Raw genomic sequence first — 144,179 nt, forward strand, 5'->3', positions numbered from 1 at the left:
AGATGCTAAGGAAATGAGGCAAAAAGCAAAGCTTTGTATTTGGTTCTCCCTAAAGATGAATCGTTCCTGCCACATTTATTTTGGGTCTTCCCAGTTCGAATAACCATATCAAAATAATAATAATAATAATAATAATAATAATAATAATAATACATAACAGGTATGGCCAGCAGCTTAGCCTAGTTGAATCCAGATTCACTCATATTCATAGCCAAGATTAAGCAAAGACATCTATCTACTCTATTTAAAATTTAAAACAGACTGAATAAAATAAAATGTTTTTGTTATATATTAAAATTATTATAATTTAGGGCAGAAATCATTTGTTTTTGCTCATACTTGACATTTCTTATTTTCACTCAGTGTAGCTTAAGACTAATTCTGAGTTGCCTATTTTTTAAAAGTAATATGCTTTACCTTTTGTCCTCCAAAGATAAGAGCAAAACTATTAAAAGTAATTGCTAAAAATCTTATGGGAAAACATTTTCTAAGGGGGAAAACCATTATTTTTAGTAAATCACCTCCTACTATCCTTTGTTTTTGCAGTTGCCTAGATCCTTCATAAATATTAATGAAATTGACTAAACTTCCTCCCATTTTTCTTCTTTGTTTTCAGGTTTGTCCTCCTCAACTTCCTTTGTGTCTGAGTGTATCCAAGAAGATATTAAATTCTCCATCAGTAAAAAAATCTGAGCTGGCTATTTTTCAATAATGACTCTCATCCTGAGGGCAAGAAGGCTTCTAATCCAGTCAAGTGATTAACAGAGGTCCATCTTTGAAGGGATATGTGAGGTATCTTTACAGTCAATTGTAACACAGCTTCATAGAACTTCAGAATAAGAAGTCAAAGCATGAAGCAAAACTATTTTAAATATGAAGTAAGATCAAAAAGCAAAAGCTAAGAAAACTCTAAAGTAAACAGTGAGGTACAATTTCATTTCTAGCATTTCATTTTTTTATGTGGATTATTCTGGTTTAGTAAAAGGCAAACAGTGCTGTAATTATCTGATTTTAATTTCAAAGTACATTTCTTTAGATGAATTTAATGAATTATTACAGGTAACTTTATTATTACTGTAACTAGGTAGCCTTGTCTTTGTTTAATGGTAGAACAATTTGACATTTGCAAAAGGATATGATTAAAAATAAAAGATATACCTAATTTCAAGGTATTGTAGTCATAAGTGATATTGATTAATCTGTAATTCCAGGTAACACTGGTAAAACAACAAATCTGATTTATTGGGTAAATAAGTGAATAAGCTAGGTCTAAGCAGATGCTGAACCTAAGGAAAGTCCCTTCAGCAATCGAGATGCACATTTCCTTTTCTTCAGTATGAGAGACAAACTTTCTTGACAACAAAACACAAATTCAATCATGACTATGTGATTTTTGTTTATGAATTTGAATACAAAATATTATAGACAAAAACTATGCTGATAACCCCTTCTTACCTAAGTCTGATGATAAGGCAATAAGATAGTAAGTTAACATATGTGTACACAAATATACATGCACACACATATGAACAGGCAAGTTGACAGTATATGGCTATCAAAGATAGCTTGTGATGTGCTAGCCCTAGCTAAAAGAAGGAATCTTGATCATTTGGAAGCAGATTTAAGGGAAGCTGTTTTCCATGGCAATTATACCATTTTGCACTCTCACTCCCAAACACCTAGCCATGAGTCAGTAAGCTGTTCCTCAACCTGTTCAGCAATCCCCTGTCTGCCTTTATATTGACTTATTTTCTTTGATTGTGATCACAGTATAATGTAGCATCTCACTGTGATTTGGATTTTCATTTCCCTAGTGAATAATTATGTGGAACATCCTTTCATGGACTTATTTGCAGGCTTCTTTCTTCTTTAGTGAGATGCCTTATATTCTCTAAGGAGCTTTTTTTTTACCCATTTAAATTAGGTTTTTTACATATCATAAAACTACCTCTGAATAGAATTCACAGTCTTTACATAAGATATGATATTATCAACAAAACTCTTACATAAGGTTTACCTATTTTTGGTCAGAGTATTGTAGCAAATGTGGCATAGTAATAAACAAATATTGGGTCTCTTTCAAGAACACATTAATCTCTCAGTCTTCCAATTAGAAGGCTAATTGGGGATTTTTCTGAAAGTTTCCCAGTGTCTGTCAAAAGTGAGAATATGCATGCCATTAGCCTAGAAATATCCTTTCTCATATAGAGCTATATTTAAAGAACAATGAACTTAAATGTAGACCTGTGCTTCCAAACATTGATAACAAATGTTACAGATGGAAATTACATAAAAATGAAAAATTAAGGAATTCAGTAAGGTAACTGTGATGTGAGCTCAAGAAACACAGTGGAGTTATTAAACAAGGTATATCATAATTGGATTACTTAACTTAGAATTGAAGTTTCTAGTTGATTTTTTTACACTATTTGATAGCACTTATTAGCAAAATTACAAATATGGCTTAATTCTTTAAAAAAATGAAATTTGATGTAAATCTATTCATTATGTAAATATTTACTATCAATTCCTTGCCAGGAGCCGTGTTAGGCAATAGCAACCCATAAACATACAAGTATTATCCCACATAAAAAGAACTGTAGAACAGTGGAAAGAACTGTGAAAAGACAGTTAATTATTTTTCTGTTTTTTTTTAATATATTTTTATTTGAATTAAATGCAATCCTATTTTATATACCAATCCCAGTTCCCTCTCCCTCTTTCCTTTCCTCACATGCTCCCCACCAACCTGCCATTCCACCCTCCATTCACTTCCCAGGGAGGGTGAGGCCTCCCATGAGGGATCATCAAAGTCTGACACATCATTTGGGGCAGGACTGAGGCCCTCCCCTGTGTTTATAGGCTGAGAGTATTCCTTCATGGAGGAAAGGGCTCCCAAAGCCCATCCACGCACTAGGGATAAACACTGGTTCCACTGCCAGAGGCCCCATAGACTGCCACCCAAATGGCCCCTACATTCAAGGGGCCTGGTTCAGTCTTATACTGGTTTCCCAGCTCTCACACTGGGGTCTGTGAACTTCTACTTGTTCAGGTCAAATTTTAAGAAATAATATCTATATAGTGCTTTGTCTGCATATGTCTCTGCAAGCCCGATGATTGTGAGTCATCATGTAGTTGCTGGGAATTGAACTCAGGGCCTCTGGAAGACAAGCTAGTGTTCTTAACCACTGAGCCATTGGACTAGGGGAGGAGAAAGTGATAGGAGGTGAGCAGGGGCTGAAGGAGCAGTGGGAGGGAGAACTATGGAATCAAAAACTAACTAAAAAGAGAAAAGGAAAAAAATAAGAAATTTAAGGGCTAGTGAGAATGAAGTGGCAAACAAATCAGCGTACCTCTTTCCTTTACAGGTCCACATAGAAAGATCAGCAAAGGACAAATTACAGCATAGTAGAAAATATTTACAGAAGTAGCTGGATCAGAAACTCAGAAAGGACAGACTTCAGACCCTAGTGATGTCAAGTGGAATAAATCAATCATAGCCTCAAATTACAAAAGAAACATTTAAATTTCTATGTGAATCTATTTTAACTAAGATGGAATAATGCATTCACATAGTCAATGTAAAATAGTAAAATTTTAATTATTACTCATATTTAAGTGAATTACTCATATTAAGTGAGATATATATATACGCATACACAACCAGGCCAACAGAAATCATAAAAGTTTATGAACCAGTAATCAGTAGCAATTTCCTGTATTCATGTGTACTACACTAACCTCTAGGTACTACATTTTTAATATTATGTTTTGTTTATTCTTTAAAATGTTTATAAACATATACAATATATTTTGATCTTATCCATACCCCTAATATCTTATTCAAATTCCCCCATGAGCCACCAACCCACCTCCCTTCTGATTTTATATTTATTATTGTTATTATTAATAATTAATTATTCCTCAATAATTATCAATATATGATATTATTATTAATAGCTCTCTGACTCCAGTTAGTGCTGACAATAGGTACTTGGATATGGTGCCATCACTGGTTAGCTACATTCACAAAGAAAAGAGACTTTCCCTTCCTCAGCAGCCATCAATAGCCAATAGCTTCCCCAATAATGTAGGGCCTCCAGAGGCCTTCTCTCCTCCCTGCTAGAATTTTACCTAGTTTTATATTGTGCAATTCCTGGATAGGCAATGCAAATGCTATAAATTGATGTGTACAACCATCCTGTTGAGTCCAGAAGACAGAATTTCCTTTTCTTCCTCTAGCTCTATATTATTTCTACTCCTTCTCCTCCATTTTCCATGAACCCTAGATGGGGGAAATTGATATTCATGATTAATCTATGACTAAGTACTCCCAGCCATTGATTCTCTGCACTGTGAGTTATGAGTCTTTGCCTTATGACTTTGCCTTATGACTCAATGAGTCATTGAAAAAAAAAAAAAACCTTCTCTGACAAATATTGAAAAAAAAGAAGCACAGATCACTCAGTATAAACATAAATATTAAGAAGTTAGGTTGACAACATGACAATTTATCAAAATATAACTTATACCCTCACCACCCAGAGCCTATGACCTCTGAAATCAAGATCTTATTATCAACATGCCATATATATATATATATATAAAGCTTCTATGGGTATGCCTCAAATTTCATCATAAAGTGGCTGCTTACCCTCAAAAATCAGTGGGCACAACTTACCTGACAGCTTGATAATGTATCACAGGGCCTCCAGAACTGGTTAGAACAGCTAATGTCTTGGGTTTTTGGTTTTTTGTTTTGTTTTGTTTTGTTTTGTTTTTCTTTAGCTATCTGCATAGCACTTTCCAACATTATGAAATATAATCAGTAGGGATAGTGCACCCTGGTAACTTCAAGAAGTAGGGTCTTGAAGTCTGGTTGTACAGACATCAAGAGCTATGGCAATAATAGCCTGTTTGGTTTTGAGAACCTCAGAGCTTTTCTGGCCAATAAGTATTAAAGATATATCCCCTGCCTAGCACTGATATCTTCATTAAACAACCTGTGTCTCCTGGAAGTAGTATTGTCTACCAATACAAGATACCTCTGCTCAAACTATCTTTTTATGTTGTATGAGTTCTAATTGTTCTTAATAATAAAAACTCAGCTGAGCACACTACACCGGCCTATCCACGCTGGGCCATCTGGAATCCACACCTGACTAGTCTCTGACCTCCACAATGAGTCTTTTACAGGAGTTCTGGGCCCCTCCCAAAGATCTGCCTATCCCCTCTGGACCACTCTCAATCGCTGTGGGCTAGATCCTTGGCCACCATCAGCCAGCTTCTACTAAAGAGGCCTCAGCTAGAGTGTACCAGGTCCCAGCTAGATCCCCCTATAGGTGCTGAAACATCTTGAATCTCAGCCTAGGCTTTGACCCCAATTGTCTTTGACCCTGATCGCAGGCCTCTGCTAGAGGTGAGTCTGGGTCCAATTCAGGTGGAATCCCCACAAACACACGCCCTTCCCTGGAAACTCCTTGGATTGGCCCTGGATCTCGCTCCCCCTGTGTCCTGTCCCCATCGAGAGTGCTCCTGGTGCACTGATACACCCTCACCCATCAAGAGCCTGCCCTCCCCATACCCTTTGCTCTACCCTGCCCACTGTGCCACCTCTCTGGTAGAGAACTGGGACAGAGGGTGGAGCCAACAATCCAGCGACCTTTGGGGAACTTCATGGAGCTGTTCTGAGCACACTAGATCATGCAGGACTACCCAGAATCCACATCTGCCAGGTCTCTGATCCCCACTGCCAGGTCTCTGATCCCCACTGCCAGTCTTCTACTGGAGTTCTGAGCCCCTCCCAGAGATCCTCCTATCCCTTTGGGGCCATCCTGAGCCCCTGTGGGCTGGATCCTTGACCTCCACCACCAGGCCTCAGGTAAAGGGGCCTCAGCTGGAGATTGCCAGGCCCAGGCTAGACCCACCTATCTTCACAAAGAACATCCTGAATCCCAACCCTCGGGATCTTTGACCCCCATTGCCGGTTTTCTGCAAGAGACTGATCTTTCACCCACAGCAGCCCCTGTCTGAGGAGAGACCTCCTAGAGAGTTTGGACCACACAGAGCTACAGACAAAGAATCTCTGAGCCATCTAAGCCCACCTGAAGAGTACCATAGAGAGAGCAAGACCCCACCTACACCTACTAGAAGAAGCACTGGGAAGACAGTAATACAAGAAAACACCTAACAATAGAAAGACAAGCATAACACCCCCAGTATTAGGGACTCTATACCAACTAGACCTGAACACCCCAAAGCAAATGAAGCAGAAGAGAACGATTTAAAAATTATCTTCATAAAAGTGGGGGGATGGGAAGGGAGGGTGGTCAGGGTGCATGTGAGGGGGCAGAGAGGGTAAGAGGGAGGGAGGAAGGGAGGGAGAGGGAACTGCGATCGAGTGTAAAATTAAAAATAAATAAATAAATAAATAAAATTATAGAGGCCCTCAAAGATGATGTTAGAAAACCCTTAAAGAAATGGAAAAAAAAAACAAACAAACAAAAAAATGGAAGAATTGAACAAATTTCTTAAAGAAACTACAGAAAGCCAAGAAAAAACAATTAAACAGGTGAAGAAAATGATTCAAGACCTGAAAACTGAAATAGAGACAATAAAGACAACACAAACTGAAGGAATGCTGGAAATAAAAAGACTGGGCAAATGATCGGGATCTACAAACACAAGAATATCCAACAGATTACAAGAGACAGAAGAGAGAACCTCAGGTGCTGAAAACAAACTAGAGGAAAACGATTCATCAACCAAAGAAATCGTAAGTCCAACAAATCCTTAACACAAAGCATCCAGGAAATGTGGGACACTGTGAAGATTCCAAGCATAAGAATAATAGGCATAGAAGAAGGGAAAGAAGCCCAGCTCAAAGGTACAGAAAATGTATTCAACAAAATCATTGTGGGAAACTTTCCCAATCTGAAGAAGGACATGCCCATGAAGCTACAAGAAGCATAACAAACAAAAACACCTCAACACATAATAATCAAAACACCTAACAGACAGAATAAAGAAAGTGCAGCTAAGGAAAAAGGACAGGTGACATATGAAGGCAGACCTATCAAAATTACACCTGACTTCTCCATGGAAACTCTCAAGGGCAGAAGGCCCTGGATAGATGTTCTACAAATACTGAGTCCATGATGCCAGCCCAAGCTACTATACCCAGCATAACTCTCAATCACTATAGATGGAGAAAACAAGATGTTTAATAGCAAAGCCAGACTTTCACAGTACATGTCAACGAATCCAGCCATACACAAAGTTCTGGAAGGAAAACTCCAACCCAAGGAAGTTAACTACACACACAAAGACATAGGCAAGGGTAAAGGCAGGATAAATATATTCACAATACCACTGCCAAAAATAAATCTAAAACAAACAAGCATTAACAATCAATGGTCCTTACTCTCCCTCAATATTAATGGTCTTAACTCCATTATAAAAAGACACAGGCTAACAGAATAGATACTAAGACAGAATCCATCTGTTTGCTGCATACAAGTAACACATCTAAGCTTCAAAGATAGACATTACCTCAGAATACAGGGCTGAGAAAAGGTCTTCCAATCAAATGGACCCAAGAAACAAGTAGGTGAGGTGTGGCTATCCTAATATCTAACAAGTTAGATTCAAACAAAAATTAATCAAAAGAGATAAGGATGGTCATTTCATATTCATCACAGGAGACACCCATCAAAAAAAGTCTCAATTTTGAACATCTATGCCCCAAATACAAAGGCACCCACATTTGTAAAAGAAACACTACTAAAATTCAAAGCTCACATAAAACCTCACACACTTACAGTGGGAGTCTTCAATACACCACTCTCACCACTAGACAAGACCACCAGTCAGAAAGTTAACCAAAAAAAAAAAAAAAAAAAAAAAAAACAAACAAAAAAAAAAAAAAACCAAAAGAACTAACAGAAGTTATGTCTCAGTTGGGTTTAACAGACATCTATAGAGCATTACATATAAACACAAAAGAATATACCTTCTTCCCTTCTTCCTGCTCCACATGGAACTTTCTCTAAAATTGACCACATTCTAGGTATCATAACAAACCTCAACAGATACAAAAAAAAAAAAAAAAAAAAAAAAAAAGGAATAGTCCACTGTATCTTATAGGACCACCATGCTTTCAGATTGGAATTCAACAACAACACAAATTGCAGAAACCCTAGAAACTAAACAATGCACAATTGTACCATACCTGAGTCAAAGAAGAAATAAAGAAATTATGAACACAACATACCCAAACTTATGGAACACCTTGAAACCGGTGTTATTAGGAAAGTTCTGTGCACTAAGTGCCCATATGAAAGAAACAGAGGATAGTCACATTAGAGAATTAATAGCACAACTGAAAGCCTTAGAACAAAAACAAGAAAACACACCCCTATGAGTAGATGCCAGCAAATAATCAATTTGAGGGCTGAAATCAATAAAATAGTAACCAGGAAATATACAAAAAAAAAAAATCAATGCAACAAAGAGTTGCTTTTTTGAGTAAATCAACATGATAGACAAAACTTTATCCAACCTAACCAAAAAGCAGAGAAAGAACATGCAAATTAACAATACCAGAAACGAAGGGGAGACATAACAATGGATCCAGAAGAAATCCAGACAATTTTCAGGTAATATTTTGAATACCTGTACTCCGTGTAATTTGAAAATTCCAAGGAAATGGACAAATTTCTGGATAACTATCACTTACCAAAATTAAAACAAGAACAGACAAACAACTTAAATAGACCTATAACCCCTAATGAAATAGAAGCATTCATCAAAAGCTGTGGAACCAAAATAAGCCCTGGGAAAAATGGCTTCAGTGCAGAATTCTACCAGAAATTCAAGGAGAAGCTAATACCAATACTCCTCAAATTGTTCCACACAATAGAAAGAGAAGGTTCATTACCAAAATCTTTTTACAAGGCCACAATTATCTTGGAACCCAAACCACACAAAGACACAACTAAGAAAGAAAACTACAGACCAATATCCCTTGTGAATATTGATGCAGAAATACTCAATAAAATACTAGCAAATCAATCCAAGAATACATCAGAGAAATCATCTATCATGACCAAGTAGGCTCCATTACTGGGTTGCAGGGATAGTATAACATAGGAAAATCTATCAACTTGATCCACCATATAAACAAACTGAAAAAGTAACACCACATGATCATCTCCCTAGATGCTAACAAAAGCCTTTGACAAAATTCAACACCCTTTTATGATAAGGGCCTTGGAGAGATCAGGGATAACAGGAACATACCTAAACATAATAAGAGCAATGTACAGTAAGACAACAGCCAACATCAAACTGAATGAAGAGAAGCTTAAGGCAATTCCTCTAAAGTCAGGAACAAGACAATGCTGCCCTCTCCATATCTCTTCAATATTGTACTTGAAGTTGTAGCTAAAGCTATAAGACAACAAAAGGAGATCAAGGGGATCCAAATTGGAAATGAAGAAGTCAAACTTTCTCTATTTGCACATGATATGTTAGTTTACATAAGTGACCCAAAAAACTGTACCAGGGAACTCCTACAGCTGATAAACACCATCAGCAAAATAGTAGGATACAAGATAAACTCAAAATAATCAGTACCTCTACTTTATTCAAACGACAAAGGGGCTGAGAAAGAAATCAGAGAAACACCACCACTAACAATAGCCACAATAAACATAAAGTATTTTGGGGTAATGCTTCCTAAACAACTGAAAGACCTTTATAATAAGAACTTTGTGTCTTTAAAGAAAGAAATTAAAGAAGATACCAGAAAATGGTAAGATCTCCCATGCTCATGGATAGGTAGGGCAAACATAGTAACCATGGCAAACTTGCCAAAAGCAATCTACAGATTCAATGCAATCCCCATTAATATCCCATGACAATACTTCACTGACCTTGACAGAATAATAATCAACTTTATATGCAAAAACAAAAGAAACAGGAAGGCCAAAAACAACCCTGTACAATAAAAGAACTTCAAAAGGCATCACCGTCCCTGACTTTAAGCACTACTACAGAGCTATAGTCCTGAAAATAGCTTAGTATGGGCACAAAAATAGACAAGTAGACCAATAGAATCGAATTGAAAATCCTGACGTTAACACACACGACTATGAACACATGATTTTTGACAAAAGGGCAAAAAGTATACAATGAAAGAAGAAAGCACCTTCAACAAATGGTGCTGGCACAATTGCATGATGATGTGTAGAAGACTGCAAATAGACCCATGTCTATCACCATGCACAAAACTCAAGTCTAAATGGATCAAAGACCTGAACATAAATCCAGCCACACTGAACTTCTTAGAAGACAAAATGGAAGGTACACTTGAACAAATTGGTATAGAGACTGCTTGCCGAACATATAAATCCAGTAGCACAGACACTGAGATATAAAATTAATAAATGGGATCTCCTCAAACTAAGAAGCTACTGTAAGGCAAAGGAGACAGTTGACAAGACCAAATGAAAAGATTTTCACCAATCCTACATCTGACAAAGGGCTGATCTCCAAAATATACAAAGAACTCAAGAAACTAGTCAACAAAATACAACATAACCCTTTTAAAAATGGGGTATAGAACTGAAGAGAGAATCCCCAATAGAGGAAATCAAAAAGGCTGAAAGATACTTAAGAAAGTGCTCAACATCCTTAGCTTTCAGGCAAATGCAAATCAAAACAACTTTGAGATACCATCTTACTCCTGTCAGAATAACTAAAATTAGAGACACCAATCCAATGACAACTTATGCTGGAGAGGATGTGGAGAAAGGAGAACACTCTTCCACTGCTGGTGGGAGTGCAAACTCGTACAGATCAGTATGGCGGTTCCTCAGGAAAATGGGAATTAGTTTACCACAGGACCTGGCAATCCCCCTATTAGGCATATACCGAAATGATCCACATCCGTGCAACAAAGACATGTGCTAGACTATGTTCATAGCAGCATTATTTGTAATAGCAAGAACCTGGAAGCAACCTAGATGCTCGTCAAATGAAGAATGGATAAAGAAGATGTGGCACATCTACACAGTGGAATACTACTCTGCGGACAAAAAACAATGGGATCTTGAAATTTGCAGACAAGTGATGGAACTTGAAGAATCCATCCTGGATGAGGTAACCTAGTCACAAAAAGAAGAAAATGGTATTTACTGTCTCATATATGAATTTTAGTCCTAGAGCAAAGGATCACCAGCCTATAATTCACACTGCCAGAGGAACTAGGATACCATGTGGATTCTAAGAGATTCTTTTTAGGTCCCTCACAGAAGGGGGAAGGGAGAAGTTCTCCAGAGCACATGGACAATTTGTGTAGGGGGCAGTGAGTGAAGAGGGAATTAGGAGAAAGAGAAAGGGAGGAGAGGAAAGCACATGGGACTAGGAAGAGTGAGTCAGGGGAGGAATAGAAGATAGGAGATAGATAGATAGAAGATAGATAGATAGATAGATAGATAGATAGATAGATAGATGGAGGGAGAACATAAAAGAGGGAGCCATTATAGGATTGAAGAGAAAACTGAACCTACAGAAATGTTCAGATACCTACCAGACTGACTCCAACTAACAATTTGAACAACAGTGGAAAGGCTACCATAAATGCCCTTCCCTGCTAATGAAATCAAGGACTAATGTATCCACCATCATGGAGCCCTTATCTAGTACCTGTTGGAAACAGAAACAAACACTACTAAACACTGAGCCGAACTAGACTCCAGATTCAGAGAGGGAAGACAAGACCGAGCTGCAGAAACACATAGAGACAGTTGACCTGAACAAGGAGGAGCTAACGGGCCCCCCAGACTGATAGCTGGGAATCCAGCATAGGACTGATTCTGATCCCCTGAATATGGGTCTCAGCTAGAAGGCCTGAGCAGTCTAAGGGTCCTCAGACAGTGGACCCATGATGTATTCCTAGTGCACAAAAGATCTTGTGGGCACATCCCCCAAAGAGGGATACTCCCCTTAACCTAGAGACAGGAGAGATGTTCTAGTCCCTATTTCAAATGACTTGACCCCTCCTGGATGGCATCACCCTACATGTGGAGTGGGGGGGTTGGGAGGGGAGGGTTGATCGGGGTGCATGTGAGAGGGGTAGAGAGGGAAAGAGGGAGGGAGGGAAGGAGGGAAAAGGAACAGGGATCGATATGTAAAATAAAAAATTTAAATTAAATTTTAAAAAAAGAGGTCGTGTCCTATTGAAGGGTAAGTACATTGAGGAATAACAATAAAGAAATAATAATAATAGTAATAAAAACTCAGAGTCAGATATAGGTGTAAATGCTCAAAGATCAGAGAGAAGAAGAAGCAAGCCACAGCCATGCTCAAAGATCAGAGAGAAGAAGAAGCAAGCCACAGCCATGCCTTACCTCACCAATTTCTCAGCCAAAAAAGAGAACATACTCTTGTCTCCTCACACCTTATATCCCTTTCTATGCTCAGCTATATCACTTCCTGTTTGTCTGTAAAATCCTCTAGACCTCTAGGGTTAACTACTGGCTAGCCTTGCCCTCTGATCTTCAGGTAAGCTTTATTTGTTAGAGTACAAACCAGATATCACCAAATTTTATGCTATAGATTTAATTAGTTTACAAACCAGTAGACTTCTATGAGACTTCTTTATAAGACTCTTTTTCAGTTAATTACTTTCTACCCTCTGTTTTCCCCATGTCCTCTTAAAGATGTGAAGAATGACATCATATTTTAAAATATACATCATTTTGTGTTGATTAAATGAAAATTGTGTGTCAACAGTAATGAGATAGAGGGCACTTTCTTACTGTCATTACCAATATCTATATAAGTAGATGGGAACAAATTTAGCTGTAAAAATAAAAAAGTTTGCTTCAATATTAAAACATTGGTAGATGGGAACAAATGTAGCTGTAAAATAAAAAATGTTGCATTCAAATAGTAGAACAGTTGCAAAGCACTTGGAAATTATTTGGTAACAAATAGCAATAACTAAGGGCCAGTAATTGCAGCAAGTACATGTGGATAATACAAGGGAATGTGTGATTGATACTAACTCTCAATGATACTGGAAAGAAAAGACTATACACTGTCCAATTTGGTAGCATTTTTATTACATTCCAAATCTGTCCATGAAAGATAAGTGCAGCTGCTGTGAGAGAATTAAAGATTAAAGCAGCCTCAGGCTCTATAAAACTTAAGATAAAGCTGTTATTCCTGTGGTCTCTTCTGTAAGCATTTTCCCCTGTTCCCCTGTAATTAGCATTGGAGGTTGGTTGATTTTATAGAAATGAGCTACTAAAAGGACATGGTGTTGAGCAACGGAACCCTTTAAACAGTTTAAAAGGAGAGAAAATAATAAGAAAGGCTAGGAGGGATAATAAAATATTTATACAGCACAATTCAATGGCAACTGGTCACCTAATGGGGATTTTAACACACTCATCACATTGCCATGTCACTAAACCCTTTTCCACAAAGAGAAGATAAATATCCTAAGACAAAGAATTTCTCAAATATCTTGTTGAAATTAATACATTTGTGCAATGAACACATACTATAAAATGTTTGAACCACTTCCCTTTTTTACTTCTACTTTGCTTTATTTTTATTTCAATTGTTTAAGTAGTAAATGCCATGACAAACACTCACAAATATCTATCTCCCCCATTTCTGTGCTCCTATTCTCTCTCTATCACTATAATTAAAGAGAAAAAGAAAGCAACCTGTTCTGTCCCCACTAGTTGATAGCCTTTCCAGTTAACTTAGTATATCATAGCCAACTTTTTGTGCATCAGCAAAGGATATAGCTGTGTTTTGCTTGATAATTAAACTTGATAAACTTGTCTGTGTACTTCTCTAAAGACTTTTCTCCTTTTAAGTTTCTTAGAGTTTAGTTTTTGCAAATGAAGTCAGATATTTAAAGATATTTAGCTTCTAGACTGGCATGATCTTGGAACACAGAAGATGTTATGTATCTGAAATAGCACCACCTGCATTATTAAGCAAACACAAAAGAAAGAAAAGAGAAGGAAAGAATGAGAAGAATCACCATTGTGAAAATGATATCTGGCCAGACAGATGCAGCCCAAACTTTGCATTTTATATGCTTAAGATATTTTGAAGATTGAACTTGGAGAGGTAGAGCTAGGTACCAGCTGTGTATGATCTGCTAGCCATCACCTCCCCCTGAATACTCCACAATTAACAAACACCAGACTGTGTTGTAAACTAAGGAAACTAGACAAAAGAGCACAATTTCTAGTTTTAGAGAATTTTGTTAAAGATACATGTTGACATTACTAGGAGACAGTCTCACAGAAAACTCCTTGATTATTTGGCTCTTACAATTTTCCAACCCCCTCTTACATAACGTTCCCTGAACTTTAGGAAGAGTGTTTTGTAGCTGTATTCATTGGTATTAGTTTCAAAACTCTGCATTGGATTGGTTATGGGTTTATGTAATGATCTCCTCCTTTTGCAAAGAGAAGCTTCTTTGATGAGAAGTGAGGACTACTATTGTCTGTGACTATTGGCTATAAGAACAAATACTTATAACATAGTTACAGATTATGCTTTTTTAGTAAAGCAGTAATAGAATTTTCTCCTCCAACGTCCATGTTTCACTATCTGTGAGTAGTTGGTTAGGTTTCCACTACCAGCCATGGTTTCTTTCTTGTTGAATAAGTCTTAATTTTTATGAGAGATATGTTCGTTAACTCAAAGTTATACATACTACTACTGTACTCTTAGGAATATCATGTCATGTTGGTCATAGTTATGGCTGACAGGTGTTTTAGGATTACTATTCCTGCATTGAAATACCATGACCAAAAGAAAATTTGGAAGAAGAGAGTTTAATTGGTTTACAAATCTTGTGTCATAGTCCATTGAGGCAAGAGCTCAAACCAAGTAAGAACCTGTGAGCAGGAGCTAATTCAGAAGCCATGGAGCAGTATTGTTCATTGACCTCTTGCTTCTCATGGCTTCCTTAGCCTGTTTTCTTATGAAACTAAGAACCATCTTCCACATAAATTGCTAATTAGGAAAATGCCCAAAAGGAATTTTGTTTTATCTTAAGAAAGCATTTTCTCCATTGTGATTCCCACCTCTCAGATAATATAACTGTGTCAAGTTGACATAAAATTACCCAGTACAATAGTTATGTTAGATGATTTGGACTGTTGGCTGCTCCCTCCTTTGGAAGCTATCCTGGTACCTTCTATAGAACTGTTTCTCAACCACAAAATTATTTTCATTGATACTTCATAACTGCAATTTTGCTATGGTCATGAAATGTAATTTAAATACCTGATATGCCAGCTATCAAATATGCGTAAATTGTGAAAGGGTCTTTAAACTCCCCAAAGGTGTCATAGCCCACAAGTTATGAACATGAAAGTCAATAACTATGAAAGATAGTCCCCATAGAGGAAGCATTCAAGTCAATTCCACTCCAAATGTCTCTGAGCCTTGTATAAAGTGCATGGTGTCCTTTGAAATACAGACTTACTTTCTATCAATGAAGGGCAATCAAGGGCATTTGCAGTGGTCACTGTGTTTTGGGAATCTCTTGGACAGACATGACCAACTCCTCAAAGGAGGGCTTCTCAATGCTGGTGTTAGAAATTTTGTTGGGTGGACTTTGGCTCTTTGAGAGATCACTATCAGACCAGATGAAAAAATTTCATTTAAACTATATATATTTATACACAGATTATATGCATTATAACGATTTGCTTACATATGATTCCTTAAGACTTTTTCAAATATCTTTACTGTCATTTTACCATCCTTTATTCTTCTGTATTTCTTTCTCTTTACCCTCCATAATTAGGGACACTCCATTTTTGTTTCTATTTCCCCTATCAGACCATTTGAAATCTGCTATTCTCTTGTCCACTGTTCCCTCAGCCCTCTACCCCTTTTTTACTTTCCTTGTTTCTGAAGTCGCTCCAGGGTATGTACTCAATTCTAAATATTTGCAGGTATGAGACTCCCATAAGAATGAGATTATACCAATAATATATTACCAAGCATGGTTATCTTAACATGAGCTGAACAAGGACAACAACAGACATGCCAAAGTGGACCTCGTAAAGACCATAAGTTCTTTACCCTACACCAAGAACTACCGGCAAGTAAGGAATGCTGAGAGCAGGACAAATCCTCTTCCACAAGAAGGAACACAACAATTGATAATCCAAAGGCAAATGCTCAGCCCTGAAAATACACATATATGCAAGTAAGAATAGACAGATGGAGCAGGTTATGTTTTAGGAATATGCACACCTATGCATGTAAAACAATTAACAAAAACAGTGGTTATAAATTTTAAAGAGAGCAGAGAGGGGCATTTGAGAACACTTGGAGGGAGGAAAGGAGAGGTAGAAAATATTTTATTATATTCTAATCTCAAAAGAAAAGAAATAATTTAAAAAGATGTATTCAAAAGCATAAAGAGTTACAGTCTCATTCTTCCTCCAGATCGAGTACTGTGAAGAGAGACATCTACTTGTGGAAGAGAAAAGAAATGAGTACAAACTGAGGACTTGAAACTGAATCCAGACTCTGCTGGTACCTGACAAAGCCACACATCCTTCTATGAGACCATCACCCACAAAACATACTGTGGAAACTGTGTTAGCCACCTGACAAAGACTCATGCAGCCACAAGCAGCACAAAAGCTAACATAGGACTTTATCAAGAACATATTGCTCAGCAAACCATGTTGATTCATAGCACTGAGAAAAAACAAAAGGGCACTTGACTCAGGCCAGAACTAATACAGAAATACTATACCTACCAAAACACTGGGTCAAAACCTACTTATCAATCAGATAGTATATAGCTTCAAAATATAGCATCACAAAACTTACAGTGGGCCTGAGACTGTGAAGATCCTTCCAACTCTAAAGTTTGGTAAATATCCAAGCTCTAATATGGGCCTTGGAACCAAAATATTTTCTCTATCAACCTTTCCACAACTTTAACAAGCACCACTCTGCTCAAGCTACTTCTTGATGATGATATTCTGGACAAGTACTAAACAGAGATCACTGAGTGTGGCAGATTCCTGTTTTGATTTGTACCACCAGTGGTGCATCTGGATTCTGTGAATACCCTAGCCACTGGTGGACTTAGTTGTGACCTAGTTTGCTACCAGCCTTGGCAACTAAAACACTACTTTCAATAACATTAACTCTAACTTGGGCAGCATAGTATGAAACAAATTTTTATTCTGTGTTTTATGATTTCATAGGAAGATTTCCAAATGCTTGTTTACCTCAGGCAGGATAAATAAAAAGGAACAAAATTTTAATCCAACTCTGGCACAGTAAAACACTGGATTTACCAGAGTTCTTATGGAACTGTGGATGAATGACCAATTAAAGAATCATAGGTGACTTAAAAGCAGCTGAGCCATCAAGAAAGTGTACTGCCACATGAGTGATAACTCTCAAACATTATGTTACTAGAGCTCCTTGCATAACATGCGGGCATATTGATTGACCCACCAGAACGTCTCCCTACCCAGGAATTCTTTATTGATATTGCAGTCTTTAGAATCATGTGATTTTTTTTAGCTTGTACCTTGTAAGAAGAGTCAGTTCTTTGAGTCTTCTAAGCCTCCTTGTATGGCATGATATGGCATGATATGATATGATATGATATGATATGATATGATACATGAATGTTTCAATTTGGAAGTGCTAGCTGTTCAAGCACAGGACTTTGTCCTAGGACTTGGTGCCAAGATAGAAGTACAAATACTTGGCAAATCTTAACAGCTGTTTGCTAGGCCTTACTGTGGAAAGAACATCATAAACATTCTGGTATTAACAAATTCCAGTATGTCAGACTTTTAAACAAGTAAACAGAAACTGACACATTTTCAATGGGCAACAGCCATGAGCCTACTTCAGCAATAAGCAAATAGGCCATCACATTATAAGCATTTGTTGTATCAATGCTGGCCTAATAGAGCAGACTTTGGGCTTAGGCTATAACACAACTCTGTAGAGATATTAGCTACAAATGTAGCATAAACCCCTAAAGCTGGTATCTCCATCGAGATTGTTTTCAAAACAAAACAAAATTCTGTAGTGCCTTATTACAGACTACTGGTAATTGGAAGGGATGACATCAGCTCCTAGCCATTAATGCCAATTCTATTGCCAAGGGAGCTTAACAAGGACTAGATATTTTGGAACTTCTTCGGCTGTGTGGAACAGCATACCAACTGAATATTTGTGACAAACGGCCCTGGATCACCATCGACTGCCCAAACACTGTCAACACACCAAAAGAAGACTTCAGCTTTGGGATTAGCTTACCGTGTGGTGATAAGGGAGTAGAAGTGACTTCAGGTTCAGAGAAGACTGTGAGAGTTCTGAGAAATACAGATATAGCAAAGCCAGATCACAAATAGGAAATAAATAGCAAATTCTTTAAAGCCCAGGTGTTAGTACAAAAGAAGAAACATGAGAAGCCCTCAGGAATCTGGGACCTCATCTCAAAATCTAAATGAGGTTTCAGAAATCAGAGGTTGATCAGTATGAAAGAAGCCTTAGTGATATTAGACCACTTGTTCTCGGGAAACTTCAAGAAACCCCAGAGGGAAAAAAACGTTCCAATGCTGTAAGAGATAAAGTTAATGAAGTACAGTTTAAAACACTGAACAAAAATCTTTATACTGAAAAATACACTAAGAAAACCTGAAAGCTAAATGAAGCAGAGGAAAGAACTAGTAAGCTTGAAGATGTGCTGTTTTAAAACGTTGAGGAGATGGTGTTTCTCATCAACAATGTAGGGAAATATGGTATCTATATGCAAGACAGTTATACCGGACACCTACCTCTCAATGGTTACACAGATCAACTCAAAATGAAGCAAAGGCTTAATTGGACACTTGAAACAATTGAACTGTTGAAAGAAAACCCAGGAGAAATTCTTCATAATGTTTAATAACCAAGAATTTTTTTAGAAAACCCCTAAAATGTTAGAAAACAAAACACAAAAACTAAAATCTGCACAAAAAAAAAATGAAACAGTCCACAGAATGGAAGAAACTATTTCCAGAGAACTACCTGACAATATTCAGTATAAAATACACACTTCAGAAGAAACTCAAGTAATTCAGTAGAAATAACAGATCTAAATAGGGATTCAAACACTTCTCTAAATCCATGAGATAGCTCAGATTATAGAGCTGCCTGTCACAAAGCCTAAACACCTGACTTTTGTCTCTGATACACACATGACAGAGAAAAACCGACTCCCAGAAGTCATCATCTTACCTCCACAGAGTCACATTGGCATGCCTCCCACCAACAAACAGCAAAATAAATAATAAAAGTATAACATAAAAAGGAATGTAAACTAGCAAGCCAGTTACAGGAAAACATATGGAAGTTAAAAAGATGAAATTAAAAATGGGATTATCATATAAGGTGGAATTCCATTAGTGAGTATGGACCCAAAGGAAATAAATGCAATATATTCAGGAAGGGGTCTTCATTTTATGCACAATAACCAACAGGTTAAGTGTTTATCACTGATTAGTAGATAATGAACATGTGGTCCATAAAAACAGTGGAACACCTTGCCGTCAAAAAATTAAATGAAATGTTCCCATTAATGACAGCATGCGTGAAATTGAACACCATCACATTAAATGAAATCAAGCCAAGAAAAACAGAGCATATGCTTTTGCTCATAAGTACAATATTACAGGTGAATTTCATACAAGTTAAAAATTCTCAGAGGTTGAGGAGAATTCAGAAAGAAAGGAATGGGGAAGGGTCAATTGAGGAGTGCTTATTTACAGGTAAAAATAAATAGCAGTTTCTGGTATACTATTACATATGAGGGCAAGTATTGATGACAGTAACTTAATATACATAATACACATACTATCCCATAATTATTAAGGTATAAAATTGTATATGATATATAGCAGCTCAAAATAAATGTAACAACAAGAATGGAGGTTTCTTGTGCTTAGAATTGGGGGTTTTGTTAGATAATCAATAGATACCAGGATAGCATTGTTAGCCCAAGTGGCATAATGTCAATTAAGTTACTTAGATATATGTATGATTGTATGTATTATCAAATAAACACAAAAGGCATGTTTGTCCTTCCTCCCTTCTTTACCCCTCCTAAAGCAAAAACCCTCCCTCCAGTTTTATAATTTTCCCTTTCATAGAACATGTACCCACTTTCAACCCACATGGTCCCAAATCACCTTAGGCTATTACTACTGTCCTTGGATACCTCCTAGAACTTGAAGAACCTATTGTTAAAGATTCCACACACTTGGATCACAAGAAGGTGAAGAATTGAGCTAGAGCTGAACTTGAAGCCTGTCCCTGAGGACTGGCTGTCATAGAAACTGAAAGTGATATGCAATCAGCCAAGAAGTTAAACAATTAAAAGTTCTACATAGTTTTAAAGCTCACAAGTCTCAACAATAGCATAGCAATATATACACAAAGTGCAATAATGACATTTGTATCTCAAGGGGCCAACATCTACATCGTTGGACTTAACACTCTCTGTAAGAGGGAATTCATACCTATACTTTAAAGTTATCTCATTACCCATGGCTAGAAAAAAAATTACTAACACTATGTTCCTAAACAATATTGCCAACTATTTTCTAAATACCTATACTTTTATATACACAGATATGTGTAGCTTTCTCCCTTTATCAAAAAAAAAAAAAAAAAACAGTTTTGTTTTTTGCAGAAAACTGAGCCTAGCAGACAAATCTGCAACTGCTCTAAATGCAGATACCAACCAGATATGTAATATCCATTGCAAATTAATTCATCTACATGACATCTATATTCCTAAAGTTTAGGAAACGTATCATAAAAAAAACACAGAAAGGTTATAGTATCTTCTAGATCATAAGAGCTAGAGGACTAGAATATCTATTATGAGACAGTGTCTTCTTCATAGAACAGGCAGGTGTACCCATCAAATCTTAATGTATTTTTGTAAATACGACCTACACAATGACAACATGAATGGGAGAAATCTCACAGTGCCCCACCTCTAGATGAAGAACTGTGACAATTCATAAGCTATAACTATAGGTGAAAAATATTTGTCAAAACCTTTAGTGAAGGAGAAAGAATGAGACTTAATAGAGAAAGCTAAAATGGCAGACAACTGCAGAGACTTGTATTGTGAAAGGAAATAGCACTTGATAAGTTTGTCCTACCTTCATTATCAGGTTGCTTTATCATATCTGCCTTATAGCTATAAAGATGAAAATAATATGGGCCAAATGCATGTATCTTTAAAAGTAAGCATTTTCTTTCAAAATAAAAGATTTGAAAGTCAGCTTCTTTCTGCTAATGCTTCCAGAGAGACACAATTTACTTACCTTAGAAGTTGGGCAGAATGCATCTACAAAAACGTTCTGAGACCATATCAACCTGCAACCCTGCAACTCCTGGACACTGACAGGGCAAAAAGATTTCATTTTATTATAGTAAGGCTCTGCCTCCCTTATTTACAATAATTCTCAGAGTACAAGATTAAACAACTAAGAAACTGGAAATTTAAGGCCATCAACTGAAACCTATATCCCATTCTCTCAACTGAAATCCATTACCCTGACATGAACAGAATTTTTCAAGGACAAAAATTTACTTTAAGCCTCTATCACCTATCAAAATTCAAAAACAAATGGCCATATCACCAAAAATAAGTAACCCAGCACTCAGGAAATTGTGGCAAGAGGATTGTCATGAGTTCAGTGTTAGTCGGAGCCACACAGGAAGAGCATGACTTCAAAAGAAAGGTCCAAAATGAACTGTGGTCCAGTGGCTAGAGGCAAATATTGCCTGCAGATGAATCCTGAGTATGCCTTTACCCTGTTGACTTTCAGTGTTTCATCAGCTTGAATACTATCTGAATTGAATTGAATTCTAGAAAATATTGACTCCAAATAAGGGTCTTGACTATGTAGAAAATGTTTTTTTTTTTTTTCATAATTTATTATTCTTGGGTTCTACGTAGATACGTAAAATTGTGTGTGAGAGAGACAACACAGAAAGAAAGAGAGAGAGGGGCACAAAAGTAGAGTAAAATTGTCCATAGGAACACTAGAAATTAAAGGAGGAGTCAAAAGGTGCTGGGGTGTGTGAGACAGAACACACTCAACAAACACTTGTATGGAAACTTAAATGATAAGTTTTAAAAATTACACTTTCATGACCTTTTTTAAGAAAATAAGTGCAAATTTTACTATTGCATTAACACATCTGTGAGAGCATTAGCATGTGTGAAATGTACTTCTCTAGAAATAATGTAACTATAGCCTCAAATTATACCTTTTGACAAATACTTTTGCCTTCATATATTTTTGCTCCTTGTTATCTTTCTCTTTATTCATGAGCTTGTGAAGATTCACGGTTGAAAAGCCTAATATGTAAGTGTATGTGTGTGTGTGTGTGTGTTTTAAACTTTCACTTTCTAGAAATAAGAAGTTAGCAGCTGTTCAATTCTCCAACTTTATATTTGGTATGACACTAATCTTATCACATTATTCTCCCAAACATTGTGCAGAAAGCAATATGCATAGGAGATTCCAGTGTATATAGAGAAGGCAGAAATGAAAACTTCTTTGATTCAGAAGATGGATATTTTTGTAGGAGTCTCACATGGAACTTCTCATCAGCAGGGAACATCTGGTTCCTTTCATTATGATTTTCCTTTGCAAATTCAAATGGCCATATGACACAATCATCACAGACTGAATATGCCAAGATTCAAGAAAAATACTGTGATTCACCCTTAAAAATAATAGAAATGAAATAATTCATAATATAATAAATAAAAATCATTTAATTCAAAGATTTAAGTACATATGAACAACATATATGAGAAGCTTGATATCTTATAACCAACTTTACTATCCAATATGCTTATAGTTTAGTAAAAAAGAAGAAAAATGATTAGGAAACATTTTAAATGTAATATCAAAATTATATCCTGTGTATCTTCATAAACCTGGTATAATTTAAGGAATGTATTTGATTGTTATGTCTTTTTAATTTTGAACAATTACATCATTGAATGCTTTTTATTTTTTGCTCATCTGAATCTTTATTTAAATGCCTCATTGGTAGATTCACAGGTGATTGCTTGTCATAAATTATTTCTGATTTCTGGTTGTATCATCAAAATATCAATTGCAACTTGACCTTACTCTATCTATTATGCTTTACATGTTACTCATTCAAAGCAGTTCCTAGACATACCATTTCCTAGGAATGCCCAACTTTCTATCTTGTTTTGTGTAACTCTTTGAACTTTTCCAACTATAGGCTTCTAAAGCATGTCTCTACCAAGTTCCTCTGTTGATCTCTAATACTCATTAAAATAGTATTTCAAGCCAAGGGCATTTAATAAGTAAGTAATGAGCATCCCACTGTCATAAATAAATTAATACTTTAAAAGATTTTCAAGGGAGAATCACTGTCCTTTGTCCTTTATTCAATAGGAGGAGACAGAAGTTTCAACCTAACCAGATTGGGAAATGCCATCTAGGAAACAGAAAGAAGACTCTCCCTCACTAGACACTGAACCTGTTGCTAACTCCTCAAGTTTGGACTTCCATGCTCAAAATCTAAAAAAAAAAAAAAAAAAAAAAAAAAAAAAAAAAAAAGTTCTAGTATTTCCAAAGTTTTTGCTAGTTATACTGACAATCTCTTACAGAAATACAAATGTGGGCAAAGTTCAGCTATTCAAATAATTTCTAACTTGAAATTTCTCCTTATCCATCAAACCTATCTCAAGATTCATAATCCTCAGTACCACAACCAATCAATCAATTAATCAATCACTTTAACAAATCACCTTTTCCATAGTTAGCTTCAGCTATCAATTTGGCACAGCCTAGAATAATCTGAGGAACTATCATTTGGGGGATTGACCAAATTAGATTGGTTTGTGACTATGTCTATAAAGAATTATCCTGATTGTTGTGAGGAGGCACCCTGGGTAAGTTGTCTTGGGCTACACAAGAAAGCTAGCTGAGCATTATCTAGAGACACTGCCAGTACAAATATTCCTCCATGGTGTCTGCATCAAAACCACTTGGGTTTTGATCCTGACTTAACTTAATGATGGATTATGACTGAGTTCTTCTTTTCTTTCCTGAATTGCTATTGGCCAGGGTGTTTTATCACAGCAAAAGAAAGACAAACTGGAAAACTTTCCCTAACTTTCTTCCTATTCCCAATTTTAACCTGACATTAAAGTGTTTCTTCTCAAACTTTGATCATTGTAATTACTTTATTTTAATATTCATGTTGTGTGCTATATTAACTGTATTTTTTCAATTTCATTTATTTCTTATGAAATCCTCATTTTACATGAAATGTTCAACATTTCATGAGCAGCATATATCTTTTCTATATAGATTATATGCATGCTATAAAACAACAAAATTAAAATGGCATTATTTCATCCTTCCTTAGGAAATTTACCTTTGGAGGCATGACTCATTGTTAAAGTACTTATACTTCTTAACTAATATAGTGTCGTGCATCTTCCACTATAATTATAAATGCCAAGCACAACTGAATGGTTCATTACAATGGACAATCAATGGCATCTAAAATATCAAACATTAAATACTACATGAAGCTATTAATACATAATGGGAAGTGTGCTTCTCTTTAAAAACAAACTTGATAAAGCTAATTTTTCTTAATATTAGAGATGCTATATATCAGTGATAAAGATTAGATATAGTAAGGGCTAATTTCTAAAAAGAAAATGATTTTTATGTGATTGTGCTACCTGACAGGGAAAATCAAATTCAGCTAGTTGGTTTTGTATTTCATGATGCGTAAGATTTTAATCTGTTTAAATCCATTTGAAAAGAACAAAGTAGGAAGAAATTGAAGACAGAAATGAGAAACAAAAATCTAGGATAAAACTGTGAAGATTCCCCAGGGAATTTGAAAGTATATTTCATTGTAATAGAAGACAAGAAATAAAAGGTGAATAAAAAATCAGCTAATTCTGAAGGAAATTTAAAGAAGCCTTGAGTGAACCCCTAAATGGCAGAAGTTCTAAGCAAACCGACATGGAAATAACATGTCAAGGACACAATGTGTGTCCCATGGAAATGGCAGTCTTCCCCACATGGATCAGGCTTAGAATTTGCAAAGATTTCCTCTGGTCCAAAATGGAAACATGGCAGAGTGTAAAAAGTATATATAAACCATCCTGCTCCTGGACGTTTACAGCCTGAGACTCCTCCGCTACCAAGCCTAGGTAACACTTCCCCTAATACTGTACTTGATAAACAAACACACTGAAGTTCCAGGTCACTGCATAGCTGGGCCAGTCCATAAGACTGTGTACCTCTCACTTGACCATGTCTTTTGTATACTGCCCATCTGTATATCTGTTCTTTCTTTATCCCCTTGCAGATCCCAGTCAGGTTCCTGCATGAAAATATACCAGAAGCAGCATAGCTCTGAATCTTTGTAGCTAGAAAATAGAAGGGAATCCTGCTTTTCCACTTTTATGGTTATTGAGAATTTGAGATATATTTATATTCTCAATGAAAGACATAAAGAGATTCAAAGGCATAAAATGTTTTTCTGTCAGTGTGAATTGATTGTGGGCTGGTAATCGTTTGGTCTATATCTAAAGTCCACATATGAGTGAGTACATACCATGTTTGTCTTTTTGTGACTGAGTTACCTCACTCAAGATGGTTTCTTCTAGTTCAACCTATTTCCCTCTGAATTTCAGGATTCCATTGTTTTTTCCCACTGAGTAGTATTCCATTGTATCAATGTACATGTTCTCCATCCATTCTTCAGGTTCTAGCTATCACAAATAATGCTGCTATGAACATAGTTGAACAGATGTCCTTGTTGTAAGAATATGCATATTTTGAGTGGAATTACTGAATCTTAAGGTACACCAATTCCCATTTTCCTAAGGAACCGCCATACTGATTTCCAAAGTAGCTGTATGAGTTTGCACTCCCACCAGCAGTGGAGGAGTATGCCCCTTTCTCCACTTCTTCTTCAGCATAAATTGGCTTTGATGTTTTTTATTTTAGCCATTCTAAAAGAAGTAAGATGGTATCTCAGAGTTGTTTTGATTTACATTTCTCTGATGGCTAAGCATATTGAGCACTTTCTTAAGTGTCTTTCAGCCATTTTAGATTCCTCCACTGAGAATTCTCTACATAGTTCTGTACCATACTTTTTAATTGGATTACCTAGTGTTTTGATAACTAGCTTCTTGAGTTCTTTGTATATTTTGGAAATCAGACCTCTGTCAGATGTGGGGTTGGTGACCATCTTTTCCCCTTCTGTGGGCTGATGTTTTGTCTTGTTGACTGTGTCCTTTTCCTTACAGAAGCTTCCCAGTTTCAAGAGGTTCCATTTATTAATTGTTGATCTCAATGTCTATACTACTGGTGTTACATTCTGTACAAACTGTACCAGTTTGTTCAAGGGTAGCTCCCATTCTCTCATCTAAGAGGTTCAGTGTGGTTGGATTTATGTTGAGGTCTTTGATACATTTGGACTTAAGTTTTGTGCATAGTTATAGACATGAATCTATCTGCAGTCTTCTGCAAGTCAACATCCAGTTATGCCAGCACCATTCTGTTTTCCATTGTATAAATTTAGCTTCTTTGTCAAAAATCAGGTGTTCATAGAGGTGAGGGTTAATATCAGGGTTTTCAATTCTATTGGTCTACTTGTCTATTTTTGTGCCAATACTAAGCTGTTTTCATTGACTATAGCACTAGAATAGAGTTTGAAGTCAGGATGGGGATGCCTCTGGAAGTTCTTTTATTATACAGGGTTGTTTTGGCTATCCTTGGACTTTTGGTTTTCCATATCAAGTTTAGGGTTGTTCTTTAAGTGTCTGTGAAGACTTGAGCTGGAATTTTGACGGGGATTGCATTGAATCTATAGATTTTGGCAAGATTGCCAGTATTACTATGTTGATCCTACCTATCCAAGAGCGTGAGGGATCTTTCCACTTTCTGGTATCTTTAATTTCTTTTTTTAAGGACTCAAAGTCCTTAACACATAAGTCTTTCATTTGTTTGATAAGCATTACCCCAAGGAAGACCATAAAAGTGTCATGCATGGACCCCAGAGAAAGGGAAAGAGACAAGATCTCCTAAGGAAATTGGGAGCATAGAAGGAGGGGAGAGGGAGTTAAAAGAAAGAGAAGGGGAGGAGTGTAGAAGTAGGCATGAGGGAATAGGAAGATTGAGATAGGGAAAGAATAGAGGAAATCAAGAAAAGAAATATCATAATAAAGGGAGCCATTATAGATTTAAGGAGAAATATGGCACCGGAAATGCCCAGAGATCTACAAGGATGAACCCAACTAACCACCTAAGCAATAGTGGAGAAGCTACTTTCAATGCCCTTCCACAATAGTGAGATTGACAACTACCTTATATGCCAACCAAGAGCCTTCATCTAAGAGCAGATGGAAGCAGAAGCAGACACCCACAGCTAAATACTAGCTTAAGTCCTGGAATCTAGTTACAGAGAGGGAGGAGTAATGAGCAAAGGAGTCAAGGCCAGGCTAGAGAAACCATAGAATCAGCTGACCTGAATATGGGGGGAGTGTTGGGAGATGTCATTCTATAAATATGTTTCTCTTATTGGTTAATGAATAAAACACTGTTGGCCATTATTTGGAAAGCAAGATAGGCAGGACTAGGGGACTAAGAGGAGAGAGGAAGTAGTAGGGAGGAGATTCAAGATGGAAGACTGAGAGAGAAGAACGCCAGCCCCTCTCTCTGGTAAGATAAGACCACATGGAAGTACTTAGATTAATAGAAATGGGTTAATAAGAAACCAGTAACTGGCCTACAGTTTTATATCTAATACAGCATCTCTGTGTGTTATTTGGGGCTGGCGTGGCGGTGGGACTAGGCCGGCAGGAAAACCTACTCCTAAAAGGGGAGTTCATGGACCCCAAACTGATTGTTGGAAAAACCAGCATAGGACTGGCCCAGACCCCATGTATATGGATGTTAGGTAGGAGGATTGGGCAGTCTATGGGGCCTCTAGTAATGGATCAGTATTTATCCCTAGTATACGAATGCACTTTGGGAGCCCATTTCACATGGGGGAATACGTTCTCAACCTAGACACATGGGGGAGAGCCTAGGACCTGCTCCAAATGCTATGACAGATTTTGAAGACTCCCCATGGAAGGACTCACCATCCCTGTGGAACAGAAAGGTGATGGATGGGAGTTTGGGGAGGGGCTTGGGAGGATGGGAGGGTGAGAGAACTGGGATTGACATGTAAAACAAGCTTGTTTCAAATTCAAATAAAAAAGTGGAAAAAAGTCATAAAAGGTTATCAGTTATGGGAAATTAAAAAGAAATTTAGTGTTTCCATCGGGATAACTTAGTAAAGTATATGTTGTGATAGCCTGAGCACCCAGGTTTGATCCAGTGCTCACACAAAATGGCAGGCATGCTAGTGTGAATGTATAATCCTAGACCTGAAAAAGCATAGACAAGAGTATCTCTGGAGCTTGGTAGCCAATTGGCAAGTTTCCATTTCAGTGGGAGACCTTGTCTCAAAAGCAAACAAACAAATAAATTAGATAGAAAACAATAAATAAATATGTTCACCATCAACTTGTGGCTTCCACTGGCACACAAATACCTACTTATGTACCCTTATACATAAATTTATACACACAAAACTGTATACTCATATACATACATTCCACATATATGAACACACATGCACACACCAAGGAATTTAGCTGAAGACTGTCTTTTAAATTGTGTGTTATTATATAGAGAGAGTTATCCAGACAAAATAATGGTAGCTTTAGTCCCAGCTCCTCTCACAGTAACAAGAAACTTCATCTTGCGAAAGTGACATATAGAAATTTCCTGTTATTCTGGATGGATTTCATACTACTTCCCTTCTTCCAATTCTCCAGGCTATACAGATAGATGCTGTTTCCCAACTTGGCCTCCTCTGTTATTGCTAAAGTTGTCTTGTTGATGCAAAGAACATTCTGTGTGTTCTGAAGGTTTACTTCTTTTGATTCTGTCTCATTACTCCATAGTTAGTACTGTGCCCAAATTCCCAAAATTGTTTATAAATGTTTGTTTTCATTTAGATGGGGTAGGTTATAAATGGTTAATGACCACAACCAATCTCTTTTTAAAGGTAAAAAGGGGATTATGGTATAGATACTTTGTTTCATTTATTGATTCATTTAAGGTCAATTTTGTGATATATATATATATATCCTCTTGTTTAGGCATTGTGTTTATATAGCTCATTTACAAATGTAATGAATAATGTAGCACAGATTATAGATAGTTACCTATAATAGTCAAAATTTATAGTGTTAGTTAGGTTTTCTAGATATATAGAGATGTTTTTGAGATATATAGGCATTATTCAAACCTTTCAAAGACCTACAGAATATGGCATTTTAAAGGTTTAGGGTTTTTCTTGGCAGTGAGACATAAATGCCCCTGGCAACACCACCTGTGTCAGAAAGAAAGATGGACATCGAAGAAATGTTATGAAGTTTACTTCCAATATGGCAAGACTAGCCATTTGGACAAGATACTGTTCTTGTCTGGACTGTTTGACTTTATGCTGTATGTACTTAACATGCAGGACCCACAGAAAAGTGACTGCTGATTCAAGATGGACATTGTTCCAGAGTTCCTGCTTCATGGAAGTGTCTGCCAGACAGTCTACAGGACACAGAGAAAAGTGATTGACAAACTATCAATACAAGAGGAAAGTTTAAAGTTTCCTGCTTTGCTGAAGAGTCTGCCAGACACACTATGGCTTATGGGCTGAAGATGGAAGATTACAGAAGAACTCCAGGTGACTGACCAGTGAGTTGTTTCTGTCATTTCTAGAGTTTATATATTATCCTTTTGTGTGTGGTCTTTGATGGAGTTGAAGACAGATAGTTATGGTTATAGTTTTCCTTAGTTAGGATTAAAGATAAGTTACATATAGGACTTTAGACTCACAAAGATAGGATAGATGATAGAACATTTTCTTCAAATCTCGCTAAATGTTAATGAACTAAATATTGTTAACTGTGATTCTTACTTGATAACTGTTTTATGATATATTTTGCTATGTTAAGGTTAAAACCCTTCTTTTTATTTAGACAGAAAAGAGGAGATGATGGGAGATATCATTCTGTAAATATGTTTCTCATACTGGTTAATGAATAAAGCACTGTTGGCCAATAGGAAAGCAAGATAGGCGGTATTAGGAGACAAGGAGGAGAGAGGAAGTAGTATGGAGGAGTCAGCATGTGGAGACTGGAGAGAGCAGAACACCAGCCCACTCTCTGGTAAGATGAGACCATGTGGAAATACTTAGATTAATAGAAATGGGTTAATACTTAAGACAGGGCTAGCCAATAAGAAACTAGTACCTGGCAACAGCATTACAGTCTCTGTGTGTTAATTGGGACTGGCGCTGTGGTGGGTCCAGGCCAGCAGGGAAAAACCTTACTGCTCACAACAGATCTCTGTTAGTTCAAGGCCACCTGGGGATGCATTAGAGTGAATCAGTCTAAAAGAGAATTATAGCTCACACCTTTAACCACAAGACACGATCAGGGGCTGAGAGCTGGTATTCATTCTCCAGCCACATTGAGGGGAGAAAGGCATTGAATTCTCAGGATTATCCAGCCACTCTGAGGAGAAGCATCTGTCTGAGGCTTAGTGAAGAGCTCATGGATCAGCCCTTTCAGCTTGAGCTAGAGGTAAGAGTTACTGCCCAGCAGCTTTGCTTTTCTGATCTATAGTTTGAAGCTAGGACCCCATTTTCTATCTCTGAGCCCTTTTATTTTTCATTCAACACCTCCCATTTACTACTTCTTGCTCTCTTTCAAAATGATAGCCTATTTTTCATTAATAGTTATTACACTCATACATATATATTCTTAAATACAACTTGCACAGTATGTATAATTGTATTTGTATGTATGCTTTCAAGGCTGATCATTTGGTGTTAGATAACAAATTGGTATGTTCTTCCCTGGATAAAACTATTTCATAACTATTTTTAAAAATTTTTTTTATTATTTTTCATTAAGTATATGTGGGTGGTCTTGTACATGAGAGTCAAGTCTTCAATGTCCAGCAGTATCAGATCTGGAATTACATGAAGTTGTGAGCCATTTGACATGGGGTTAATGCAAACAGAATGCATATCCTTCACAAGAGGCTATCATTTTTAGCACTGTAGCATGTACTTGCTCACATATGGATTTTAGACCTAGAGCAAAGGATCACCAGCCTATAATTCACACCACCAGAGGAACTAGGATACAAGGTATATTCCCAGAGATTCATATAAGGTCCCTCAAACAAGAGGGAAGGGACAAGTCCCCCAGAGATCATGGGAAGTGGGGGAGCCATTATTGTTTTGAAGAGAAAACTGAACTTAAAGAAAGGTCTAGAGACCTACAAGACTGACCCAAACTAACAATTTGAACAACCATGGAAAGGCTATCATAAATGCCCTTCCTGGATAATGAGATCAACAACTAACTTTTCCACCATCATGGAGCCCTCATATAGTACCTGTTGGAAACAGAAGCAAACACCCATACCTAAACACTGAGTCAAACTAGAATCCAGATGCAGAGGGAAAGGACAAGACTAGGTTGCAAAAACACATAGAGACAGCTGACCTGAACAAGGAGGAGCTAACAGGCCCCACAGACTAATAGCTGGCAATCCAGCATGGGACTGACTCAGACCCCCTGAACATGGGTCTCAGCCAGAAGAACTGAGCAGTCTAAGGGACCTCAGACAGAGGGACCTCACAGCATGTTTCCTGGTTCACAAAAGGACCTTGTGGGCACATCCCCAATGGAGGGATACTTCCTTAACCTAGAGACAGGAGAGAAGTCCTAGTCCCTACTTCAAATGACTTGACAGATTTACATGACCCCATTGCCCTTCATGGGGAAATGGGGTGGGGGGTGAGAGGGGAGGGTGGTCAGGGTGCATGTGAGGAAGGAGAGAGGGTAAGAAGGAAGGAAGGAGAGGGAGGGAGGGAGAGGGCACTGGGATTGACATGTAAAATAATAATAATAATATTAAAAAGAGTAAGTAATTTACCACTATTCAAGGAAAGATTGGCCTAAGCGTAAAATTTACATATGAAAAGTTGGAAAACTGCCTTTGGTTTGAAACATGAATGCCATTGAAACATGATATTCAATGATGTGTTATTTGATAAAATCTTAGTAGCTTATGGAAATAGAAATGTGAGCTGAGTAAGCATGCTACTGATGGTCAAAGGGGAAATATTCACAGAACCAGTATTTATTTACCCCATTCTATCCTCTACTGATGTCAATCAATACATACCATTGATCATTACATCAAATTGGAAAACACAATGAAATCTTCTTGTCCACTTATACCAGTTATTTTATCTGTAACTAAGAGATAGAGATGACAGCACCATACTCAAGAAGTGGTGCAACCAAATTAGGTTTTAACTGAGTATGCATTGTGATCTACAAATTCTATTTTTAGTAGACACTGCTTTTCTGCATCTGGGATCAACTACATCTTCATCCTCTAGGTGCAACTATACAAGTGTGTCTGCCTTACTGAGAAGCTGCCTAGGAAATCCAACTATGTTCTGCCTCCTTGAAACTTCTGTGACTCACAGTCACTTTTCCTTTGTTCCTGAAAGTATATGCCCCTCTTAATCTAAAATGGCACCTCATACCCACCCTGATCTGCCATCCTCAAAACTAATAGAGAATATATTCTAGACTTGACTTCTTCTCTGGGTGTTCTTTGCCCATGGGTAGCATTGATGTCTCCACAGAACCTAGGAGAACATCTCAAGCAGCGCCAGGAATTACAGGAGGGAACCCACCCACACGCTAACTTTGTAGGGGAATGTTTGCCATTATATACCAGTGAGATACATATGGAATTCTGCAGTCTTGGTAAAGTTTCATAGAAGAGTTAAGAAAATAAAAAGATTAAGGGCAACATACTGAATATAAATTTTTAGAAATTAACTGTGTTATACTGCAATTGTTCTTTATTTAGCATTGCACTAACTCAGGGAAGAAAAAAAAGTGTTACTGTGCAATGAAATTATGTTTGTTTATAACCTGGCATATAAATATACTCCGGTTTCTTGAAGACTCAATTCCGCAAAGTGTATTAAATTTGTTAACTATGTATCTACTGTTATTGATGTGCAGCTAAGAACTCCCTGCATTACAAACACTGTTAACTTTCTGTACAAACTTTTCACCTCTATATTTCATACCTAAGCACTGGAAATTTCTAAATCATATGGACAGCTGAAGCCAATGGTTAAATCCAGTCTTCTAATTTCTACTCTGCCAACCCAGAAAAATGGGACATCCTCTCATCTTTTTAAACATGTATTTCCCTGACATGTCTATGTTTTAGAAATCTGTAATTATTAAAATATAAACTCACTATCTTTATTTTTCCATCTGCCAGATGCCACGCTATCTCTAGAGATTCTCAGAAAACAGCTGCCATGGTTCTTTCCATTTGTGGTCTTGTTTACCGGGAGTTGTAACAGTGACAGCTGAAATAAATAGCCACAGCTTAGGGAAAATGGTTTTGTTTTCTAATCATGACTTGGATGACATCAGGGAAATCCTAAGGGTACAACAAACTAGGTTCAAATAATGGTGGCTCAGCAGTATTTCAGTCTTCCTGAGTCTTCTATGATGGATTCAACTGCATTATCTTTTAGCAAATTCACTTGAGCTTAAGTAATCTCTGGCTACAAATGAGATCACTCTTGAGTTAAATACATCTTTCAACAGTTATGATTCTCTTTACCTTAAAAAGGAAAACTGAAAACACATCCATTACAAGAGTGACTAATTCAACAGGGTTGTAATTTTATGTCATACACAGAATGATGGTAATATAAGGAAAAGAAATAAATATAAAATTTCCAAATTGGCAAGATTATGCTATAGAAAGTCAGATAGACAATTGCTCTCCCACCTCCTTACCTATCTGGTTGTATTTGTACTGTACCACACAGGACAAAAATATTATTTTTTTAAAAAGCCGAATTACTTTAAAAAATAGATATATTTTCTATTACTCAGAGTTAGTAATATTAGATTACTAAAATCTGATATATCTGCTAGCTAATTTGCTCTTCTATCTTCCTAACTCCCTTGGTGATGTCAAGGAAACAAATCAGTCAATTTGGCTCTTGGTTTGGTTCTAGCACTGCCAAAATTTTTTCCATAAGCAATACTATAAGCTTTCCCACAAAAGAGACATTCTACCAGTATTTACCTGGTAGTAAAGTCTCCTCACATATTCATTGTATCATACATATCATATATAGATAGATGATAGATGTAGATAGATATGATATGGTATACATACACATATAGAAAGTATCTTAGTTACTTTTCCTATTTCTGTGATAAAATCCCTGGCAAAAGTAACTACAAGGCTTACAGACTAGACAACAGGGAAGTGATGGCAACATTGTGGCCACAGTCAGGAAAAAGAGGAAACTGATGACTGCTGGTACTCAGTTTATTTTCTTATTTTCATTTATTCCAGATCACCAGCCCATGAGATTGTACTGCCCATAGTAAAGGTGTGTCTTCCACTTAAATTTAACTATTTCGATTAAACCTCACAGGAGAGCAGATGTTTATCTCCAAAATGAATCTCAATTCAATCCTGTCAAGTTGTCAAAATACATTAACCACCACACAAGTATTTATTTGTATATATATACTATTGTTTTGACTATGTGTTCCTACACCTCAGGACATGTTTATTACCTATGCCCACAATGAGAAAGCAAAAAGTCATCCAACCTTTCCTCATTAACTTTTGAACATGTGCACCACTTGATATACTATTTGTTGCATATGCGATTACAAATTAAAGTTTGCCTGGCATTTGGCTCATTAGTTCATCACACAAATGAGGAAAAGATGAGGGATCTTTTCCTCATTTGTGGCATGGATGCTTCATCAGATCAGTCTAAGGGATATTATGCCCCTCATTTGGTTATCCTATAACCTTGTGCTTTAGAAATTGTTTATTGTTGTGGAAAGCATACCAATACTGTTCACTCTAGCACTTCCACAAGTGTTTATCAGAGGTTTACTATGAGAAGACAATGTTTCAGGTCCTTCCAAAAATCATGTGTTGTAAAAGTAAAATGCATGCCATCTCTTGAGAATTATATGCTCTTTTTAAAAGAGATAGGAAGTAAACAATTAAAATATCATTACAATATGAGACAATCAGTGCTCCAAAAGGGGAAAAACAATGCAGTTTGGTACAGAGGGATGGATGGTGTGACTAAATATTTACATTTCACAACAAGAATGTCAAAGTGGGTAGAAAAAGCAAAACTGATGAAAGGTATCTATGCTTTCCCCTAACATTTTCTATTTCCCATAAATTTATAAACTAGATTCACTTAATAAATTTGTTATAGCTAAAACTGATATATTTACTGTCTTGAATACAGTAGATTTTCCCCTAATCTATTCATGCACAAAGCAAGTCATTTAGCATGTAGGGGCAGTATCTCTGATGTAGGAATTAGGTAATAATACAATTATTTTCACAACCTGCTTTTACAAACAGACTCTTTAATGTCATAAGTCATGTAGAATAATGTCTTATTTGTTTATGCTTATCCTCTGAAGAACTCAGTGGAAAAGCTTTCAGAGTAGACCTAACCCCCTACACCGGAGATTCTCAAATTCACTCAACACAAAATTACCACAGGACTGATTAAATCACAGATGCATGGGCATCTGTCCCAGAGTTCCTGTTCCAATATGTCCAGAGATTCCCAGACTCTGCACTTCTGACTTCCTAGATGTTGCTGACCAAACACAAAGAGAACCAATGGGTCAAGTTATTTCTGGTGTATTTTAATACCTCTAACTCATCTCTAACATTCTCAGTGCTCATTCTGCAAAGCTGTAGATAAGGATACTATTTAGTTTTTATTGTTATGCAAATATTTCTTCTAGTCAAGAAAGAGGAGGAAAAACTCTTTTTCTTGCCTCTACTGTTAGTCAAACCCAAATAAACAAATCCTTTCTTTATAGGATTCAAAATACACCTTATTTATCTGAAGATGATGTTGCATCCTTAAACCTATAGAGTGTATTTCTGAGATTTCCATGGTCATTCAAACAGCTTAGTTGGAAGCTCGCAAAAAATCAGTTCTCTACACTGTTTTCATTAAGTGTTAAAAACACTTTCTTCCTCTGGAAGAACCTTAAACACCCTAAATAAATATAAATTGTGTGTTTATGGATAAGAAAATACCAAGAACACCTTCCCAAGCTTGAAAAATCTTTATTTCATATCATCTGTCATAGCCCTGAACAATCTGGTGTTTCAGGGAAAAAAATAATACCACAAATTGATGGAGGAATTGAGATGACTAAAAGAAACCAGTAATTCAGAGTTGTTTTCAGAACCCCAGTGAAATGAAGCAAGGAGAAGGAATTCCATTTTGAGCAAGCTGCGAGATTGTCTACACTTATTCTGACAGAACTGAAGACTGGCCAGTAAGGCTTTCTTAGGCAGAAGTGAAGCAGCATCCTTATTGTTACAGAAATAAGGTTCATAGGCTGCACTTGTCAAGGACTGCTAGTTATGTCAGGGAGATAAGAACAGTGGTAGGGAAGGGGCCCCTGAGGCCTTCTAAATGAACATGGGTACTTTTGTATCAGAAGTAACTAAAGAAATGTTTCTCTTGGAAAAATAAAAGCATAAAGCCTTATACTACAAGAATATAATGGGGCATTCATTAAGAATAGGTAATCAATCAGCATCTTCAAATCAATCAAAGACAATATGTTGGGACACAGGTCACTTGTAACTTGTTAGGCCATGTTAGACCTGGGAGGACCGCTCTTTTCAGAAGGGAATGGAGGGGAAGTGGATCTGAAGAAAAGGACATGGAAAGGGAGGAACTAAGAGGGGGGGGAGAAACTGATTTGGGGATGTAATATATGAGAGAAGGAAAAGGCGAAAAAGTAGAAGAACTTATGGGGGGATGGGAGGTGAATTAAAATTCTGTGCTCATGGTCTGTCCCTGTCCTTCTATCTTGGAGTCTAAAAATAAGACACTGTAGCCAGGAAGATTGGTCACCTAAGTGTTATCAAAATTGACTTACATCCCATCACCCCTTTTTAGTGCTTTACAGAGGCAATGACAGATAATTCTACTCACCCAACAGCTAATGCACCATATACAGAAAAGGAAATCAAAGGTGTGTGAATATTGGCAGCCCTCTGACAATGTACAAGGGACCACACAAAAGGGAAAAGTCAGAAAGAAATCACCCCAAACAACAGTGAATATAATTTAGGGACCTAAAAGATTGCCAGGTAAATATGTGCATTACAGCTTTTATACTGAAAGGAACTGAGACACCTCTCTGACTCATCTATAAAATATGAAAAGCTAGAAAGACTAACTGCAGACCTTCACCTCTGTTTCTGCTCCTCCAAATCAAATCCCCCATTGTCATCTCAGGCTTTGCAAAAGAATCTGCTGAAGGCTCCTTTCCCACCATGCTCCCATATCCAGTGAATGCAAAAGATCTTTCTCTCCTCTCCTCCCTTGCCTTATCCATTGCTTTACCTCAGTCCCTAATTCTAACAGGTACTTTCTGGAAACCCACAGTCCACTCCTACCAGGGGACCAGATAGGTTGACTGAATATTTCCTCACTTTCTTCTGTTCTTCCAGATCAAAACTCTGACCTCAACCCCAGATATGCAACAGAAAACCTGTGACAGATCCCCACCCCCCATTTCTAGAGGATCCAACTGCTCACCTCTTCATATCCTTTCCCAACTCATTGTATTATCCCAGCACACAACTCCAGCTTGAACTCCCAGGGAGCCTACAGAGCACTCTGACCAGGGAAGCTAATGGACTAACTATAGACCTTGAACCCTCCCTTCACACCCAATACCGTAGTCTTATCCTTAGCTCTGTAGCAGACCTTCTGTTGCCTCTCCTCATTCTCTGCCTCCACTCCAAGGGCTCTAACTTAGCAGAGTCTAATAGAACAATTTGCTTTCCTTTCTCTTGTGAATCCCTACCACCACCCCAGCTCATCACCATTCCTACATATCGCAATACCCAGTAACACATTTTAACTGGAACCCCCAGTACCCACACCTATCAGGACCCTAGAAGATTTTCTTACCAAGCTACATACTTTCCTAAGAACCAGAGAGGAAACAGAAACCAAGGGTCAAAACACTCATCCAGCAAAGACAAGACCAGACACCAGCACCTAGAATTATAATCTTCCCAACCCCGCGTGCCTAGACACTAGCATAAAAATACAATAGCCAGGATATTGTGTCTCCTCTAGAGCTCAGAAATCCTATCATTGCAAGGCCAGCACATTCCAACATAGCTGGAGAGAAAAAAAAAAAAAAAGACCTTAAAACAACATTTTTGAATATTATTGAAGTACTTTTATAGGGAATTTAATAAATCCCTTAATGAAATCTATGAAAACACAAACAAACAGTGCAAGAGAGTGAATAAAACCATTCAAGACCTGAAAGTAGAAATGGAGTCAGTAAAGAAAGTCCAAATGAAGGAAAATTTGGAAATGAAAATTTTAGGAACTCAAACAGAAATGACAGAGGCAAGCTTCACCATCAGAATACAAGAGATAGAAGAGAGACTTTCAGTCGCTGATGATACAACATGATAAAAGAAACTGATACCTCGATCAAATAAAAATTTAAACCTAAAGAACTCTAGGCATGAAGCACCAAGGACAGCTAAGGCATTACAAAAAGACTGACTCTAAGAATAATAGGAATACAGCAGGGGTTCCCTGTGGGTCATGACCCCATTGAGAGTCTAATGACCCTCTCACAGGGAATGCCTAAGACTACCATAAAACACCAATATGCACATAATGATCATAACAGTAGCAGAATTATAGTTATGAAGTAACAACAAAAATAATTTCATGGTTGGGGTTTACCATAGCATGGGAAACTGTATTAAAGGGTCACAGCATTAGGAAGGGTAAATACCACGTGAATAGAAGAAGAAGAAACCCAGGCCAAAGCCACGGGAAATATTCTCAACAAAATCATAGAAGAAAATTTCCCTGATCTAAATGAAAAGATTCCTATCAAAGTATGAAAAGCACAGGACACCAAATAGACTGAGACAGAAAAGCAAGTCCCCTGGATTATATAATGAAAACGCTAACCATACAGAACAATGAAAGAATATTAAAAGAGAGAGACCTTGGAACACATAGCTCTAAGTGGGATGTCTCTGTCCAATCCCTCCCCTGAAAACATAGAAGGCAAAAGGGGCTAGAACATAGAGCCAGAGGGGCTAGACAACACTAGGAAAAAAAGGCCCTCTACATCCACTGAACATATGAACTCGCAGATATTCATATGGGCTCTCAGAGACTGCAGCAGCAAGCATAGGGACTATATGGGTCTACACAAGGTCCTCTGCAAATATATCATAGCTTTTAGTTCAGTATTTTTATGGCACACTTGAATGTGTCAAAAGAGTATTTCTGATCCTTATACCTTCTCTTGGGGCTTTCTTTTCCTTCTGTTGCTTTGGCCAACTTTGATGTGAGCATCTTTGTTTTATTTTATTAGTTTTATTGGATATGTTTTGTTGTTATGGTTTTGTGTCATCATTTAAAAGTCTGTTCTAATAAGAGGTAAAAGAGGAGTGGATCTGGATGGGAGAGGTAAGTTTCTCTTCAAGAGGAACTTGGAGGAGTAGAGGGAGGACAAACTTTATTCAGGATATAGTGTATGAGAAAAGAATTTATTTTTAATGAAAGGGAGAAAAGAAAATAGTTAAATATTTGATGGGATTTGTTATTCTATAAATATGTTTCTCTTATTGGTTTTGAATAAAGTACTGTTGGCCAATATGGAAGCCAGATAGGTGGGACTAGGAGAGGTGAGGGTTCTGGGAAATGTAAGACTGAGTCATGATATAATCTCAGGGAGAGGGGACTCATGAGTCTGGCATCTCTGTAAGATAAGACCATATGGAAATACATATATTAGTAATTATGGTTTATAATTTAGAAAGAGCTAGCCAATAAGAATCTCTAGCCTTGGCTCACAGTTTATAACTAATAGAGTCTCTGTGTGTTATTTGGGGACTGACATGGTTCTGGAACAAAACTGGCAGGAAAGTACTTATAACAAAATGTCCCCTGCAATGTGGGTACTAAGAACTTCCAATTAAAACTTGACAAAAGTTCTAAAAAGGGATTTTAGAAACAAAAGAACAGAAACAATCAAGGCTTCTTGGTAATATCATTTTTCTTGGGTGGGCTCTGTTTTACTAGAGACAAACAGAGACTTGCGAGTCTCCTTTAAGGGAGTCTTTCTGATTCAGTATAAGCAGAAAACTACTGAAAGGCTATTTAAAGAAGTCGTGCTAACAATTGAATGGTGTGTACCAGCAGCTGGCAGTGGCAGTGACCACATCTCCAAGCCAGCAGCATTATGCTTAATGTCAACATAGAACAAGTTGGTGAGCACAGCTCCCAGTGCTCGTGGTAAATGTACCCCCACCATCTTGGAAAGCTAGTGGCTAAAACAACCACTGCTTTCATTTTAGCAATATTGTTTAGCAGATAAAAAAATGCATGGCCAGAAAAAAATAAAGATTTATAGTAAAGACAGATTCAGAGGGAAAAAGTAAAGCCTCTAAATGTTTACAGTGTGGTTGATAATATAAGTAGGCTTGTGAGAAAAAAAGAAACAGGATAAAGTGTTAAAAAAAAAAAATCAGGAAGAAGAAATTGAGTAACTGTGTATGGTGGCAAACACCTTTAACCCCAGCACCGATGGAATCAGAATCAAGCAGATCTCTGTGATTTCAAGGCCATTCTAATGTACAGAGTGAGTTCAAGGACAGCCAAAGTTACACAGAGACACCCTGTCTCAAAAAAGGAAAAAATAAGAGTAAAATAAATAGAGTAATAAAAGAGCCATGTAAAGATGGAAAATACACAGTCTAGATACTATATGCTATTTTGTTGTCTTTGAATTGTTTGACTGCTGAGGAAATAGCAACAACTGCTAAAAGGATTGCTGCTAGATTAATTCAGCTTATATATTTTAAAAATGCCTTGACTTCAAAATGTAAGTATAAGGGTATGTTACTTTGGAAAAAAATTATTTATATTTCCACAGAAAATGGTTTGATGAAGCAAGACCCCCCTGAAGCAGTGTCCAACATTCAAAACATCTGGGACAAGACAGCCTTGCAGAACACTACAGCCAGGATTTCTGGGTCTTCTTTGTGATGCCCATGGTATTACAGTGTCCCCAACCAGCAGGAAACAGTTTGGAGAAAACAATCCCCATATTTCCAAATATTGTTTATAAATGTTTGTTTTCATTTAAGAGGGGTTGATAATAAATGGCCAGTGATCACAACCAGTCTCTTTTTAAAGGTAAAAAGGGGATTATGGTATAGAAATGAATACTTTGTTTTGGAATGGATTTTCATTTATTGATACAAATTTAAGGTTAATCTTTTGATAAGTATATTTCTCCTCTTGTTTAAGTATTTTCTTTATATAGCTCATTTAAAAATGTAATGTGAAATTAAGTACAAATTATAGATAGTTAACTAAAATAGTCAAAGCTTATAGTTAGGCTTGTTAGGTTTTCTAGATATATAGAGATATATTTCAAACAGATAGGCATTCCTCAAACCTTTCAAAGACCTACAGAATATGGCATTTAAAATGGTTTAGGGTGTTTTTGACAGTGAGACATAAATGCTCCTGGCAACACCACCTGCTTCAGAAAGGAAGATGGACATCAAAGAAACTAGTTACGGAGTTTGCTTCCAAAATACCAAGACTATCATTTGAGCAAGAAACTTGTCTGGACTGTTTGAATTTATGCAGTATAAAATAAACATACAGAACCCACAGGAAAGTGAAACTGAAACAAGATGGGCATTACTGCAGGATTCCTGCATCATGGAAGAGTTTGCCAGACATTCTCCAGCTCACAAAGAAATTAACTGACAAACTAACAATACAGGTAAACAATTTAAAGTTTCCTGCTTTGCAGAGAAGTCTGCCAGACACATTGTGGCCTATGGCCTGAAGACAGATGCTCCAACATTACAGAGGAACTTTGGGTGACCAACCAGGTAGCAAGATGTCTATGTCAATTCTAGAGTTTATTATCCTTCTGTGGTCTTTGATGCAGTTGAAGACAGATAGTCATGGTTATATTTTCCTTAGTTATGATAAAAGGTAAGTTACATATAAAACTTTAGACTCACAAAGATGATATAGATAAAATATTTTCTTTAAATCTTGCTAAATATTATTGGACTAAATATTGTAATTATAGTTCTTGCTTAATAACTGTTTTGTAGAGAAAATGATGGGAGATGTCATTCTGTAAATATGTTTCTCTTATTGGTTAATGAATAAAAGCATTGTTGGCCAATAGGGAAGCCTATTGGGACTAGGAGAGTTGGAGGTTTCTGAGAAATGTAGGACAGAGTTGTAATCTCTAGACATTGGCCCACAGCAATATAATTAATAAAGCATGTCTGTGTGTTATTTTGGGACTGACATGACTTGGGATAAAGCTGGCTGGAAACTGCTTGTAGCAAATAATAGTGAAAATTCTCCCAGCCCAGTCAAGACAGCATTAGACCTGCACAACTTTTTTCATTCCTCATTGCTATGAATGTTGAAATGATGAAAGAGACTATGTAAAGATAACTCTCGAAGCTATTAGGCTTTAATTAAGCTCCCTTAAGAGTTTGGAATTTAAGGAGCAGCAGAAACGCAGGGTTCTTGGGCAATTTCCTCATGTGTGCACTAAAGACTGGCTTCTGAATAAAACTGAGATCATTGTACTGGTAGTTGGTTGTGGAAAAAAAATGTTCATCTACAAATGCCCTAAGTCTGGTAGAACCACCTCGGACATGAAATGGCCTAACACCACTCACAGAGTTCAATAGTTGCTACCCCAGAATTAAGTGGCTGGGCCATGGTAATTTCCTTCCAATGACCCTGAGAATGTTCCTTATATAAAGATAATAAGTAGGGAGGGTGGAGATGGAAGGAGGCATCCTGGTCTTGGAAAGCTTCATTGTTTCAGTGGGAGACTCTTCACACCCACTCAGCATCTAGAGGTACAAAGAGACTGCAAATATAAATGCACAATCCTCTCCCACAGAAATACCTCCACTTGAAATCTTGAGAACACTCAACTCTTTCAGGTAACCATAACAGGAACCCTCGTGTCATCAGACACTAAGCAGGCAAACGAACAGGGGGAGGGGGGGCGGCTAAAATTAAACTGCCATTGGAATCAGAGTTCATAGATACAGAGCAAGATCAACAGGTTTGACCAGGTGACTGATGCTAAAACAAAAGACTAGGACAAATCCCAGAGTCTCCTAATTTAGCATAAAAGGAAACAACTGCAATTCAAATAAAAAAAGAAAATTAGTTGATGCCAAAATCAGGTGGAACCAGATGCCAAAGTTATTTGAAAAAGTGATTTTAAAGCAACTATCATAAAACTCCTTCAACAATCAATGACAAATTCTTTTGAGCCAAATGAAAAAGCTGAAACCCGGAGTAGCAACATAAAAATTACAAAAACGAAATAATAGGAATGAATAGTAAAATAATTGAAGTTTAAAAGCTCTTATATCACGAGATCAGTTAATTAAGCACAGACAACTGACAAAGGATTATACATTTTCAATATTTACTAAGAATTCACCAAGTGTAAAATATATGTTACTTGTATGGAGACCTTTCGAGAAATAGAAGAAATGGATATTAAATAAATCACTGCAGAAGTAATTACAACTTTGACAAAGCCACGAAGGAAGTACTAGCTATAAGTACTGGCAATTATCCTCAGGAGCACAGAATCTGAAGAAAAGATGAAAACAGAGGAATTCACAAGGCTGAGGCTTTCTCTTAGAAGGGAATTGGCAGGTTCCTGCAGAGTTCCTTCTGGGTTAGCCTGAGGAGGCTCTGTGGCTGCGCACTTGATAGAACACCTGCAGCTTGTCATTCCCATGCTTCTTTAAAAGGAGTATAATATGAAAGAACGATTGCTACAAGTGAGTATTTTGTAGAATATTCCTATGAGTGGCTAGATGAATATGGTGCCATGGTTTTTTGAATTTAGAAGAACTGGAACAGAATTCTAAGTGGAAGAATGGGAAGACAGTTTTGAAATTCCCTCATTATAAGGCACCTGACTACCTCATGTTTGCTAATGGCAGATGATGTTTAGGATTCCCCTGTGATAATGTGCTGGCACGAGGTTGTCTGCCCTTACCATATACAGTTCGATGAGAGAAATATATGAGGTTGCAGAGAGTAGGATGGAGAAAAAGGACTCAGGCATAACCTTAGGAATTAGGGAAGGAAGACATCCCACAAAGGAAGTTAAGACAAGGTGAACAGAGAAAATAATAAAATGCCTTATAAGTAGGAATGGCAGCCATATTGCTTCTCTGTCATGTTCAGAAGACATCTTACAGCAGGTGTTCTGGTCCTCAGGATCTTACAATCTTTCTGATACCTTCTTCTGTAACATTCCATGAACGTTAGATGTAGTGGTTGCCTTATAGATGTACCAATTTGTTTGGGTAGCCCATAGTAATTTATTCTTTGTACTTTGACCAGTTATAATCTCTTTATCATTTCAAAAGGAAGTTACTTTGAAAAGTGGTGAAAGCTATATTTATCTATGTATATAAGGATAATTACATACAGTATTGTTAGAAATTATATTGGCTTAGGAAAACAGTCATAGTAGGTTTTTCTCTGGGGTCTATGGCTAGATTTACAATTCTAGGCATAAATTCCCTCTTACTGTGTGGACCTTAAATCTAAATAAGCAGCTGTTGTTGTCCTCCAAGATTAAAGTGCCACTACTGAAAGAACCACTAATAACATCTTGCTGGGGTGTTTATCATTGCAATTAAAGGTTTTGGTTATTTAAAGAAGTCACGTATAACAAAATCAGTCAGCATGCCAACATGGAGGGAAGAAACTTCATTCATAAATCAGTTTTAGCCGTAACAGGGAAAATCAGGTTTTGTAAGGGATGAATCCATTGACTGGTTATGCAATATTAAGTGTTCAGCCCTAAATATATGTATGTAGAAGAAACACTGAAGAGTTTTATATGGTGTGTGTGTGTGTGTGTGTGTGTGTATGCATATGCATTTGTAACAATAGTAATTAAAGAAGAGGATATGAATTTGAGGAAGTGGGGGCATAGGAAGAGACAAAAGATGAGGAAAAAGTGTTGAAAACACAGTACATTATGTGAAATTCTCAGTAAATTATTTTCAGACAAACAAAAAGAAGTAGCAGTGGTTATTGTCCAAGGCTGCATAAATGCCAGAAGGATGGGAGAACAAGAAGCCAATGCTATTGGTATCCTTGGAAGGGGTGACTGCAATAATTTTATAAATGGAGGCAGATGTGGAGTATGTACCTCAGAAAACTGGTCAGAGTTGTTTTTGTTTTGTACGACAGCATTTTTAAACACTGTAGACTCTATAAAGACCACAAGTACAGGAGAGGAGCTGACCTGGGCAAAAGAGGGCATAAAAGTAGAGCAGTGCCTCTCACCTAGTGATGGGATCTGGTTTGATGAGACAGAGGTAGGGGCAGAGGTGCTACTTTTCCAGTGAGTGGATGATAACTTATAGAAGAGACAGCAACTGAAGTGATGCCTCTTGGTTCCTCAGATTGCTTGCCATGTTGACACTAGAAATCAAAGAAATCAGGGGTAATAAGCATTCTAAGTCAAAATTGGCAAAGACACTGAGGGATGACAGGAGAAATATACAAGGTTTTAGAGAAATAGAAGTAGTGGTTGAGATTAGCAGCATTTACTTTGTACAGGTTTTTTGTTTGTTTGTTACTGTTCAGACAATGAATATCAGCTTGTATCTGCTGAATCACTTCCCAAATTGTGTGATGGGAGGTTAAAGAAGTATATGTATTTATTCATGTTTTCTTCACTGAGATTGGAATCTTTTCTTTTTTCTTTTTTTTTTTTTTTTTTTTTTTTTTTTTTTTTTTGGTATGTGTGTATGCTCGTGTGCTCGTCTGCTCATGTGCCTGGGCATGTGTAACACAGCACACCACCTGTAGTGATCAGAGGACAACTTACAGAATGTTTATTATCTCCATCCAGCATGCAGGTTACAGGGAATCAAATTTAGGTTGTCAGTTTTGACAACAAGGGCCTTCAATCATTTATCTATCTGAACCTTTTATCACATTGCTTCTGTAGGTATTTGCACAAATCCAAAGCTTGCCAAAATACAAATTATGTCCCAAATAAATTTATTAAAACTTACTTTTTTCTTGTCACTATTCCATAATACATCAATTGCAGACAGTACAAAGTATACTTTCTAAATCCCAGAGGGGAAGTCTGAACAAATTATATCTCCTGTCCACTACTAATTGTTTGTTTATTTTCAAGGGAATGATGCAAAGCTCAATAATTTGGAAATACAGTCAAGAGGAGACAACTATTGTTTGTATTGAGGTATTATTAATTACCATAGAGCGAGAATAGGGTAATGATTAAGAGATAGCTCTCACTCTAAATTCTAAGCATCTCATAGATGACAACAATTATTATCATCGGTTAGATTTCCATTGTAAGCACTTGGGTTAGGTATTTTTCCCATTATGCAAACAAGATTAAGTGAGAGGGCCTAGATAACTTGCAAAAGACCTACATTTCAGATGGGATATGACTCCAGCTTCTTACTATGCAGCCTGAACATTTTCCCTTTGAATATTGCTTCTCACCTGTTGTATAATTTTGTACGAATTGTATTTTTCTTAGTACTTAGACTTGCAAAGTAGAGGGTGTACTCAGCATGTGGTAGCATTAATCACTGAGTATATGAAGGAAAATGAGTCCTGTGAGGGGATCTGAGTGAAGTGGAGGGCATTAATTAGAGAAACAGAGAGATATTACAGAAAGGATACAACATATCAAACTGTAGGCGTGAGAGTTATGTAAGTTGAAAAATGACAAGTTTGTAACACTGCTGGAGCTGACAGCTGTTTGTGCACCATGAGGTGGGAGGTTTCACAAGCATGTCCTTCCTCATAAGGGCTCAATTTGATTTGTAGCTTTTGTTATAGCCTTCTGACACAATTGTATTTTAAGTAAGAATGGAAGGAATCACATAACTGTCTTTAAATTTGAGCAATGAAATGGGCCTTTCCAATCATGGGACCTTCCTTTTTTCCATTAAAATCACTAATGCATTACACACCATATATCTATACAGCAATTTTATAAATTGTATTTTATTAAATTAATTGCTTTCCCATCTGTTGCCTCTGAAATAGTAGCCATGTTGTGTTTGTACTTCAACATTTCCAATGAATCTCCCTTTATCATCATTTCTCTCTCCATGCATACAATCATAGGTTTTTTTTTCCCACATAAGTGGTGATTTTTGAAAATTTTCAAGTCAGGCAAGTTAGTGCTGAAAAATACTAATAGTTTCTTGATTCATTCTAAATAAAACCCACACTCTCTTATCTTTACCTGCAAAGCCCAGTCCTTGCTTCCTTCTAGATTGTATCAGACCCACTTGTACCTCTCTATATATCTGCATTGCTTGATCCTTCATCCCCTTCAAAACCCCTTGGTCCAATGTCACCTACTCATAGAGTCCTTATCATCTGCAATGATCTGAGTGCTTGTCCCTCCTAAAGCAATGTACTGAAACTTGGACTTCAAAGTGACAGTGCTAGGAAGTGAGCTGTTTGAGACTATATGTCTCGGGGTGGAGAACACTGGATAGGGATTATGAAAGGAGGATCACAGGGTTATTTCCCACCCACTTTCCAGTTTATGGACTAACAGAAGCTCTCTACAGAATCTAGACATGCTAACACCCTTATTTTCAATTTATTCATGTATATTCTAGAACTGTAAGAAAAATAACTCAGTTGAAATCATAAATGAGGGTGCCATCAGTATCTCCTTAACACCAACAAACTGCATGAGCTTAGCTGAGGATCCACACAGTCAGTCAAAACTATCTTTTCCTTTGGAGGGCTGCTCAGGGCTGTCATATTTTCAAAAAGGAGACAAGAATTTCTGATATGTCACCAGCGATCTCTAGGTACAAAACCACCTGAGGCAACATGAGTGCTGACATTGTGTTCATGCCTGTGTCTATGATCTAAGAACTACTTGTCCATCTGCTAGGTCAAATGAACATCAGCAAACACAAGGATATTTCGATTACCTCATAATTGGTAAAAGATAATTACCTCATGTTTTCTTAAAAGTTCTTTGACTTCTCATTCCATTTCTTGATATATAGACTTTAGTTAAGATATACAAAATACTATAGTGTGAATTTATTAGATATTTTTCTTGTTTGATATAATATTTGACAGGAAAAAACTTAGATGAATAAAGTTTACATTTTGGTTCATATTTTAGGAGTTTATTTGTAGAGAAACCATGGTAGATAGGGAAGTTGTGGAATAGCTTGCTATATCTTGGTAGATAAGAAGGCAAAGGCTTAAGCAAGACAGATGCTGACTGTAACTCTGAACTCACCCTTACCCATGGTCTACTTCCTCCATCTATACTCACTATCCTCTTTCCTGAAGTAGTGCCACCATCTGGGGTGATATAAGCAAGTTGGGAACATTTCACATTCAAACCATAAAAGCAACTTGTATATTTATTTCATCATTTTATCAAAGAAAGGCTAACTGGCACCATAGAGATGTGTGCTGAAGAGCTTGAAAAATTGGAAATCAGTAAAGATTTAGGGGTTATCACTGGCTTCAATGGGTATTTTAAAAATTGTTGGGCATCCCAGTCCATAAAAGGATTTAATAATGAAGCCATTAAAATGGAGTTTTCTAGTGAAACTCCAGTGTGCTATCGCAGACTGGCAGCCATATACAGCTAATTGTCTATTAGACAGAAATATGGCTATGATTTTCTCATGATCCTAAAGTCATTCTTTCACCATGTTCACACAGAAATCTGACTTAAGAGAGGCTATTTCTATGGTGATATATCCCAATTGGGGTTTATTATGTTCTCAAAGAAACCTCTCTACACTTTCTCTCTCTCTCTCTCTCTCTCTCTCTCTCTCTCTCTCTCTCTCTCTCTGTGTGTGTGTGTGTGTGTGTGTGTGTGTGTGTGTGTATGTGTGTGTGTGTGTGTGTTTCTGAGAAAAGTCCTGCCTTAGCACTATGTCAACACATAACAATCACTGTACTAATTATGAGCACGTTTTCTAATACTTGAGATAACAACCTGAGAAGGAATGTAGTTCTTATTTAATTTCTGTTGTACCTCAAATTATCCTGCAGCCTATTTATAAAATGAGAGCTAGATGAATGTGACAGCTGCTTTAATGACTCCAATAGAAACACTAGAGGCTTTGGATCCAATTTCTCATTATTAACTATAATGTTAGCTGTCTGAATTTTGAAAGTATCTTTGCCAAGTAAAGGAAGAGCACCTCTTTTGCAAATGAGAGATTCTCATCCTAAATGGATGCTGGATATTACAAAAGACTTTTTATATTCTTTGGTTTATTAATGGTGTATATTAACTTATTTCTTTTCTTTGTTTAGGCCAGTATTATTTTGTTTTACCCCAGATGCCTAGGCTATCTAGTCTCTAATTCTTGGTCAACCAAGCAGTGTTAGGTATAGGTTCCATAATGAACCATATAAGTAAAATCAGTTAATGGTAGGTTAATCCCACAGCATTGTGCCACCATTACCTTAGCATACCTTGCAAGCAAAACACCAATATATATACATAGATATATCAGAGGGTTTGTGATGGCTTAGTGTTTATGTTTCTCTTTTGGTAGCATGGAGAGTACTTTCCTGTACCAGAGATGCTGAAACGAAGAGTGGAGACTATGTTTACACCAGCTTGACATCTGCAGTAGGTTGTGTAGGTGTTGTCTTCAGCAATGAAGTCTTGCTATCCATCTGTGGAGAGTAACCTATTGTCTTGGGAACAGCTTGGGTTGTTTGGGGATTCCCTTGAGACTGTTTTGGCCAAAAAACACAATTAGATGTAACACAATTCCAGGACTGGTAACTTTATTTCATGGCAAAAGATGACCAATTAGGGCTCTGCCTCCCCCATTACTTGATGACCTAATTAGATTGCCTTCATATATGTTTATATTTTAGGAAGACTCTACTGTAGTAAGTGTTCATACTATGCCCCAAATGCCCCTTAATTGTGGCTGTAACCTCCTGTATTTCCTTCCACAACCACCTCTTTCCCACTTGATTATCCTGTTACAGTCTCACCCTCATCCATCCATAATTATCTATTCTATTTACTTTCCTAATGAGATCCATCTTTTCCCTCAAGCCCTTTATGTTATACCTACCCTCTGCAGTACTACAGATTATAGCTTGGTTATCATTGACTTAGGTGCTAATATCCACATATAAGTGAATGCATACACAATTTGTCTTTCTGGGTCTGGAATACCTCATGCAGAATGGTTATTTCTAGCTTCATACATTTTCTGCAAATTTGACGATGTCATTTTTTTCCTGTTTTCTCTCTCTTACAATGCATCTCCCATAAAAGGCTCCTCCCAGTTCCCCCACCTTCCCTCTCCCCCAGATCCACTGCTCCTCCATTTCCCTTCAGAAAAGAGCAGGTCTCCCAGGAGTATCAACTAAACACAGCCTAGTAAGATGAAATAAAACTAGGAATGGGATGAGAGGGTGGTTGGGCAGCATGGGAGGGAGGGAGAGAGTAAGGGAAGGAGAGAGGGAGGGAGAGAGAGAAGTGGAATAAGAGCAAAAAATTAAAATAAAAATATAAAAAGTACTAAAAATAGCACAAAGTTATTTACTTGAGCAAAAAATTATAATAATAAGTTAGTAGCAAAACTTAAAAAAAAAGACTAGGAACAAACTCTCATATCAAGGTTAGGTGAGGTAACCCAATATGAGGAAAAGAATCCCAAGAGAAGGCAAAAGAGTCAGAGCCACATCCACTCCCACTCTTAGGAGTTCCACAAAAACCCCAAGCTAAACAACTACACTATATATGAAGGGAACCTAAAGAAAACCATTTGGGTTCTGACGTTGCTTCTTTGGTCTCTTGAGTCCCTATGAGCCCCACCTTAGTTTATTCTGTAGGTCATGCTCTTCTGTGTCCATAACCTCTTTGGTTCCTTCTGTCTTTTGCCCCCCTCTTCTGTGGGGTTCCTCTAGCTCTAACTAATGTTTGGTTGTGAGTCTTTGTATCTCCTCCCACTAGCTGCTGGAGGAAGCCTCTCTGATGATGACTAGACTAGGCATGTATCTATGAGAATAGCAGAATATCATTAGGAATCATTTATTGACTTTTGTTTTTGTTATTGCTTGCTTTTTGGTTTTGGTTTTTGATTATTGGTGGGGGTAAGTAATATTCCTTTGTTTATCCAAATAAGATTCTGTAGTTTACTCTTTAATGAAATATAATGATTTCCAAACAACTTTTAAAGATCATGGTGATGAAACATTAAAGTAAAAGAAGACTTTTCTCTCATTAATCTTCTATACTATTAAGAGAAACGCAAATGGAAAACAGATAAACATATGTATGTATGTATGTATGTATGTATGTACATTTACAGAGAAGGTAAGAATATAAAGGATAGCTTATGAGTGGAGATGAGGTTTCATATTTTAGGTCCAGAGATGCTATCTGTGTGTGCCAAGATATTATAGAAACAAAGTGAGTTCAAATATATATATATATATATTTATTCCATCAGAGGAAAAGATATAAAGTGGCCAATGCAGCTGGAAAAGACGGATGGATGGAAAAAGTGGATTTTAATGATAAGACAGATCCACTATGAGGGAAAATGTATTTCCTCCCTTTTACTATCAAAAATGTTTATCAGCTACCTAAATGTTTGGTGTTTCCAAATGTCTCAGTCTTGTCTTAGATTGTGCAATAGTCTGTGGAGTCTGAATGTGCAGTAAGGTGATCTATGCTTTTGCATAGCTCAATGTTATCCTAATTATACAAATTCATTTGAAAATCAGTGCTATAAACACGTGCTGTCCAGTGATCCATTATTAGCCCCAGGTAGCTAGTACCACTGAGGGAATAACCTTAACATTTATTCTACTTAAATAATTAACTACTCCAAAGTTCAGTTAACATATCTGGAAGAGTTTTAAGAACGTAAATGTAGTTGTTCAGTCATGTTTTTTTTTTTTAAATTTATCTGTACAGCAAGTATTTCTATTAAAATTTAGTGTTCAGGTTGAGATGGGCTCATAAAATACTGAACATTTCAAAGATTTAGCATTAAAACTGGTGAAAATATCTCATTAATAATTTCCCTGAAGTCTTACAAGATGGCAAGATGGGTAAAAACCCCTTGCTTCCAAGCCTGATGTCTTCAGTCTGATCCAAGGATCCACATGATAGAAGTAGAAAACCAACTCCCATAAGTTGTTCTCTGACATCATAAAAACATCATGACATGCATGTGCACACATACACTAATTAAGTATCAAAAAAGCTATCTTCAATGAATATGATTTATGAAAAAGATATATAAAGTTAATTGTTCTCCTAGTTCTAATTTTTCTGTCTTGGTGATGCATCAATGCACAAAATATATATTTTAAAATGAAGATGTAAAATCCAAAACAAAGCTATAAGTTTTTATTCCAAATGGCTATTATAACTGTATATAGTTTCACTGAAATATTTATATTTTTATATGGAAAATTTGAACATGTGATCATGTTTATTCACAAATTTTTCAGTACAAAGCTTTTAAATTTAAAATTTTAAATATTAAATATTAAAATGTTTGTTGATTGAATATTGGTGTGATATTTGTATATATCACTATTAAATAACATCTATGTTAAGCATAATACATGAGCCATGTATTATGAGCAATGTAACTAACTTAGTTTTATTTGTATTTTGCTGCTAAAATGTAATGCTGCTAAGGTGGTTACAAGAGGTTCCAGTATCACCTAGGAAACAAGGTATTCCAGAGATACAAGATATTTTAGATAAAGTCTATTAAAGTAGAAAGACCCTTACTCATACCATTCCATGACTAGATTCCAAAACTCAACATAAAGAAAAGGTGACCTAAGGGTGAGTGCCCACCTCTCTCTGCTTTCTGACTGATGATGATAAATGTGACCAGTAGCCTTGTGCTCCAGATTTCAATACTTCCCTACCATGATGAACAATCCCCAAACCATCAACCAGAATAGACCCTCTATTGCTGTGATAAAGACCCTGTCCAAAAGCAAGTTGGATAAAGAAGGGTTTATTTCATCTTACCTCTTTTAGAACCACATGAAGAAAAGTTGGGGCAGGAACCTGGAAATAGGAATAGAAACAAAGACCATGAAATAATGAATGTTACTTACTGGTGTAATCCTCAATGACCTGCTCAGCTTTTTTCTCTGCACTACCCAGGACCCTCTATTTAGGGGTAGTCCCACAGGGTGGATTGGGTCATCTCTTACCAAACAGTAATCAATAAAATGCCTCCAAAGACTTTGCCTACAGACATTCTGATTGAGTCACTAATTCTGTTGAAGTTCCCTCTCCTTGAATTTCTCCAGTTTGAGTCAAGCTGACAAAAACAAATACCTGACCCACACATTGCCTTTAGTTGCTTTTGTCAGACTCTATCACAACAGAATGAAAAATAACGGATATGGTGGCATTAGTAACATTATATTTCAATTAGACAAACAGCATCATGTAAGATTAGGAGCTCACCAATCTTTTCATGTTCACATCTGTTTTCTTGAATCAAAATTAAAGTTGGGGCAGTGGCAAGGAAAATCAGAATTGATGTGTATTTTCCTCAGGTAATTGAATAACAATGCATTGTGCATCAACTTCATTTAAACATTTGAAAAAAACTAATTTTTCTGTGAAGTAACCTCTGATCAAAATGAACAAAAAACCAAAACAAAACAAAACAACAACAAAAAGGTATCACTGCTTTCCCAATTCTCATCATCCAGTAGACAATACCACTGGTTATTATTGGTTTATTAAGGACTATGTTCTAGCTAGATTCCTACTCCCCAGCTTTTGACATGTAGCATTCCTTATCAAACTCACCTATGACTGAAGGCCAGCTAGGTTTTTTTTTTTTTTTTTTTTTTTTTTTTTTTTTTTTTTTTATCAGTTTCACTCATTAAATTCCACTTACATGACAGAAATGTATATATAGCTATGAGCAATTCAATGGCTTTTATTAAAGCAAGTTTTCCAGCTGGGTACTTTATTGATTTTTGCAAGAACATCATTCTACAGAAAAAAAAAATAAAACACTTGGATAGACATGTAACAGGCCTTCTTTAATGAAATAGGGAGGTACACAACACAATAAAGCTATCCACTGAAGAGCTAAGTTCTATTTGTTTCATTTCCCTGTTAGTTCTGTATTGCAGTACACAAAATATCTTATGTTCATAGCAGGCTGTTTTAAGTGCCTGCAAATCTAAAGTCAAATAAAAATTATTCCTTAAGCTAGAATAATTACTTTTGGACTTAAAACCATATAAAAATACAGAGGAAACTTCCTTAAGAATTTATGTTTGTTTTTCCTTATGATAATTTTTGTCATGTGTTAGCCATATTAATTAGGCCAAACTTACAAAAACAATGAGTCAATAAGGCCCTACCTAATATAGATAACTCCCTTTGGAAACACATACGTTGTTATTAATGCATGTATAAAGCCCCGAATTATTTTTCAGTTGTTCAACCAAAGAGAGAGAATTAGTTCCTGAAACAATAAGACTTCCTGAGTTTGAAGATGATGGTTTGAATTCCTTGGCTATTTGGTGATGATATATAACATCACATGCTACATCTTTTGTGCGAAGTAGACAAGAAAAAGCCATAAAGCCATGTATGCCCCACTGTTCAGAAAACCACTCAAAAACGTGTTAACTATCGGGAATTAAGCACATTTATCTTCATTCATCAAATGTGTTCTTAATAGTTGAGGCACTGTATTCTTTACAATTGCTTGTGCCATTCAGCCTAGTTTTATTTTACTTTTTGTATTTTTATTCATACCAACCACAGTTCCCCCATCCTACCCTTCTCTTCCTCTCCCCACCTTCTCCCCCACTCCCCATCCACTCCTCAGAGAGGGTAAGGCCTCCCATGGGGAAATCAACAAAGCCTGACATATCAAGTTGAGACAGGACCAGCCTTGTTTTAAATATGTATACCCTAAAAAATAACAATTACCGTTTCTTTGAAAGCTATAGGAACAATGATGCATAAAATTATTCCAGTAGTGAGACTGTGTAAGCAACGCCTCAGATGTTCAGCGAGGTCTTTTTTCCTACTCATTATGCAGTGATAATTGATAGTCAGTGCTGTTTTTAGTCACTCCTGATTTACATGTAGTCCTCAGCATTAGTGTTTGTAAAATGAATTCTTTATAGCTCTCCACAAAGAAATGGAGGAAATCACACTTCTATAAAAGCAGTTGACTGAAATTAAAACAAATCAGAAAACAAAAAAACGAAAAACAAAACAAAACCACCAACACCTCTCCTAAGCAAAATGATGGCTAAGTCACTAAAATATTTATTTTAAGAACTCTATTTTTTTCTTTTCCTGATCAACTGTGTTTAGAATTTGGACTGACAGTACTCTTTAGCCTACATTTGGATCTGCTTAAGAAGTCTTTCCTTGAGTAAATGGGTCAGGTAGTGAAATCACCTGGAAAACATGTTGGATCTTCCAAGACACTTGGAAGAACTTTTAGAAGATTTTCTCAGTGGTAGATTATTGTGGTCTCTAAATGGAATAATGCCATGCTGGATGCTTTTAAACTTGAAAGGAGTACTCTGAAATGAATTCTAAATGGATGCAATGTAGAAAAGAGAATATAAATGCTAAAGAAAATGTAAGTGAACATTCAACTACTCTCAAGGATGACATCCTAAATAGAAAATAGAAATGCAACTAGTTAAAAGACAAAAAATATTGTGCTTTAAAATCGTAATTACCAAATTCGATATGGAAAAAAGTGAGCTTAGAAGCAAATAAATGCTGAAGAAAAAAAAAGGATTTGAATATATATAGCAAAATCTAGCCCACTATGTGTGACATTTCAAATTCTCTTAAACTGATATTATGCCAAAGGAAAACATGTTCTAATAAACAAGAAAAGAAGACCAGAGAATCAAGTGAAAAATTACCAGAAGAAATATATTGCCCCAAATAGTCTAAATCATTTGATTTTATTACTAATTGCAGACACTTGCATTATAATGAGATATTTACACACTTTGTCCTACTATGATGAATTACTTAATGTTAAATATCTTAACTCAGATGATCTTCTGATACTAGCTGTCAAAATTCAGACATGTATTCTGGATTTTAATGGAGGCATTATTAGACTAGCCCTGTCTTGTGGAACCTATAGGGGTGAGTCTGGTTCTGAGACTCCCCAGGTTCACTCAAGATACTGACTGTTTTATGGTCAAATAATTAAAAGTTCTACTTTGACCCAGGAGCTAAGGTGAGATTATCCTTAAGAAGTCATTATGCTGCCTACCACACACACCATATTTATACATTATAATTGACTTGCAAAGTGTATAATGGGATTTGGACAGAAGTTAATGAAAGTAAACTGGATGATAAACTTAGAATGTAAATAATACTTCCTGGCTCTCACAATATTTCCATCCCATCTTCTATGATCACTGTGCTTTGGGAACCTTGGGGAAAGGAGTGTGACATAGATGTCTGTTTTAGAGCTGAACACAGCACAGTCATTTATTCTCTACATGCTGAACAATTGTGGTTATCTGTTTTAATCATCTAATGCAAAAAATAGAAGCTTCTCTGATAAGGATTGAGATGTTATATAAATAAATATAGTTTATTTAAATGAAGACAATAACTTAGGGAATCTGCTTATTGTTATATTTATTTAGCAGAATAATAGGTTATATGCTAAGGCCCAGAAATTTGGAACAGTTAACAGTAGCAGGTATGAGTCATCTTATGGAGCAGACTTTAAATACAATCACAAGGTGGTTGCTTGCTACATTGACACTATTGCACTACTGGACACATTTGGCCAGGCCAATTTTATTATAGCACACAGGATTCATAGTTATTTAAGACCGTTGAATACTTTTCTCCCTGGGTAATACAAATAGATCCTTCTGCAACAGTGAATGACAGTCAGTAGGCAGGATGCTTCAAAGCTAGTACCAGCTTGATTTCTTTATGTGTTTTGACATGTATAATAAATAATAATAATGTATAAGGAAAACCATTTATCTTTTATATGGATAAGGAAAAGAAACAATGAAGCATTAGTTTTAAAGTAATGGATGTAACAATTCTTTGGCAAAATTCTTTTGACAATGTGTTTTGCTTTCATAAAATATGTGATCTAACAAATCACAGGGAAAGTGACTTACAATATCCAGCCAGTAAGCTGAGCTTTATTCACAGACTATCTCGTGTCTGAATTCAAGATTTCCACAGAAATTTTAGACAAGAATATGGTGGGAGGAAGAGTGGAGAAAGAAGGGGAGAAAGATGAACAGACAGAAAAGACAGGCAGAGACAGACACACACACACACACAGAGAGAGAGAGAGAGAGAGAGAGAGAGAGAGAGAGAGAGAGAGAGAGAGAGAATCCTAATTTTATAAGGTTTAATCCTATTAGAGTAGGGGCTCACCTGCATGGCGTCACTTAATCTTTCTAAAGTCCCACCTGCAAATAGAGTCACATGAAGGCTAAGGATCCAACATTCAAAACACACACACACACACACACACACACAAACACAAACACATACACACACACACAAATTTAGTTCATACAAGGTAAAAAATAGTAAAAAATATAGTAAGGCAAGAAGATAGGCCATAGCAACACAAAAGAAACAGATGCATAATTACAAAGATCTGCTTCAACAAGACTGGGAAGACCCATTAAAGTACAGCAAGAGTTCCAAATGGTATCCCAGAAACAACAAGAAAATAACAAAGGAAAGCATTGTTAATAAAAAAAAAAATCATTTGTCACACAATGAAATGAGAATACTTTAACAACTATAAAAAAGGAATTATATAAGCTATCCATGGATGTCTGAAATCTTCCCCAATCTTTAGTGACTTAATATGATTTGCTTTGTCTTGGCTTGATTTCTAGATGCTATTCCTCCAAATACCTGGAAACTGCAGTAACAGAGACCACATCAGGGGTGGACTGGAGAAGCATCAAATGCCAAGTACATTATTAAGTGTTCTTATAGGTGATGCTAGCATTAACCTTGGTTCAGTCATGCACTCTCTTCTTCATATACATTTTTTTTTTCTGTCAGGTAATGATCCATCTGAACTAAGGTCCCTAGTTCATCATTGCCTGTTACTTCATAGCATTGCTTGTCAGGAATTTCTCCATAAAGCAGTACACACCATCTAATTTGCCAGCTTCTGTAATCTTATTTAGAAATTACAATTGATACACTTGTGTGATGCACTTCACAGGTTACAAGCAAGTCTATAGAGTCAGACTGCTCAAGAAGTTGACTATCCCACAAAATTTGGATGTAGACAATATGTATCAGTTAAAGCCATCTTAGAAACTCCCCACCATAGAAATTTTTTTGTGTGTGACCAACTAATGTTTTAACCAGGAGCATTTGTGTGGCCTGGTAGGCTCACCATTGGGTACACAACTTAAGATAATGGCTGCCCCTCTCCCAGAATCCATTAATTGCAAGTAGATCAGCAGTGAGGAGTAGAACCCCATAAGCCCTTCTTTGATCTGTGATACATGACTGGCTATTGAAAGGTCTAGTCTTTTACAGGCCTCATGCAGGCAACTGTAGCTGCTGTGAGATCATGTTTACAATAGCTAAGCCATACCTTGAAGATGACACTTGGAAGACTTTCTTCTTCTGGCTCATACATTTTTCTGGTCTCTTTATTGCAATATTTCTGTAGACTTAGAAACAGTAAGATTAGTGCCATTTTTAGGCACTGTCATATATTCTGAGTATCCTACACATATCTGAATTCATCTCAGTTCATTCCAAAAAGAAGCTTCTTCAATTAAGCTGAGAGCCACATTTCTCTTTCCTTTCCTCTTGGTTAATAGCCACAACTAGATGACAATACCTTGATACTAAAGGCACTACAGTTGGCTTAGATGGAAGATACAAAGAAATCAACTAAATGGAAATAAACTGAAAACCTCCATGCTGGTCAGCTTCATAGTGCCAGAAAGTCCTATGTGGGTTGCAGGAAGAGATTGAAAAACTTCAGTGATTATCAGTAAACTGTATGAACTACAATGTAAACCTCCCAGGAAGGATGTTAAATGACTCAAGGGGAAGGGATGCTTCTTTTCTTTCTTCCCTTAATGTTATACCAATGCACTGTTAGTGACTTGGAGTTAATCACTAATGTGTTTATTGCACACAGTTGATGTGATTCGAAGAGGTACTTATGATCCTGCAGCCTTGATTTCCTTGCTACTATGAACAATGTATTGGTTACTTTTCCATTGCAGTGATCAAATACCATTGTCACAGCAATTTATAGAGGGAAGGGTTTATTTGAGATTCACAGTTTCAGAGAGATAACAGTTCATCATCATCACTGTGAGTCAGTCCTATGCTGGTTTCCCAGCTACCAGACTGGGGTCCATGAGCTCCCCCTTGTTCATGCCAGCTGTCTCTGTGTGTTTCTACAGCCAGGACTTGACCCATTGCTCAACACTCCTCCCTCTCTTCAATTGGGTTCAAGGAGTTTGGCTAGATGTTTACCTGTGGGTGTCTGCTTATGTTCCATCAGCTACTGGATGAAGGCTCTAGGATGGCATATAGGTAGTTACCAATCTCATTATCAGGAAAGAATATTTAGGGTAACCTCTTCACTGTTGCTCAGATTGTTAGCTGAGGTCATCCATACAGGTCTCTGGACATTTCCCTAGTGCCTGATTTCTCTTAAAGCCTATAAAGGAGGGCCTAGGTCCCTACTTCATATGACAGATTTTGATGATCCATCCTGGAAGGCATCACCCTTCCTGTGGAGTGGGGGGGGGTGGGGAGTGGGGGTTCGGGGGTGGGGGGTGGGGTGGGAGAGGGAATTGGGATTGATATGTTGGCTGTGGGTTTGCTGCGTATTGCTTTTATTATGTTTAGGTGTGTTCCTATTATCCCTGATCTCTCCAAGACCTTTATCATGAAGGGGTGTTGGATATTGTTAAAGGCTTTTTCAACAACTAGTGAGGTGATCATATGTTTTTTTGTTTATATGATGGATAACATTGATAGATTTCCATATGTTGAACCATCCCTACATCCCTGGAATGAAGATCATGGTGAATGATTTCTCTGATGTGTTTTTGGATTTGATTTGCCAGTATTTTATTAAGTATTTTTTCATCAATGTTCATGAGGGATATTGTTCTGCAGTTCTCTTAGTTGTGCCTTTTTGTGGCTTGGATACGAAGGAAATTGTAGTCTCATAGTAAGAGTTTGGCAATGACCCTTCTGCTTCTATTGTGTGAAACAATTTGATGAGTATTGGTATTAGCTCTTCTTTGAATTTATGGTAGAATTCTGCACTGAATAAATATATCTGGCTCTGGGAATTTTTATTTGTAGACTTTTGACGACTGCTTCTATTGTATTGGGGGTTATAGGTCTGTTTAAATTGCTTATTTGTTCATGATTTAATTTCATTAAGTGATTATATATATGTATGTATGTATGTATGTATGTATATATATGTAATGAGTACGGTTTTTTCCTCCCACCGCCAGTCTTGTCCCGCCGCTGCGCCAGCCCCAAATAATGCACAGAGACTCTGTATTTGATACAATGCTGTTGGCCCAGTTACTTGTTTCTTGTCGGCTAGCTCTGTCTTAAGTATTAACCCATTTCTGCTGATCTATGTATTTCTCTTACCGGGGAGCCAGCCGGCATACTGCATTCTCCCGACTCTCCATCTTGGCTCTCCTTACTACTTCCTATTTCCTCCTTGTCTCCTAGTCCCACCTATCTTGCTTTCCTATTGGCCAACAGTGCTTTATTCATTAACCAGTATGAGAAACATATACAGAATGACATCTCCCATAATATATATGTATATATATATACATATATATTACATTGCCCATTTCCTTTAAATTTTCAAATTTTGTGGAGTATATTCAAAGTATGATCTGAACACTCTCTGGATTTCCTCGGTATCCATTGTTATGTCCCCCTTTTTATTTCTGATTTTGTTTATTGTGTGTTCTCTCTCTCTGCTTTTTGGTTAGTTTGGATAAAATTTGGCTATCTTGTTGATTTCCTTTTAAAGCCAACTCTTTTTTACATTTATTCTTTGTATTGTTGTCTTTCTTTCTACTTTATTGATTTCAGCCCTCAATTTGATAATTTCCTGGTGTCTATGACTCCTGGGTGAATTTGCTTCTTTTTGTTCTAGAGCTTTCAGTTGTGCTGTTAATTCTCTAAAGTGACTATCCTCCAGCTTCTTCGTGTGGGCAATTAGTGCTATGAATTTTCCTCTTAGTTGTGTCTTCATTCTCATTGAATCTAGGAAGTCTTTAATTTCTTTATTTCTTCCTTGACCCAGGAATGGTGAAATTATGCATTGTTCTGTTTCCATGAGTTTGTATGGTTTCTGCAATTTGTGTTGTTGTTGAAGTCTAAGTTAAATCATGGTGGTCTGTTAGGATATAGGGGGGTATTCCATTTTTTTTTTAATATCTGTTGAGGTTTGCTATGTTGCAGAGTATGTGGTCAATATTTGAGAAAGTTCCATGTAGAACTGAGATGATAGTATATTCTTTTGTGTTTCAATGGAATGTTCTACAGATGTCTGTTAAATCCAATTCAGTCATAAACTTCTGTTAGTTCTTTTGTTTCCTTGTTAAGTTTCTCTCTACTGGCCCTGACTAGGGGTGAGAGTAGGTTGTTGTAGTCTCCCACTAGAAGTGTGTGAGATTTTATATGAGATGTGAGTGTTAGTAATGTTTCTTTTATGAATGTAGTTGCCTTTGTCTTTGGCAATCAGAAGAGATGTTCAGAATTAAGACTTCATCCTTATGGATTTTTCCTGTGAGGAATATTAAATGACTGTCTTCATCTTTTCTGATTGATTTTAGTTTGAAGTCTAATTTGTTAGATATTAGGATAGCTACACCAGCTTGTTTCTTGGGCCCATTTGATTGGAAGATCTTTACCCAGCCCTTTCCTCTGAAGTAGTGTCTGCCTTTGAAGTTGAAGTATGTTTCTTGTATGCAGCAGAAAAATGGATTCTGTCTTCATATCCATTCTGTAAGCCTGTGTATTTTTATAGGTGAGGTAAGACCATTACTATTGAGGTAAATAAGGACTATTGACTGTTACTTCTTGTCTGTTTTGGATTAGTTGTTGGTGGTGGTATTATGAGTAGATTTACCCTGCTTTTTCTTTTGGCTTCTGGTAAAGTAGGATTATCTATTGCCTATGTTCTTGTGAGTGTAGTTAACTTCCTTGGGTTGGAGTTTTCCTTCCAGTACTTTCTGTAGGGTTGAATTTGTGGATATGTGTTTGTGTAAATCTGGTTTTATCACGGAATATCTTGTTGTCTACATCTATAGTGATTGAGAGTTTTTCTGGGTATAGTAGTCTGGGCTGACATCTGTGGTCTCTTGGTGTTTGTAGAACATCTATCCAGGACCTTCTGACTTTCAGAGTTTCCATGGAGAGGTCAGATGTAATTCTAATAGGTTTGCTTTAATATACTTGGCCATTTCCTTCACTGCTCTTAATATTCTTTCTTTATTCTGAATGTTTGGTGTTTTGATTATTATTTGGCAAGGAGACTTATTTATCCAGTTTGTTTGGTGTTCGGTAAGCTTCTTGTACTTTCATAGGCATTTCCTTCCTCAGATTGGGAAAATTTTCTTCTATGGTTTTGTTGAATGTATTTTCTGTATCTTTGAGCTGGGCTTCTTTGCCTTCTTCTAACTATACCTATTTGTTTCTTAAGGTTGGCCTTTTCATGGTGCTTACATTTCCTGAATATTTTGTGTTAAGGATTTGTTGGATTTAAGATTTTCTTTGGTCGATGAATCTATTTCCTATAGTTTATCTTCAGCACCTGAGATTCTCTCTTCCATCTCTTGTATTCTCTTGGTTATGCTTGCATCTGTAGTTCCTGATCATTTGCCCAGTGTTTCTATTTCCAGCATTCCCTCAGTTTGTGTTTTCTTTATTGTCTCTATTTCAGTTTTCACGTCCTGCTGGACTGTTTGATTGGTTATTTTTTGTTTGTTTGTTTTGTTTTTTGTTTGTTTTCTTGACTTTCTTTGTTTTCTTCAAGAGATTTGATTTCTTGCATTCTTTTTTTTTTTTTTTTTTTTTTTTTTTTTGGTTTGTTTTTTCTTCCATTTCTTTAAGAGATTATCTCATATCCTCTCTCTTTGAGGGCTTCTATCATTTTCATGAAGTTGTTTTTAAAGTTTTTCTCTTCTGCTTCATCTGCATTGGGATGTTCAGGTATTGCTGGAGTAGAATCCCTAGACTCTGGTGCTGTCATATAGGTCTTTCTGTTGTTCTTATACTGTTGTTTTCACATCTCTTCTTTCAGTGGTTACAGGTGGAGGTCTCTCCTTCTCCTCTCTAGTGGAGGGTGGAGGGGCTGGGCAGGAATAGGTCTTTTGTTCTGCCTCCAGGTCCCACTGGGGGATTAGGTGGCAGGAAGGGTCTGGAAGCTGCAGGTCAGAGGACTTGAAGAGGAGGAGGTAGGGGCTGGGGGAGCCCCCAGCACTCAACTCTCTAGCAGAGGTTGGAAGGGCAGTGTAGGAATGGTGCCCAGTGTTGGGTCAAACTGACATTTTATTCACAAACAGGAAGCAGAAAGAAGAAACTCTAAATGGCTTACATCTTGTCTTTTGAAATCTCAAAGCCTGCCCCCAGTGTCATATTTCCTCAATCAAGGCCATTCCTCCTAATTCTCCGGAAATAGCCACCAATTGAATACCAGCTATTTAAATCACTAAGATTGATTGGCAGGAGGAGTGGGATGGGTTGGGGAAAATCTCACTCAAACCCCCTCAAACTATAACCTAATTTGCTTTTTGTCAGGTATTGTAGCACAGCAACCAAGAGGAAACTAAAACACTAGGGTAATCTACCACTATCAGATAAGATTTGTGACCTTCTTCACAGGAAGAAATACATGCCTGATACTGTAAACCCAGTCAAAACCCAAGGTTGGGATGGATAGTTTGGGCCCTAGTGGGAACTCATTACTCTTTTTTTAGCTAAATTGACATGGCATCAGATTTCATTTCAAATATTTATGTTCAGGTCTATAGAAATCATTCTTTTAATAGTTTGTTTAAAAACTAGTTTAAAAGTTCAGTATGCTTCTCCTTTTAAAAAATCATATTTCCAACTTCCAACCATCATGTCAATAAGCAACTATAAAATATTTTATTAGGTAAGAATCACTACAATGTTTGTGTGTGTTTCAATCTTAAATTTTGAAATGTGTCATATGAGATTACATTTGAAAATGATGTTTAGGCTATTCAATTTTCAACTCCCTATAACTTTAAAATATTTGAGACATTTTCCTACATTTGTGTTACAGTCACTTGCTTTCTTTACCCTATAATTATAAACTTAATCTTTCACTATTTTCTAGAAGAGCAGAATGGGGTAGTTTATGGCTTATGAGTTTTTGGAGTGTCTTTGAGCCTATCATTTGAAAACTGCCTCACTTTGTACTTCAGGCTAAATTTTAATTTTGGGTAATATAAGCACCAAATCAGTTCTCCTAATTCAATAGTTTCCCTTTGTCCCTTTGACCCTTTGTGTACACTCTCTTCCAAGAGTCTCTTAACTCCAACAAAAGTGCTAACTACTGACTTCCTTTTTCCTAGCAGAACCTCACTGGGAAAAAAAAAAAAAAAAACAAAACAAAAAAAAAAAAAAAACAAAAAAAAAACAAAAAACCTACACAAGCTGTATCTGTGTTTCCAAAGGACAGATTGGAAGTGAACTTGAGGTTCAGTATTTCCAATGGTGTTTCTTTTATTCCTTTGCAACAGAAGTTTTCAACCACTGAAGTGAAGACAGCAATAGTGATCTATCACAATGTAAGTATGTTCCCATTTCAAAATTCTATTTGACTCACTGTTACAGTGAAGTTTATTTTCATTACTGCATTATACAAATAGAATAATTGAAATATGAATTGATTATGTCAATTGGAACAATTTTGCAACTAGGAAGTTCAGAAAACAAGAACTTGAACTCAGTGCTATTCATGGTAAATCCAGGATTCTCTCCTGTACTCCACTGTGAAAAATTTAAAAACAGGCTTTGTTCAGTCGTGGTTTCAGAATATGAAAATCGCCAACCTATAAATCAAGGACTAAAGTAAAACCCCAGACCCTAACTGTGTAAAGCCCTCCAAAATCTGTTCCTCCCCTCTCCTGTCTCTTGCCAGTCTCCACTTTTTCAATAATATATAATGGCTTGTCATCCATATTTCTATGTGTTTGCCTCCTCTCCTATCTGTATGTATCTAAAACCCTGCTCCCCTTATATATGATTCCAATGCTTTCCATCATAATAACTTCAGGAATCTCTATTAGTCATTTTTGATTCAAAATAGAGATTATTTTCTGAGTCTTCTTTGAATACCCCATGACAGTGCCCCTTACCAGCAGGAAGTAGTTTGGAAAGAACAACGCCCAAATTCCCAAATATTGTCTATAAATGTTTGTTTTCATTTAAATGGACTTGGTTATATAAAAAAAAAATAGAGATTATTGCCACACGTTGACCCTCTACAACTTTACTTCCTGCCTATGTGAATGTTTTCATATATTTACACATGCTTAAAGCAACCAAATGCTTAAATTGCCTCTACTTGATTATTTGAAGGACATATACAATAACTCACAGTCAATAGGGTACTTTGGTATAGTATTCCTATCAATTCTTAATGGACACCCCTTAGCTTTTATAAGGAGGGATTGAACTATAATTCACCTGCATTTTCTATATCCCTGGCATTCAAACTTAAATATAGTACACGTTTTAATGAAAACATATTAAAATATAAGGGATTAATTAAGTCAATATAAAAGATATTTAGAAAATTTAAATAACAAAAAACTGATGAAAAATAATTGCCAATGTGAACATCACCTGGAGTATCACTTATCACACCACGAAAAGCATCTGCCCACTTTTCTTCATAAACATAGTTCTATGCGAGTGTAAGTTGAAATAAGTAGATTCAAATGTGAGGGTATAGCTCTATATTTTTACTTAAAGTCAGTCTGATCTGCAGAATTGACTTTCCAGGTTATATGTAAACATGTGGAAGAAGGTAAAAAAATGATTCTGAAAATCTTAATGATACTGACTGTGCCACTAATTAGCAAAGTGAAATTGAAGAGCTCTTTTAGCCCCTCCAGCTTCAATCTTACCTTATATAAAATGAAGAGCTAAACCAGAGGATTGCTAAAATACATTTTACATCTTCATTTTTGATTAAAGTGATTATGTAAATCACATTGCAAGAAGTGTCAGTGAGGTACAGGATATATAGTGGTCCTGGGGGCTAACATCTTAAAGAAAGTTAGTGTTCTACCAGAGCTCCAGGAATAGGTTGTATTTGAATATAAATTTATTATGTGTAATTGAAAGTTATTTCTTGCCTTTGGTTCTCAATAAAAATAATCTTTGGGAAACTGAAATTGGTAAAAGTGGCATCTATTTTTATCTTTTACGTTTCACTTTATAAGGAACATTCTTAGGCAAGCACGGTTACAGACTGTCATTGTCATTGTATTTATAAACATCATAAAGTTGCTTGACTGCCTAGGACGTAAAAGTCCCTAATCCTAAGTCTACAGGGGAAATCAAAGGAATACAACAATTCCTGCTCTCAGGGATCAAGTGGGCTTTTTAAATTATTATTATTATTTTATTTTTTGTTATTTAGTCCATTGTTTTGATTCTAATCAGAAGAAAGTTAAAATGATAGAAATAATGTAATACTTTGAGAAAAAACAAACATATACATGTAACTATTAATTGAACCTATAGCTATTTGATTTTATAATTTTGCTCTCTGTGTCTCTTGTGTGTGTGTGTGTGTGTGTGTGTGTGTGTGTGTGTTCCCACTGGATATTCTTGTAGATGCCAGCCTCTATCTTATTTTTGATGTAGGGTCTCCCCTATTGAATGTAGGGTTCTTCATTTCTGCTACATTGGGAGTCAGCAACCTCTAGGTGGTCTCCGGCTCTAGCCCTAGCACTGGGATTACAGCTACATGCCACTGCACCTGCCTTTAGCTTGGCAATAATGACCTAAAGCCAAGTTCTTATGCTTACACTGCAAGCACAGACTATATGATTTTATACTTTGTGCTGCATTTTTTCTTTCAATGCAATGTACATTACATATACCAAACCAGTGATATCTGAATCCATCACAAAAGATGGTTATCTAACAGTATGTCTAGGAAAAGAGAAAAAGGGAAAGGACTAGAATATCAGAGCATCCATCTTGGAATTCTGTGCAATGGTCTCATGCTGGGAGTCTGTGTCATTGTTTAAGAGAGATATTTAAGGAAGGAGACAGAAAAGGAATTGTGGCATAGAAGATATGAAAGAGAGAAAAGTACTTAAGCTATGTGTTTATGTAGGGCCACAAAAGAAAAAGGACTGCAAATACTCATAATAATTTATTTAATTTAAAAAAAAAAAGTCATTAGTGCCCTGGAAATAACTTCTTCTGGAAGGAAGCAGAATCAAACTTGAAATTCCAATGAGCTGAGGTGGAATAGGTGCTGAGAAAAATGAAAATTAAAATCTTTCAATAGGTCTGTTAAGAAATCTAGTACCAAAGAAAGCAGAGGTGAGTCTGAAGTCAATAAATACTGGCTGATGAGGGATGGGCGTAACAGATGTTTTAAACTGACAAAAAGTATAAGTAATTATTAAAAAATAAACACTACAGCTGTAAGAAATATGAAGTGTTTGTGGTGTAAGCTTGAAGAGTAGAAAGAGTTCTTGTTAAACTGAGGACATCTAAGTGGAAGGGACCTTACTGGTGGAGAAAAGGAAAGATGGAGTTCACGGTTGATGTCTACTAAGTGCAAAAGGTGGCCACTGATGAGAGTCAGGAGACCAGAATGAGTCAAAAGCTTGAGAATCATGACAAATACATATAAAAACATCCACCAGGATGGAGTAAGGGAAAGGAATGAAACTGAATGGGAAGGAACAATGTAGCACTCTTCTGAAGCAAACCATAGATTCCCTTTCAAAAGGTATTGTATGTTCAAAAGTATGTATGCCTGTTTTAGGGAAGATAATTTATGCCACTTAAAGAAAGCTGGGGGGACAATTTAGTCAGTGAAATGCTATCTGCCCAGACCCACATAAAGAGCTTGGGATGGTGATGTGCATTGGTCATCTCTGCACTGTAAAGGATGTGACAGGCAAATCCTTGAAGTTTGCAGGACAGCCAGTCTATGTAAACTGGTTGACTTTGGGTCCAATGAAGGACCTTGTCTCAGAAAACAAAGTAGAGTGATTGAGGGAGAAGCAAGAAGCCTCTGGCCTCTCATGCACATGTATATATAAGAACATATCACATGCACAAACAGAGTATGTTGAAATCACAGTAATCCAATGGGCAAGGGCAGTGGGCAAGCTTTCAAATGGCAGATTATATTATCAGGAGTTCAAGGACACTTACATATCACAGATACAAGACAAATCTTAATGTACTATTGCACTATAGCATCTTCAGAAGGGGTTGGCTCTCTATCAACAGAGCCAGCATTGAGAAACTTGAGACTCCTGTCCCTGTACTACCCATCAGAAGAAGAGCTAGGATTTAGAACCCAAGAGCCTGGTAGAGATTAATGACTTTGACATTTAGAGAGTCATGCTGCAGGCTTTCTCCAGATACTGCAAAACCACAGACAAGAGGGAGACCAAAGGCTATACTAGAAAATACCTTTGAAAAGACTGATTTCCTCAGCAAGAAATATGTAATGTTTTCCAGGTGATTAGCTTCAGGAGGTCATTTTAGTAGAGCCGACAATTGTAAACAAATAGGCTTGGGGTAATTCTTCAAATCATGTATTGGCAAAGATTTGCTTTTTAAGTATACTGAATGTGATTGATGTTAGCTGGGGGACTGCTGCAGGATGATGCAGTCAATGTTACTTGTAGGTTACTTGTTAAATGAATGCTTAAGACAAGAAATGTAAGTATTTGAATTAGTTGTTATGAGACACACTTAAGGTACACAAAACTGAGTAGCCCCCTCTGGCACCTAGAATATAACCTCTTCCCCTACAAGACAAACTTACAACAATGGAGCTTACACTGTTACTATAAAAGCTCTGATGCAAAGGGGCTTGTCTGATAGGAAATTACAAACAGGACCTGCAGTTTAATAAACTTCCTGAGAATATGCTATTTCTTTTGGTGAGAGTTTGCTTGTTTGGTTGTTTTTATTGACGCCTTTGCCCGGAGGATTAACAATCAGATTGGTGATGGTGGTATCATTTGGATAGGAAGTGTTCCCTCAAGAGCTTCATGTATTGAAGTCTTGGTGCCCCCTGGTGGCACTATTTTAGGAGAATTTAGAGACTTTAGGATGGGGAATGCTAACTAGGAAGTAGATCACTAAGGTTATGTCCCTGGAGGCAGCCCTGGGCATTTCTCTTCCTGCCTTCCATGAAGTAAATATAGCCTCTGCCACATGTACATGCAGCCATGATGTCCTAGGAACCAACAGACTCAGAATCAACAAAAGCAACAGACTGTTCCCTCTGAAATCCTGAGAAACTCCCTTAAGTTATGTCCAGTACATTGCCACAATGATGTAAAGTCTGACCAGTACGGACAAAATACCATAAACACAGGTGTCCTTTAAAAACAGAAATTTGTATGACCTGTACTCATACGACATACTTTTATCCCAAATCAAATTTCCTAACTTGATATAATAAACAGATGTTACAGAAACCAGTATACATGTAAGACCATATATCAGGACATCTTTTCACTTAAGCCTAGTTGCATGAGAAACTTGACAATAAAGTTTGCCAAATCAGACTGGAAGCTGATGTTGAAACTAGGAAAACAAAATAATTGATGATATTAAAAGAAATCAACCTGATATATGCATGTAAAGTATATATGGCAGTTTGTCTGGTTTATGCTTCGACATCACAGTCCATTATCAAAGGAAGTCAGGACAGGAACTCAAGCAGGGCAGAAACCTGGAGGCAGGAGCTGATACAGAGCCATGGATATTTGCTGCTTATTGACTTTCTCCCTCTGGCTTGTTCAGTCTGCTTTCTTATAGAATCCAGGACCATCAGCCCAGCACCACACACAATGAGCTGGATCCTCTCCCAATCAATAACTAGTTTAAAAAATGCCCTACAGGCTTTCTTACAACTTGATCTTATGGAGGCATTTTCTTAACTGAGGTTTCCTCCTCTCAGATAACTTCAGCTTATGTTAAATTGACATAAAACTATCCAACACATACACACAAAGACAGGCAGACAGAGGGAGAGAGACAGAGAGACAGAGGGACAGAGACAGGCTGACAGAGAGATTTTAATGTCAACTGTACACCCAGTAGTGAAGAGAATAATACCTAGTTGAAGTGGATAGAGATTGGTTACAGTTTGGCTTTACTAAACAAGGGGTTTGGAACATAGACACAGCTGAGCCTTCAGAGGCAATTTATTTCCATGAATCACAGGACTTTGAGGAAGCTGAGTCAATTTGCATCTAGAAAAAACAACATTAGCCTCTCAACCAGCTATAGACACTACAAGAGCAGCATGTTCCCCTTGTTGTTGATTGTTGTAAGGAGACAACTCACTGACGGACTGTGGCCAACCAAGATGAGGCAGCAGCTGAATCATACCAAATATGAACAGATGCTTAAATTTGGCTTCCTAAGTTTTCAATTACACCATGTGATTTTTCCAGTGGTGGACTATTTTAGACCATGAACTATGTCAATTTCCTATGGTTGAAACTATATGTTAATGTCATCAACAAGCCTAGACTCTTAGTACCCAATCCACCCCCAAGTACACGCATACAAATACGCCTTTATATAAATGTAGTCAAATGCAAAGGCAACTTAGATATCACATGGAAGGGAATCAAAGGAAACTGAAGCCCAAGTGCTCCAAGAAGAGATGGACCATCCGGCTCTGCATTACATAGAGTCGTATAATAACTATAGAGGACTCTCTGATTGTCAACCAAAAGAGAAAAAGCAAAGACTGTCTTTAGGCACAAATCTCCAGGGAAACCTTTCCCTGGAACTCTTCCCAAAGCAGAGGTGATCACCGAGATGAGTGACCCAGATAATGTTCTCTTTCTCTTGGGAGCAATGCCAATCTCTCTCTGTAGTTCTCCATTTATGCTTCTGTGGTTAACAAAGCCTATCTCTGATTGGCATGGTTATCTTTTAGCTATAGTAACTCACATACAAAATTACAGTCGTCCTCTCATATTAGAAAATTATCTCTATCTTTTAAAGCTTTTGTATATCTCTACACTGATATGTTGATTTTGCAGTTGACAGTGAAGGCAATCTTAATTCCGGAAACAGAGCAGATTCATTAGTGTAATCACCCTTATCAATTAGTAATAAAAGTAATGTATTTCCAGCTGAGCTACTATGTGCCTAGCCTACCTACATGGCATGGATGTGAGCCCTGATTTCATTCTAAGCCATTTCAGCACTTTACTGGCCCCATTAGGACAAGCTATATTCCATTTCAAAAAATCAGATTGTACAGTCCCTTGAACACCAGGAGTTGGTTTTCTTAATCAGCATACAAACCTATATATTTATCTATAGTAAACATACTTAATTTGCAAATTCAGGAAAATTCAGTTTTAAAAGCTATTATCACCCAATGATGGTGGTGTATGCTTTAATCCCAGCACTTGGGAGCCAGAGGCAGGCAGATCTCTGTGAGTTCAAGGCCAGCCTGGTCAAGAGAGAAAGTTCCAGGATAGGCTCCAAAGCTACAGAAAAAGCCTGTTTAAAAGAAAAAAAAGTTATGATCGGTATGATCTACCCTTCTACCCTTCCCTGCTCCAATAAAACATCTTAGATGAGATGGTCATTATCAAATCTCTGAAGCCTAGAGCAAGCAGCAAGCAGATGCACAGGCACCATTCTAAAAAAGCACCATCCTCCTGTCTCTTTCTACTTTCCATATTGTTTTCATCAGCCAGATACTGTTCAGATGTGCTCAGCTTGACAGTACACACTTGCAGTCCCAGCACTTAGTTTTTGAGGTAGAGGCTAACAAAACTTGCACAGTGAAATCTATCATTAGAAAACATTTAAAAAAATAATTTCTACTGACTAGTAAAACAAAGAATATCATTAATGAATTCATAATAAGTATTGAATTGATAGATTGCCTATTTAAAAAACTCACACTAAGACATGCATACATACACAGACAAATATCAATAAACTCTAGTATAAGAACAACTATAGTTTTGTCTTACTTTGATGAGAAACTATTCTTCTCATCTTCTTAGTACTTAAAAGAGAAAAAAATTGTTGCCTATTAGTTCACTGATCTGAAAAAATCTATAAAGAAGTACCATGCAATACAATAATCTTCCTCTACTTACTAAAAGTCTCTCCCAATTACACAACTATATGTGTATGTTACAATGTTCCGATACCTCTTATTTGATCATTATAATTATGTAAAATAGTTGAACAGTTGTCCTTGTTATATGAATGTGCAACTTTTGGCTATATGCCTAAGAATAGAATTACTGGATCTTAAGGTAGACTATTTCCCATTTTCCTGAGGAACTGCCATACTGATTTCCAAAGTGGCTGTATGAGTTTGCACTCCAACCAATTGTGGAGGAACATACCCTTTTCTCTACATCCTCTCCAGAATAAACTGCCTTTGGTGTTTTTGATTTTAGCCATTCTGAAAGGAATAAGATGATATCTCAGAGTTGTTCTGATTTGAATTTCCCTGATGGCTAAGGATAATGAGCACTTTCTCAAGTGTCTTTCAGCCATTTTAGATTCCTCTATTGAGAATTCTTTATTTAGTTCTGTACCCCACTTTTTAATTGGATTATTTGGTGTTTTGGTAACTAGTTTCTTGAGTTCTTTGTATATTTTGGAAATCAGACCTCTCTCAGATGTGGGGTTGGCTATAGTAAAAGGCTTCTAAACATACAAGAACCATAAATTAATTTAAACTCAAACATTGTAAGTCTAAGGTCTTTGTGACAGCATTCACCTATGTTTCTTTGTCCAACTTCACTGAGCCTTGATTCTGATCCAACAGCATATTCACTTGGTCCTGCACATGCTGCCCCAAATGTATCAGCTCAGATTCCAGGCTGCTGTGTGTTATGGACTGCAATATTTTATACTGCATACACAAAGGTTCCTGCCTTATAGAAAATTGATGGTTTATTGTGGAAAGGAGACTTTTAATATTTTCCTGTCATTCCTTTTCATGTGTTGTATGATACTATTTTCCTGGGAAGATATGAACATTTGTCCAAAGTACGGATATCAACAAAATTCAACTTAGTGAACCAATAAGTTTAATTGTGGTTACTTACATGAGTATGGATGAGGGATGAGCAGACATGGCTCAAAGACAGATGCACCACCAAATCCTGTCACAGTGGATGACAGCTGAAACCTAGAGGCAGTGTACTAGTTTAAAAGGTATTTCTGATGGCTCATTGGTCTGAGCCTTTTCCAAGCAGTTGTGCTGGTCTGTTTCTTTCAGATTCTTTAGCCAGTCTCTCTACTCCACGATGTTCTGTCTGAGTCTCTTCCAAGCAGCTTATCTGGTCTGAGAGTGATTCTCAGCCCTCTTTATTACCTATGTATGTTGGGGAGGAAGGAGCCTTGTAAATATGTTCAGTTTCAGGGACTTCCTTAAGCTATTTTGAGCTATTTACTTTGTCTTAAAGCTTCTCTGCAAGACAGAATATTTTAATCTCAGAGGTTACTGCTACACAACATTGTGCAAGTGTGATATTATGAAACTAAAGTATTCCTTGCAGTGCCAATGAGACACCTGTATCAAATTACTGTGTCAGAGAATTATATGTGTTAAAGTATTTGATTGTAAAATTATCACTATTTTAATTGCTGCTGACTTGAGTATTACTTATAGGTGTTTGCATTTATTTATTTATTCATTCATTCATTCATTTAAATGTATTTGAATTTTTGCTTGGAAAATGGACAAAATTTTCAACAATATCTAAATGACCCTAAACCTACTTAAGCCATTGTAATATGTGTTTTTGCAAAGATATGTTTTTAGTATTGACTGTAGCAGGCTTTTTCTTTTATGAACCACCACCCAGCTCCCAAATCACGACATGAAGATTTCTTATTAGCTATGAATGCTCAGCTCTTATTTTAATCTGCTTCTCTTTGTCTATGTTTTGCCTTGGGGATGTTTATCTTTACTTCCTTCTGTATATTCTACTTTCACCACTTCTTCTATGTGTGTCTGGCTGGTGACTTCCTGGCTGGCTGACCCTGAGCATCTCCCTCTCTTTCTTTCTCATTCACTTTTTCTCTCTCTCATTCTCTCCTAGTTATTCTCTCTGCAAGCAGCTCTAACTATTCCTCTTCTTCCTAGAAATTGAACATTCAGCTTTTTATTAGACCAATCAGGTGCCTTAGGCAGACAATACAGCTTTTCATTTTAAACATTTGTTTAAAATGCTATGACAAGAACTTCAAATCTAAAAAAAAAATAAAGAAAATTAAGAAGATATCAGAAAATGGAAAGCTTTCCCATACTCTTGGATAGGTAGGATCAACATAGTAAAAATGGCAATCCTGCCAAAATTAATCTATAGATTCAATTCCCATCAAAATCCTAGCACAATTCTTCATAGACCTTGAAAGAACAACACTCAATTTCATATGGAAAAAAAACCAGGATAGCAAAAACTATCCTGTACAATAAAGGACCATCCCAGACTTCAAGATCTACTATAGAGCTATAGTAATGAAAACAGCTTGGTATTGGCATAAAAAGTGACAGGTGGACATAGGACCACACACCTATGAACAACTAATTTTTGACAAAGAACTTGAAAATATAAAGTGGAAAAAAGAAAATATATTCAACTAATGGTGCTGGTATAACTGGCTCTCAACATGTAGAAGAATGCAAATAGATCCATATCTATCACCATGCACAAAACTCAATCCATATGGATCAAAGACCTCAATATGAATCCATCCACACTGAACCTCATAGAAGAGAAAGTGGGAAACACTTGGCCCAGGAGACCACTTCCTACTTAGAACACCAGTAGCACAGACTCTGAGAGCAACAATTAATAAATGGGACCTCCTGAAACTGAGAAGCTTTAGTGAAGGAAAGAACATGTTCAACAAGACAAAACATCTCCCTACAGAATGAGAAAAAAATCTTCACAAACCCCACATCTGACAGAGTGCTGATCTGCAAAATATACAAAGAATGAAAAAACTACAAAAGAAACTACCAAATAGTCCAATTTTAAAAATGGGGTACAGATCTAAATAGAGAATTCTCAACAGAACAATCTCAAATGGCAGAAAGACACTTAAGGAAATGCTCATTATCTAGTCATCAGGGAAATGCAAATCAAAACCAATCTGCGATTCCATCTTACACCAATCAAAATGACTACAATCAAAAACTCCAATGATAGCTTATGCTGGAGAGGATATGGAAAAGGGGGTATACTTCTCTATTGCTGGTGTGAGTGCAAACTTGTACACTCACTGTAGAAATCCATATGGCAATTTCTCAGAAAATTAGGGATCAACCTACCTCAAGACCCTGCAATACCACTGTTGGGCATATACCCAACACCACAAGGACATTTGCTCATCTATGCTCATAGCAACACTATTTGTAATACCCAGATCTTGGAAATACCCTAGATGCCCCTCAATTGAAGAATAGATAGAGAAAAAGTGGTATATTTACAAAATATGATGTTATGTTACACAAAATGTGGTATACCTACTCAGTGGTAAGAAATAATGACATCGACTTCTCAGAGCAACTCTGAACAAAGGAGACCTGAATATCCACGCGGTACCACCCGTAATTTCCACCTGCTTGGTCTCTGACCCCACCTCCAGTCCTCTGCTGGACTCCCGGACCCTTCCCAGAGATCCGTCTATCTCTGCGAGACCACTGTGAGTACCTGCTGGCATCTTCTACTGGATCCTCATCCTTGACCCCATCCCTGGATACCTGTCTGTGGAGAAACCTCCTAGAGAGCTTGGACCACACAGAGCTACAGATATTGAATCTCAGACTCACATAAGCCCATTGGGGAAGTACCATAGAGAGAGGGAGAGACCCCACCAACACCTACTGGAAGAAGCTATGGGAAGAAGGCAATACAAGAGAACACCAACAACAGAAAGACAAGCATAATACCACCAGAATCTACAGAATCTACACCAACTAGAGTGGAACACAACAACAAAACAGAGGAAGCAGAAGGGTATGACTTAAAAATTACCATCATAAAAATGATAGAGGCCCTTAAAGAAGATGTGAGAAAATCCCTTAAAGAAATGGAGGAAAAACAAACAAAAAAGTGGAAGAAATGAACAAAGTCCTTAAGGAAAGTACAGAAAGCCAAGAAAAAACAATTAAGCACGTGAAGGAAACAGTTCAAGACTTGAAAACTGAAATAGAGAAAATAAAGGCAACACAAACTGAAAGAATGCTGGAAATAGAAAAGCTGGGCAAAAAATAGGCAACTACGGACACAAGCATAACCAACAGAATTCAAGAGATGGAAGAGAGAATCACAGGTGCAGAAGATAAACTAGAAGAAATAGACTCATCAACCAAAGAAAACCATAAATCCAACAAATCCTTAAGACAAAACATCCAGGAAATGTGGGACACCATGAAAAGGCCAAACCTAAGAATAATAGGCATAGAGGAAGGTGAGGAAGCCCAGCTCAAAGGTGCTGAAAACATATTCAACAAAATCATCGAGGAAAACTTTCCAAATCTGAAGAAGGACATGCCCATGAAAGTACAAGAAGCATACCAAACCCCAAATAGGCTGGACTAAAGAAAAAAGATCCCTCAACATATAATAATCAAAACAACTAGCATATAGAATAAAGAAAAAATATTAAGAACAGCAAAGGAAAAAGGACAGGTAACATATAAAGGAAGACCTATCAAAATTACACCTGACTTTTCCATGGAAACCCTCAAGGCGAGAAGGTCCTGGATAGATGTTCTAAAAGTATTAAGAGAACACGGATGCCAGCATAGGCTACTATATCCAGCAAAACTCTCAGTCAATATAGATGGAGAGAACAAGATATTTAATGGCAAAACCAGATTTTCCCAATATGTATCTACAAATCCAGCCCTACAGAAAGTATTGGAAGGAAAACTCCAACCCAAGGAAGGTAACTATGCCTACAAAAAAGTAGGCAACAGATAATCCAACTACACCAGAATCCAAGGGTGAAGCAGAACTAATATATTGACAATACCACTGCCAACAACAAACCTAAATCAAACAAGCATTAACAATCAATGGCCCTTACTCTCAACATTAATAGTCTTAACTCACCTATAAAAAGACACAGCTTAACAGAATGGATATGAAGACAGAATCCATCCTTCTGCTACATACAAGAAACTCATCTTAGCTTCAAAGATAGACATTACCTCAGGGTAAAGGGTTGGGAAAAGATCTTCCAATCAAATGGAAATAAGAAGCAAGCAGGCATAGCTATCCTAATATCTAACAAGTTAGACTTCAACCAAAATTAGTCAAAAGAGATGAAGATGATCATTTCATATTCATCGCAGGAGAAATCCATCAACACAAAGTCTCAGTTCTGAACATCTATGCCCCTAATACAAAGTCACCCACATTCATAAAAGAAACACTACTAAAACTCAAAGCTCATATAAAACCTCACACACTTATAGTGGGAGACTTCAATACACCACTCTCAACACTAGACAGGACCACAAATCAGAAACTCAACAAAGAAACAAAAGAATTAACAGAAGTTATGTCTCAACTGGGGTTAACAGACATCTATAGAACATTCCATCCAAAGACAAAAGAATATACCTTCTTCTCTGCTCCACATGGACCCTTCTCTAAAATCGACCACATACTAGGTGACATAACAAACCTCAACAGATACAAGAGAATAGGAATAGTCCCCTGTATCTTATCGGACCACCATGCTTTAAAATTGGAATTCAACAACAACAAAAATAGCAGAAAACCTGCAAACTCATGGAAACTGAAAAATGTGTAATTGCACCAATCCTGGGTCAAAGAAGAAATAAAGAAAGAAATTTAGGACTTTCTAATATTCAACGAGAATGAGGATACAACATACCCGAACTTATGGGACACCTTGAAAGCAGTGCTACGAAGGAAGTTCATTGCACTAAGTGCCCTTATGAAGAAAACAGAGGACAGTCACATAAGAGAATTAACAACACAACTGAAAGCCTTAGAACAGAGAGAAACAAATTCACCCGGTAGGAGTAAAGGCCGGGAAATAATCAACTTGAGGGCTGAAATCAACAAAATAGAAACCAGGAAAACAATACAAAAAAAAAAAATCAATGCAACAAAGAGTTGGTTTTTTGGAGAAAATCAACAAGACAGACAAACCCTTATCCAAATTAACAAAAAAGCAGAGAGAGAACATGCAAATTAACAAAATCAGAAATGAAAAGGGGAACACAACAACAGACACAGAGGAAATCCAGACAACTTCCAGGTCATACTTTGAAAATCTGTATTCCACAAAAATTAAAATTCAAAGGAAATGGACAAGTTTCTGGATAACTGTCACTTACCAAAATTAAATCAAGAACAGACAAACAACTTAAATAGACCTATAACCCGCAATGAAATAGAAGCAGTCATTGAAAGCCTTCCAACCAAAAAAAGTCCAGGGCCAGATGGATTCCGTGCAGAATTCTACCAGACATTCAAGGAAGAACTAATACCAGTACTCCTCAAACTGTTCCACAAGATAGAATCAGAAGTTTCATTGCCAAACTCTTTTTATGAGGCCACAATAACTTTGGTACCCAAACCTCACAAAGACACAACTAAGAAAGAAAACTACAAACAAATATCCCTGATGAACATCGATACAAAAATACTCAATAAAATACTGGCAAACCAAATTCAAGAATACATCAGAGAAATCATCCACCATGATCAAGTAGGCTTTATCCCTGGAATGCAGGGACACTTTAACATACGAAATCTATCAACCTGATCCACCATATAAACAAACAGAAAAAGAAAAACCATATGATTATCTCCCTAGATGCAGAAAAAGCCTTCGACAAAATTCAAAACCCTTTCATGATAAAGGTCTTGGAGAGGTCAGGGGTAACAGGAACATACCTAAACATAATAAGAGCAATATACAGCAAACCAACTGCCAACATCAAACTGAATGGAGAAAAATTTAAGCCAATTCCTCTAAAATCAGGAACAAGACAAGGCTTCCCTCTCTCTACATATCTCTTCAATATCATACTAGAAGTTCTAGCTTATGCTATAAGACAACAAAAGTAGATCAAGGATTCCAAATTGGAAAGGAAGAAGTCAAACTGTCTCTATTTGCAGATTATATGATACTTTACATAAGCGACCCAATAAACTCTACCAGGGAACTCCTACAGCTGATAAACACCTTCAGCAAACTAGCAGAATATAAGATAAACTCAAAAAAATCAGTAGCTCTACTTTTTTCAGATGACAAAGAGACAGAGAAAGAAATCAGAGAAACATCACCCTTTACAAAAGCCACAAACAACATAAAGTATCTTGGTGTAACACTTACCAAACAAGTAAAAGACCTATATAATAAGAACTTTGTGGCTCTAAAAAAAGAAATTAAAGGAGATACCAGAAAATGGAAAGATCTCCCATGCTCTTGGATAGGTAGGATAAATATAGTAAAAATGGCAATCTTGCCAAAAAGCAATCTACAGATTCAATGCAATCCCCATTGAAATCCCACCACAATTCTTCACCAACCTTATGATAATAATCAACATTATATTGAAAAAGAAAAGACCCAGGATAGCCAAAACAACCCTATATAATAAAAGAACTTCAGGAGGCATCACCATTCCTGACTTTAAGCTCTACTACAGAACTATAGTTCTGAAAACAGCCTGGAAGTGGCATAAAAATAGACAGGTAGACCAATGGAATCAAATTGATAATCCTGATATTAACCCATGCACCTATGAACACCTGATTTTTGACAAAACAGCTGAAATTATACAATGGGGTGAGGACAGCATCTTCAACATATGGTGCTGGCACAATTGGATGAGGGTGTGTAGAAGACTGCTGATAGACCCATGTCTGTCGCCATGCACAAAACTCAAGTCCAAATGGATCAAAGACTCAACATCAATCCAGCCACATTGAACCTCTTAGAAGAGAAAGTAGGAGGTACCCTTGAACAAATTGGTATAGGAGACCACTTCCTGAACATAACTCCAGGGGCACAGACACTGAGAGAAACAATTAATAAAGGGACCTCTTCAAACTTAGAAGCTTCTGTAAGGCAAAGGACACAGTGGACAAGACCAAACGGCAGCCCACAGACTGGGAAATGATTTTCACCAACCCTATATCCAACAAAGGGCTGATCTCCAAAATATACAAAGAACTCAAGAAACTAGTCAACAAAACACCAAATAACCCTATTAAAAATGGGGTACAGAACTGAAGAAAGAATTCTCAATAGAGGAAATCAAAAAGGCTGAAAGACACTTAAAAAAAATGCTCCACATCCTTAGCTATCAGGGAAATGCAAATCAAAACAACTTTGAGATACCATATTACCCCTGTCAGAATGGCTAAAATTAGAAACACTAATGATGACTTATGTTGGAGAGGATGTGGAGAAAGTGGAACACTCCTCCATGCTGGTGGGAGTGCAAACTCATACAGCCATTTTGGAGATCAGTATGGCATTTCCTCAGGAAAATGGGAATTAGTTTACCACAGGACCCAGCAATCCCCCTCTTAGGCATATACCCAAATGATCCAAATCCATGCAACAGAGACATCTGTTCAACTATGTTCATAGCAGCACTATTTGTAATAGCAAGAACCTGGAAGCAACCTAGATGCCCCTTCATTCAAGAATGGTTAATGAAGATGTGGCACATCTACACAATGGAATACTACTCTGCAGAAAAAAATAATGGTATCTTGAAATTCGCAGGCAATTGGATGGCACTTGAAGAAAACATCCTGAATGAGGTAACCCAGTCACAAAAAGAGGACCACAGTATGTACTCACTCATATATAGATTTTAGACCTAGATCAAAGGATCATCAGCCTATCATTCACACCACCAGAGGAACTAGGATACAAGGTGTATTCTAAGAGATTCATATAAAGTCCCTCACAGAACTGGGAAGGGATAAGTGCCCCAGAGCTCAGGGGAAGCGGGGGGGGGGCAGCGAATGGAGAGAGAAGTAGGAGAAAATGAGGGGGAGGAAAGGAAAAAATGTGCGACCAGGAAGATTGAGTCTGGTTAGGAATAGAAGACAGGAAAGATGGAGAGAGAGATAGAGACAGAGAGAGAGAACATAAAAGAGGAGCCAATATTGGTTTGAAGATAAAATTGAACACAAAGAAAGGTCGAGAGAACTACAAGACTGCTCCTAACTAACAATCTTAGTTTCCGTGGAAAGGCTATCATAAATGCCCTTCCCGGAGAGTGAGATCAACAACTAACTTATCCATGGAGCCCTCAACTAATGCACGTTGGAAACAGGATCAAACACCCATACATAAACACTGAGTCGATCTAGAACCCAGTTGCAGATGGAAAGGACAAGACCAGGTGGCAGAAACACATAGAGACAGCTTACCTGAACAAGGAGGAGCTAACAGGCCACCAGACTGATAGCTGGGAAGCCAGCTTGGGACTGAGTCAGGCCCCCCTGAATATGGGTCTCAGTCAGAAGGACTGAGCAGTCTAAGAGACCTCAGACAGTGGAGCCAGGATGTATCCCTGGTGCACAAAAGGACTTTGTGAACACATCCCCCATGGAGGGATAACTGCCTTAATCTAGAGACAGGAGAGAAGCCCTAGTACCTGCTTCATATGACCTGTCAGATCTACATGACCCCAACTGGATGGCATTCCCCTACATATGGAATTGGGGTAGGGGGATGGGAGGGGAGGGTGGTTAGAGTGCATGTGAGAGGGCAGAGAGGATAAAAGTAGGGAAGGAGGGAGGGAAGGAGTGAGGGAAGGAGGGAGTGAGAGGGAACTGGGATTGACATGTAAAATATTAAATAATTAAAAAAAATGCTTTGACTCCAAAATTTAAGTTCAAGGACAAGTTACTGGGGAAAAGGATTTCTATTTTTGTTTCCATAGAAAATGAAAAGATATGGATTCCTTCCAGACTAATGTGATTTGATCACGCCAGACTGCCTGAAACAGAGTACCAGGTGATCTTACATTCAAAACAGCTGGACAAAGCAGCCTTACAGACTACAGCCAAGATTTCTGAATCTTCTTCGAATCCCCCATGACAGCGCCCCTTACCAGCAGGAAGTAGTTTGGAAAGAACAATGCCCAAATTCCCAAATAGTATGTATAAATGTTTGTTTTCATTTAATTGGACTTTGTTATATTAAATAAATTTAAAAAATTAAAAAAAGAAATAATGACATCCTAAATTTCACAGGCAAATGGGCAGAACTATAAAAAAACCATTTTAAGGGAAGTAACCCAAAATCAGAAAGACAAATATAGCATGTACTCACTTATAAGTTGTTAACATGTGATTCTTTGTTGTGGCTGGTTCCACCTCCCTTCTCAGCCCCAAAGAAACACAGGCACATTATATAAATTATTAAACTGTTGGCCAATGACTAGGCATTCTTACTGGCTACCTCTGTCTTAATTATTGACCCATTTCTATCAATCTATGTATTGCCATGAGGCTGTGGCTTACTAAGTAATGCCCAGTATGTTGTTATTCCTCTGGCAACATTGCCACTCTGGCAAGCTCCTGCCTTCCTTTCCCAGAATTCTCCTCATCTCCCTGTCCCATATATCTTCCTGCCTCATTGAAAAACAGTATTTTATTCATCAACCAATAAAACAAACAAACAGAAGGATATAACCCATGAATAAGCCAGAAATAAAGTAGAAGATTCCCAGCCTACAAAAACGTTTGAACCCGCTTACAGAAACAGATGGAAGCAGATGCAGAAATCCTTAACTAACCAATGGTCCAAACCACCTGGAGTACAATCAAAGTGAAGGAGGAGCAAAAACATGAACAAAGGAGTCAAGACCATGATGGAGAAACTCACAGAATCAGCTGACCTGAGCTAGTGAGACATCACTGACTCAGACCTTACAAATAGGGAATCTGCATAAGACCAAACTAGATTCCTTTAATATAGATGACAATGGTGCTACTGGGACAACATATGAGGCCACTAGCAGTGTATCCAAAACCTAACACTAATGTACAAACTGACTTAGTGGAGCCAATTCTATATGGAGAGATACCATGCCCAACCTAAGCACAGGGATGTGGGGGTGGAGAGGTGCCTTGGTCCTGCCTCAAATAGATGATAGGGCAGATTTAGTAGACTTCCTATGGGAGGCCTTAGAATTTCTATGGAGTAGATGGGAGGAGGAGGAAATGGAGGGAATGCGATGAAAGGAGGGAAGGGGGAACTGGGATTTAAATGTAAACATTAAATTAATAATAAAAATATTAAAAAGTAAAAAACCAAATGCTGCATAAACAAATGTAGCACACCTTTACACAATTAAAGTAATATCCTTCAGCATAGACAAGCATACCTTTATAAAGTTAAATATTCTACAACAATTGACAATTACAAAACCACAATATCAGTGGTCAACTCTGAAAAATATGTTGAAGTTGCTAATGCCCTGTAGTGTCAAACATGCAGCCAAGCTTTAAATCTGTGCAAATATAAGCAAGTAATACTCTCATTACTATGTAAATATCCTCTTTTTTAATGGCAAATTTATTTGTGAACAAAACAATTACTTTTAAATAAATTTCTTTTTGATTTCTTATTAGAAGATGTTTGATTTATAAGTTTGTTTTATATTGCCCATGAGCAGGATCACAAAATGATCTTGGGCAAAAGGGGGTCACTAGTGGAAAAAGTTTCAGGAGGCCTGGTACATGCTAGGTGGCAGGCTATGATCTGAAAATGTGGCTATGTTTATTAGCCACAGGATAAGACCTAGCTCATCTCAGAATAAAGTTCCATAAGGCATAGTAATGACTCTGCTTAGTATTCCATCAAAATAGTTAATATTATAGGATGCTCATAAAACTTTAACATTCTTCCAGTGCTGTAATCAGATGAACAAAGTTATATATTAACACAAAGCACTTCAGATTATATAGTATAATAAGATTTTTAAAACATATGTTCACTCTACAGTCTGAAAGCAACAGGATGTTGTATAGTTGATGGTTATACTTAAGGCTGCCATAAACTACATTATTCTTTTTAAATATGAATAAAATTACAGCAACAAAAATGGTTTATATTCAGCTACTAATGTGAACAGGCAGTATGAGTCAACTATAATGGATTAAACAAATCACAGCCACGAATTTTTTATTACATAATTTATTTCATGCCATGTTTATCTCTGTTACTCATCGAGACAGTTCTACCTCATGAAATGGTATTTCATTTTCTTTTATTTGAAGGAAACTATACACAAATATACAGTTCCACAGTTTTTTTCCATTCCTGATATGAAAGAAAAGGTATTTTTAATCTTACTAGCTTATTCAATGTAAATAAACCATCTAGAAATATGAAGAAATTTGCATTTTTACAATAAGAAAAAATGTCACCTTCAAATAGGCACCTCAAAGAACAGTGAAGAAACACAGAAAGTATAACTCCTCTTTTAACTTTCCAGTGCTTACTTCACTGATCACGCTGTGACTTGGTGATTTTACACCATGTGGCACATTCAGAATTTTTATAAAGTTATAAATCAGTTTACTAAAGCATCGATCTGTCTGGGCACAGTGGTACACACCCATAATCCAGTACTCTGGAAACTGAGACAGAAGAATCAGGAATTCAAATCTGAACTAAGGTACACCATGAGTTCAAAGTCAGCCTGGTATGGCCAAGCAAACAAACAAACAAAGCAAAGTTTTAGGGGAAAAGTGAGACTTCTTTGGTCTTACTTTTCTCTGACTCAACATAGAATAATCTTCTCAGTAAACAGGAGGAAAGAATTATTCCATTTGCAGAGGAAGGAGAATTTTTTGGGGGTAGTTTTTGTTTTTTTTTTGGGGGGGGTAGTTGTTTTGTTTTGTGTTTTTGTTTTTGTTTTCAAGACATTGTTTCTCTTTTAGCTTTGGAGTTGTCCTGGAAGTAGCTCTGTAGACGAGGCTAGCCTTGAACCCACAAAGATTCTCCTGCCTCTGCCTCCTGATTGCTGGGATTAAAGGCATGCTCTCTGGATGAGTTCTTTAGTAGGCAAGGAAGGGTACCTACCCCCCAATTAATTTATTACAACACACCTCCTATACTTAAGGCCTAGAGAACACCAAAGAACAGGGGAGCAGAAATATTTTATGAAGCAGAGGACCAAGATGGCTGCTAAAAGAGAATCTCTTCTACATAAAGAAAGAAAATAACAAAGCAAGCAAACAAAAACAATAAAAAGGGACACAAATAGGAGAAGATCTGAAAGGTATTGGGGAGGAAGAATGAGAGGTAAATATGATCAAGATAAGTTGTATGCAATTCCCTAAGAATTAATGAAAATATTACTTGAAAAAAATATTTTAAAGAATTGTATATGATCCATTAGCAACATTTTGTCATAAAGTTAAGAAATATGAATTATTTAATATAAGATGAGGGAAAGAAAGTGTTTGATACAAATTTGCAAAACTAAAAAGCAAAACAAAATACAACTTACTGTAACTAAAATAATAGTCTTGTCTCTGACTTCATATTCTTTGGGCCTTCATGCTTCTCGGTATCCCTTAGTTTTCTACAGCTCTGTTTTCTACACAAAGCTGTTAGGTTTGCTTTGTATTACCTGTGTAGGCCTGCAATTCTTACAACTGTTTCTATATCGTTGTTAAAAATTGTAATAGATACCTCTTTTCAGTATGGGAGAAATATCTCCCCAGTTGAGATCCTGATCCTTGTTTTCATTTACCAAAGAATTATACTTGTTCACTTGTACAGAACATGGCTATTTTACCATGTAACTTCCTCATACTCAGTATTACAAGGGTAACAATTGTCACTAAGTGTTTTACATATGCTAGAATAAGTAATAAATTTCTACCATTTTATTAGAGATTCTTTTAATCAAAATCTTGCTGGTGAGGCAAGTTGAACTGAAATAATACAAATATTACTTAATTAAGTAACTAGAAATTTGCTATCTTGGGAAAACCTTTGAAGGAAAAAAAGATACTTTTTTATTATTTTAAAAATGTATGTGCATGTGTGTGTGAGACACTGTGAATGTATGCCACATGTGTGCAGGTGCCTTCCAAGGCCATAAGAAGGCAGCAAGTAACCTGGGCCAGGTATTATAGGTTTTATTGGGTGCTGGGAAATGAACTCAGGTCCTCCAGAATAATGGCAGGTGCTCTTAACCTCTGAGCATTCTCTGCAGAAGTCATCTCCCAAAACAACCGTCCTATTTAGACAGTAATACTCACCTCCAGCATTCCTTATAGACAACATATTTCTAATTTAGGAGTGTTTCTAGTCAGACCAGCACTTCATTTTTCATACCTTTCATTAAGTTGCACATTATAGCCTTTTGGTTTTCAGATTTTGGTACATAAAAACTAGTATCTACAGCAGTAAGGAGTCCAGTAAGATTAGATGGAAAGATTACAGGAAAAAATCTGTAGTGGCCCCCAAACCTGGAAGCTCAAATGTATGCTTTCAAAAAAGAACCTCCAGTGAAGAGAGCAAAATAAGGAGCTCAAGACAGGATACTTCAGGTAGAGGTGGTTATACATCCCATGAACCAGTTTCCTGATGAGATATGGTAAAGAAGCAACATTCACATAAGAGAATGTCATGTAGAGAAGGAGATAGAGGCTGGAATGGAATATCCACAAGCTAATGGACAGCAAATACTCCCAATATCCACCAGATGCTGAGAGACATGAAGCAGATATTTCCTCCTATAGTCCAAGAGAAACCAGTTCTGACAACAATTTGATTCTGAATTTCTAGACTCCAACAAAGTGGAAGAACACATGATGGTTTAAGTTATCATAATTATGATTAATTTTTGATGGCTACCCATGAAAATTAGCCAGAAAACTATGGACAGATGATAATATAGCTTGTCTATGATAACAAAATGGTGTGGTGTATATGTGGTTGGGGAGTTATTATTTATCTCTTCTAGGTCAAAAAGATCACACTTCCTGGGGAGCAGAAGGCAGATGGGATGGAGGGTCAGTGGGGGACATGGGAGGATAAGAGGGAGAGGGAACTGGGATTGCTATGTAAAATAAGATTGTTTCTAATTTAAATTTAAAAAGTTGGAAAAAAGAACAGAGTGGAAGAAGTAAGAAAAAGCAGGGATTTAGAAAAGGGCATCTGCCAGGAGCTGTGGTTTGACACACAGGAATGCAATAGCTAACAACCTACCAGCTAGCATCCAGTAAGCAGGAGGAACAGCCCTAGCCTCTGCTTCTGGACTCTTATTTCCGGACAACACCTCCCACTGATAAATCATGAAAAATGAGAGTGCCTGAGGAAATCTGTCCAGAGGGCACAGAGAGGGATGAGTAGGGGAAAGGAGTACAAGTGGGGCCCTAATGAAGAGTGTCTGATGTCTCATAACTTCAATAATACCTGACAAGTATGGTTGCAGCAAATACTGTATCCAATATGTATTTTTAAGCATGGCAGGAAAAACATTAAGGAAACTGTTGTTTAAGTTTACAGATGCCTTAATTCCTGAGAAATAAATTGTTTATATGTATATTTGCCAACCTATTGACCACTAAAAGTAAGATCAAACAACACAAATAACTATGCTATAATGCAGTTAGTTTACGAATCAAGAAAAATTGTTTGTTCTTCAGGCACCACAAACACAGTTGTTTTTACAGAACATATATTTTGATTTTCAAATGTAAAACTGACTGTCTAAAAACAACACACACAAAAACTGAGTTTCACTTAAGCATTTACTGCATCATAGAAGTGTTGAATGCTGTTAGAAGTCTGGATGGTTGTTCATTTCCAAATTGTTTTTGAGAACTTGATTATTCTTAATGTTGAAAATAAAATTCTTACTGCAAATTTTGTCTTCTGAAAAACTATATACATTTTTCTGACAATTTATACTGTGTAATTTATAATTATACTTCTGCCATTTATCTCTGTGTTGTTTATAGTAATTAAATACTGCTGGGAAATAACAGTATGGTATCATTCATCAGCTCAGGCTTCATAGTTCCCATTCCCAAGTTGCTAGGTGGGACTGTGGATCAATATTAAACCAAGGTAAAAGAGAATGAGATTAAGTACTTCGTTGTAAATTTTTATTTTAGCCTTTTTCCTTCGTTGTATGTTTGTTTGATTGATTCAACCAGTGTTTGCACAGTCATTTGATAGAGTAACTTAAAACTGTAAAGACTATGGACTAGGTAACATTTTCTTTCACTTTTGCTTCTCAGGCTCTCCACTTACTAAAGGTAAGAATTTCCCCAGGAACATTCTGTTGTCTCATACTGTCCAAATAAACTGTGTGAGTTATAAATAGGGGAACACTGCAGAGACAGTTTCTCAGCTGCAGATCTCTGATGTGGCAGAGCTCAGGTAGAGGAAGAATTTTTTACATAGGGAGCTTTTTTAGCTACAATCAGGAATTACAGTTCCAAGACCTCTATCAAGAAGGAAGAAATGAAAAGAGAAAGAGAATGAAGATCAATGCTTCCAGTAGAGAACATATTACAGAGACAGACTTCCTGCCAGACGAGATCTTGAGCAGCCTATTCCAAAGGAAAGAAAGAACTTTCATCGAGCCAGCAAGTGAGAAGGGACATCAGTTGAGTGCCTATTCTTTTGGCTCATTTATCTCAGCTGAAAGTTATCTCATCTAAAAAGAAAAGAAATGGAAGAAAAATCTATTTGAAGGTCTTAAAGTAAGAAAAAGAAATACTCTTAACTTTGGAAATAAGCAGTTAGCATTTAAAAATTGGGTTTTGCATAAACTGAACATAGATAAATATCCATTAATATATTTCTGAGACAACCATAAAATGACAAATAATAATGAAGCAGCAGATGGTTATGGGTATTGTTGCTATAGGTTAATACCCATTAAGAGTTGCATGAATCAGAACACCTGCCCTCTTGGCCCATGACCTATACAAAAGCTATAGATGTAAATAATTGTGGCCTCAAATTAAAACCAGAACAGAAGCAGAACCACAGCTTTCCTAGACTCTGCTTTGTGTTCCTCAAAAGGAAATTCACAATATGTCAGACATTTCAATTAATACAATAGGCAGTAAGAAAAAACAGTAGAGAAAATTATGTCAAAAAGCAATCTACAAAATCACAGGAAATACATTGAGGATCTAATAAGAAAATGGGAGACAGACAAATCTCTGTGAGTTCAAAGCCAGCCTGGTCCACAAAGCAAGTTCCAGGACAGGCTCCAGAGCTACACAGAGAAACCCTGTCTCAAAAGTCTCAAAAAAAAAAAAAAAAAAAAAAAAAAAAAAAGAGAGAGAGAGAGAAAGGAAAGGAAAAACAAACAAACAAAAAGCACAGCAGACATTTGTTAGAGCAAGTCACCTTTAAGTATGCTGCATTTCAAAGTCTTGGTGTTCTCAGAGAAAGACAATCACAAATCAGCAAGCTCAGAAGAGAGCTACAATACCCAACCAGTTCTGGTCTGTAGGATTTACAGCTGACAGAAGGCAAGCTCCTACATTCAGTGGCAGTCAGATGTCAATTGCCTGTGTTATTGGTAAGAGAAATGATAGAACTAATATCTAATTTGTTAGACACAAAATATTGTTTCTCAAGTATTCGAGCTTTATTTTTTAAATCTGCTATATTGTTGCTGAGCTGAATTGCTCAATATTTTAATATTTACAACACAAATATAATTTACCAGGATACATAAGTCTTAGATAAAATGTAAGTTAATATGGCCCAAAACACTACTATAAAATCCTTAGCTAATAAAACCCAAAAAATTATGCAGTACAATAAATGTGAGGAAGTCAGTCACTCATTGTCTTTTCTAATGGATGTGCTCCAATTGCTTTGTTCAACTTTGTTTTGTATGTTTCAAGATAACTGTATGCAATAAACAAGGTATTCAAATACACAGAGATTTTTATGATCATCAACAAGTAACCACTGCCTTTTCAATATCTTGCTGCAATAAATTTAATGAAAAAAGTATAAGCTGACTCCTATAATTTAGCCTATTTTCCTATTTAGAAAATAATATTTACGAGGCTATAGAATAGTTCAGTAGGTAGATTTGGTCATGTGGCACAGAGCTGTGTTCCTAGCACTCTAGAGGTAGAGGCCAGAGGATTAGTTTAAGGTTTTAGGACATTTATGTCTAGCCTGGAGTAACCTGGGATAAAGGAAAGCATGTGTCAATAAATGCATATACACACATACACACAAACACACACATACACGCATACTGCTTGATATTACACATAAAAAATTTAATTCTAAGTTATAATTTAATAGCACATTAGAATACAAAGAAGATTTCTTTTAAAATCTAGGAGTGTAAGAAGAGTCAAATCCTAAGGAAATAAGAAAGGTGTCAAAATCTTCACATAAAAATAATTAAATTAGGGGGAAATTTTTGAATATGCCACATAAAAGATGGAGACAGACAGAATGGGTAATAAAACATTGCAAATTATGTTCTCTATATAAAAGAGTCACTTGAAATATAACATTGTAGGCAGACTGGAAGTAAAAATAGAAATAATATACCCAAAAAACAATCTAAAGCATCATCACTCATTATGTTTTGTTAATGTCATCTTTTGTGCAATAATAAACCTGAACTCTAAATAAAAGATTTTAATGTTTTCATCATGAAGAAATAAGAGATGCTTGAGGAGACAAAATGTTTGTCCCAATTTAAATATCACCCATGTATATACCAAAGCATCAAGTAATACTTAACAAACTCTCTCTACTTTTGAAAATGTAAGACTTCTTTTCCCATCTTTTTCTTCTCAGACCAAGTGATAACAGAGGATAAAGAAGAGTTGAGAGACAGGAGAATAAAGACATGCAACAAAGTAGAGAACCATGTTTTAAAAGTATCTGATACTAAAATAAAGCAAAATTGAAGCCAGATGCCATTTCTAGTAAGAATTAGGATGGCTAAGGGTGAGGAGAATACTTTAACACCCATCAAAAGTGGTTTTGTTAATACAGTGTTTTTGTCTTTCTGAAATTCATTTAGCATCTGATTTACTTTGTTTCAGTTTAGAACTATACTCTGTGTCTTATCTTTACTCAGCTGCAATTAGCATTTTTGTTCTTTTTCTGATGTCTCATATTAGATATTTATGATAATTATATCTATGTCATAATCTATGTTTATTGTCCTTCAGACCTTTTTATAAAACCGAAGACATTGGTCTTGTGTGGACCTGAGAATTTGAGACACATTCAGAGGAAAGCACTGCTCAAGATTCAAGACAGGGTTTATATACACACGTGATCCAGAGAGCTAGTAATGGACAGCTGAACTGTGGATGTAGGCACAATGCTGGAGTTATATCCTGAGGTACACTGATTTGTTCTATATTTGTTTATTTTCTGGTTGGCTGATTCATTTTTTGCAGTGCTAAGAATCAAATCCATACCCTTATGAACGCTAGGCAGACAATCTCTGCAGAGCTACACCTGGTCCTGTTTATCTTTAATGGAAGCAATACCCATTGAGAGAACTCACGCTAAATAGTTGTAAAACTATGTAAATAGTTGTAAAACTATGAAAAATGAAAAGAACTTTTTGAGATAAGTATAACAAGCATCAGGCAAACATGCTATCTACATAATTAGGTAATTTTAAAATTGATTTGAGATAAGAAGAGTGAAAATAACTGCGAAATTTATCAGACATCTTTCTTCAACTAGTAAAAATTTAAGAGAATATATTTTTTAAATAATGTGAATATTTGGGTAGGTTTAAAAATGGAAATATATGGAATTACCTGCAACTACTTTTTCTTCAAATGTTTAATGAGTCATATTTGCATGTCTTTTAGTTTCTTGCTGGTTGGTTTGGATCTAATGACCATCTTTCTTCCCTATCAGAGAGCAATCAGGTCCACTGTGATTGCACAAAAAAGGAATGGCTGAGAACCTGAGAAATCAAGTCACTCTTTTCTGGAATAAAAAAAAAAAAGCATAAATCCATAAGCATCTTGTAGAAAAAAATTTCAGACATTAAATTACCCATTCCTACAAGCATTTTGTTTTGTCTTTTAATTAATTTTTACTTAAATTAAAAACAATCTTATTCTACATAAACAATCTCAGTTCCCTACCTCTCCCATCTTCCCATTCCCCCTACCTTCCCTACATCCCACCTCCCATCCACTTCTCAGAGAGGATGAGGCCTCCCATGGGGAAATCATCAAATCTGTCACAGAATGTGGGGCAGTAACTAGGCCCTCCGCTTTGAATCTAGGCTGAAAGAGTAGCTATCCATAGGGAATGGGCTCCCAAAGTTCATGGACTAGGGATAAATATTGGTTCCACTGCCAGAGGCCTCAGTAGACTTCCTAAATTCCCCATCTGACATCCACATTCAGGGTGCCTGATTTGGTCTTATGCTGCTTCAGAGATTTCAGCCTGGGGTCTATGAGCTCCCACTTTCTGAGGACAGATGTTTCTGAGGGTTTCCCCAGCATGGTCTTGACCCCTTTGCTCACCACTCCTCCTTCTCTACAACTGGATTCCAGGATTTCAGTTCAGTGCTTAGCTGTGAATACTTGCTTCTACTTCCATCAGCTACTGGATGCAAAAAATGTTGGTTGCAGTTCCTGGTTCTACTTATTAATTCCAAGGTCATTAGAATTAGAATGTTTAAGAGAAACATGGTCTCCTAAAATCTCATATGTTGAACTGGAAAATTCGTGACATTTCCACTGCTAACATAGAAGTTTACCAGTGGAGATAAACAGTAGTTTAGTAAAGCTACACTTTACTAAATATCACTTGTGCTTCAAGACTTCAGGCAGGAGTTAGTTTGTATTCTTAGGTTTTCAATATTTAAATGTTTGAAATACACACACACATGCATATACAAAATAGATAAATTTTCATCACCCAATGTGTTCTTTATTCATGAAATGTTCATATATTTGGAAATCACAAATGTTATTTCTCAGATTCAGACAGAATAAACATGGCAATGAATAACTGGTATTCTTAGCACAACTTCTAGAAGCTATCAATAAAATTGTTTCAATGTTCATTATGATTACAAAAGTATGGATGTAGAAAAGAGATTGGTATAGGGAGTATACATAGAAAGAATATGGAAATTATCTCTGCATGAAGTGCATCAACCAATTTTTCCTGCTTTCAGTCTCACTCTCCTATGCATTAGAAAAATTCTTGAGAAAAGTTTGTGATGGTATTTCCATATCACATGGAAATAAAATTCTCCCCTTGGCTTTAATAAAGCTTCAATATAAAGCATGAAAACATGTATTCCATTCCAAACAGTATAATGAAATACACTGAGATTTATTTGTGAAAGAGCCCATTTCTTATGGAATGATATTATCTCAGCTTAGATACAAAGTGGAGGGCCTGGATCCTGCCTCAAATGATGTGACAGACTTTGATGATTTCCCATTGGAGGCCTTACCCTCCCTTAGGAGTGGATAAGGAGTGGGATGGAGAGAAGGTAGGGGGAAATGGGTGGATTGGAAGGAGATTGGTATGTAAAATAAGATTGTTTTAATTTAAATAAGAATTAATATGAAATTTTATAAATTGAGTGGGTTGGGAAAAGATAAGATACTGACTCTAAAATATTATCAATGTTATTTCCATGAATAAGGCTATAATTCAGCTTCCAACATTGATAACAATAACCAAATAGCAACACTTAAATGTTAGTTTCCAGTTGAAATATTCAACAAAACATAAAAAATTTTCCTAGACAAAAACAATACTTTTACAAAGGTATTAATATGAAACTATCTTACTCATTGCTTTGCATACTGACTCAGCTCTCATTTATTTTTTAAAGAAAATAATGAAACTTCATTTTAGAAGTTATAATACATACACACACAGAGGGGGGGATTACAAATAAAAGCTATCTTTCGTTTTCACAAAGAATACTGACTTTCTGCTTCCCCTTCATTTTGAAAATAGTCAATTAAATGTAAACTTCATAATCGGGTTCTTTCCCAGTGGGTCTAAATAGTTGGCTTTAGGCCACAGTGGAAAATCTCAGAGGCCTTAGAAACAGCCTCCACCAAAATAATAATAATAATAATAATAATAATAATAATAATAATAATAATAAGCTGAAAAATAAATAATTTTTAAAATGTTTACAAGTTAACTGATTTGATTAATATTCTGTTCCCAGAGCAATTCATTTTCCTGTATGCTAATGAAAATTTAGGATTCTGGGATAGCTGTAATTCAAGACAAAAAGCATAGGCCTAAAAGTTCTTTGTATATAAGCACTTGACATTTGAGAACACAGAGATTCTATCCATCAACCCCAAAGGAAAAGTATCATGTTGAAAGTACAGGACTATCTAACAAACTAAAAACAAATAAAAGAAGATAAAATATTCTGGAGGAAGAGAAAGACTCCAATCTAATTGAGAATGAAACTAAATGATAATGCCATAAGAGGAGGGAAGATGAGGACATGGGGGAGCAGGAAGAGTGAATCAGGAGAAGAATAGAGGAGAGCAAAAAAAAGAGATACCATAATAGAGGGAGCCATTATAGGTTTAAAAAGAAATCTGGCACTAGGGAAATGTCAAGGGACCTACAATGATGACCCCAACTAACAATCTAAGCAATAGTAGTGAGGTTACCTTAAAATGCCCTTCCCCCATAATAAGATTTATGACTACCATGTATGACATCCTAGAGCCTTCATCTAGTATAGTAGCTGATGGAAGCATAAGCAGACACCCACATCTAAACACTGAGATGAACTCCTGGAATCCAGTTATAGAGACAGAGGAGTGATGAGCAAAGGGGTCAAGATCATGCTGGAGAAACCCATAGACACAGCTGACCTGAGCAAGAGGAAGCTCAGGGACCCCAGTCAGACAGGTGGGGAACAAGAATAAGGCTGAACCAGGCCCCAGAAAGTGGGTGTCAGTTGGGAGGCCTGGGTAGTCTATGGGGGCTCTGGGAGTGGAATCAGTATTTATCCTTATTGTACAAATGGGCTTTGGGTGTCCATTTCCTGTGATGAGATACTCTCTAGCCTGAGTGCACATTATTACCATGGTAGTAACATATTTTCTATTACAATAATAAAATACCTGAGGTGGATATTTTACAAAGAAAGTTGATTTATACATCTCAAATGTTGAGAGGTCTGGGAGCATCGTGGGACTTTCAGTTCTCCTGAGAATCCCATAGCATATAGAATCAAAGTGAGACACCAAATCAGACTTGGGCATCAGTCTTGCACATTTATAAAAACACAATGTTTTAATTTGAAGTAAACAGTATTCCATGCAATGTATATAGGTTTCTTTCAGAGAAAGCAACTTCAAAAAACCAACTCTTCATTGCATTGATTTTTATGTATTGTTTTCCTGGTTTCTATTTTGTTGATTTCAGCCCTCAAGTTGATTAATTCCTGGCTTCTACTCTTACAAGATGAATTCGCTTCTCTCTGATCTAAGGCTTTCAGATGTGCTGTTAATTCTCTTATGGGACCATCTAAGACTCACAAAGACACAACTAAGAAAGAAAACTACAGACCAATATCCCTGATGAAAATCGATGCAAAAATACTCAATAAAATACTGGCAAACCGAATTCAAGAATACATCAGAGAAATCATCCTCCATGACCAAGTAGGCTTTATCCCTGGAATGCAGGGACACTTTAACATACGAAATCTATCAACCTGATCCACCATATAAACAAACAGAAAAAGAAAAACCATATGATTATCTCCCTAGATGCAGAAAAAGCCTTCGACAAAATTCAACACCCTTTCATGATAAAGGTCTTGGAGAGGTCAGGGGTAACAGGAACATACCTAAACATAATAAGAGCAATATACAGCAAACCAACTGCCAACATCAAACTGAATGGAGAAAAACTTAAGCCAATTCCTCTAAAATCAGGAACAAGACAAGGCTTCCCTCTCTCTACATATCTCTTCAATATCATACTAGAAGTTCTAGCTTATGCTATAAGACAACAAAAGGAGATCAAGGGGATCCAAATTGGAAAGGAAGAAGTCAAACTGTCTCTATTTGCAGATGATATGATACTTTACATAAGGGACCCAATAAACTCTACCAGGGAACTCCTACAGCTGATAAACACCTTCAGCAAACTAGCAGGATATATGATAAACTCAAAAAAACCATTAGCACTACTTTTTTCAGACGACAAAGAGACAGAGAAAGAAATCAGAGAAACATCACCCTTTACAAAAGCCACAAACAACATAAAGTATCTTGGTGTAACACTTACTAAACAAGTAAAAGACCTACATAAGAAGAACTTTGTGGCTCTAAAGAAAGAAATTAAAGAAGATACCAGAAAATGGAAGGATCTCCCATGCTCTTGGATAGGTAGGATAAACATAGTAAAAATGGCAATCTTGCCAAAAGCAATCTACAGATTCAATACAATCCCCATTAAAATCCCACCACAATTCTTCACCAACCTAAAAGGATAATAATCAATTTTATATGGAAAAAGAAAAGACGCAGGATAGCCAAAACAACTCTATACAATAAAAGAACTTCCGGAGGCATCACCATTCCCTGACTTTAAGCTCTACTACAGAGCTATAGTTCTGAAAACAGCCTGGTATTGGCATAAAAATAGACAGGTAGACCAATGGAATCGAATTGAAAATCCTGATATTAACCCATGAACCTATGAACACCTGATTTTCGACAAAACAGCTAAAATTATACAATGGGGCGAGGACAGCATCTTCAACATATGGTGCTGGCACAATTGGATGATGGTGTGTAGAAGACTGCAGATAGACCCATGTCTGTCGCCATGCACAAAACTCAAGTCCAAATGGATCAAAGACTCAACATCAATCCAGCCACATTGAACCTCTTAGAAGAGAAAGTAGGAGGTACCCTTGAACAAATTGGTATAGGAGACCGCTTCCCGAACATAACTCCAGGAGCACGGACACTGAGAGAAACAATTAATAAAGGGACCTCTTCAAACTTAGAAGCTTCTGTAAGGCAAAGGACACAGTGGACAAGACCAAACGGCAGCCCACAGACTGGGAAAAGATTTTCACCAACCCTATATCCGACAAAGGGCTGATCTCCAAAATATACAAAGAACTCAAGAAACTAGTCAACAAAACACCAAATAACCCTATTAAAAATGGGGTACAGAACTGAAGAAAGAATTCTCAATAGAGGAAATCAAAAAGGCTGAAAGACACTTAAGAAAATGTTCCACATCCTTAGCTATCAGGGAAATGCAAATCAAAACAACTTTGAGATACCACCTTACTCCTGCCAGAATGGCTAAACTTAGAAACACCAATGATGACTCATGTTGGAGAGGATGTAGAGAAAGGGGAACACTACTCCACTGCTGGTGGGAGTGCAAACTCATACAGCCATTTTGGAGATCAGTATGGTGGTTCCTCAGGAAAATGGGAATTAGTTTACTACAGGACCCAGCAATCCCCCTCTTAGGCATATACTCAAATGATCCACATCCATGCAACAGAGACATCTGTTCAACTATGTTCATAGCAGCACTATTTGTAATAGCAAGAACCTGGAAGCAACCTAGATTGAAGAATGATTGAAGCAATCAATTGAAGAATGATTAATGAAGATGGGGCACATCTACACAATGGAATACTATTCTGCAGAAAAAAGTAATGGTATCTTAAAATTCGCAGGCAAGTGATTGGCACTTCAAGAAAACATCCTGAATGAGATAACCCAGTCACAAAAAGAGGAACACAGTATGTACTCACTCATATATGGATTTTAGACCTAGATCAAAGGATCACCAGCCTATAATTCATACCACCAGAGGAACTAGGATACAAGGTGTATTCTAAGAGATTCATGTAAAGTCCCTCACAGAACTGGTAATGGACAAGTCCCCCAGAGCTCAGGAGAAGTGGGGGGAGCAGACAATGGAGAGAGAAGTAGGAGAAAATGAGGGGGAGGAAAGGAAAACATGTGGGACCAGGAGGATTTAGCCTGGTTAGAAATAGAAGACAGGAGAGGGAGAGAGAACATAAAATAGGGAGCCAATATTGGTTTGAAGATAACATTGAACACAAAGAAAGGTCTAGAGAACTACAAGACTGCTGCCAACTAACAATTTGAGCTTTCGTGGAAAGGATATCATAAATGCCCTTCCCGGAGAGTGAGATCAACAACTAACTTATCCATGGAGCCCTCAACTAATGCCTGTTGGAAACAGAAGCAAACACCCATACATAAACACTGAGTCAAAGCAGAACTCAGATGCAGAGGGAGAAGACAAAGACCAGGCTGCAGAAACACATAGAGACAGCTTACCTGAACAAGGAGGAGCTAACGGCCACTACTAGACTGATAGCTGGGAAGCCAGCATGGGACTGACTCAGGCCCCCCTTAATATGGGTCTCAGCCAGAAGGACAGAGCATTCTAAGGGACCTCAGACAGTGGAGCCAGGATGAATCCCTGGTGCACAAAAGGACTTTGCGAACACATCCCCCATGGAGGGATAACTGCCTTAATCTAGAGACAGAAGAGAAGCCCTAGTCCCTACTTCACATGACCTGTCAGACCTACATGACCCCTACTGGATGACATTCCCCTACATATGGAATTGGGGTAGGGGGATGGGAGGGTGGTTAGAGTGCATGTGAGAGGGCAGAGAGGGTAAAAGGGAGGGAGGAAGGAAGGGAGGAATTGAGGGAGTTTGGGAGGGAGGGAGGGAGGGAGAGGGAACTGGGATCGACATTTAAAGTAATAAATTAAATTTAAAAAAAAATGCTTTTACTCCAAAATTTAAGTTCAAGACCAAGTTACTGGGGAAAAGGATTTCTATTTTTGTTTCCATAGAAAATGAAAAGATGTGGATTCCTTCCACACTAATGTGGTTTGATCAAGCCAGACCACCTGAAACAGAGTACCAGGTGATCCTACATTCAAAATAGCTGGACAAAGCAGCCTTACAGACTACAGCCAGGATTTCTGAATCTTCGAATCCCCCATGACAGAGCCCCTTACAAGCAGGAAGTAGTTTGGAAAGAACAATGCCCAAATTCCCAAATACTGTCTATAAATGTTTGTTTTCATTTAAGTGGACTTGGTTTTATATATATATATATATATATATATATATATATATATATATATATATATATATATGACTCAGATGAAACACAGAGAACAGCAAAGACCTCAAAAGCAGAAGATTAAGCAGTAATGGGCAACTATCAGATTTTGAAATTCAACAATTTTGTTTGGTTAGAGAGAAAGTACAGAAAAGGAAATTTTACTTTTAAAAAATCTATTTTTCAAATTTCTGTACAGTATCTTTTAGAAAATATTATTACATTCCTATTTTTAAAAATCTTGATTTTTGCACTATAATAATTTTGCTGTGAATTTTATTCTCCCTACTGCCTATGGTTGGGGCGGGGGGAAGCAAAGTTTTGTATTACTAGTTACTTTAAGATCCAGATTATCACTGACTTCACACCTTATTCTTTTGTTCTTTTTTGTTTTCACAGAATCTTTGTTCTTCCTCCTTCTTTACTTCCTTTTGCAATATAGCTTTGATTTATATAAGAAATGGTTAAAAAGAAGTGAATTTATTTGAATAGAAGGACTTTTTAAGAAGAAAGGTTACAGAAAAACCAAATGTGTTCTAATAAATGATCATGAAGACTATAAACTTTTAAATTGCAGAATAGATAACTATATGTTTAACTTTGTAAGTAATGTCCAATCTTGAACTCAATGTCACCATTTCCACAAAATATTCTGGAATATATTTCTAAACTACCATGACTGTTTTGAATGTTATATTGACTACATCAGGCTATTTATTTTCAGTTTCATATTTTCAACTACGAATTAATTCAACATTTTTATTTTATACTGAATTGTTTTCATATTTTAATATCAAAGATAATAAAGTTTCTTTTCTGTTTATTCCCATAAAAATCCAGATTATAAAACTGAAAAGAGAAATTAGAATATCCAGATGCTTCAAGAATAAGTGAACCACATCTTGTCCCATACAGCACTAATCAAAAGACATTACAACAGTGGGATCAGTAGAAACAAAGCAATAAAGCTAAGATGCATAAATGGCTACAATAAATCCAAGGCACAACTATGCAAGGCCAAAGACACGGTAAGAGTGCATGGAATGGGTGTCATTACACCAAGCCTTGGTGATATTCACTACAGTGTTTTGAAAAACAGGTCAAAACTTGCAAGACAATGAGCTTAATTGACAGCTAGAAGGATGATATCATGTGACTGATCTATGTAAAATCTAGTTTGCAAAAAAACAATTTAGGAGAAAAATCACCTGACAAAAATGCTATCAAAAGGAAAATACTAGGTCAGGGAATATGCTGCAGTAAAACATTATTGCAATTGCAATTATCCTGCCTTCTTAGAAAAATATAAAAGTAAGTGCTAGTTTTGCTTGTTTTAATAAAAATTTTATCAGCAAAATATTCATCTCTGTTCCGATATTAAATTTTCATTTTTCTCAGCAAATGATTCAAATGTGATGAAATAAAGTATATGTACAAAATGTTAGTAGATTGGTAACCTCCTCGACCTTGATTTTTTTATTTTATTCAATAAGTCCGTTTTATTTAAAGTGAGTTAACACACCTAGGAACCTAACAAAGTTAATGGTGGCTGAGGAGGGGACAGCAGTGCTGCCCATTGTTCAGCCCAATTCTCATTACTAAATTATCTGCTGGACATTATTGCATCAGTTCATATGAAAACAGACTTTTCCTTATAAAGATGAAAACACAAAAATGTAGAAAATTACTGTAACACTTTCCAAAAGCCACTGTCTTTTTCTCTATTGTTGATTTTATTTATTTTAATATTTTATTCATTTTATAAACCAACCATGGTTTCACCTCCCTCCCCTCCTCCAACTTCCTCACCCCACCTTCCCCCCAATCTACCTTCACCCACTACTCAGAGAGGGTAAGGCCTCCCATTGGAAAGTCATCAAAGTCTGGCATGATTAGTTGAGACAGGACCAAGCCTCTCCCTCCCTGCATCAATTCCATGGGGAATTGGTTCCAAAGAGCCAGCTCCTGTACCAGAGAAAGATCCTAGTTCCACTACCAAGGGCCCCTCAAACAGACCAAGCTACCCAACTCTTTCCCATATGCAGAGTGCCTGGTTAGGTCCCATGCAGGTAACCCAGCTATTGTTCTAGAGTCCGAGAGCTCACATGAACTCTTGCCCTTGATTATTATTGTTACATATGTATATGTGCACAAATGAGGGGGGCAATGTGGAAGGATTTGGAGGGAGAAAAGTGAAATTGGCATACTTATATTTTATTAAAATGTAAAAATAAAATTAATTGCAAAAAAAGTTAGCAAAAAAATGAACCTTCATTCCTGATCAATAGATAGAAATCTTTCAAGACAATTCAATAATCAAGAAACAAAATATAACTACATCATATTGTTATAAAAACAACCCACAAAAAAAAACAGATTAAAACATAGTCAAAAATTGCTGGATAAATGACTGGGGATGAACTAGATTCTGAAGGTACTTCACCATTTGAATGTTATGCCATTTTAGACACCTTAAATCTGTATCTCCTTGTACATGTATGTCTTTTCAAAGAAGATTTAGGAAAAATGAAATGGGACCATTGAATTTCTTATTATGTTTAAACACAATTAATGTTTAATTTAGGAAAAATTAGAGTCTTATCAATACTTATGTCAGAGTCCCTTAGAGCAAGTATTAAAGTACAATCTGAATTGCAGTCCAATGAAAATCAACATCCTGACATACAAACACATTGCTTTCTCTAGTTACATATTGTATCTTCCCATTCCTCCTTACCTTGGCCCACAGCAGGATAGAAGCCAGGCTTGTGCCCCAATTCTAACAGTCACCTCATCTGGGGTGATGTTCTCTTCATTCCCTCTGCTATATTTAGATGATATCTTTTCATTTTCTCCTAATTGTCTTATTTTGCATCATTCCTACCCTCATAAGCCACTTCAAATCATTTCAGAAATAGGCATAATATATTCTAAGTAGCAGGAGTTTTCAAAAGTTCTGCAATTTTAAGAACTTTGAAGAAACTCTTTAGTGACTTAAATGCTGCTTTTCTGAGCCAGGTGTGGCAGGTCTCTAACCCCTCGGAAGACAGAGGCAGGAAGACTGCCATAATTTTGAGATAAAATTAATCTACATGGAAACTTCCAGGCCAGTATGGGTTACACCGTAAGAACTTGTTTCAAAAATACAAAAACTAAGTAAGGAAATAAATTGCCTTTAAATTTAAATTTTTCATAAGAGAAATCTTGCAAAATAAAGACCAATAAGTAATGATATCATTACTATTAAAAGCATACTGTGAATAAATGAAAGAAAATATAACTTATCCTAGAATAAACAATTTCTACTCACGTATACACCTACATGTGCATTGTTTTTTTCATTTCTAAGACCCTGTTTTTAACATCACATTTAACTACACTTGGGCTTATCTCTTTTGTTTATTAACTCTCTCCAGCCTTAATACAAACATGACTTATTTCTTTCATTGATTTCTCCTAGGTTAGCAGAGATGTTGTAATTATCCTGTAAATCATTTTGTAATTAATTACCTTGTGATGTTTCTAATACAAGTTTAGTATAAAAAGTTTGTATTTGAGTTTATACCCCTACTTTTTAAAAGGTGTGGGGTTTATATCCTAATTTTCTAAATTATTAGTTAATTATTAGGTGTGATTAACCTAACAGAAAAATGTAAAGTTATATCCATATATAACTGTTACTTCTGTACTACTGTCATTTTTTTTTAGAACATAAGATTTCATTTTCATTCCCTCTGTTATATCTAAAAATAAACTTGCTGAACTTAGAAAAAAACTTGTCCTTATTCAGTCCTTCTCTTTGGCTAGAACAACTCCAGTCTTTTCAGGCAAGCTAGAAAAGCACTTCCTGTGTAGAAATGTGAAACTTTGATATGTATTTGAACTCCAAACTATGCTTCTTTTAGCTCTATTTCTTGCAATGATAAAATACTTTGAGAAAAGCTATTTCATGAGGAAAGGGTTTATCCTAGCTCTCAGTCCTAGGTGAAAGTCTGTCATAGCAGGGAAGTCACAGTAGCAACAGTGTGAGGGAATTGATCATACCACATCCATCCATAATGTGGACACAACAATGAATACACACATGGCCCATCAGCTCCTTTTTCCACTCATACTATTAAGAACCTAGCTAGGAAATGGTGCTGCCCCCACTGGGAAGTTCTTCCCACTTCTATTGATGCAGTTAAGATAATCCCACAGAGACATGCTCAAAGGCCAATCCGACACAGCAAAATTCTTCACTGGGACTCTTCACAAATGATTCTGGATGAATTGAGCTGACCTGACCCTTAAAACTGACCACCAAAACACTTATAGTAATCAACATTTTATTTCTTCTGAAATTCTCAAAAGTGTTTTACAAAATCCAGCAACTTTACATTGCAGGAAGTAAGGTTATTGCTTCTACTAGAATTAGTTTTCTTAGAAATAACAAGACGGTTTTGTGATCTAGATATTATGCACCCAAATACAGGTGCAGGTATCTATCAGTTGATATGAGTCATGTTGAAGTAAAGGCTCTTTTTTCAGGCATGTGTAAGCAAGGCATGGCTATTACAAAACACAGAATCAAATCAATCAGATCAAATTCTTTGGGTTATGTGTGTGTTAGGTTGTATTGCTTGGCCTATTAAACTGTAGCAAAGTATGAATGCTAGTAGTAATATGGAACCTATCAATAACTGAAGTCTGTGTTTGGGACTAGGACATAAGAAGAGGCCTTGAATGGACACCCATCAATATCTAGTGTGTGTGTGTGTGTGTGTGTGTGTGTGTGCGCGCGCGCGCGCATGTGTGCATGTTTGCCCCTTTATTGAACCTCAGGGGGCCAGCCTGTCTGGGAAAAAGACTGCCCAGATGATTTTCAGTATTCTGGGTAGATCCATTCAGAACACAGTGTCTGGTTGGCTCTTAGGGTCAAGGGTATGTTAATGGGGCCATCCATTTGCTTTCCAATGCCTATTTTGTTTTAACTGCCCAAAGCAGTAAAGGCTTTAAGGCTTTAAGGGGTTGGTGGTGATATACAACTGATTTATAGTGAAAGATCAGTTATATTAATCTGTCTGAATACTTTAAAAGGATCTCTCTGTGTAGCTTCTCAAGAAGACACTGTACCACAAATCTCTTGGAAAGAGAGAACAGCATGGGACAGACATCTTCTATAGGACATTGTAGCATTATGACTTCTACAGAGCCTATGCCAACTGAGTTCAAGAGTCCTGGGAGGGCTGAATGGTTTTTCTAGTGGAATATATTTCCTTAACATGTCTTTAATATTATAATAGACTTCTGGTGCTCTTTTGGGTCAGGGTTGACCTTCACTAGAGAGATGGAATAAATAATACCATAAGGTATACTTCCCTATTTTGTATGGCCATTGTTTATCTCCATTAACCAACATATCCTAAATACAGCTTGGGGGTTTGCCTCAAATGGTGAAATTTTTGATTGTTTTACTTTTCCCCCCAGATTTTATTGGTCTTTGTTTGTTTCTGTTTTTAAGGATGAATAAATGAGACCACTGAGTTTATCTTGACATGACTTCTTCAATTGTTAAGACTTTTAACTATCTCCACTCATTACAAAAATGAAATTTATAAAATCATATTAATACTTCCATATCCATACATTAACTGGTGTGTAGTTTTAGAAAAGTTCTTCAATTCCCTTGTGTCTCAGTTTCCTTACTTTCAAAATTGGAATAATAATGGTACCTGTCTTCTAAATTAGTAAAAGGGTTGAATTAAAAAAGCACTGCAAAAATATTTAGAACTAGTAAGCAATGTTAGGTTTATTGTTTTTCATCTTTTTCACTGTTACAAGTTCTTGATTGATTGTAGAATACTTGTAATAAATCCTGGTATAAAATGGATTTCACTAGACAAATAGCTTAAATTCTCCTTAAAGAGTAGATAAATGAGAGGCATTTGTTAATAGAATTCTAAGTTTTGATTACTCCTATCATTCTTTGTATCAGTCTTATTAAAAGTGAACAAGACACTCTATTTATAATTTATTTGAGATTTTTAATGACAGATACCCCAGGCCAGAAATGTCAAATTGAGATGCTATGGTGAATGTGTCACACCCAAAGTGCACAACATGATCCTAGTGAATTTGACTTGGAATTTCAACTAGACAACTCTCAGTTTCTTTTAAAATGTAGTAAAGCTGTCCACTGAATTGTAGTTTGCTTAGTCAAATGCATCATACAGTAAAATGTAGTAATAAAGATTCAAATTAATTAAGATGAGAAGCAAGACTCATCAATCTAAAAAGCAAACACCCAAATATTATTTTCTAGAATTTTGCTACATTTTTTAAGGGAATATGCTATGGGTGCTCTATTTACAGCTTGTGATTCATGCTGCCTACTATTAAACTGAACAACCAACTAAAGTTCATCAATAATCAAAAACATAAATAACTAAAACTACTATGAACAGACTATGGCTATTTTTAAAAACATACAGATATGCATTATAAACATTTTATTTCAATTCAAAAGTTTATCAAGGTAACCTTATTGTCCTATCATTTGATTTTTGAATAAGCCCATTGATTATTATCCTCCATTATCTTTTCTAAATAAATCACCCCCATAATTTATCTTCTAGAGGTCTTCTGTAAGGAAGAAGACATTTACAGTTAGTTGCATTAGTTACTTTCCTGTTGCTCTCATTAAATACTACTGCAAGACAACTTAGAGAAGAAAGAGTGTAGTTTGGCTTACAATTCTATAGGTACAAGTCCATCAGAGTCAGGAAGCTTGGCAGCTAATAGCAAGTGTGGTATAACGAACATAAAGCTGAGTGCTCACATCTTCAAACACTAGCATAAGGCAGAGAGAAAAGGCTAAATGGAAGTGACATAAGGCATTTAATTCACAAAGCTTACCTCCAGTAACATACTCCATCCAACAAGGCCACACCTTTAAAACATCCCCAAGACAGCACCACCAACTGGGGATCAAATGTTTAAAAATCTGAACCTATAAGAAACATCTCATTTAATTGACTACATTCTATTCCTTGATCCCCATAGGCTATATGACTATATCATAACTTCCAAAGTCCCCATAGTCTTTTATAATCTCAGTGTTGATGAAAATTATAATCTTCTGAGACTCAAAGCAATCACTTCCTGCAAAAACAAACAATTATATACTTCCAGCAATGACACAAAATATACATTATAATTTCAAAAGGAAGTAAATACAAAATCCTGTAGCTCTATATCTGGTGTCAAAAGGCAAAGATGATTCTGCCTCTCCAGCTTTGCTGCCTGAAACACACATCTCTCTTAGGCTGTTTATGAGTTCTATATGCCCCTCTCCAAAGCTCTGATAGCTCCAATATTTTGGAATTTCTTCTGAACCCAAGATATCACTTCAAGCAATGGCCTCTCAAAGCCTCCTACCCTATCAGGGCCTTTATGGAGTGATTCTCCACTCACACTCTATTTGGCATCAACAGTTCCCTTTAACTGTGCAGAGAGATTACAGAACCCCTTCATTCCTACATACCTCTTGCCTCAAAAAACAACACCACTTGATGGCACTGCCAAGTCCCACAGCCAACTTGGGATAGATCCTGTGCCCCACATCCCATCCCCAGAATCACACTAGCAGTAGCTTTTTTACTCAGTTGCTTCCTATGAGCTGAAGATTCCTTGGGCTCTCTTTTAAAAGTTGGAAAATCAGCTAAGTAGATCTTGTCCTATACACATGGTACATACATTCCAGTGTAGAGCAGGCCTCCCTTTAATGTCATTCACCTCTTTGAAAATTAGAGTCTCCCTTCCAGCACATTTTTCTTCCAATTTGTATATTTTTTATTTCTTCCTACTCTGCTTCCTCTTTTCCAATATACACTCACTCACATTCACATTATCAGTAATAATAGCCATAGATTCAACATTGTACTGTTTTGAAATTTCCTCCACCAAAGATATCAATCCCTTCCACTTAATTTAGCAAGTTCTAAGGACATGAGCAGAAACTGGCTAGACTTTTACCAAAATATTACATTAACACCTCTAGCCCAGTTGCAAATATTATTCCTGTCTGGAAACACTTAGGCAGACCCCTACAGACATCACTGCTCTCAGAACTACTGTCTTTCAGGCCTCTATTTAATAGTCCTTTTAGCTCTTCTTAACAGTATTCAACAACTTTTTCAGGCTAATGTTCCGAATTCTCCCATATGTCTTTATAAAGCAACATGGTCAGGTTCTCCACAATATAACCTACTCTCTCTGTATCAATTACTATATTAGTTGATATCCTATTGCTGTGCTAAAACACCATAATCAAGGCAAATTCCAGAGGTAGTGGCTTTGGCCACAGTAAACTAGGCCCTCCCACACTAATTAATAATCAGAAAATGTCAAATCAACATACCCACAGGCCATTCTGATTTAAGCATTTCCTCAATTGAGGTACCTTCTTCCCAGATATCTCTAGTTTTGTTTCAAAATCACAAATGAAGCTAACTTTGGCATCTTTTTTAATTCAATTCAGATATTAGAATAGTACTGATTAAGTAAAAAAAAAACTTGTCTGCACTACTCATATTCTTCAATTTTATGCCTTGTCTCCATTCCCTCCATCTATACCACGCTAAAATTCACACACACACACACACACACACACACACACACACACACACACACACACACTCACTCACTCAGCTATTAGATAGGTAGGTAGATAGATGGGTACCAAGATAGATGATAGATAGATAGACAGACAGATAGATGATAGATACTTTATTGTCTATGCTATTGGTAGCTATCTTCTTCAATAGGACAAGAAAACATGTGAGCCACCATATGGGTGGGTGGTTTAAATCTAGGTCAACTTTATTGTTTATGCTATGGATAGCTATTTTCTCCAATCAGACAAGAAAATACATGATAGATATATGTTTCTTGTTTGGATTTTCCAGGTTAGTATCTCAGTTAATACTTATTAGAAATATACAGTGCTCTTAAATGATATATATATGATGATGAAAACTTCTTCAATGAAACTAAAGTACTCTTAACCACTTATCCCCAGCAACCATGTAGCTTTAATTTCCATAAGTTACTAAATTAATAAATACCAGTTTTAGAATTCACATCTGTCCATCGCTTCTCAAGGCTCTTCATTAATAAAACACTGTTCAAACAACTGATCTTTCAAAAAGCTCCACCTACCAGCAAGAAATCAGCCCTCAAGACAGTAGTGCAGTCTCAGGCTTTGTCTTTTCCTTCATGGAGATGGGATATGAAAGGCAAGATATCAAGTATGGAAGGAGAGAGAAGGGACTGGAAACTTCATTGATCAAGTGAACAACATTTGATCAAAACAAAATCTTCATGCTGCCACCCATTTCTGACTCCTTCTCTGTCCACCTAGACTGGGAATTTCTAAATGGCAATGCTTAAAGGTCTTCCATAGCTCATTATGGACCGCGATTTGAATGCATTGTGATTGAATAAGAAGAATATTCATCAACTTCACAAACCAGAGAACTGAAAAGATTGGAATATTCAAGTACCGTCCTCAGACTTCTTTATAAACCAGAGGGAACCAGCCTACATTCTGCATGCTTCAGTAATGCAAGCACACAGAAAAGGCAAAAGCTATACATTTCCTTTTGAGCAGCTCCTTGACTGATGTTACTATATTAACACAGGTAAGCAAGTTTTATAGCAAGATAAAATGGTTTTGCTGTTGGCTATCCTACTTCATCACAGCAAAAAGTGAGAGAGAAAATGATAGTATTGAATAGTGCTAAGAAAAAAAGCACATTTATCATCTATAAAACTTCTTTCAAGGCTTTCTTATTTAAACTGCATTATTGATCACGATATACTAACTTTGCCTTTTGGCTTCTTATCTAAAGGAAGATATTTCATTAGCAATGATTTAAGTATTGTTTACCACAATAGTTACATTTAACACTCTGTAGTTATTTAAAAGTTGTTATTTGTCATGTTGAGATATTGGTTTTCATTTTCTTTTCATTTTGAATGGCACAATTCTAAAATCCCTTTGCTAAACTTCCCAGAACTGACTATACATTTGTTGAGAGCTTGTTAAGCAAATACATAGAATAAAATATAAATTCAAAGTGAGATAAGGACACAAGAACTATGTAGTGGTCAACTCTCCCACCGTTGAAGCAAACATGTAAATCTCAATTGTTCAACCTAATAATAAAACTGATGTCACTGATCAGTTAGCTTGTCTTTAATACACTAATGATATCTTGATCCAGATTTAATACAACAGTAAAATTAGCAAAAAGAAACAACAAAAAGAATTGCCAAAGATGATATTATAACCACTTGTTCTGTTCTTGGAGGAAGAAAAAGCACACATTTTTTTCCTAATTATTCTTCCCCACAGCATACAACATACTGTTTAAAGCGTATAGATTTGTGGCTGAACAGTCAGCACCAAGACCAAGATTTCTCCTGGCAGGAAGTGGAGTTTTCATGATGGAAAGCTCTATGAGAGTAACACAGTTATAGCTCCACTTTGGCTCAGCATTTATTTTTAAAGAATTCTTTAAAATTTAACGATGAAATGTTTCCAGAAATAGGCATTTCACTTCAACAACAGGCTCCCTCAGAATCCATGCAGCATAGGACAAGCACATGGGCTTCAGAATAAGAGTGTGTGGGGCTGGACTTCAAATGCATTTGAAGAGGAAAGATAGTGAAGATGTAAGAGGAAGTAAAATTTAGGCCAAAGAAGCTGAAGAAGAAAGGGAAAACAGGGAAAGACATGCAGAGACTATTATGAAAAAGAAGCAGGCTCAATTTTAGGTCTTTTATTTTTTGTGTGTATGTGAGTAGGCATCACAAGTATTGTAGAATGCATATGAAGGCCAAAGGGCAGCTCTAAGTTCTCTCCTGCCACCTTATGAAATCCAGGATCAAGCTCAGGTCATCAGGCACAAATGCGATCAATTCTACTTATTTAACCATCACCTTGATGGTTAACATCAGATGTTAACGCAGTACTCCATCTTTTCCTCTGGAAGACATAGTAAATTCAGAATGATTGGTACTATTCAACACTTGGATTTCTAAGGAAAACAAACTATCGTTACTGTTTTTGCAAATGAATTTACACTTACATTTTATTTATATGTAATTTGTTTCGACAGTTTATGTATACCCTTATTCTTCAGTAATACAAGCACACAGGAAAAGCAAAAGCTATACATTTCCTTTTGAGCAGCTCCTTGACTAATGTTACTATATTAACACAGGTAAGCAAGTTCAGTGATTCAGAACCCAAATGCATATGAATGAATTTGCAGCTTATCACATAATGTTCTTTGAAAAGAATGATCATAATCCTAATGCCATATTTAAGTAACTTTTTAAAACTTAATTGATTGCTAATAAATAAACTTTCAATATCATGTCCTAGAATTTATACACAAATCCAATGATGTAGGAATATAACAATTATATTATATCACAAGAATTATCTCACATAAAAATTTGATGGGAAATATACATTCTAAAAAAGGAGAAATTATTCTCGTAACATACTTTACTGTCATTGAATATATTTTGCCCCTTAGACACGGAGGGGATGAAAAATATTTGGACTTAAAAGCTCCCTCTCTGAGGAAAAGCAAGTAGAGAGCTACATTGATTGAGGAAGTCATTATGGGGCTAGTGAAAAACCTGGCACTAAGGAAATTCCCAGAAATCCACAAAGATGACCTCAACTAAAACCCTAAGCATTAGTGGAGAGGATGCCTGTATACTGGCCTTTCCCTGTAATCAGATTGATGACTACCTGAATTATCATCTTAGAACTTTCATCCAGCAAATTTTGGAGACAGATGTGGAGATCCACAGCTAAACACTGAGCCAAGCTCCCAGAGTCCAGTTGAAGAGAGGAAGGAGTGATAATATGAGCAAAGGAGTCAAGATCGTTTTGCGGATACCAACAGAAACAGCTGACCTCAGCTAATTGGAGCTCACTGACTCTGGACTGAGAGTGAGGGAACCTGCATTGGACTGAACTGAGCCTCATGAATGTGGGTCATAGTTGTGTGGCTTGGGCAGTCTGAGGACACTGACCAGGATTTACTCATAGTGCTTGAACTGGATTTTGAAGCCTATTTTCTTTGGAGGGATACCTTGCTCAGCCTAAATATAAGGGGAAGTGCCTTGGTCCTGCCTCAAGGAGATGTGCCAGACTTTGACTTTGTTGACTCCCATGGAAAGCCTTACCATCTCTGAGGAGTTGATGGGGTGAGGTGGGGGGGAGGGTGAGGAAGGCAGGAGGAGGAGAGGGAGTTTGAACTGGGATTGGTATGTAAAATGAAAAAAGATTGATTTAAACTTAAAAAAAATCACATCTAAAGCAAAAAGTTGAATATAAAAAAAATAAAAAACTTTCCTTTCTGGGAGAGATGCATTTTATTCAGATTTTCATGCATATTATTCAGATTTTCACTGTACTTGAGTTACTATTAAGAGTTCAAAAGAATCATCAATGTTACAAAAAGAAAACACATGCATGTTTCCTCGTTTCATAGCATTCATTCTGTGGCATGTAATTGACTTGTTTATAGAATTTTTGTTAATCTCGTTTCAAAAATTGGTAAGATTTCAATTGTATATTCAATAGACTTAGTTCATAACAAGGTGTTCTTGCCTTTCAGCAACAAGGACCCTTCATACTTTGTTGTTGTTGTTGTTCAGAATAGAACTCTGATAAAACAAAAGTATATGAGCATACATGTACATACAGGCCACCCATTTTTATGCATATCTTATGAAAGTACCCACTAGGAAATCATTAAAGCTAGTTTCTGAAGACCTAGTAAAACCGCAGACAATGCTTAAACACATGGAATACATTAGAGGAGTGAGCAAGTGTGTCTCAGTTCCAATAAACAACCTGAGGCAGAGGTGCTGCTATTGACAGTTGGAAGCTTTGGGGTCTTGAGACACAAATGCTGTCTTTCAAAGAGCACAGCTGTCACTGCTTCCCATCAGCAAAGCCGATTAAGCTACTCAATATTGTTTCACCAAGCTGTGGGTAATTATCTTCTCCACAATGTTTTTTATTTTAATGGGAATCACTTAAAGTTGTGTTTTTCAATGGGAAATAGTAGCTAAACTTTCTACCTATGGGTGGAAGGATATATCTGGCACACAAATGCCTCATATTCCTTCATGGTTCATGGCACAAAGAATTTGGATAAGTACCAAACTGCTAATCCACATGTAATTTTACTACTTTATACAGTAAACAACTTGGACAACCATACTTACTATCTCTAGAGACACACTTAGATTATTAATATTATTTAATAATGACTGACATTTAAAAAAAAACACCTATACCCTTATTGGCTGAAGAAAAATACATAAATGCTCAAATCAGAAAATATATAATTGCATTATTAAAGACAAAGCTTTAAATTTTAAAACTCCATATACATGAGGAACTCACTAGTCATGTAGATCAGATCTTAGGACATCACAAACTGAAACAAATGCAGTAGTCACTCTCTGTGGACCAGGATCTGAAAATAACATGATGTCAACATTGCTTCAGAAAGAGTAGAGAGGTGTTCAGCACTCAGTGAACATTAAGCTTTATAATTTCTGTAATGTGTGGTTCTGTCTCTAAGTCATTTACTTGCTGCAGCCAAAATCAGTGACAGGTTTGACATAAGCCATAAAAGAGGCATCTGTATGACTAATGGCCTAGCATGCACACTCTCTCAGTGGCTGAGTGCCAATATTTTATCTGGATGGTTGGTTTCAGGCATAGATGTGGTTGCTTAAATGATTCCTGAATAAGGCTCTGGAAAAAAAATTCCTGATTCTATCACCTTATTAACCCTAACATCCATCTACTTATCCATCCCATCTCAAGCAGCTTCTTTTTGTAGCCACCCATGGAGGACCAGAAGAAACAAAATATGGACTACTAGATGTAGAATATCTAAGAGTCAGAAGAAGAATGACACAGCAGGGAGGCAATATATTGTTTTGGGTTTCCATGAAATGCCATTTAATCATGACTTTAGCTCTTCCAAAGCAAAGCATCAGTTATGTCCCTCCTATCAAATAACTATTGCCATTGCAGAGCCAATTAACAAATTTTTCTCTGAAAAATTTGCCCCCATCTTACCCTGTACAAGGAGAAAACTACATAAAGTAGTTAGACAAGCAATTTTGTCTCACAATGTATGCTACCACTTTGAGCATGCTTTATGGAAATAGGACATGACATTAGCTTTATACTTGAAAGCAAACACTGCAATGCAGGGGCACTACAACTTGGAAAGGAACCACATGCAAAGACCACATCCATGGCTGGTACTCACATGAAAGGTGTCTCCTGTGGGCTGCCATAAAGACAAAAGTGTGCAATGTAACAAAGAATCACCAACAACAGCTGTGCAGGAAACTCAGTGGGTATCAAGAATCTGCTACTTCTCCCATGGCTCAGCATAAGCTTATGGCAGACTGCCACTTCACAACTTGGTAAGCACTGTCTCAGGAGGAGGAAAAGAGGATTCCAAAATGTTTGCTTATCTAGCTTAGATGGAGTCGATTAAACAGTAGCCGTGTGAATGGACAGACGGCACGTCCTTCAGACAATCTTTCACAAATACTTCTTCTCCCAGCTGAGCTTCTGATAACTGCTGAGTGGCAGCACTGAATTGAAGATCATATTCCCTGACAAGTACTTGGAGTGAGGCTTTTCTGTTTCTCTAGTTAAGTGCAAAGCCATATGTTGAAACAGCTCCACAACCCAGAGGCCAGATTGATGTTTCCTTATGAAAGTTGACAACTCTGACAAGAACAAATGTGTGATGGGAAAGCCACTCCATCTGCACATGGAGATAAACAAGAGAGTACTGATGCAAAGTGCCAATGTTCCTTTTCAAAAAGGAATTACTGTCCTGTTCGCACATGAAAAGATGACCATAGAGCTGAGTATCAGTGCCTGGTGAAGAAAGCATGCAAGTATGGTAATTTCAGATGCCAACAAAACACATGCCCATTTTCAGGTGTAAAATTTTGCTCCACGCCTGCCTTTAAGGATAATGAGTCTCCATCTACCCCAAAAGGAAGAGAGTGTTACTCATCAAAAAAAATTGATGCCTGTTCTAATAGATGAGGCAGTGGATGGGATAAGAAAATAAGAGAATCATGGCTGACTTGTTTTATATTCATAAACAGTAGAGATATGGTTGAGTGTTACCATTATAAGAGAAACTCCAATCACCCCACTCCCATTTTCTCCATTTGAATCTATTCCAAATCTCTGAGGTGATGAAATCTGAGACCACCACTGCTTGAAGTGATTACTCAGTATTTAATAGAAATTACTGCTCTTTGATAGGGCCAAAGTTGGATTTCCAGCACCCACAAGGTATATCTGACAACCACCCTTAGCTTTAGATCTAGGGGGAGACACACTCTTCTTTATATTTACTGGCACAGATACACATATTCACATTCAGACACACATACATACACAGAGAGACAAAAACCAATAAATTCTAGTATATGCAGACTATAGTTTTGTTTTACTTTGATAAGAAAGTATTTTTCTGCCTATTAGTTCATTGATCTGACAAATCCATAAAGAAGCACAATGCAATACAATAATCTTTCACCACTTACTAAGAGCCTCTCCCAATTACACAACTATATGTGTATGTTACAATGTTCCCATACCTCTTATTTGATCATTAAAATTGTGTCAAATACTCATTCTTATTGTCACTTTCTGTGGGAATGTACTATTTATTTTTGTAAAATATGTCTCATTTCCTAAGTAACTGAAAAAAATCAGTCCATGGATAAAATTTAAAGTAATAAAGATGTAGTTTCAAATGTTCATAATCACTAAAATAATTTACAGTCACTTCCTTAATAATGTATCAGTTTTAATCAGTTATTCACACTAACAAGTTAAGCTGGGTTTACTAAGAAAGGCTGTAGAGCATGCATAATACCCAACTCTCATTATACCTCTATTCAATTCCTTATCAATAGGCCATTAGAGTGGAAAGTAGATGAGTGGCTTTACAGGGATAACATCACAGATGATCACTCAGAGGTTTCAGATCAAAACTTCATAGAATTCATTCCCAAGAAAGTCTTCTGTGTGTCAGTCTTTCCTATATTTATATGATTCTAACACAAGTTACAACAATTTGGAAGCCACAGAAAATGGGTTTAAGTGGCTCTCATGTACACTTTCCTTTTTATTTGACCAAGTTGGCTACACACTGTATCTAGAAGTTCTATATAGTGCAGACATGTATTTACCATGTATAAAGTTGTATCTATGTTCAAAATATAGTTATCTGATTGGAAGCACATACTCACTGGTCATAGAAGCATCTCTTTGTGACTGACAAGTGATGAAAAGTTGTATATGTTGTACACCCACTACCAAAGGAAATACTCAGTATTTGACACCCCACTGGTACTCCAGCAAGAAAATACCCACTCACTGCACAAGACTCTCTGTCCTTCAATTATTCAACTACTGAAGAGCAGCAAAAATTAAAATATTAAAAATCACTAGCCAAATACATCTCATCATGACCTTCTCAAGAATTTTCATAACAAAATGAATACATTTGATTGATGTTGTGTATTATAAGTGTGATCCAACTGCATTTAATCAGAATAGATCCTTTCTTTAATATTAATTGCCATATATGAAATATGGTATGATAGTGTTGTCAACTTGAAAGGATGGAGTATTACCTGAGACACTCTGTGTATGTGTTAGGATGGGATTATCTTGAATGTAATAACTGAAGGGAGATGTGTCTACTTGATGTGGTACAATTCTCTGGCCCAGATTCTGAATTCTTTAAGAGAATGAATGAAACTGAAAAACACAAAGCAGCCATTAATCTCTTCCTGACTATGGGGTGTAGAATGACCAGCTGAGAAATTGTGACCATGTGTTGTTGTTCAAACAAGTGGCCCTAGGTAGTTTGGGCTATCTTTATTTATGCAGTTCCAATGGTTTGCATGAACAGTTTTACAACCATCTTTTAGTTCCCAAGTTCCTATAAATGGTTACAGTAATTACCAACTTGTTCCTGCCTCTTTCCCCTTCCATCTTCCAACTCTCCCACCAGTAGCCATTACCTTTTTGATCTGTATCTCTATCATCAAAAGCATAAGCAGTTCTGTAAGCTACAAAGGAATCTTTCTAAATAGGCACACCTACATGTAGAACAGTGTGCTCAGTTGGCAACACATGCAGTTACAGAAGCATGCAAAGGCATGCTTTGTCTCTTATGGCTAATATTTATGCATGGTAGGGTCTGAGTTCTCAGGATCAACTCACCAGTCAAAGCTAGATCAATCCATGCTACTCTTTGTACTGTACTATCCCCTTTGGGGGTATGCTAGGTTTTTCCATTTATCCGATAGGCAACACAACTTGGAATTTTACTCTTAATAGTTGGTGCTGCTTGTCCCTTTGTCCATATGTCTATCTCCCTTAACTTTTCGATTCTGCTTTATTCCCTGTCCCTTAAATGTGTTCATTAATGCTTGATGCCATTTATTTAATAGCATTCCTTTAAAACTCCTGTAGTTAAAATAATTCTTTCCAGAACAGTTATGTATATATGTTATAATAAACTTCATGACCAACTGTGACTCATTCAGGTCAGCAGAATGGCTAAGATAGTGAAAGAATGGAGATCACATAGCATTGCACTCTCAGAGTTATGTCCAGAATTATGCAGCAAACTGTGCACATATCCTTGCCAAATGGGTCACGGTCTCCAGAGTTTTGCCACAAGGAGAGATGTTCATGCTGTTTTTAGGCATTGTTCCCCATATAAGTCCCGTGGCTTTTGCCAGGGGTCAGATTTAAGTAACTCTATAAAGGAATGTTGAAAATTTTCATCTCTGTGTCTTTGCCTCTCTTGATGGTCTCAATAAAGAACTTTGCCTTCTTTAGGATGTGTATTAGAAAAATACATAACATGCTAGCTACAGAAATTAAATAAACATTTAATAGCCATAGAGATTATCTATCCCAAAAGATATTGTATAATTAATAAAAAAGAACAGATACTGGAACTTACACTTGATTACCATCACATGAATAACTTTTTTACTAGATTTATCATTATATTTCTTATATATTAGAAAGCAAATGAATACAACAGGTAAATGTTAAAAAACCATATACTTCATACTATATATATATATATATATATATATATATATATATATAAAATTTCCTTTTTTCCATGTATATGTATATACAAGAAAGGAAAGTAGAGAGACAGAAATGTATATATTTAAGTAAAAATCTCACAAAATAAAAGTCAGAAAATTTTCATAACAAAAATTAAGTGGTGATGCTGCCATAACTTTTCATGATAACTTTAAAGTACAATTCTTCCAGGATCCACACAATCACAGCCTACTTCTCTAACATTTTATGTACCACTCCCAATATCTCCCCAGAACTTCTACATTGTTCTTTGGACTCTAGCCCCATGAATCTCCCTGATACTCCTCATCCACATATTCTCACCATCCCACCAGATTTTTCCCTAGTCAACATGCAGTGATCCAACCTAGTCTGGCCACTCACACCTGCACTCAACCAAACTTTAGGATCCATCCAGGACCCTTCCTACTTACTCCGCAACCAAGGCCCCTCCTATGCCACATCTAAATTTTCTATCCAGCCAGATCTTTCTCTACAATACAAACCCAGATCAAGAAACACATCCTATACACAAGCCCATCCCCTTTTGCTTACCTGATTTCATTTCAAGCAGGTCATTTCCAATCTCTAGGGCTAAGCCCCCTGAAATCCTCCCTTCTACCCAAACCAGCTATGTCTATATCAGACTTAACACTAACAAATAATACCCATATACCCAGATATCATTGCAAATATAGCAATATGAAAGATCAAGCAAGCATCTTCTCTTCAAAACCTACCAGTCACATAAAAATTTTTCCAGTGTGAATGACTTAGATGAACAGAAGTCCACAGAATTTAAAATCACAAACATCATCAATGAATTCAAGGAGTTTAAAGAAGATACAGAGAAGCTACTCAATGAAACTAAGGAGAATAAATGACTGAGTGGTGCAAAAGAAAAACAACTCAACTAGAAAACTCAAAGGAAAGCCTTACAAATCAAAAGATTCAAGCAGATGGTATACTATTAAGACTTGAAGATAAAATAGAAGTCTAGACAAAATAATATGAAAAACATGAAAACAAAGGAAAGGGGCATACAGGAAATGTGGGGCATGTCAACAGACCAAACCTTCTGAATTATAGGCACTGAAAAGGGAGAGAAATCTCAGGTCAATGACATAAACTAGACTCTCAACAAGAATGTAGAAGAAAAGCTCCCCAAACTAAAGAAAAATGTATTTATCAGATAAAGAAGCACGAGGAACAACAAACAGACAAAACCAGAGAAGATAACCACCATGGTACACTATAAGTAAAACACTACGTATACATAATAAAGAAAGTGTATTAAAACCTAGTGCATGAATGGGCTTTTTGTCGCCCATTCCCTTTGTAAGGATACCCTCTCAGCCAAAATACACAGGGAAGGACCTAGGTCCTACCCCAAATGATGTGACAGACTTAGATGATTCCCCCATGAGAGACCTCACCCTCCCTGAAGAGTGGATGACGAGTTGCATGGGAAGATGGTAGGGGAAATGGAACCCCCATGGGAGGGAAAGGGAACCGAGATTGTTATATAAAATAAGATTGTTTTTAATTTCAATAAAAATAAATTATAAAAGAAATGCTGCTAGAGAAAAAAAAAAAACACACAAGTAGTATACAGGAAAATCCATCAGAATAGTTTCATGGAAACACTGAAAGCCAGAATTGCTTAAAACAATGGATTCCAAGTCCTGAAAAAGGTATGACAGCTAGCTCAACTAAAATATCCAACAAAACTATCTACTATAATTTAAGAAAGAAAAACTCTGCAATATAAGTAGCCTTAAACTTCTACCCAGCAAATCAACCCAAAGGAAGCAGTATCTAGTACTGAACAGAGAGTCTGTGGAAAGAAATACAAAGCCATAATTATTAAAAGAAAAAGTACCATCAAGAACACAAACAATAACAGCAAATATTAGCAGTACAGTGATCATAATTAATGCACACAATTCAATGACAACTTTAAATATCAGTGGCCTCAGTTCTCCAGATGAAAAGACACAGGCTGTCTGTGTTATAGACAAACATTGAGAAACTCACAACCGAAGAACTGCAGAGAATGACACTTGGATCACGCAGTTCTACATGGAATGTCTCCACCTAATTCCTCCTCTTGGGGCTTAAGGGGCCTTCACAGAAGAGAAGGTGGACAGACTGTGTCAATAGGGATGGAAGACATCAAGTAAACAAAGGCCTCTAGACTTAATAGGATGGATTTTACTATGGCAGCAGATTTAAGACAGACTGGGTGCCAGTGCTGAGAGAGAAAGAGAACATAAGCTCCCAATCCTAACTTAGAAGCCTTCTCTAATTTATAACTGTATGCAAAGAAAAAAGTTAAGTTTTCTCTGAGTCTTACTAGATATACTTAAGGGAGAGGGTTAATGCGCAGAAATAGATGGCCCATACAAGATTAACTCAATGGTATTTTTGAAAGTTTTTGTCCCATAATGCTTTGGCTGGTCTCTTATTTGTTTATTTGTTTGTCTGTTTACTTATTTACTTTTGCCTTTAGGTCTTTAAGTTATATATTGCAGTTTCTGATTTTATGTCTTTGGAATTTCCATGTGCTAATATGTATGTTTCTGTGTCTCTATATGTGTCTCATGCTTTTTCTTTGGTCCATTTTTCTGGTTTTTTTTTTTTTTTTTTTTTTTTTTTTTGTCCTCTGCAGGTTTGCTTCATTTTATTTAATCTTATTCTATTTTTTAGATGTCAGTTTCTAGTGATAAAGAGAAAGAAATTATATGGATTTTGGTGTGGGGAGATCAGGGAAAATCTAGGAGGAGTTGTGGAATGGAAAGCATAATCAGAATATATGCGGGGATTGGTGAGGGGAACAGCAGGGTGCAGGAACTGGGATTGATATGTAAAACAAGCTTGTTGCAAATTTTAATAAAAGACAATGCTACAACTAACAAATTGGATAAAGGTACACTTCTAAAGTAAATATATATATATATATATATATATATATATATATACATACATATATATACACATATATATAATGAAAAATTACTTTCACTAGTACAGAAAATTCATTTATCCATTATCTACAAGAAACATATCTTAGCTTTAAAGATAAGCAGCATCTTAGAGTAATAGGATGAACAAAAAGTTTCCAATCAATTGGACAAGGAAGCAAGCAGGTATCACTATCCTAGTATCTGACAAAATAGACTTCAAACTGAAACTAATCTGAGGAGATAAAAGATGGACATTTCATTCTAATCAAGGGAATGGTTAACAAAGAAGACATTATTCTCCGAAATATGTAAACCAAACTCTTGGGTACCTAATTTCATAAAAAATAAAACTCTACTACTGGATTTTAAGACACAAGAATAAACTAAACAAAGCATAAGTGATGTCAAGAAATAATAATAAAAAAAACAGAGCAGAAACAAATGAGATAGAAAGACACCAGTACAAATCATCAATAAATTTTATAGCTGGTTCTTTAATAAGACAAACAAGATTGATAGAACCTTAGCCCAGCTAACTAAAAGAATGAAGAGAAGATCCATATTATCTAAATTACAAAGAAATGGGGAAACATCACAATTAAAAATATCATAAGTGAATACTTTTAAAACATGTACTCTATTGAGCTGGAAAAGCTATAAGAAATGGATGATTTTTTTTTTTTTTTTTGATCTTCAAGACATGGTTTCTCTGTATTGTTTTGGAACTATCTCTGTACATCAGGCTGGCCTTGAACTCAGAGATCTGCCTGCTTCTGTCTCCCAAGTGCTAAGATTAAGAGTGTGTGCCACACACGCCCAGCTGGAAATAGATGAATTTCTAAATTCAGCCAAACCACCAAAATTAAATTTAGAAGTGAACCATCTAAAAAGGCCCATAAAAATAATATTGAAATAATAACAAAAAGCCTTCCAACTAAGCTAAGATAGTTTCAGAGTAGAATTCTATTAGATTTTGAAAGATCTCTGCAGTCACTCCTTCTTACACTACTAAAAGAAAGAAAGAAAAAAGAAGGAAGAAAAAGAAAAAACCTCCTATGATACCAGTATTATACTAACACCAAAAATAAAACCAACCAAACAAACAAAAACAAAACAAAGACACACAGGTAAAAAAAGAAAACAACAGTCCAATATTCCTGCTGAACATAGTTTCAAAAATGTTCAATAAAATACTTGCAAACAGAATACAGACACAGAACAAAAAGATTATTCAAGATGACAAAGTGGCTTTATCACTGGAATTCAGGGATGGTTCAACATGAGGACAACAAAAACAAACAAAAAACAAAACAAACAAACAAAAAAGCCTGTGACAAATCTCAAAAATGGACTTAAAGATAAAAATATGTATGATTATCTCAATAAATACAAAAAACTTGATGAAATATAACATGCCTTCATCATAAAACTTCTAGAGAATGTTGGGCTGGAGGGGACATACCTCAACATAATACAAACTATGAATGAAAAAAACCCAGCCAGTATCATCTTAAATGGAGAAAATCTTGAAGCAATTCCACTGCAGTGAGAAATAAAATAGAGCTTTGCACTATCCCTGCTCTTTGTCAGTATTGTCCCTGAAGTACTAACTTAAGCAATAGGTAAGAAAAAAAAATTAAAGAGAAAGGAGAAGTCAAACTATCAGGAGATGATATGATCATATAATATATATATATATATACATATATATATATACATGTATATGTATATGTATATTACTTAATGTATATACATATATAGAGATTCTAACAATTCTAATAGAATACATCTTGAAATGACAAACACATGGCAGAGCACATATTCAACTTGTTGTCAATCAATAGCTTTCTGTACACCAACAACAAGCACACAGAGAAGATCATGGACACACTCCCACTCACAATAGTCTCAAAGAAAATAAAGCATTGATCCCTCCCAAAAGGCATCACCCTCCCTGTGGAGTGATGGGTGGGGGGATGGGATGGAAGGGTGGTCCAGGGCATGGAAGGGAGTGGGGAGGGAGGGAGAAAGGGAAAAGGAACTGGGATCAATATGTAAAAAAATAACAAGATATTAGTACCCAAAGAAAGAAAGAAAGGAAGGAAGGAAGGAAGGAAGAAAGGAAGGAAGGAAGGAAGGAAGGAAGGAAGGAAGGAAGAAAGAAAGAAAGAAAGAAGAAAAGAAAGTATCTAGGAGCAATCCCAACTAAGAAAATGAAGGGCATCCCCAGTGCAAATTTTCAACCCTTGAAGAAAGAGATAAAGATCAACATTAAATCTTCTCTCTCATCAGAGGTTCCTAGCTCCAAGTCTTCAGATGTGAGTACATATCCTTGAGTAACTGAAGAAATTAGGAAAGGAAAAAGGGACCAATGCTAGTGTATGGAGAGGAGAATAGCAATAGAGAGGGGAATGGCAGGGTACAATGATTTGACCTTGGAAATGGTGAAAGGGGGAAGCAAATAAATAAATAAAGAGGGAAAGGGGTAAAATAAAAGTAAAGATGTCTAGAAAAGTCATAAGAAATCATACTATTAACTCTCTACCTTTAAAAAACTGTGATGCATCCAAGCCTGTGTGTAAATATTCATATACAGTTAAAATTTTCTCATCTGGGCTGACAATGCTCCCAGAGACAAAGACCACCTAACAAACTCCACAAACCAGGCATGGGAAGCCCCTTTTTGAGTTGCTGCCCTAGGCAAGTAACTCCCAAAACATTGGAAGCTATTGCTACTACCCTTTTTGTCCCCGGGGGTGAACAGTAAGTCTCCAGTGCTGGAGACACCATGCAGTACATACACACAGCCCAGAGTCCTATATTCTGGGATTGATTTCAAATCCTCTTCCCTGAGGACTAACTTTCATGGCACCAGAAGGTACCATGCAATCTTCCAAAGAAAAGAAGCAACCTACAATCCTACCCAGTTATTACTCCTACAACCACAACATCAACCAGAATGGCAGCATAACCCTAATGGTAGTGTATTGGCACATGTACCTTGATGGTAAGGAACAGTTCTATGATTCTCTCTCAACAAGCTGGAAATCATGTTTGATATTAGAGACCTCACCAACTATTCAGAGTTAGTGAAGTCGGGAATTTTACAAGAGAACCTATAACCGTAACCACCATTTTACTAACCCAACATAATCCTTAAGCATGTGTATCCTTATGCTCACAGATAAATTTAGTCCTCCTTCTTTATCATGAAGACTTCTCTTTGCAACCAATCATGACCATTACAGAAAAGTACAATTAATCAGAATGCAGAGTTGTGAAGCACTGTCCCAACAGATACATTTATATAATAATTCCTGTACCTACAGCTCAGGGAACATTGTAGAAGAGGAAGTAGAAAGATTCTAAGAGCCAAAGGATCTGAGAGTTTCTGTGAGATTGAGTCTCTTAACAATGCCAAAAGCTACACCTACTAAGTCTCACAAATATGACTTCCTAAATAGGAGCAGAGTAAGGATGACACCAATAGATGTGCAAAAGTGGACAAGGAAAAGCCAATGACCTCAACCCTAACCAAAGACCTACAAGCAACTAAGGTATACTTAGATCAGGAGAAATAGTCTTCCCTAGGAAAATGCATACCAATTGGTTATCCAATTCCAAATGGTCAGTCCTAGAATCATACATACGAGTGATATTATACAGACCAAGAAGACATTATTTAGAAATTTATATGCATACATACACCTATGAATATACAAATATGTTAACAATAAATGAAAAGAGGCCATGAATTTGAAAGAGAAAAAGAAATGATATATGGAAGACTTTGTAGGGAGAAAGGATGTGATTATATTATACTCTCCAAGATAAACTCTTATACATTTGTTCATATAGACAAATCAAATATAAGACAATCGTCTCTGAGTGTGGTCATGGAAAGAGTTTCAAATGGCCCCAGGTTCTTTACTTTCCTCCTTTTATTATTTTTTCTTTTTGCTAATTTATGGTACCTCTTTTCATTCACTATCTTTGTTTTTAATTATTTATTTTTCTTATTTTACATATTGATTCTAGTTACCTCTCCCTTCCTCCCTCTCTCCCTCCCTGTCTTTATTATCTCTAAGAGTAATCCTCTCATCCCTATTCCTCATAGCCATCTGGACCACCCTTTAATGTTTTCCCACATTTTCTTAGTGGGTGTGTCTCTCCAACATTAATGACAATAAGAAGACAGGCATCAAGACAAAGTGCCATGATGTACTGTGAGGGGAGATATAGTGCTTCAGGTCTATTCACTGCGGATGCTTCTTATCTCTCTGAATGCCAATTAACAGTTCCAGTTGCTTTTTAACTGAGGGCTAAATTCAATAGATCTTTGAAGTTTACAACCAGTACCCACTGGTTTAAAGAATGTCTGATCCTTCCTTTTGCTTAAATACTGTATATACTTTTTCTAAATGCTACTTCTACAGTCTTCATTTGGGACAGTAAAATGTCTCAGTGAGTAAAAGAATAAGGCTTACAAATATAATGGCATGAATATATTTCCAGCATTCAAGTAAAGGTGAAAGGAAAGAAACAACACCACAGGGTTGTCCTCTGACCTCCAACAGTGCTGAATACACACACACACTCACGAAGAAGAAGGAGGAGGAAGAAGAGGAGGAGGAGGAGTAACAGTAGTGCTAGTATTAGTTTTATAAAAAAAATAAATTTAACTCCTTCACTTGCCACTTCATAGGCAATAACTCTAAAGGGATGAGTTTGCTCATTTATTCAACATCATGAAGTCCACTTTCATTTGTCATATGAATAATAAAATGTAAGACATTAAGTCTTGGTTTTTGTCATTTTAGTTTCTCTTTAGTGGTAGATTAAAATGTTCATAGACATTTTGTAGGATGGCCATTTTTATTAAAGTAATTCTACCAGTCCATGAGCATGGGAGATCTTTTCATCTTCTATCTTCTTCAGTGTCTAAGAGTTTTTATCATACAAGTCTTTCACTTGCCTAGCTAGTTACCCCAGGAAAATTTTTTGAGGCTACTGTGAAAGGTATTGTTCTAATGATTTATCTCTCAGTATGCTTGTCATTTATACACAGGAAGGCTATTGACTTGCATGTATTAATTTTTCGTCCTGTCACTTTGCTAAAAGTACTCAACATCTGTAGAGACTTTCCTGGTGGAAATTTTAGGGTCACTTGAATATAAAATCATAATATCTGCAAATAAAGATACTTTGACTTATGAAGAATGCACAGAAACTGAAACAGCCATGTCCTCCTCTCTGAAATCTCACTGTTCCTTATGGTGAATGAAACATTTCACATCACTAATCACAGAACACATACCAGACCCTGAGCCTCATAAGACAGATTCTACAAAGCTGCGTCAACATATGAATACTCATAAGGGGTACAATGAGCAGGAGCAGGTTAGCTCCCTAATAAGTTAGGCTAGGAAACATTCAGTTAGAGAAAAATATGAGTAGCTTTAGTTTGTTAGTCTGCCTTTCAGTCACAGCAGCTCATTTAGTGGACACACATATTCCATGGCTAGTGTATCTCTTTCACCTGCTTCATATGCATCTCCCTTTATCATAAGGAAATTATACAGAGCTAGATGCCCCTCAACTGAAAAATGGATACAGAAGATGTGGTACATTTACACAATGGAATACTACTCAGTATAAAAAAAGATGAAATCTTGAAATTCTCAGGCAAATGGATGAAAGTTGAAGAAACCATCCTGAGTGAGGTAACCCAGTCACAAAAAATAGGGACATGGTATGTACTCACTCATATATGGATTTTAGACATAGAACAAAGGATCACGAGCCTATAATTCAAACCACAAGAGAAACTAGGATATAAGGAGGAACCTAAGAGATTCATACAAGGTCCCTCACAGAAGGGGAAAGGAACAAGATCTCCTGAGCATATTGGTAGTGGGGGCACAGTGAGTGTAGAGGGAGTTAGGAGAAAGAGAAGGGGAGGAGAGGAGAACATGTGAGACCAAGAAGATTGAGTCAGAGGAAGAATAGATGTGAGAGAGAGAGAGAGAGAGAGAGAGAGAGAGAGAGAGAGAGAGCATAATAACCATAATAGAGGGAGCCATTATTATAGGTTTGAAGAGAAAACTGACTCTAGAGAAATGTCCACAGACCTACAAGATTGAGCAACAGTGGAAAGGCTACAAAAAATGCCCTTCCCAGATAAAAAGATTGATGACTAACTTATCCACTATCATAGAGCCCTCATCTAATAGCTGATGGAAGCAGAAGCAAACACGCACAGCTAAAATCTGAGCCAAACTCCTGGAATCCAGTTGCAGAGAGGAAGGAGTGATAAGAAAAAGGGGTCAAGACCAGGCTTCAGAAATCCACAGAGACAGCTGACCTAAACAAAGGGGAGCTCATGGACCCCCAAACTGATAGCTGGGAAACCAGTTAGAAGGCCTGGGCAGTCTAAGGGACCTCTGACAGTGGAACCAGGATGTATCCCTGGTGCACAAAAAGACTTTGGGAGCACATTCCCCATGGAGGGGATACTCCCTTAGCCTAGAGGTAGGGGAGAGGGCCTAAATCCTACTCCAAATGACTTGACAGATTTTGATGATCCCCCCTGGAAGGCATCGCCCTCCCTGTGTGTGTGTGGGGGGGGTGGAGATGGGAGGAGAGGTCAGGAAGTATGGGAGGGAGGGAGAGGGAACTGGGATCTATATGTAAAATAAGAAAATATATATATACATATATATGTGTGTGTGTACATATATATGTACATATATTGTACATATATATATATATATATATAAAGAAAATAGAGAGCTTAAAAAAATAAAACAGCATCGTATTGTGTCTTGACAGACAGATATTTCTCCCTTGCTAATTTCATTATATTTCAGTCCTTTTAAAATCTCATTAAAACTTTTAGGAATGAACTAATTTTATTGGTTTGCATTCTCCCAGTGTACTGTTCTTATTAAAGGCTTATACCATGGTGTTTATGGCTATTATAGGGAAACATTTAGGTGCTCCTTGTTCTATGGAAATAGTAAAGTTAACATTCTAAAAACAAGAGAAAACAAACCTATTGATGAATCAAGACACTGAAATAAAATCTCTAGTCAAGCTCCATTCCCTTCCTAGTCTGAAACTTTTGAAAAATATGAGCATCTTTGCTTGTCAACTTAAAATTGCTGCCTTCCTGTAGGCTGCAAATCTCTATAGGAGCGTTCAGAAAGAATTTTCAATGGAATTGAATAGACATTACATTTCGGATACACTAGCCTGAGTCGTCTATTGTCATGGTTTTCTAACAAATGAAAGCTTCCACCATGAGAAAAAAAAAAAAAAAACTGTTGTACAGACAAAACCACCGTCAATGTCAGTTATGGTCCAGAAAATCCAATTTAAGATTTGTCTGAGAGGTCCATACCATCTCTCTAGCAGAAAAAAAAAATTAAAAATGGGCCCCACAATGGTGAGTTTCACAATGTATAACAATGGCTGAAGTAAGAGTGCAGGTAAATAACACACCTGCAGGCTGCCACAAATTGCAGGAATATCTCTTAATTGAAAGGGGTGCAAGGTTATGTGGAAACTATCCAGGTCTATTTTTAGCTGAGTAATTCCTCATTTGCCCACACTGAGAGATCACACAGCCTTGGCATTAGTTATGACTATGGAAGTGTTACCTGCAAAATGAATTTTTATGCTGTGGAAGCAGGTAGATAAACTAGGGAGAAAGTGCCACTGAATCAAACAAGTATGCCTCTGGAGGGCAGTGAGACCATCTGTGCCTCTTTCTGAGCTTTTCCTCTGATTACATTTGAGCTGCCACATCCACTAGTGGCAAATGTTCTCATTTCTAAAGGGAACACCCATGGAAAGGTAGTACTTTTTCCTGTGGCTCTCCTTATTAGTATGTAGGTGCAAATGCATCAAAGTAATGAGGCAGTGTCATTATATGGAGCCACTCTATTGAGTACTCTGAAAGTTTTAGGACATTGAAAGGATAACGCCAAAATAAGCTATTAGTTAGACACAAGTATCCATACAGTAATAATGAAGGCAATCAAGCAACATATTGACTAAAAAGACTGGAATTTTAATACAACCATTTTCCCAAAAGACAACACTACTAAAAGAGAAATTTGAAACATACCTTAAAATATAAATTTTTCATTAAAAAGTGTGACGCCCCCAGCATATTTAAAATTCTCCCTATTTAAAAATAAGATAAACTACATACCAACTTCTAATATCATGAATCAAATGCTCAATTTAGTTGCTTCATTTTAAAGTTAAAAATAAATATTACCACTTTGCAAATTTAAAGTGAAACAGTGAAAATAAGGAACTCTGAGAAAATATAAACAGAAACCTTTAATCTTTATCCTCAAAGTATGATAGTAGGAAAATTAAACCCACTGTTAAATCATGCCATGAGCATTCTAAAATTAAACAGAAGTGACAACTGTATAATTAGAAATGGAAAACAAGAAATATTTAAAACCATCTTGGCATTATTGCTTAGTGTATTCCATTATTAGCTCAGTTTTCAATTACAGTAATCCTACAATCTTTTTGGTCTGGGCAAACACAGGCAATCCTGTATAACATTAGCCACAGCTCAGTGAATCACCTACATCAAAATATTACAAATCTGCAGATTATATAGGCATTGGAAAGATTGCTTTTCATTCCATAGTCCTGAATCTTCACAAAAAAAAAAAAAAAATGCATCCACAGAGAATGCTAGAAGCCCTTGTCAAGTAATCTTTCAGGTTCTCAGGGTGAGTTAAGTAAGATATTTTGCCAGAAACTTTTTCTGTATTTACTGCCTGAAAATTTAAGGTTAAAAAGAAAAATATAATTCATTTTCTCCATTCTGTAAACTGTAGTGCCATGAATCCTCCAAAATATGCTTTCAGCTTTATCAAGAAGTCTTTTGTCATGACTAACAGAAAATGTAGGAAGGGCTGGGTAAACCATGGCTCCCATTGTTTAATATAGAATCTCTTCCCAGATCTCTTGTGCCATGCTTTCAGCTTCATTACTCTACCCTAGCTGCCTTCCAACCTCCTGTGTCTTCATATTCTTCCATGAATGTGAACATATTCTTATCCTAGCTTTTGAATCCCACATGACTCATTTAATATTTAACAGCTACCTACCATACAACAGACACTGAACTTCATAGCTTTGCATTCATAAAAATGTGTCCTTCTTTGTACTGTTTGTAGCATCTTACTTCTGTTATTTTAATAAAGCCATTCTCCCTGCTCTTTATTCCTTTGAGACAGAGTCTCTCACTGAACCTAGAGCTAGGTAGACTGCCCAAAGCACTCAGGTTACAGCTGTGTACACAGCAATGCCCAGCTTTTTATGTGGGTGTTAGGGATTCAGATTTAAGTTAAAAAGTATATAACAACACTCTTACCCACTGCACCATATCCCCAAATGAGCATTCCTAATATTTGAGAATCTTTCCAAAATAAATAAATACATTAAAAATAAAAAGTTTCACTGAATTCAACCTTCTCCTTCCATAGAATGCTTATTTATTCCCTAATTTCGTAGCTAACCTCTGTGAAGTATTTCTTGATTCATATGCCTTTATGCTGTATGAGTTGAGAATTCATCTAACATCCTACCATCTCCAACAGAATTATACCATTCAGCTACACCTACAAAAACTACCAGTTGTGTGTGAAGACTAGGAAACGAACACTTGATACCCTACAAAATCATTAATTTTAAAAAACTATTCCTCTTTTATTCAAAAACTTTTTCATACGATATATTTTGATAATATTCTTTCTCCCTCAACTCCTCCCAGATCCTCTCCCACCCATCCAATTTCAGGTTCCTCTCTACCCTCTCAAGAAAAAAGTAAAAGAAAGCATTAAAAATTAAGTTCAAAATAAATGAGCAACAACAACAAATCCAACAAGATTTTAAAAAGGGGGTGAGGGTGCAGAGAGAGAGAGAGAGGAAAAAGAAAGAAGAAGGAAGGAAGGAAGGAAGGAAGAAAGGAAGGGAGGAAAGAAGGAAGAAGAAACTTGGAGTCCATTTTTGTGTTGGCTAACTACTCCTGGGCATAGGGCCTGCCCTAGAATGTTAAAATGAGATTGCTTTACCTAGTAACACTCCAGTGGGGAGGGGGGACCTGACTTCCCCTTCCTAGGAGTTATCAACTGCAAATAGCATCATGATAGGGTGACACTTTATGTCCACTTCCCTTTTTCCATTCTGGGATTTTGTCTGATTTGAACCACTCCAGGTTTTGTGTGTGCTCCAACTATCTTTATTGAGTTCGTGTGTGTATTCATCCTGTAGTATTAGGGAGATACTGTTTGTTGGGAATTATATGCCATATCTGTTCTTACATTCTTCCCGCCTCTTCTTCTTTACAGACCCCTAAGCCCTCGGGGAGGTAATACCACTAATTCTTGACTTAAATCAATAAACATAACAAGAAAAGTTTAATATTGCTTAAATGTTTTATAGCAATTTGTCTAAAACATCTGGGACATTCATCTAAGAAGGTTAATGAGCATAACTGCAATTTCATTAAACAGTGTTCTCTGCTAGTACTCCAGCACCATGCCTGCTTGCCTGCTGCCCTGTTCCAACATGATGCTCATAGACTGGAATCCTCTGAAAATGTTACCCCAAATCCATCTTCTTCTATAAGATGCCTTGGTCATGGTGTCTTATAACAATTGATATGTCAAAAAGGAAGCAGCCAGGAAAAGGAAAACCATTGGTTTTTGAAGGTGTGGCCACAGTGGATGTACTCACACTCATTCCATTTATGGACAGGGCTACTTAGACTCAGTAAGGTATCAAGTAAAAAAATGAAAAAGACACGAAGTTAGGAGCAGGAGGTGTTAGGGTTGATATGAGGAGACCTGAAGGAGAAAATTGGGAATGAATGTCATCATTTGTGTATATAAATGTCTCAAGTGTAAAGAAAATAATAATCACATGCAACTCTGCATTTTTGTTTGTTTGGTTTTGGGTTTTTTTGTTTGTTTGTTTGTTTTGTTTTGTTTTATATGATAACCCTGACCCTGTTGTCTTCCTTTCTAACACAAAACTCAGAGATAAGACAGGTGAGAAACAAGGACTCCATCAAATATACACCTACAGCTTCACATTAAAATGCAAAAATATCTATAGGAATTGTGGGTTTGCCTTAGCAAGTTCAAGGTGGTAAGAAAGAAGCTGGAAGCAGATTGCTAAATGTAAATTTAAATAATCTTCTTCCATAAACCCTGATGAGCTCTACATTTTACAGTCAGTTTTGCCAAAGATTCTATTACAAGAAAGGATGTAGATTTTGGCCACATCTTCAAGCTTTTTCAGCACTGGAAAAATGTCATAACAATTAGCAACTTTACAAACCAGTTTGTGACACATTTACCAAAAGAATATGGCAGTCTAACAGTGCCTTTCCTATGTTAGCACTAATCTGTTTTCAAAAACAAAGGTTGCAATAGCTCTTTTAACACAAAATTAAGGAAAATATTGAGATAAGTTCTTCATAAGCAAGTATTGGGCCAGTGAGAAAGTTCATGGATCAATTGTCTAATCCCAGGTCTAATCATCTAGAGTGGCATCCCACTGATGGGGACAGTTGTTACCTATGTTCTACATGCATGCTATGGCACACACAGTGTCCATACATATGCACAGGACTCCAGAGAACAAGCACAGTTACACCTCAGGTCTCCAGTCCTGGGGTGGGAAGTATTTCACCCACTAACTTCTGGGCTATTCTAGACTCAGGAAGACAAGCACAGCTCCCCCAGGGTTCTCTAGACCTGGGGCTGGAAGAGTTTCACCTATGAGCTCACCCACACCTTCTGGTGCAAGCCATTTGGGCACCAATATGATAAGTGGGTACATGGTAGTTAAACAGGAGAGAGGTGGAATGATTTCCTGTGCTGAAGAAAGGCAGATCTGAAAAGGTAAGTGCAGTAAAGAGGCTGCTGAGCTAGATGCCCAGCTTGTAACTTAAGTGATATTTGGGCCTGGGCTACTGCCCAGGGCCATGACTTAGTCTGTGACCCTGACACAGTTGTCAGGGTCAATGTTGATGTCCATGGCTCCTGTTACCACTGAGGACCCTGTGGATCCCATGAATCTATGACACCACCTGTGACCAAGTTGATGCCCAAGGCATGTGCTCCTACAGACTCCATACCAATGGAGGATTCCTGTGTCACCACCCAGGACCAAGGTGACATCTGGCCCAGACTGCTTCAGGGAGTCATGTGTGGGTCCATAGCTCTCCTGTAGGTAGGCTCTGAATTGACATCCATGGATCCTGTTGCCCAAAGGGCCTGCAGAGACCCATAGTCCTGGCCAACACTTGAGACTATGTTAGTCTTGGAGAGTCAACCTGCAACTGTTGCCATATAGAGAGACCTGGTGGCCAGTGCTGCCACCCAGGGTCATGGTGTCATCTGTCTGATCTGTGGCCATAAGACATGTCTGGGTCCATGGCCCTACCTCAGTAAGGGTCTTCATTGGTACCTGTGGCTCTTATTTCTATCTGAGGCTGAATGGATATCTGGGTTGCCATCTGGGAACATGTTGGGCATTTGGGGGCCACTCCACCACTTGGGCCATGGCAATCTGGGTGATGTGTAATGGTAACTAAGGCCACAATGACATCTAGTCCCCAGCTGTTGCCAAGGACTATACATAGGTCCATCGACCTGCTGCAGTCACAGTCTGTGCAGATGTCCATGGCTCCTATTACTACCAAAAGCAATGAGGATAAAGCTGTACAGAATTGCTCATGCCCCTCACTAACTGCAGTACTTGTAATAACTGGCCCTGACCCTCACTACAACACTTACTCCAGAGAACAAGCCTTACATCTCCCCAAGGCAGCACAGTAGAGCTGTCCCTGATGGTCAGGGTACAGATGAGCCAGCTCTGAATACATGAAAGTAGGAGAGCTATCGCCATGGTCTATCATGTGGTGGTAGAAATAACCCTACCCTGAGCTTTGCCCCTTGCACCCTACTACAGTCCAGGGTCATGAAAGTCAGAGAGCTGATCCTGCCCCTTACCAGCTGCACCATGTAAATCAACATAGACCCCCACACACACAGCTGCATCAGGGTCACAGATCAATTCATTGCCTTGCACAGTAAAGCTGACTCCACTGACCTAAGTAGAGATGATCCAGCATCTCCAATACCCATGGGAGATCTGGCCCACCCTTCATCTACCATATGGTAGAGTGCAAAAGAAAGGGATGGCTTTCCCTGTCCACTACCCTTTGCCATATGTGGCTACAAGAAAGCTGGCCCTGAGACCATGAAATTAGGGAAGTTGACAGTGCCCCCCACTGGAGAGAACATGCCCTGCACCTCACAAGGGCAGCACAATAAAATGGACCTTGTTTGGGGGAGCACAGGTGAGCAGACCTGTGAGCATAAGCAGGAGAGCTTTTCTGCCCCCACCTTACAGGTCATGGGATGGCAAGAGTAAAGAAAATATTCCTTCCCCTTCCAACCCTTTGCCTCCTTCAATATGCAGGAGAGCCAACCTCAGGGGCATGAGACGATCTGGCCCTGTACCTTACCAAGTGGAGCAAGGCCCTGTACCTCATCTAGGCAAAACAGTAGGGCTGGCCCTGGTGGTGTGAGTTCAGGTGACCTGGACTCACAGGTGTGACAGCAGAAGAAATGACCCCACTTTTTGCTGTGTGAAATATTGGATGACAATCCAGGGCAGTGCTGGAGAGCTTACCTGAATGGAGACAATGAGGAAAAGCTGGCAGGCTGACCAACTCAGCTACCACCTAGGCCCAGAACCAGGACTATGAGGTAGCCCACCCCAAAACCTACCTCATCTATAAACTTCTGGATCATGTAAAAAGGCTTTATCTGCAGATCCAAAGCTACATGATCTCCATGACACAAGGCAACAATAGGACAGCTATGAAGAGTCCCAGAATCAAAGATATAGCAGAAACCAGAGGCCTCCAACCAGACCAATGACTTATTTCAGTGAACACTTACAAGATATATGTACTAAACAATATGCTGTGTGATTCACTGGGCCACACTACAACCTCCATGCTGAGGTATTTTTACTTGCTTTTTGTTTGTTTGTTTGTTTGTTTGTTTATGTTTTATTTTTGTTTGTTTGGGTGGTTGGTTTGGTTTTATTTTTAAAAATTTTTGGGAAGCTGCAAGGGCAGAATTAGGGGCACAGGGAGATAGTGGGATCAGAATGCATGATATAAAATCCACAGAGAATCAATAAAAAGCTTTAAAAAATAGAAACAATGATCACTTCAATTGTACATTAAAAAGTATACAAAGGCAAAGTTAATGTTGTTCAGAATGTGATCAATTGAAGTACATGTGGCATCTCGCCTGAAATTACTACAGCAACTTTACCTGTGTATTAATTTGTACTAGCACTGAGCAGGTCAAGAATGGTAGCTCCTCCAGAAATCAAATCAGAAACTAAAGGCTTTACAACTCGGGAAGGAATAAGGCAGCCAGCACACATTTATATCATATAACATCACAGTCCTTCGGGGTTCATGCATTCCTTCACAGGGATCTGATGTCTCCTTGAGCATTGTCAAGGAACATTTATTCACTCAAGATGTATCTCATTCAATATGTGTAAGAGAAATGTTAAAATAATTAATTCCATTCATCTTTCATAAATCTAACCTTTGGGATGATTGGTAATACACTTATTATTCTTTTCTGAGGCTTTCTGGAGACTTGCTCAAATAATTAGTAGTGATTTTGTTTATTTATTCTATTGTATACTTATTCTAAAACATTAATCATATTAATAGCTAAACTTTATTGACCACTGTTACTTGTCAGCAATATTGATAGCCAATTAAAATACTCTAGCTCATTCAACAGCCTTAGTAACCCAGTGAGATATATATTAGTACCCCAAATCATTTACAACAGGCTGCTTGAGAAAATTGCTTATCTGTGTTCATGAAATCATAGAGTGAGGGCTATTAACCATGGGAGTTCTGTTACACTTGCCTTCTACAAAGGAACTACTGAGCGGTGTACAGTCTTTCTAAGTGAATGACAAAACGGTGAAATACCCACATTTTTACAAGTGAGACTGAGACACCACCGACAGATAGATGCTAAAAGAGAACAAGTTCAAAGAGTGTGTTCTCTGGCTCCTCTGGGGAATAACGCCTCCACTTGGAATTCTAATTTCAGTTTATGTTCCTAAGGAAGCAGAGCAGCACCCGGTAGCAAAAGCTGTGGAGGAGAAGGAAAGAGAAACAGGGCTGTGAATTCTTAATTAACAGGATGTTCACTGATGCCAGGGCCAGCTCTTTAAACTGCCATAGAAGGCTGCATTTAGCAACAATACATGAGCCACTGCTGCTATCATTGACTTCAGGAGGTAAAAAGGCACTTCCCAAAGTTCTAGCCACTGGTGAGAAGGGAAGTCATTTTCTCTGAAAACCTTAGATCTCTCTCACGAAAAGCATTTTCATACTGCTAAATGACTCTGTTAATGGCATAGCACAAAGGTTCCACAACTCAGTTTCTGAAACTGGTTCAAAATGTGTATTCAAGAAATTTAAAAAAAAATCATATGCAAAAAATGAAAGAAAGAAAAGAAACACTACAGGCCCTATTATTTCAACTAATGATACATTCTTAGGGGAATTAGGGAGTTTTTATATGTTCGGAGAAATTAAAAATAGTATCAAATCTCCCTTTTCTCTAAGGAAAATTATCAGTTAAATAACTATGCAAACTAGTTACTTGTATGTCAAGGGATACAACCTGAGACTTTGCTAGGTACTAAGCACTGTGTTAGGCAAGTACCTGCTGAGAAGACAGACATGTATTTGAAGGCAAATGTAGCCAACAGTGGCGTGATTTCCTCAACTATAAAATCACAGAAGGGTAAAGGAACAAGATCACCTGAGCATATTGGGAGTAGGGGGGGATGGGCAGTGAGTGGAGAGGGAGCTAGGAGAAAGAGAAGGGGAGGAGAGGAAAGCACATGGGACTAGGAAGATTGAGTCAGGGGAGGAATAGACAAGGAGAGAGAGGGGAAGGGAGGGAGAGGGAGAGAGAGAGAGAGAGAGACCATAAAAGAGAAAGCCATTATAGGTTTGAAGAGAAAACTGACTCTAGAGAAATGTCCAGAGTCCTACAAGACTGACTCCAACTGACAATCTGAGCAACAGTGGAAAGTCTACCATAAATGCCCATCCCTGATAATGAGATTGATGACGAATTTATCCACTATCTTAGATCCCTCATTTAGTAGCTGATGGAAGCAGAAGCAGACACCCACAGCTAAACACTGAGCTGAACTGGAATCCAGTTGCAGAGAGGGAGGACAAGACCAAGCTACAGAAACCCCACAGAGACAGCTGACCTGAACGAAGAGGAGCTAATGGGCCCCCCAGACTGATAGCTGGGAATCTAGTATTGGATTGACTCAGACCCCCTGAACATGGGTCTCAGTTAGAAGGCCTGGGCAGTCTAAGGGACCTCGGGCAGTGGGACCAGGATGTATCCCTGGTGCACACAAGGACTTTGGGAGCACATTCCCCATGGAAGGATACTCCCTTAACCTAGGGGCAGGAGGGGGGCCTAGACCCTACTCCAAATGACTTGACAAATTTTATTGACCCCTCCTGGAAGGCATCACCCTCCCTGTGCAGTGGGGGGGGAAGAGAGAGATGGAGGGAGGGAGAGGAAACTGAGATCAATATGTAAAATAAGAAAAATAATAAATAATAAATAAAAACCTAAGCTAAGTGCAGAATACAGTGTATATGTGTGGAAGGAACTGTTTGAAGCTTGTTACATTCATTGCTATCCTCGAAGTTCTGATGACCATGTAGGTGATAACTTTGGTCAACATAGTTGTACTGTTATACCTAGTAGGGCATGTAACTGATTATCAAAGATGTCCACGTCCATTTGGATTGAGAAACTTGCAAATGCTTGATTACCCTATTCCACATATAACTGTCATCATAGATACATTAATAAACTTCTGAAGGGTACTACCTTAATCCATTAAACTTAGTTGCAGCTATGACAAAGTAGCATAAACAGAGTGACTTCTTAACAACAGAACTTCAATACTCACAACTGACACATGTTGTAGATATTGGGGCCTATATTCCTGATCATTGATGAAGCCATCATGTAATCACCTCACAAGACTAACAGGCTCATGAGTTCAAATGGTTCTAATCCCATTCATTGCATTCATAACCAAACGACCTTTCCAACAATCTTACCTCTAATATTATGACCTTGGCTGTTAAAATTTCAACATTTAAACATGAGAGAGACACAAATCTGAGTCCACAGAACAAAAACAAGCCTTCTACAATTGGAGAGAAAGGTAAGAAGGAGCCTTCCATCATCAAAGCATGATGCTTGTCCAAGAGAGTGACAGCAAAGTCTGCTAAGTGGGGAATGTCACAGGCTTCTATGACACTAAAACAAAGGTCAGTGTTAACATCTAAAGACACTCTAAGAGGAATTAGGTAAATTTCCAGCTTTTCAACTCACTCTGGAATCTGTGCTTCACAGTAGAACTGCCTGTAAAAGTCTGAAGTTCTCAATTATAAAACCACCTTCATCAGGACAAGAGTCCACAATCAACACGTACACACATGGCTCCTTGTGGCAATCCAGCTGACCTTCTTTTCTGTAACGTGACACTATATAGATCAGCACTGTCATCACTCTCAAACCATGCCAAGTTTTTCAGCCACATTTGATTTTGTACTCATTTTACATATCATCTCCATCTTCTAGTACAGACTAAAGACTCCTCCCTGCTATTCACTGGGCCATGGGTTTTCCCGAATCACAGCCTCAAACTTCATTTTTCCACAAATCAGATCCACATACCACCTTTGTTCATAGAATCCCACAACAAATACTGACCATAGGGCTTTAAAATGCTGAAAACATGGGTAGGAAAAAGTTGTTTCCCTTAAAGACAAAATACAAGAGGGAATCCTTTCCCAATTTTACTTGCTCCTAGCTAACACTAATAAAGCATACACATAGCAGAACCCTGTGTCTAATAGCCTTCCACACAGCTCAGGAGGGTTGCCTGGTTTAATCCTCAGCACAATTAATACCCACATCCAATGTCACAATGGAGACATAAGTGACCAACAATGAGCATCTCTAAAGCAGCAGGGCGGAGTTTGACCCATGCAACAGGAAATAAGAGCTGTGCACAGCCACTGTCACATACTTCCAGAAGGCCGATGGTGCTTCTTGCAGTTATTTCCCATGTGGACATAAAAACAAGGTTTGTTAATATGTTCTGACTCCAGAAAATAAAGCAGAAGGTAGGGACTGAAAAGCTAATTGATAGGATTCATGGTGATGACTCCCAGATTAATGATAGAGACACTCTAGGGATAGATTTTGAGGGAGGATTAGAAATAAACATGGTAGGTCCACTTAGATGCCACAAATTTAGGAAATCTGACAAAAAGAACAGTAAGGTCATGAAAACTAATAAAAACAGCCAAGCACATAAAATATGTGACTACCTTTAATGTACAAATGTGGCATACAGAATAAAAACCCACCACCTATGAAAGATTAATTTCTAAGATAATGTCAACTGTGCCTACTATTGGTACTATTATTTTACCCATGCTATTACTATGGCCAATTTCAATATTCTAACACGGATGATTCTTGAGTGCAAGTATCTATCAGGCTGTCCTTTCTCCCAAGTTTTAATAACTAGGAAAATTCTACACATCACCCTATTTTAAGAAATTTGAAAAAGGAGTCCATGTTCTCTATGTTTCAGTAATAATGGGCATGTATGTATTGGGGACAGGTCGAGATGTAATTTACGATTAAAAATTTAAAAGTCTTCTTTTTGGAGAAGAGATTTCCCTAAAAGCTTCTGAAAGAAATTAAAAAGGAAATGAAAAAAAATTATATTAATCAGCTCACCAAGATGGCATAGAGCAGAGTGAAATCTTTAATAATTCTGTGAATATCAAGGTGGGTAAAGCTTTAATATTTAGAAAGTGTTGCTATAGAGTGAAAAATTAATCATTCATTTTAGATGGATGCAAAATAGCTATATCCATGCATGTAAAAAAAATGAAAGTTGCACTGGAGACAAGATGACTTTTTGTAAAGCTTTTAAATGCTAATCCCTGGTGCAAAATCAAAATGGAGCCTGAATTTGAGGACAGGGCTTATCTTGGCATCTGTTCTGTTACACTTCACATGGCCAGCACTACAACAATACTTGCTGTGTGTCCTCTCCGGTGATTTACTCCAATCAAGACTTTGCAAGTAGTTTCTAGGTGCATGGCTTAAGCATCCTTTACTTTAAACTGATGAGACACAGAGAGAGAGAGAGAGAGAGAGAGAGAGAGAGAGAGAGAGAGAGAGAGACCCTCACTAAATTCTCTGTACCATAGCAATTATTACATTCTCACTTCTAGCATATAAGTTCAAAAATATCAAGTATAATGAACTTTACACAACAATTTAGCAATTTTTCCATGATAAGAAAAATTACATTAGTCAGATAAGTAGAAACAGTTGGTCAGTTGGTCGGCTCTTGCTCCATTATCATTTGATAATTACAATACATACCTTTAAGAGCATACTCTACAACATGAATTTCTTATCATCCCACAGCAAGCATAGGCTTCTGGTTTAGGACCAAGCCTTTTCTGAACAACAGAACCCAGCATTTTCTGGACAACAGTGACCTTTTCTTTGCTAGGAAAAATTACATGAGGTATGAGGAACAATTATAAGAGAATAGAGGTCATGCATATCCTTAGGGTCAAATTGTAGACCTTCCTGCTTCAAACCAGTCATTACTCTTCCCTGCCTATCAGCTGTATGTGATTATATGAAGTACACAAGACATAGATTACCTGAAGACATAAATCCATAGTGCAACTTTCCTGGGGTTGTCACCCATGGCAGGATGGGACATTTCAGTGGTGCAGCTATTCCTTCATTACCCATGTTCCTAGTGCAGTGATAGTAAAAGCTCCACCTCACACTAACATGTGACTCCCCAGCCCTTCCCTTCCAGCATCCTCATAGGAAGTCCATCCATTGATGCAAGTTGTGTTTACAATTAACATTTTGCTCTCACTGGGTGGTGGAGATCAAACCTAGTGACCTGAGCACATAGACTCATGGCTTCACTGCTACGCGGTGGCTGTACTTTATAAAAAGGGGGAAATGCTTCAACCCTCCTAGAAACCAGACCCACTTGAACTTTAAAACTACTCCAACTGGAGTATGAGGTGAGTAATGTAAAATAATCTAATCAAAGACTTGACACTCAGGAATGGACAGGGATGATGGCATCTACAATCAAAATTTTTAAAGTCCCCAAATTTGAACACAACATTTTTATATGTATTCCCTGAGCAAGACAGGGGTAATTGGTATAACTCATCCTAAAATTAACAGTGAAAATCTCATATAGATTCCCCCATCACCCATTCCAGAATTCCACATCATAGTGATCCAGAATTCAACATGATCCAAGAAGGCAATAGAATGAATAAAGAAAAAAAAAAAGCAATATTAGCTAACAGTGGTTCAAAGCGCATATTAAGGAAATTTTCAGATAATTTAGTGTTGCCTAGACTAATGTACGTGCTTTTCAAATGCAAATAAGAAACATATCCTATTAAAAAAAAACATCTTAAGGTATAACTTTCAAAAATGTTTACTTCAAAGAATTAATAATAAAAATGGTAGCCAAAATAGCCCATTTTATTACTTAAAGTGTGAATTCATGGAACATTAGTGAAGACTTGATGAAACAGTCAGCAAAGCTGATAGGCGAAGAAGACAGTTAAGGTGAATGAGAATAAAGAAAAGGACTCTTACATCAGCACAAATATGAGGCCTTTGTAAATTCCAAGTAGAGAAATGAATCAAAGTGTCGACTGTAAAAGAGCCATTGTGTACCGATTTTGACCTTGTCATAAACGAGCTAGAATGCCCATCTCTGTTCCCACACAACTGCTCTTATTTTACAGCAGGAAATAGCCAATAGCCATACAAAAAAAGTAGTAGTAGTCAGTCATCTTCCCAAGTACACAGTGAGTCTGCTCTTCAGTTTCCCAGGGATTGCTGCTTCCCTGCTGCTGGCAGTAGTCACCTCACAAAATCCTTTTTCAGACACAATAGGGAGGCATAGGTTGCATCACCTATTTTGCAGCATCTGCAGAGCATTTATAGAAGCCACTGGCGCAGGGAAATTAAGTAGAAGTTCCAGGTTGTATAAAGAACAGGTGGGTGCCAGGGAAATAAGTTTTGATCCATTAATAACTGAGAACAAAACGCCACAGGTAAAATAGAAATCTTTGTTAAGCACACCCAGCCAAAGGCAAACTTATTTTTAAATATCACAACTGCATTTTATCTGATTCTATGTGATTCTGGTTTGAATGTAGATCCTTCTTGTTTTATATCATGTATCTTTTATTCATTTATTTCATGAAATTATGAAGCCTTTAACTAAACACCTTAATTTTAAACATGGGTATCGCAGAAATCATTAAGAAATGATGGCTTTCATTCCTTCTGGTGACATCTGTGGCTTTTGCCACTAAAAAGATGGAAGAACCACTGGCAGTTCAACGTGCTAAAATAATCCAAGACAGACTCTGCACACTAATACCAATAGCATGGTGTTGGAAAACCGAAATCAGTTTTTCTCATCTACAAGACACAGGCAGATAGCCTTACTCAGAGCTCAAAAGAAGGAGGTAGAATATAATACAGGTTCCAAATATGACCTGTGAAAAACAGTGGTCCTCACTTCATAGTAAGAGTATTGGAGATTAGGAGTAGTGAAGCCAATTTGATTTTCTGTGATAACACCAGTCAGACTAGAAAAAGGAAAAAAAAAATGACTAGTGTGTCATTTTTGGAACAAAGCTGATTTTATGCAGTTCCTAGCTGAGAAGAGTCCCTGCCTTCCCTCCATCATAGCTAGCACTCCACGCAGCTACATTCTGTCTGGCTTGTATAGCATAGTTCCCATCCTGAATTCCCCACTTTATGGGGATCAAGACTTGTTGGTTCAGTCATGTAGCAAATTATGTATAACCTTTCAACCCTGAGGTAAGGGACAGAGCACCCAGCAGGAAGGTTCTGGATTCTAGACAGAGAGGACAGGACCCTGCTGTCACCTACTTATCTGTGATTGACTGTTGAGCATATCACACTGAAAAAGGACAATCTTAGTTAAGGTTTCTATTGCTAAATAGAGAAACCATGATCAAAGTAAAACATTTTATTGGGGCTGGCAAGAAGCATAATGGCATGTACACAGACACGTGCTGGAGAAGAAGCTGAGAGTTCTACATCTGGATCAGTAAGCACAGGGTCTGATGAATGTCTGAAACCTCAAACCCAACCCTACCCCCCCCCCCAGAGACATATTTCTTCTAGCAAGCCCGCACCAACTCCAACAAGGCCATACCTCCTAATTCTTTCAAATAATGTCAATCTCTATGAGCCTAAAGGGGGCCATTTTCATTCAAACTACCACATGCAATATAGTGATTTATTACAAACTCTAGTGCAGGATGTAGATATGACCTTAACAATAAATACATAATCATCCTGACACTAAGCCTTGCATGAGGTATTGATCACTTTTATTTTACACTCTATGTTTCTGGGTTTGCTTAGAATAATTTTTTTCTTGTTTAGCATATTGTTGCTTGCCCAGTTGGGATACAAAGCAGTAGTAATTATGAAATGTCAAGTATGTGTTTGCTGATTATACGTTATCTCATTAAATCTTTGGAATGACTGTTCAGAGGAAGACATTGTTACTTGTTTATACTGCCAAGAAGCCATGATTTCTCCAATGTTTGGGAAGGACTCCTATTGAAAGAATACTTTGTTTTTAATTGTTTCTTTTTGAAGGTTCTTGAAAGAACCAAGACTGAAACTCACACT

The sequence above is a fragment of the Phodopus roborovskii genome, unplaced genomic scaffold, assembly GCF_943737965.1.
Source record: "Phodopus roborovskii unplaced genomic scaffold, PHOROB, whole genome shotgun sequence".
NCBI classification, from domain to species: Eukaryota; Metazoa; Chordata; class Mammalia; order Rodentia; family Cricetidae; genus Phodopus; species Phodopus roborovskii.